The following is a 144,179-nucleotide window of genomic DNA, read 5'->3' on the forward strand; positions in this document are numbered from 1 at the left end:
AAATGTTCACCTAAATGTTTTACCTCACTGTCCAAAAAAGCTGCTGCATTATCAACATTTTAACATCTGAGTATCATTAAAAGAGAAGTTCTGTGACCTTAACCAGCAGTCTGCAACTGCCAGACGTTTCCTATAAAGGATAATCTTGGTATAACAATCTCCTTGCTCTGGTTTTTAGAGATGGGCTCATTCAGAAGTTATTCTAGAAGTCAACAGATGACCTGTGATCACAACAAAGCACCACTTTCCTTTAAGCTTGGCTAAGTTTGAATCTGAACACAAGGTGGCAGGTACTGCATTTTTACCTTTGCAGTAATTTAGAAATTCAGAGTTGTTGCATAGAAAAGATCCTCCAAAAGCTGACATTCTTTTAAAATGGAAAGCAGTGTTAGCAGAGGACCACAGTGTAAATGAATGCACAGGTGGACGGGTTCAATCTGACAGGTCCTTTCAACACTTCACAAGCAAATTTTTAAAACACCTTTGGCAGCTGTGGGATGATGAAAATATTTAGTCATCCAAAGTTTATTTTATTATTTCTTACTGCAAAAGCAACCAGCTCTGGTTCCCTACGATCTTTAGATTTGGAGGTATTTGATATGCCAACTTGTGCTTACGTTGATGGGCAAATAAACAGAAATCAACCAGTTTTACCAGGTGAAGGAAACCGTTTAGGGGAAGGGCCACCAGACCCCAACTTGCCACCTCCGAATGCCTCTGCGCTGCGAGCTGGCCTGTGTTCTCTCCCAGCCAAGGCAGCCTTCCCGCAGGCCCTTGTGGCCTTCTACCTTTTCTATTCAGTGTTCCCTAGGGTAGCTCGTTGCCATCAGGATGTCTTCTACGTCTTAAAAAATCCACGTCCCATTGAGCAGGTCCCGGAAAGGTGAAGTCCCTTTTCGCAGGTTTATAATCCAGTTGGGAGGATAGAAACACTATTTAAATTACAACTAAAAGGGGCCTGGCCCGAGATGTGTGGCGTTTCAGCTGAAGGATGAGGAGAAATTGGCCAGAAGAGGCTTAGCAGTTAGGGGAGGCAAAGCAGGTACAGCTTGAGAAGCCCAGGGGAGACGGCAGAAATGAAGTGGGCCAAATCGGGCATTCCTGGGTGAGGACTGTGTCACTAACCAGAGAACAGTGGATCTTTCTTTTATGATCACGCCAGCTCCTCCAAGAACAGAGTGGGGCAAATATGAATGTGGGGAAGTCACTTCTTCACACCCAAGCTGTCTCCATTACTTCACCCCACTCCCTACACCTCAACTTACTTTCCCACTCCTGCCTCATCTCCTCCAGAAAGGGCCTTCACCATTGTTAGCAGCAATCTTTATTTGCCCAGTCTAATCTAATGGGCCCGTCTTGGTCCTTATTTTACTGGCCTTTTAGCTGGATGTGCCCTGCATTCTGTTTATTTTCCTGCTAAGTCTCCTTTGCAGGCTTTTCCAGTGCCCAGAGGCAGCCAGAAAGGAACTCTCGTCTCTGGTGTTCTTTGACCAACGATTAAAATAATGTCTTAGCTAGAGGAGTCAGTCTTGTGAAACAAAACAGTGAAACAGACAGAAATTTGCCCAAGGGTGGCATGGCATGATTTTTAAGTGCTCACTTCTCTTGGCCTGTCTCATCGCCTATCTGCTGCCTCCCCATTCTCTGGCCCACTCTTGGAACTTGGCTATCCTAACTGTGTTCTTTGGGATCTCAGGCCATTCTTCTACATGATCCCTGAGCAATTGCAGCCCCCAAACAAGGCTTTAATTTACTTCTCGGCAGCCACTCAGACCTCAGTTCATCTCCACCCATGAATGCACCTTTCAGCTCCAGACCACACTACTTGCCATCTTCACTAGGATGTCCCAAAGACATCTCAACGTCTAAAGCAACCTTTATCCCTAAACCTACGCTGTTTTGCTTATGTAAGCAAATGGCACCATATCCATCTAGCTGCCACAGCCATAAAACCAATGAATCATCACCCCTGATTCCCACACAAACTCACCCGTTTACCAAGTCTCGTACCTCTTACATCTTTTGATTCCATCCACTTTCCTCACTCCCTCTGCCACTACCTTAATTAAGAACACCATTTCCTCCCAACCAGATTCCCTGCCTCCAGTCTGGCACCCTTTGGAACCAGTCGTCTTGGGCAAGCAGATCTGATTTGTCATTTCCCTGCATCAAACCTCTTTCAGTATCCACCAGTATCAGACTAGAGTCCAAATTCATTAACTGGCTTCCTAGGTTCTGGAGGACTGGCCTCCCCCTCTCTCAGTCTTGTCTCCAATCCCTTGTTCTGCTCTACACTTTCATCAGCCGGCCACCACCTCACTTCCAGGCCTGCGCACGTCCTGTTTCTCTGCCTAGGACCCCTTTACCCGCCAATACCTCTTCATTAGCCTTTGAGGTTCAAAGAGATGCTGTCTCTGTGAATCTTTATGTGAGGTGATTCTCCTATACCAGCATACTGTATTTTCCCGAGTGCATTATAACTACCTGCTTGCTTGTCAGCACTCTTCACAAGGTTATACTCTGTGAGGAGGGAGGTCTTATTTCCCACGTCGTTTCTTATTACCTTGAATGACAAGAGTTCTAAAAAGTAGTAAAGTTTTAAAAAAGGGCAACTTTCTACTTTTCTGATTAGAAACCTACTGTTAAAAAAATACTAAAGCTACAGAAACGAAAACACAGGATTCTGTCATTAACATACACTAACAAATCTTTTGTTTTTCAGTGGATAATGGACTAACTTAGGGACACACTTTGCTCTCAAGACCTAGTCCTAAAAAGTAGCCTAGATGCTCTATAATCAGGCAGAACGGCTGCTCAGCGGCTCTCACATCCACTAGCTGAGCAATCAGATGTGTGGGTTAAGAATGCCGGAGCACCCCCTTAACTGGCCATGCGCCGTCGCCAAGCGGGGCCCTCGCTGCACTGATCCATGTTCCTCTTCCAACTTGACTTAGGCTCTCGGCTGTTGACCAAATCTTGCTGCTCCGTTATCCTCTCTGCTTTTTCTTTTGATTCTGTCTTTCTTCTATTGCCTATTTCCTACCATTTCTTTGCCTTTTTTGTTTAAAGCTTTCAGAAATTACCAGCCAGAAACAGTGCTGTTTTCCTTCTCAAATTAAATAGATAGCAAAAGGTATACTTTTATCTCTTCATACTTTAAGTTCCTATTGTACAGGCTACTTTTTTTTCTTTCAAGACTTGTGGGTTCTGAAATTTCAGGATGCGTAATGGCTGTTTCTGGATGACAGAAGTTACCACTCTTGGGAAAGAAAGGAGCCAGTCTACTTCGTTAGCTGAGAAGAGAGGGGTCGGGAAAGTTCCTATTCGACAGTTGGCTCTGCTACAGCAGGCAAGATTCTGTCAGGTTACCTGCTTTAAAATATTTCCAGAAATAAAGTTTCAATATCACTTTTGCAAAAGAGGTGTCAAATCAGAGGTAAGATATTTGAAGCTCAGGACCCTTTGTACCATAGACCAGATACAAAACTGCTGCTAGTCTTAGGGAAAAGTCAGTTTAAGCCAGTCTACGTCATTCTGCTAATGGTCTTGCCCCTACGGAAGACAAAAGGGAAGGCCCCAAAGGCTTGGACAGCTGCCACGGCAGCCAGAGACAGAAGAGCAGAGACAGGAAGAGGAATGAGCAGCAAAGGACGGGTGGGGCCTCTGGCACTGGGTCCTTGCAGGTACAGGTGGACTTAGGTCAATTTCCAAACCCAGAGGAGACTGGGAAGACCCCATCTGAAAACGTTTCACGGGTTAAACTGAATATGAAGTAGTAAACAAAAGGAGTCCGCCAAATTTAAACCTAGCCCTAAAATTAACAATCTACACATTCATACCTTTTGAATGTCACTAGCAAACATGATGTGTAATCTTTTAAAAGTACCAAAAGTAACAGTTAAAGGATGTTTTTTAAAAACATCTACACTCATATAATTTAAGATATCACAACCCCCATGTAATTCAGTCTCCCTATGTAGTTTTAGAGGTCCCCCCAAAAATCTCTTTGAAATGTATTTTGCCAAACTCCCATACAAGTGTTAAAGAAGGCTAATTCGTGTTTGAACTACTCAAATGTTAAGAGTAAACACCTTCAGTTCTTAACATGTATCAACAAAGTAATACTGTTTTTAATCTTTTTTGTCAAGAAATTTATTAACCTTTACAAACACTATTTTCACTCAATCATTCATAAAAAATGATTTATGATTAAATCTGTAATAAAACCATAACGTTCATCAATGCATTCAAGACAACCAGTTTCACCCATGGAACATAATAAACCACTTTAAAACAGCAGTTTTCATTCACGTCATATAAGGCTGTCAAATTAAAAGTATTCCTTATAATGGGTCATCAGAGAAGTCCACTTCACTTCACGGTATGTGGTGAGACTGACGGGTGGATCCTCTAAGAGCAGACTCTGAAAGGAGACTCTGCCCCTCTACGGTCACTTTTTCAGTCTCTCTCAAACAAGTTTAACAACAGGAAAATATTTGTGAGCAGAGAAATCAAATTCAGGAGGAACCTGTAAAGAAAACCAGAAAGTCAATTAATGTATTAAAATATTCAGACAATGAACAAAAGACTTTTAATTTTAGAGTTTCTCGGGTTTTCAGAAGGCAGCACAAAAGAGATTCTAAAAAATTGGTTTAGTGACAAAAAAGGAACTAAGGTGGAAGGAAAAAAATGATCAGCTTATTCCTGGGTTTATGGAGGCCATTAGAAAACATGCTGACTAGCTGTTTTCTATCTTCAGAGAACAGTTAACAAAGGAAAATGGATTTAAATTACAGGAGATTTATTAGTCCCAAGGTCACTGATAGTATGGAGCAATGAAAAGAAAGGCACTGGTCAAGCAGAGCAGGAGATAAGAAAGTAACAGAAAAGCAATGGGAGGAAACAAGAGAGGTACGTATAATGGGCAAACATCCCCAAAAAGGCCTTAGCGGTTGGCCTCTTAACAGAACGCCGAACTTCTGCACCGAATGCTGATACAGCACTGATGACATAACGTTATGAAGGGAGCTTGGAGATCTTCCATCTCCTGAACCATTAAAAAAAAGTCTTTAATCACTGAAGCATTCACTTTCCTAAAGGCAGATGACTTTTTAAATAGCTCTCCCATAAATTTGTCTTTACACATTGTCTTTTTTACTCCAAGTTATTTAGTAATTTACACACGGAATGGAAGGGTAGACTTTAGAAATTTTAAGTCAACAAAATCTCTAAGTTTCAAGGCAAAATGGCAAGCTCTAGTTTATTTTCTGCCACTGAACCTCTTTTAGTATGATTTTTATGAATGTTTAACTTCCTTTGTAATAATATTTATGCATTTTGTTGGGGGGGGAAGTTTTACAACAATTTAATACGATTATTTTCCCTACACTGTACTTACCTTAGATTCCTTTTTGTGTCCTCCCGCCAATAACTTCATAACCACAAAGTTGGGTTTGGCAACCTTTAAAATTCTGTTGACCTAAACAATGAGCAACATGAAGCTATCAAAACATAAAATTCATAATCAAAATGTCTTTATATTATAGATACTAATAGGAATTTTGCACAACAGAAGTGTTGATATTTTATTAAATAAAGGCAATTTAAAAATAAAAACATCAACAAACATCATACTTCTTTCAGTAACACAGAACTCTGTTTTCATCCACTCGGAAACACGAAGGGCTGCTGTATCCTGCTTTCATTAAAACAAGGGAACAGCAGGCAGCAAAGGCCTGCCAGAGTAGCACAGCACGTGTCTGGGGCATGGACTCTGGAGTTAGGCTGCACATTTTCAAACTCCAGCTCTGCCACTTACTAACTAAGAAACCTCTGGAAGTTCTCTAACCTCTCTGTTCCTCAGTTTCTTCATCTGTAAAAATGTGGATAAGTTTACCTATCCCACGAAGATTTTTTGTGAGGATTAAATGAGTTAAGATATACTATGAGCTGAGAACCACACTTGTCAGGTAGTAAGTGTCCTTTAAGTGTTAACTGTTATTACTTGTGACTACCACTTGTCTAAAAGGCTTCACTTGAACACATAAAAAACAATGGAATGGAATATTGCATTTCTTTTCAGAGGGAGTAATGGGTAACCTGAAGAAAAAAAGTTCCCACTGCCGCCTTCTTGTTCACCTCTCTCTAGAAACACACACCACAAGTTCAGGAACTGCTCCTCCTCAGTTCCAGATCACACATCCACCTGCTAGACGACAGCTCCTTTTGGGCATCCAAGAGGCATGTCCAAACCTGAGCTCTTGACCTTCCCGGCCCTGCCTCCCCAGCTGCTCCTGGTCCACCTGTAGTGTTCCTCACATGACTCAATCCATTCAGGTGCTCAGGCCAAAAACCTTGAAGTCATCTTTCACTCCTCTTACCCCACATCCAATGCACCAATCAATCCTGTTGGCTTGACCTTAAAATACACAGAGAATGCAATCCCTTCTGACCCCCTCCACTGTCACCATCTCTCACCTGGGTTACTGCTATGGCCTACTAGTATATTTCTAGCACAGAGGTCAGAAGGATCCTTTAGAACTTAAATTAGATGGGGTCTTTCCCCTTCTCAAAACCCTCCAACTAGCTCACGCTCTTGTGCACCCCATTCCAGCACACCAGTCAGTCCTTGGCTGTTCTTCAAAAACTCCAGGCACACCCCTACCTGGCACCTTCACACATGTGGATCCCTCTGCCTGCAAGGCTCCATCCTGGAACGGCCACATGACTTGCTGCTTCTCTCTTCCAGGATTTGCTCAAAGGCTGCTTTATTTAAAAATGCCTAATCCCCTCCACCTGCCTACCTCCTGGAGCATTCACTATCCACATTCGTAGCTTGATTTTCCTTCAGAGTACTTATGATCTTCTGATAGACTATTATTTATTTGTTTACTTACTTACTGTCTGCAACCCATCACCATCCCCTGCCCCTAGGAGGGCAAGGATTTTTTTCCCACTGCTGGAACCTACCACAGCGCTGGATGGATACTAGGCACTCAACAAATATTTGCTGAATAAATGAATGAAGTCCCCTAAAAGAAATATGCTATTTATTATACATATCTTCCTCTAATTTTTAGACTTCTGCCCTTTTATTTTATTACATGATTATATATGGTTAACATAGTCTCCTATAGCTGTTCCACAAGGCACTCAGCTCCCCTCCCAAGAAGCAAACACTGTTATTAATTCTTATATATCTTTCCGGAGATGTTATAATAAATACTCACCTTCTCCAATTGAAATGGCAGCAGACTATACACACTGTTTAGTACCTTGCTTATTAAACAACTTCTATCCTAAAGAACATTCCATTACAGTACATAAACCTTCCTTGTCCTTTTTAAGGCTGGGTAGTATTCTATTGTATGGTGTATCATAATTTATTTAACAGTCTCCTGTTGATGGATACTAAAGTTTCTTCATTTTTTTTGCTATTAGAAATTCTGCTGCAATGAATACTCTTGTACATTCATCACTCTCCTCACTTCCACCTGGACACATATATCCATAAGATAAATCCTAAGAAGGAGAGCTGCTGGGCCGAACGAAGCATCTGTGATTTTTGACAAATATTGCTAATCCACTCTTCCATGGAGGTTGTACCAAGATAGACTCCCCCAAAATGGTCTCTGTGTTACAAGTAACTCTCATGTATAGAATAAATGCATTTCAATACAATTAGGTATATAGCAAATTGTGAAAATAACAAAAGCCTGAATATTAATATTTTGCAAGTTCTAAGCTCTGTAGAATGATATCTCAAAATAGTCTTCAAAAACAATAGCCTTTATTTTAAATGGTCAAGTGGAATAAGGTGGTTTTTACTTCCTGTGCAAATTGACCAGGTCTTTCAGATTTAAGATTTATATAATTATATTTTAATCTAGTAAACTATAGACTAAAATAAAAAATTTTAAATGTTAACATTTCTGAAGTGTGGCCCAATCTGCATCCTATTTTTATTCTTCCTACTCATTATATGGTTCTAAGTCTTAATTTCTCTTTGTATTGATTTCTGAATTTACACCAAGAAGTATTTATGTTACTTCTTTCATCAAATATTTTAAGTCTGACAAAGCTAGATGAACAAAGCCATTTGAAATCTTTGGCAGAAACATGACAGGTTTCACTTATGAATACTATTTTTATTTCCTTTTAGTTCATTTTTATAATTAAACTGTCATCCAGCAGTAGGACATGCGCGTCTTGCCAAGCTCTTCCTCTGGAAATGCCGTGACTACAGTTTTACCTCGTGGTCCGGGTTTGGGATGTTTTCCAGTATCATTTTTGCCTGCTGAAAGTGCTTACTAGCTGCCACATACAGTTCTGGAGACTGAGGAGGAGGGCTGTATTTATTGAGGTCAGACATTTCCTAAAAAGGGTTCAGAAATACTATTATCCAAAACATGGTTAACATGGAAAAAAACTCTAAAATACCTTTTTTAATTAAAGAATTCTACACTCACTATCCATCCATATACAGACACTGAAGTCTGCAAACACTCAGCATATGTCCCTATTTTTTCCTATGTAAGAGTCAATTCTTAACCTTTGTATGCTACGTCATATTATTCTCATACTTAAATAACAGTTAATGTGATGACTGCATCCAAAAAAGCCAAATAATTTTCACACTATTTAAAATTGCTATTTTATCATCACCTGTTCGTCTGGTCCAGTGAGTTTGACTTGACTACTTTAACAAAATGGCTAGGTACAAACAGCACATCTCTCAGAAGCTCTAAGACTATTTTGCAATGACTTTTAACTCTAGTTCACCTTGAACTGTAGATAGTGCACTGGCGGTGGTGTCATTACACTGTTGAATGGAGCAAACCTGTGCTCATATCGAACTTGTTCACTATCAAGCTCAAACTTGGGTTTTCGTACTTTGCCATCCATGTCAAATGCTACCATGGTCTAAAGGAAAACGATGAGGAAAAAAGATCTATCAATATGCAAAAGTAACATCCTCATTAATACAGAATAGAAAACCATCAACTATTTACACAGAGCTAAAACAACTTAAAGCTCAGATATTAGAAATAGGAAGAGAAAAACTGGCTTTAGTATTCACTTTTATGTTATGTGCCATCTTTTTGGTTTTTTTTTTTAAGATTTTACTTTTTTCCTTCTTCTCCCCAAAGCCCCCGGTACATAGTTATATATTCTTAGTTGTGGGTCCTTCTAGTTGTGGCATGTGGGACGCCACCTCAGCGTGGCTTGATGAGTGGTGCCAGTCCACGCCCAGGATTCAAACTGACAAAATACTGGGCCGCCTGCAGCAGAGCACTCGAACTTAACCACTTGGACACGGGGCCGGCCCCATATATGCCATCTTCTATACAAATAAATTTCAAGTTCTAGTGTTTAACATATTACTATTTTTCCCAGGGACACTATACTACACGCACATCATTCTTCCATGCCTCGTGCTTTTACAAGAGCTTTGAAACCTTCAAGTAAAAGCTTCTGAAGAAACAACTAGCATATAATTTTTCTAAGAAAAGCATAGGTACTGTTTTCCAAACAGAAATCCATGTTCTGTTTTACCTATTTTAACATGAGGTGCCTCAAGCCATTTCTTGAAATGCCTGTGCGACTCAAGAGTGAGCACTCAGTGTCTCCAGAAAGTGCCTGGTTAAGCCATTCACTGTGGCACCCGCCCTCTTCCTAATAGACTCCTAAAAACGCCAAACCCCAATGCTTCCAAGAAACCTCTCCTGATCATGGGTCACAAGTAAACTCTCACTTCTCTTATTAACCTGTGTCACACCTATGTCACCTAGCCTGTCATTAACTAGGCACTTGAGACGATCAAATCTGATTAGAATTGGTATCCTGCAATGTACTCCATAAAAGATCCACACAAGGGTTCAAGTATTTGTTAAATAAATTAATAAAAACAACTAGACTCAGAAAAAAACTAATTTTCAAGCAAATGGTTAGTAAAAACAAAGGTGAAATTAGAACCCGGAAAGAATCACAAAAAGAGTACACTTTAATTAAAATATATAATAGTAACAGTTAAAAAGCAGAACGAACTTCATTTTCAACAACTTACTTTAAACATTCCAGCACACATGTTCTGATATGCCTGGCTCATTGTGATCTCTCGGCTCAATGGGCGAACTGTAATTACAAAGAAAATCACCCATACTCTTTTCTCCCTCCTCCTGAATTACTGCAGGAGAAAATCCAATTTAAAAAAATCTTTCTTAAAATTTCAAATAGTTTGTTCCTACAGGCTAAATTTTATGGACAAAATCTACAAATAATAAAATATAACTGAAAAGCTAAACAATAATTATGTTTCCCAAACAGCCAATACCATAAAATTTTAGTATTAAGTATTTTAACTTCTGAATTCACCACACCGCAACAACTTCTTATAGAGGAAACCCATAAACCCTGTCATTTAATGACCCACCCAAACTGTTGAAATCTGAAGGAAATACAAAGTAATATTTTGTAGTGATAGGAAATCTGTACCCTTCCCCGAGTGATTGATAGGCAGTCCCTTTGAAACATTTCTTTCTCCTCCGGCCTTGGGTGGTGGGCCGAGGCGCTCTGTGAGCATCTTTCTGTGCCAACTAGAAGCACAACTCCAGATCCACCTGCCTCCTGTCCAAAGAAGATCAAAGGTCTCCTGCTGTCTTGTTCCTTAACCTATCTTGCTCCATGTAGCTACTTCTTGCCCTAAGGTCCTCTGATACATGGAATAGCAAAGAAGAAAAAGAAAAGCAAGAAAAGGAACCAAAAAGACTCATATCACTAATACTGGATTCAGTTTCCACCTTATACTTTCTAAAGAGAAGACGGGCGAGAATTAAAATATGACTACTTCACCCATTACAATGCACAGGTAGCTCTCCATCTACTTATCTGTAGAAATTAAAGTGCACTACGATTAAATTTAAAAATAATCCACGATTAATTAAATTAAATTAATCCATTTTTAAATTAAACAAAAATAATCCACAGCACCTTTCTTCTTTTTCTTTGTTTTTTTACTGCTCCGGCCTTTCTGCTGTTCTTCCATTATCCTTTCCTCTGCCATTTGAGAGCCATCAGCACGACTTAATGTCGACATCAACCATGCATAAAGGAATTCAGAGAGATACCTTAAAGGAAAGGAAATCCTGGTTAATGGCAGACGTCTAAATGACACAGCCTGACAGACACAAGTATTGGTACTAACAAAGAGATATTTTTTATAATCCTTTAAAAGTTTTTTTTTTTTAAACAAGATTATCCAATTAGATAGTTGATAGAGTAGATCTTACAAGAAACGAGCATTACAAATGACTAACTTTCCCTTTACTGTTGCCATACAATATTGAAAAATTTGTCTTATTTCCTACAATGATATGCATTTTACAACTTTTCAAAAGATTTCCTGATAATTATACATATATATAATTACAATTATATACACACATATAGCTGTGTAAATCAAATGAATGCCCATTAAACCGTTTTTACTATAGATCAGGACACATTTCACCTAAAACTATTAAGTAAATATTTTATTTTCCTATTAATGACAAAAGAAAGTAAATAAATACAGAAAAAATTTTAAAACGTACGCATTATACAAAATTATTCTAAAAAATGAAGAACATGCAGGCTTGTAATTTACTTGCGTTTGATTCAATAAATGAAATGCGAAACAGATTATTCCACCAGATACTAATTTTTCAGAAGTTTAAACAAAATTATATTCCCTTAAGTTAGAAAAGCAGTTCAAATCAAGGATATGAATATATACACTTTATAATATAATCCATAATAAATAAAATTAAGGACCACTACAACATTAGGTAAAAATCAAAGATTTATAAGAAATTTTATTATGATCAAGTTCGAGTGTATAATGGCTATTTCCAAAATTTTCCAAAAATTTGTAAGGCAGGTTACAATACTAAAACACATACAAAAAAGAACATTTTACAGCAAAACAAAAACTAGTGAAAAGACACACCTGGAGTGACTTAGGTAGTATATTTTAAAGCTAAACTGAGCACTATGCTTCCTGGAAGCAAAAGCAAACTGGAAAATATATTTTTATTTTATTTAAAAAAGCATATAATTTCATTTTATATAATTTATAATTTCATTCATATAAATTCATTGTCAGGAAAATAATTCTTGACAATGAATTTAAGAAAAACATTTATTATAGTATCTTTTTATGGAATACAAATGAATTTCTTTTCCCTATCACACTACAAAATCTGAGGGTCTGTAATCTATCCTATATCTTAACTCAACGAGGATTTCTATAGGGAACTAATGCTGCCTTCCACCTTCAGACTACCTAACTCAAGGACAGATGAGTAAAGGGTCTCGCTGGCATGATTCAGGCCTTTCCTCTCAAACATCAGATATCTCAAAGAGCTTTTAAGTGCTTTATCAAAATTAATACACAATTCTATCTAAGAAGAGTCAGCGTGCTGATATTCTATACAAGCAGGTTCTCAGTTGGGATCTCTGGCCCAGCAGCAGTGCCACCAAAGAACCAGTTAGAAATGCAAATAATTAGGTCCTCCCCAGACCTTCTAAACCAGGAACTCTGTGGACAGAGCCCACTACATTGTGTCTTAATGTGCTTTCCAAGAGACTATGATGTATGCTAAAGTTTAAGAATCATTGTTTTCTGCTGCTGATTTTAAAAGGGTCCACATGCTTTAGGGATCATATTCATGAACAACGACAATGATTATCTTGTGAGACTGTAGAAGCCGAATCTGCAATTTTGAAATTAAAAAGCAGTTAAAACTAACATTAAAGTAGACCACAAGGGCACTTATAAATGGAACTAAAATCTCTTTCCTTAACAAGAAAAGAAATTAATCTTCTCAAGTACACAGGAGTATTTTCTAATTCTAAGTTCTAAATTTCTAATGGAGTATTTCTCTGAACATTATTATTTGCCAATTCTTTGTGCCAAAAAGCATATAAAAATTATGTCTTGAGAAATCAAGAGCACAAAAAGCTTCCAATTAGCTGCCTCACACCACGAAAGAACAAACTTGAGCATGTCCCCCTATAAAATGCCTGGTTTGTGTAGGAGTCTCTGTTATGAGTTATTAATAAAATGTATCTCAAGTAGCTGTAATAACACAGTTGATAAGAGTTATCTATATAAATTTTGGAGAATATATCAAATAATATTATCTCATATTACTATAATTGATGCTCAAATTCAATTTTCATAGCCAAGAGCTATCTGTAAAGAGCAGCCATGATAACAAAACCATGTCAACAGCATGGAAGAGCATTACTTTCCTTCCTTCACAGCAGTGACTCTAGGGAAGACACACTATCTTAATTACTAAGTTAAGTAATTTAAATATGAGTTAAAAAGATGAACTATATTAAGATCTAACATAATATACTAAACTTCGTTGTTTGTGATGGGCAACAATAGGTCATTATTATTTAAAATACCACCATACTTTGCCAGACTAAGAAGAGTTGTCAAGATAACTGAATTCATTAGCTCTCAATTTTCTTTACTTTCTGCCTGTGACAGCTTTTCCAAACCTAAAATATTCTCAAGTACCCCATTACTAGGTTTCTTTATCTCACCTCCAAGTGAAGGCAAAGAACCACTGTGCTAAGGATCATCTCTTATCAAGCCCTTCAAAGCTCCTGAGACAAATCCTCAGGGCCACAGTTTACAAGAGATATGCTCCCCATGATAATCTTAGCCATACTTTCTTCTCAGAAGAAAGATGTGGTCCAAATTTTGAACTTTAATTCAGTTAAGTACATTCCACAGCTAGAACCTAGTGTCATGGAATTCACGGCAAAACGCGTGTTACTTTTTCTCCCTAGAAACAGATAAAAGCTCTTCAATTAATCCATTTACTTTGGAGCCACTTTTATTAGTAATTTTTAAATAAATATTCAAATGGCTGGAAAAAATATATTTGTACAGTGTCATGGCACTTAAAGATGTTCAAGATGAACTAACTCTAATTTTCAAGATATTTTTCACTTGTCCCACAACTCAAGTTAAAATACACTAAATGAAAAAGTACCCTGAAATTATGCTCTACCTTACAGATGCTCTCTCAGACCTTACCTATCCCACCCACCACCAATTTTAACTGAAATTGTTCTCTTACCAATATATGTAATAGTATTCGTGCATGCTGTAGAGTTCCAATTCAAAGCCACTTAGAAGATACTGTATCATAATTCGAAGGTTATGGTAAAGGACCCAGGTACCTAAACAGGCCAAATGTTGCCTTTGGGGTTCCTGTTTCAACAGCATAGTGTGAAGGGCTGCATCAACCTTCTCAGCCTATCACAATAAAATATCGTAACATTAACTTTCTTTATAAGGTAATGAGAGAATTATAAAAAAGTAAACAGCTAAAAACAGCGCCAGAAAACGTAAATCTCACCAGCTAAAGAATTCATACATCCAAGAATTCATTCATTCACACAAGTGCATTTTTGGTAGGTTTACATTCAAACTTCTCATTCCATAATGGATAATATTGACCTAGAAACTCCCTAAACCAAAAAGACATCCATTTCACAGGACCAAAACACAAACAAGTGACTTCAAATCTTTAGTCATATTATCAATTAATCCTGCTGCTGCTCACAAATTACTCTAAGATTACTATATTTTTATTGTAATGTGAACTTGCTACAAAACTACAGTTCTACACATATTACAACTTATCTTGATTATCAAAAAAATAATTTAAGATATTCCCCAGGTTGGATTATTGTTCTCTTTCCATAAACCCTTTCTTTAGTCTATGTAACCGTCACATTTTAAGTGAAGAGGAAATTCACAATACTGAAAAATGAAATAGTCATTGAAATGAAATACTGTTTGAATCGAAATGAAACTAGTCATGAAACAAAAAATTGTTCCAAAGAAATGTTTTTACAAATCTGGTCAAGGTACCTGAATTGTTGAATTTTAGAAGGGAGGGCAACCGGTTGGCTCTTACCTCATCCTGCAAGGTGGCAAATTCTTCAAGAATATGACCGAGCTTATCTCTCTGTCGAGCCCTGTTATGTCCATGGATCTGAATAAGACTACAGAATGGCTGCAATACACATACAGTTTGTTAACCATCAATATGAGATTTCCTGATACTAAAGAAAATTAACATTACAAGTTTTCAAAATCTGGTTTTAAGGGGAAAAAAACTGCTGTGTACATAAGAATCATGCCTATGTATATTTTTTTACATAGTTATTTCTTTTTAAGGAACTCAACACCAGAATTTATCAATAGCCAGAGGAAAGTGGCTGATTATGAAACTTGGTTCCATGACAAAAATATCTTCCTTCAGTCTTTAGATATCTTTCTGCAATTTCAGGAGGACAGTTCCTTTTCTGTTTATGTCAAGCCAAAAGCCAATGTTTATGGCTGACATTTCTGTGCTGCTTTAAACATACCAGAATGCCTAATAATTATAAGGCTTCATAATGGCAAATACCTATAAACTCTGACTGAGGTTCTTCTATTTCTACTCTACTTATACAGTATTCTCACATAAAATATAACATTTCACATATAAAATATAACATTACACTAATCAGACAACAGACATGAATGGTAAGATACTCTGATTTAAGAAGAATTTTAAGATTCTTTAAGGATAATACTGTTTCACATTTGTAGACTTTGACAGATACTATCTCATTTGATCAATAACCAGGCTATAAGAGGTACAGAGGTAGTACTAACATTTCACTTTTTAAAGACTGGGAAGATTATAGAAAAGTAAAGGGACATGCCTGATAATGATAAAATGCTAGTGATAAAAATAAAATCTAGTCTTTTATTGATTTTCCTTTCACTATATCATGTTGCCTTCTAAATATATATTTACTAACTGGAATTAGACCCCAAAGAGCTGTCTATGAAGAACTTAAAATTAAGTAAGAATGATTTATAATTAATTTAATCCACTACAAGGTTTGTATTTTTTCCTAATTATTTGTGATTTGAACAAAGTTTGTGATCTCATCTAAATTAATAATTTTAATTTTACTACAATCCTGTTCATGAAGTTAGTATAAAGTTAAGTGCTTGGGGGTGTTACACATATTCTTTGTTTATAAGGTCAAAAATAAGTCAAGTTTTGGGGTCTGTTTACAAAAAAATGTGATGACTGCTGTTTTCCCAGATGGGGGGTCATAACTTATCCTGTTTCTGTGGCCCCTGAGGGCTATAGTGAGAGCTCATCAAAAAGTTCCTCAGTGTCTAACAACTTGCTAGGAGACTATAGATTATGAAGCTATCCACTTGAGTGTAAGAGGAGACAGAAATTTCCTATATTCAGTGAAAATCATAAGAAATGTTAGATGAAAAAACAGAACAAATTAATGCTACTGAAGGAATTACAGCCCACCATTTTTAAAGTACCCATCACAATGATCCAAATTGTAGTTCTTACCCGAACACAGTGAGTAACAAAGGAGTCAATACAGTCCTTAGCCTGGTGATTATTATATAGGCAGCATCTGTAAGACAATATTCACGTTATTAAAATCAAACTATTTGGCCTACCAAAAGAAGCAGTGATTACTGTAGGTGCTACCAACACACAGGGAAGGTGGAAAAAAGAGAAAATGGAACCAAATATATTATTACTAAGTTGAAGAGTGCTAGCATTAGATTAAGAAATATTTCACTATTACTGTGTTGTTCACACAATAAATGTCTTATACTTCCAATTCCTTTCGTTCTCTATTTGGACAATTAGTGTCGGATACAATAAGATCAAATTAATGAGAAAGAAAATTCTAAAGCTCTTTTTCCTGACCCTATTCCAATATCATTTTTCCTATAAGTGATACCCTCGTGGTCTGTACACATAATAGTAATTTACAAAGAAAATACTAAAGAGAATTCTAATTTTTTCAAGATGTATCTACATTCCCAACCACTGGCCAGAATCATCGCATATACATCCCTCTGGCACCTCATTTTCTATCCTCACAACCTGGTTTCCATGTGGTGTTCCTTATCTCAGTTAACAGATTACTTCTTGAGTAAAGCCTTCCTAAGCAATCTGGGAGGATCTTCTACCTGCCCGGCCCTGGAGCAAACACAAGGGCAGAATGGATGGGAAGATTTTTTTTCTATCCTTGAGGCAGGAGGACAGCAGCCTTTGCACCTAAGGAGATGGGAAGCAGCAGAGACTTCCTCCTGGCGCACTGACAGGAGCTGACAACACGCTCCTCCTAAGTGTTTGCCATAACTGAGCAATCTGACCAGAGCCTCAGAGACACACAGAGCCATGATCATGCAAGAGAGAGTCACAATGCATGCAGCAGCCAGGAGAAAAAAATGCGGAACACCCAGAACAAATGGTGGTGAGAGAGAAGCACCGGAAGGTTTGTTACAACTTTAACTCCAAAGTGAGAAAATTACTTAAGGAGACTAAAATAAAGCAATAATAAAAAAAAAACGTTTCTGGATCTGAAAATTATGATTTCAAATTTAGAAATTCAGATGAGAAATGCTCACTAGTAGCCTTGAAGAGCAAAAGGAGGAATATTCTTACAGTAAAAATAAGAGATAAATGTCATGAGGAACAGGGAGAAGGACCAACCAAAAAAAAAGACAAAAGTGAGGCAATTAACTAATAAGAATATAGGGAAAATGATCTGATTTGGAAGACCTGAGGCTTTAATGACAGAGTTCCAGATAGGACTAGTTGAAAATCACACATGAACATTCTTGTAAAACTCTTAACTTCCTAAAACAAGGAGAAACTCTAAAATCCTCCAGGAGAAAGTGTCAAATCACTTACAAAGGAAAAGAAGAATCAGTTATCTGTAACATGGAATTTTAAAAACGGTGGAGTAACATTTACAGGATACCACGCAATGACCTATGCTATACACACAGTCAATTTTCGGTATTTTTGATAGTTCTGTTCCAGAAAGCTGCCACGGACACTTAATTAGTGAACACTGAAACTGCAGCTGGGAAGTACAGGGTTAGGTTCCTGCCAGCCTCTGGTCACAACATTTCCATCACCTGGTCAATACATAACCTTGTTTTATGTGTATTTCTGTTTAGAGACACCATATATAATATCTATTGTTGATTCATTAGCATTCAACTCACACCCGATAAAGCTTACCTAACACACATATTCTCCCTGTGCTAGGGAACACTTCTTGTGCTAACACTAGACAGTCCATCTCTACAGTTAGAGGCTGTTTTAAACTACAAAATCACCAATAAAAAGCACAAAAACGTGGCATCTGGATAGGGTTGTTTCTAGTACAAGGGCTGAAACAACAAGGCAGAGAGTTGCCTTGTGTGACCTCAGCGTTGAGCATCTCACATTTTTTGTGGCTTTGCATACATCCATAAAAACAGCAAGAGCAGAGCAAGGGATTTGAGGGTTACAAATACACTTTAGTGAGTAGGCAAATTTGCAAATACAGAATCTGCACATAATGAGGACCAACAGTCGTTAAATCTAAATGGATAATAATGAGTGACAATGTGTAACCTAAGTGGTGAAGGAGGATTGTTAAACAGAAAAGGCAAAATGCAAACTAAGAGGATGTAGATGCTATTTCACATACACCAGACCATCAAAAATTAAAAAGTCTGATAATGCTAAAGCCTAGACTATGGATAAACAGGAATCCTTACACACTGTTAGCTGGCATACAAACTGGTTCAATTATTTTGGAAAGCAATTTGGCAAAACTATTAAACTTGAAGGCGCACATGCCCTATGATCAGCAATGAATTCTATTTCTAAGTATATAGTCTGTGTGCACAAGGAGATAAATTCAAAGATGTTCACTACATGACTGATTTCAACAGCAATAAATCAGAAACAATTTAAATGTCCAATTGCAGAAAACCGGCAAAATAAACTACAGTGGATTTTATTGAATAAAATAAGTTTGCATGGATCAACTTGGTGAATTTCAAAATCCTAATGTTGAATGAAAAAAGGTTGGAAAAGGATGTATACTAAGTGACAATATTTATGTGAAATTTAAAAAAAACTAATGTATTGTATATGGACACACATATTTGGGTAAAGTGTATTAGCATTCACAAGAGTGATACACATAAACTGCAATGTAGTAGTCATCTCTAGGACCAGATTAAGAGGAAAGGATGGGTGAGGAGGATTTGAAATTGTAGCCAGTAGTTCTCAAAATGTGGCCTAAATTCTCCTGGTGGTGGTGAGAGGGTCTCCTTGAGACACTCTCAGGGAAGAACATAAGGTCAAAAGTATTTTCATAATAATATTAAGGTGTTATTTGTTTTTTGCACTCATTCTCTCACAAGTGTACAGTTGGAATTTCCAGAGGCCACATGGCATGTAATATTACAACAGACTGAAAGCAGAAGCAGGTTAAAGTAATCCAGCTGTCACCTATTAAGACAGACATGAAAGAGATCTGCAAAAATGTAAAATAATGCCACTTTGCTCACTAATTTTTCTTAAAAACATACAGGTATTTTCCATAAAAATGTTATTTATGTTAAAATGTAATGGGTTTACTGTTATTTTTTAAAGAACAAATATTTTTAAAGTACTGTTTTAATTTCTAAAATAGCAGTTATTAATACATAGGACCTATATAAACAAAAGCTATTTGGGTCCTTAATATCTTTTAAGAATGTAAAAGGGCCCTAAGACAAAAAACTTTGAGAATTGCTGGTTTAGATTGATCTCTAATAATGAAATTCATTATAATTAGCTGCTCCTTGATCCCTAAGCTCAGCCCTACTCTGGGACCTATCAGTTGTTGTTGACTGCCAGGAAGCTCCACCCCCTGATTTTGCATGGCTCACTCCCTCAGTTCACTCACAAGTGTCACCACTTCCAAGAGGCTGTCCATAACTATCACAACTAAGAGAACCATCAATCCCTTTATCCTACTTTCTCTTTCTATGTAGTACTTATCATGACCTGACACTATGTATTTGTCTACTGTTTAGTCTCTCCTATTGCAAGATAAGCTCTTTGTCAACAGATGTGCCCTTCTCTTCTCTAGAACTCAGAAAGGCGCCTGGCCATAGCAAGTACTAATTTATTATATTTATGAAATAAGGGAGTTAATAAAACTTATTCTCATTAATATATATTCAGTATTTATAAAATTTCATTAATTCTCTTATCAGCAGGAGAATTTACAAAAATGAAATTAATAAAAATCTTGCTTGAAATGGATACTAGTACAGGTGCCTGTCAGTTTATACATCTGAATATATTTAATATATTTAATCATAAAAATTTTAAAATAATTGTAATTGTCTCTATTTGCAGATGACATATTATGTGTAGAAAACCCTAAGGATTCCACCAAAAAACTGTTAGAACTAATAAACAAATTCAGTAAAGTTGCAGTATACAAAATCAATACACAAAAACCTATTGCATTTCTATACACTAACAATGAATTACTAGAAGGAGAAATTAACAATCCTATTTACAATACCATCGAAAATAATAAAATACCTAGAAATAAACTTAAGTAAGGTGAAGGATCTGTACTCAGAAAACTATGAGACATTGTCGAAAGAAACTGAAGAAGACACAGATAAATAGAAAGATACTCCATGCTCATGAACTGGAAGAATACTGCTAAAATGTCCATACTACCCAAAGCAATCTACAGATTCAATTCAACTCTTATCAAAATTCAATTAGCATTTCTCAGATAAATAGAAAAAAAAATCCTAAAATTTATAGGGAACCACAAAAGACCTCCAATAGCCAAAGCAATTTTGAGAAAGAAGAACAAAGCTAGGGGTTATCACATTTCCTGATTTCAAACTATACTACAAAGCTATACAAAACAATATGGTACTGGCATGAAAACAGACACATAGATCAATGGAACAGAATAGAAAGCCCAGATAAAAACCCATGCATATATGGTCAATTAATTTTCAACAAAGGAGACAAAAAAAATAATAATGGGAAAAGGATAGTCTCTTCAATAAATGATGCAGGAAAATCTGGACAGCCACATGTAAAAGAATGAAACTGGACCCTTATCTTACAGCATACACAAAAATTAACTCAAAATGGATTAAAGACTTGAACCTAAGACTTGAAACAATACAATTCCTAGAATAAAACACAGAGAGCAAGCTCCCTGACACTGGTGTTGGCAATGATTTTTTGGACTTGACAACAAAAGCAAACAAACAAAAAAATACAAGTGGGACTACATCAAACTAAAAAGCTTCTCCTCAGCAAAAGAAACCATCAATAAAATGAAAAGGCAACCTACGGAATGGGAGAAAATATTTGCAAGCCACAAATCTGATAAGGGGCTAACCAGAGAAGAGTTAAGAAAATGCTGAACAAGGATGGTGCAGGAGGACACGACTTAACAGAGAGTAAAACTTAAGACAAAGCCTTGACAACAATACAAAAAAATGTTACCATTGGGACTGAAAGAAATCCCAATACCTAAGGAATTTTTAAGTAAAATAAAGATGGCGTTTTAATCCAAGGGGAAATGAGTTTATCCTATAAGTGGTGATCACACAACCAGCTATCTATCTAGAATGAAATCAAGTTGAATTTCTCTCTTTATACCATTTATAGGAAAAGAATTCAGAAGGACTAAAATCTTAAATGTACAGAATAAAACCAGAAAAATCTTTGGAAGAAGATTTAAATGACTAAAGGCACAACTCATGGGCTGGGGAAAATTACTTACCTCAAACAAGAAAACTAAAAGTTATACGGGACAAAAAAAAGAAAACAGCAAAAACTATTATATAGAAAGCAAAAATTTTAATGTGGTAAAAGAAAGGAAAAAAATATGTGCAATGCCCATCACAGATAGGATTACTCTCTCACAATGTACAAGGAGTTCTTACAAATTTTTCAAAAAATAAGTAAATCACTTAATAAAAGTCAATGGGCAAAGGATATAAATAAGCAATTCACAAAAATTCTAGGGGCCGGCCCGGTGGTGCAGCGGTTAAGCGCGCATGTTCTGCTTTGGTGGCCTGGGATTCACCAGTTCGGATCCTGGGTGCAGACATGGCACCGCATGACAAGCCATGGTGTGGTAAGCGTCCCATATATAAAGTTGAGGAAGATGGGCATGGATGATAGCTCAGGGCCAGTCTTCCTTAGCAAAAAGAGGAGGTTTGGCAGCAGTTAGCTCAGGGCTAATCTTCCTCAAAAAAAAAAAAAAAAACTTCTAAAGGTCCAATAAATATTCTATTAAGTGCTCAAATTAAAATAACAATGAGATAGCACTTCCCACTCAACTCAACACACTGGAAAAAATTAAAAGTAACGCCTACTGCTGGTCAGGGGCCAGGGAAAGCATACTCTCCTACATTGCTAGTAGAAAGAGAAATTATTATAATCTTTTAGAATGCAATCTGGAAATGTGAGAATTAAAACTAGACATGCCCCTCCATCCAGTAACACTACTCCGTAGAATACACTCATCTTATGAAATACAATCATGTGCTGCATAACAACATTTCAGTCAATGACAGACTGCGCATATGACAGTGGTCCCATAAGATCAGTACCATATGGCCTAGAAGTGAAGTAGACTCTACCATCTAGGTTTGTATGAGTACTGTAGGGGAGGAAGAAATTTCACTCTACCCTTCTAGGTTTTTCTGGCTAGTCTAAGAATTAAATTGACATGAGACAGATTGATAGGAGAAAAACAAAAGTTTAATAACACATTTACATGGGAGAAACCCAGAAAAACCGAATGACTCGGCCCAAACTGTCAAAGCCCTCACTTTAAATATCATCCTCAGCCAAAGACAAAAGATGCTGGGGGTGGGGAGAGTCAGGGACTTTAAAGGGAAGGCAGGCAACTCACAGGTAGGTGAAAAGGAGCAAATGTTGGAAAACAAGTGTTTGGCCACACAGAAACAGAAGAACACAGAGGGAGGCCCAACAGTCTTTTCAAGGTTCCTCCCTGTCTGCCACCTTGTTCATGTTACGCCAAGGTGATAGCTCACTTCCTGAGACAGGTTTTTTCCTTTATTGTTTTAGGCAGTTAAGGTGGAAGTAACAATAACAACTTTGAGTCTTTGTTTCTTAAAAAACAATCAGCCTAAAATAACCCGCATGTTACAGAGACACATTTTGGGGTGGTAAATTTTGTTCCTCTTCAGTACACTCTATGATGTTTGCATAAGACTAACAACACATTTCTCAGACCATATCTCTGTCATTAAGTGACGCAGGACTGTATTTGGCAGCCATTAGAAAGAATTAATTAGATCTCCATCAGGTAATTCAAGACAAAGTCATGATGTATCTTTGAGTGGAAAAAAGATAAAGAATTTTTTTAATAAAAAATAAATTTTTAGGGAGAAGATCCAAGATGGCGCCGTGAGTAGTCCTCTTTGTCTCTCCCCCTTCGAGTCTACAATTATTTGGACACTTATCGCTTGACAAAGGATACCCAGACAGCATCTCAGGACGTCTGAGAGACCCACGCGACTATACATCGGAAGGCGGATGGACTTTCCTCCGGGAGGATGTGGAAATAGGTGAAAACTCTCCGACCCCGACGAGCAGCCTAGTACCCGCAAGCGGCTTTCTTCCAACGGACGCCCCCAGAGGATCTACACACATCTAGGGCAGGAGCGAGCACACAACAGAGGAGCGACGGTGGAAACAGGCGACCAGAACCCTACCTAAACCCCCCGCAATTACTCCTAAACGCAGAGGGAAACTTTGGAGTTGCACACCTGAGCCCGCGGGGAGAGTCTCTCCCCGCCATTGGCGGGGAGTCCCCGCCGGGTGTTCGCGGCGCCCGGAGGGTCCCAGAGAGAGTCGCTGAGGGTACGGAGGTCTCCCAGCTGCCGTTGCCCACCCCATGGAACTAGGGATTGCTGGAGATCTCGGAGAGGACCGGGGCTGGGGGAAGTTTCAAAGGCCGGCTCTGCGACCCAGACGGGAAGCGCCGGAGTTCCGCCCGGGCAGCAGACAAAACTCTCTGTCTGCCATTAGCAGAGGGGCCATGCCGAGCATTCACGGCTCCGGGAGAGGCCCGGAGAGAATCCCAGAGGGAGGGGCGACCCCCAGCTGCCGTTGCCCGCCCCGTGGGTCTAGGGATAGCCGGAGATCTCGGAGAGGACTGGGGCTGGAGGGAGTTCCAGAGACCCAGCTTCGTAGCCTAGGGGGAAACCCTACAGGCTCACAGCAGCCTTAGGGAAAGCCTCTGCACAGCACCAGTAGAAGGCACCCAGCCACCAGCCACAAGGCTGGAAGACCCCAGGGCAAAAGCAGCATAGCTAGGTGAACTAACCACAGACTGTAGAAGATGCCAATAGCTCTCCTATGACCCATAGAGGACAAGTGAGATTTTGTGGGCGCCGACAGCAACGGAGCAACAAATGTAAGTGATCCCACCCCTGGCCGCTGGAAAAGCCCATAACACCGTTGCAGACCCCAAGGAGAGAGCACATCTAGGTGGGCAGCAACAGTAGGCACCAGCAGCCTAAAGCCCCCCTGTGACAGCCCCCACAGCAGAGGAGGGAATCCAAAGGGCCACTGTGGCTACGAGGAGGGGCCCAGGCCCAGTTAGCAACTGCGGACAGGGTTCCTGGTTGGTCCAGTATGAACAGCTGCTCCCCCACCGCAGCAGCTGAAACAAGTGAAAGGAGCAACTAAACTCTATCTCCATGCGGAGGCACAAATCAACAACATCAAGCAATATGAAAAAATACATTAAATCTCCAGAACAGAAAGAAAGTAACAAATACACAGAAAACAATCCCAAAGAAAATGAGATATATAACCTAAATGATGATGACTTCAAAACAGCCATCATTAAAATTCTCAATGAGTTAAGAGAGAGTTCTGACCGTCAACTCAACGAGTTCAGGAGCTATGTCACAAAAGAGTTTGATACGATAAAGAAGAACCAAACAGAAATATTGGAAATGAAGAACACAATAGAGGAGATTAAGAAAAATCTAGATGCTCTGAACAGTAGGGCCGATAATATGGAGAAAAGAATTAGCAATTTGGAAGATGGCAATATAGAATTGCTGCAGGCAGAGGAGGAGAGAGAAGCAAGACTAAAAAGAAATGAAGAAACTCTCCGAGAATTATCAGACACAATTAGGAGATGCAACGTAAGGATTATAGGTATACCAGAGGGAGAAGAGAAGGAGAAAGGGGCAGAAAGCCTATTCAAAGAAATAATGGCTGAGAACTTCCCAAATCTGGTGAGGGAGATGGATCTTCAGGTGACAGAAGCCAATAGATCTCCAAACTTTATCAATGCAAGAAGACCAACTCCACGCCATATAGTAGTGAAGCTAGCAAAAGTCAACGACAAGGAGAAAATACTAAGGACAGCCAAGCAAAAGAAACTAACCTACAAAGGAACCCCCATCAGGCTATCAGCAGATTTCTCAGCAGAAACTTTACAGGCTAGAAGAGAGTGGAATGATATATTCAAAAATCTGAAGGACAAAAATCTACAGCCGAGAATTCTCTACCCAGCGAAAATATCCTTCAAATACGATGGAGAAATAAAAACTTTCGCAGATAGACAAAAATTAAGGGAGTTCATTGCCACAAAACCTCCTCTTCAGGAAATCCTCAGGAAAACCCTCATTCCTGAAAAATCCAAAAAAGGAAAGGGGCTACAAAACCAAGAGCAGAGGAGATAAGTAGAAGGACAACAACAGAGAGTAGCAGCTCTACATCAGAACAGATTAAACCATGGGACGAGAAACAAAGGAAACTGAAGAAAACCGGAAAACAAGACACAAAATGGTAGTGGTAGGCCCCCACATCTCAGTAATCACTCTAAATGTAAATGGATTGAACTCCCCAATCAAAAGACATAGAGTGGCAGGATGGATCAAAGAACAAGATACAACAATATGCTGCCTCCAGGAAACACACCTCAGCCCCAAAGACAAACACAGACTCAGAGTGAAGGGATGGAGAACAATACTCCAAGCTAATAATGAACAAAAGAAAGCAGGTGTCACTATACTAATATCAGACAAGGTAGATTTCAAAGCAAAACAGATAAAGAAAGATAAAGAGGGACAGTATATAATGATAAAAGGGACTCTCCACCAAGAAGACATAACACTTATAAATATATACGCACCCAACACAGGAGCACCAAAATTTGTAAAGCAACTCTTAATAGAACTAAAAGAAGACATCAACAACAATACAATAATACTAGGGGACCTCAACACACCATTAACACCAATGGACAGAACATCCAGACAGAAAATCAACAAGGACATAATAGAATTAAATGAAAAATTAGACCAGATAGACTTAATAGATATATATAGAACACTTCATCCAAAAACAGCAGGTTACACATTCTTCTCAAGTGCACATGGAACATTCTCAAGGATTGACCATATTATGGGAACCAAAGCAAACATCAATAAATACAAGAGAGTTGAAATAATATCAAGCATCTTTTCTGATCATAATGCTATTAAACTAGAAATCAACTACAAGAAAAAAGCAGAGAAAGGTGCAAAAATGTGGAGACTAAACAACACGCTTCTCAACAAACAATGGATCATTGAAGAAATTAAAGAAGAAATCAAATTTTATCTGGAGACTAATGAAAATGAGAACACGACATACCAAAACATTTGGGATGCAGCAAAAGCAGTCCTAAGAGGGAAATTCATCGCAATACAGGCCCACTTCACTAAACAAGAAAAAGCTCACATAAGCAACCTCAAACGACACCTAACAGAACTAGAAAAAGAAGAACAAACAAAGCCCAGAGTCAGTAGAAGGAGGGAAATAATAAAAATAAGAGCAGAAATAAACGATATTGAAACAAAAAAAACAATAGAAAGGATCAATGAAACAAAGAGTTGGTTCTTCGAAAGAATTAAGAAAATTGACAAACCCCTAGCCAGACTCACCAAGAAAAGAAGAGAGAAATCGCAAATTAATAAAATTAGGAATGAGAGAGGAGAAATCACAACAGATACCAATGAAATACAAGAGATCATAAGAGAATACTATGAAAAACTATATGCCAACAAATTGAACAACCTGGAAGAAATGGACAACTTCCTAGACTCCTACAATCTCCCCAAACTGAATCAGGAAGAAATGGAGAATCTGAATAGGCCAATCACAAGTAAGGAAATAGAAACGGTAATCAAAAACCTCCCCAAAAAGAAGAGTCCAGGACCAGACGGCTTCTCTGGAGAATTCTACCAAACATTCAAAGAAGACTTAATACCTATTCTACTCAAACTGTTCCAGAAAATTGAGAAAGATGGAGAACTCCCTAACACATTCTATGAAGCCAACATCACCCTGATCCCCAAACCTGACAAGGACAACACAAAGAAGGAGAACTACAGGCCGATATCACTGATGAACATAGATGCAAAAAATCCTCAACAAAATTTTGGCAAACCGATTACAGCAATACATCGAAAAGATTATACACCATGATCAAGTGGGATTTATACCAGGGACACAGGGATGGTTCAACATCCGCAAGTCAATCAACATGATACACTACATCAACAAAATGAAAAACAAAAACCACATGATCATCTCAATAGATGCAGAGAAAGCATTCGACAAGATCCAACACCCATTTATGATAAAAACCCTCAGTAAAATGGGCATAGAAGGAAAGTACCTCAACATAATAAAGGCCATATATGATAGACCCACAGCCAACATCATACTCAATGGACAAAAACTGAAAGCCATCCCTCTGAGGACAGGAACAAGACAAGGGTGCCCACTTTCACCACTCCTATTCAACATAATACTGGAGGTGCTGGCCAGAGCAATTCGGCAGGAAAAAGAAATAAAAGGAATCCAAATAGGTAACGAAGAAGTAAAACTCTCGTTGTTTGCAGACGACATGATCTTATATATAGAAAACCCCAAAGAATCCACAGAAAAACTATTAGAAATAATCAACAACTACAGCAAAGTAGCAGGGTATAAAATTAACGTGCATAAATCAGTAGCATTTCTATACACTAACAATGAACTAACAGAAAAAGAACTCAAGAACTCAATCCCATTCACAATCACAACGAAAAGAATAAAATACCTTGGGATAAACTTAACGAAGGAAGTGAAGGATCTATACAATGAAAACTACAAGACTTCTTGAAAGAAACTGACGATGACATAAAGAGATGGAAAGACATTCCTTGCACATGGATTGGAAGAATAAACACAGTTAAAATGTCCATACTACCTAAAGCAATATACAGATTCAATGCTATCCGAATCAGAATCCCAAGAACATTCTTCACAGATATTGAACAAACAATCCTAAAATTCATATGGGGCAACAAAAGACCACGAATTGCTAAAGCAATCCTGAGCAAGAAAAACAAAGCCGGCGGAATCACAATCCCCGATTTCAAAACATACTACAAAGCTACAGTGATCAAAACAGCATGGTACTGGTACAAAAACAGGTCCACAGATCAATGGAACAGAATTGAAAGCCCAGAGATAAAACCACACATCTATGGACAGCTAATCTTCGACAAAGGAACAGAGGGCCTACAATGGAGAAAAAGAAAGTCTCTTCAACAAATGGTGCTGGGAAAACTGGACAGCCACATGCAAAAGATTGAAAATTGACCAGTCTTTTTCACCACACACCAAAATAAACTCAAAATGGATCAAAGACCTAAAGATTAGGCCTGAGGCAATAAGTCTTTTGGAAGAGAATATAGGCAGTACACTCTTTGACATCAGTTTCAAAAGAATCTTTTCGGACACTGTAACTCCTCAGTTGAGGGAAACAATAGAAAGAATAAACAAATGGGACTTCATCAGACTAAAGAGCTTCTTCAAGGCAAGGGAAAACAGGATTGAAACAAAAAAACAGCTCACTAATTGGGAAAAAATATTCACAAGCCACTTATCCGACAAAGGGTTAATCTCCATAATATACAACGAACTCACACGGCTTAACCACAAAAAAAAGAACAACCCGATCAAAAAATGGGCAGAGGACATGAACAGACATTTCTCAAAAGCAGATATGAATATGGCCAATAGACACATGAAAAGATGTTCATCATCGCTAATCATCAGGGAAATGCAAATCAAAACTACACTAAGATATCACCTTACACCCGTTAGATTGGCAAAAACATCCAAAACCAAGAGTGACAAATGTTGGAGAGGTTGTGGAGAAAAAGGAACCCTCATACACTGTTGGTGGGAATGCAAACTGTTACAACCACTATGGAAAACAGTATGGAGATTTCTCAAAAAGTTAAAAATAGAAATACCCTATGACCCAGCCATCCCATTACTGGGTATCTATCCTAAGAACCTGATATTAGAAATCTCAAGAGTCTGTTGCACCCCTATGTTCATCGCAGCATTATTTACAATAGCCAAGACGTGGAACCAGCCTACATGCCCAGAAGCTGATGATTGGATAAAGAAGATGTGGTATATATACACAATGGAATACTACTCAGCCATAAAAAAAGACAAAATTGGCCCATTCACAACAACGTGGATGGACCTCGAGGGTATTATGTTAAGCGAAATAAGCCAGTCAGAGAAAGACGAACTCTATATGACTCCACTCATAGGTGGAATTTAGTATATTGATATGGAGATCTGATCGGTGGTTACCAGGGAAAAGGGGGGGTGGGGGGAGGGCACAGAGGGGGAAGTGGTGTACCCACAACATGACTAACAAAAATGTACAACTGAAATCTCACAAGGTTGTAATCTATCATAACATTAATAAAAAATAAATAAATAAATAAATAAATTTTTAAATTTAAAAGAAATCCACAAAAAATAATTAAAAGTTCAAAACAAAAAGAGCCTGTTTAATGTGATCCCATTTATATAAAGTCATATATATTATCCCTATATACAAAGACATCTATGGTGATTGTCATCAAAATGTAGTTATCTCAAAGCTAAGGTTTCAGATGATTTTTACTATCTTTCACAATTTTTCAGCATTGTTTAAATTTGAAGTGTGACCATGTATTACTTACATAATCAGCTTCTGGGTTTTTTTTTAAGCAACTTAGTTACCTTCTTTTCCCTTTCCTTCCCCTATTGAATCAGTTGTCACTTCCTAGTAATTTTACTACTAAAATGTTTCTCTTTTCTATTCCCAGAGTTGAATCCTTCCTCATCTCTCACTGGTACTACTGAATCAGCCTAACTAAACACTTTGCCTCCATTATCACTACCAGTTTGCATCCTATTAACAAACACATGTTCTACAATGCCAATTCCCTCCTAAAAACTCGAGCAGTTCCTCACTGATCACAAAATAAAGACCAAACCTTACCAAAGCATTCAAGACTCTCTTGAGTCTCATCTCAAACGATTTTAACCGTCCAGCTCCCATCTGTTTATTCACTCATTCAACAAAGATTTACTGTGTGCCAGACAATGTTCTAGCACCTACACTACATCAGTGAACAAAGTAGCCAAAACTATGCACCCTCGACCTCAGGGAGGTTATATCCTAATGTGGGAGAGGGGAGAGAAATAGAAAATAAATATAGTGAAGAATTACATAGTATACAGAGACACAATGAAGAAGCAAATTACACAGTATGTAAGAAGCTAATTGTTATAGGAGAGAGAAACGGACTGCTGGCTGGTTGGGGGTCGGCCGAGGTGGGCGAAAAGTTTACACTTTTCAAATAGACTGAGCAGGGTAACCCTCACTGAGGTGACGTTAAACAGACTTGAAGGCGGTAAGGGGGTCAGCCCTGGGGAGTTTTGAGGAAAATGCCCTTAGCCCCCAATCCTGTGTAAAGGCCACAGGGTGAGACAGAACCTGTATGTTCCAAGAACAGCAAAGAGGCCACTATGGCTGAAGCAGAGTAGGTGAGAGGAGAGCAGTAAGAGATGAGGTTATAGAGGTACCAGGACAGGGGTCTAGACTAGAGCATATGTGGCTTTGTAGGCTCAATTATAAGGACTTCCGCTTTTATCATGAAGGAGAAGGGAAATGTAACCAACACTGAGGATGCCTAGGAATTTACAGCCTCCCACGGGCAGTCCTTAACTGACAGGTGTGTGGGTAAATTCTCAAGCTCCCTTGTCCCTGACTAGGACAACTCTGAGGCATAATACACTGTTTCCAGAGCTCCCTGACAGGACTGAACCAGAGGAACTTTCCATGGAGCACACGTTTGCGTGGCTTTCTCCTTCCCATGTCCCACTTACACACAACCCTGTTTGGTGTTTCCTGGGAACACTTTCTAAATTACATTTAGATGAATCTTTGTCTCAGACTTTGCTTGTGGAGAACCCAACCTAAGAGAGGAAGCTACCAGAGGTTTATGTGAGATGTGGCATGATTTATTCAACAAACTGAATGCTGAACCACTAACTGTTCTGAAAATAATTTCATATACTCATGTCTTCACACATGCTAGTTTCTTTCCGAAGAAATAATGACTCCTTTCTTCCCTCCCCATTGGAAAAGCTCTGCTCATTTTCCAAAATGCAGACTCAAATGATGATTCTTTCTGCATGAAATCCTTTCCAGCCTCTTATGGCATGTTTGCGGGGCAGTGCCTCTACCAAAACGAATTTAAGGATCAATTATCTGCATTTTCTATTTCTATCTAGACTTGGATCATTGAGAAGAGACTTTACCTTGTTTTCTATATTTATTTCCCAAAGTGTCTACCTAACACAGTGCTTTGGACACAATAAGGGTCAATACAACTTACCCAATGTCTGATAACTCCTTGTAACTTTTCCTTCTCATATCAGACCTAATGTCAAGGTCAGAAAACCTTAGTTTAAATCTAAAAAATATGCGGCAGCAGTCAATTAATTTTAACATGATTGGGTCTTTTGTTTGTTTATATGGAGACTTGATTCCAACAGCTTTTATGCCTTGGCTATAAAGAAGGAGCATGGGGAACCTGGGCTTTTAAGAAACACACACGCTATAAACTGTCTTACGATACTCACTTTGGGGAGAGCACCGGAGGACTGACAAAAGACCGAAGTGCATCTTTCACCATGTCTTGCATGAGATGGGTTCCAAAGACCTTTTTGTTATCCACTAGGAAAGTGGTCTTAAAAGAAATGTTATATATTAGTACATTATCACGATCCTGACATATTGTACATATAGCTGTCATTACTGTGACATGAACATACTTCTTATAAATACCACAGAATACAAAAGAGACTAAAAAACTTAAAAGCTGGAAAATTTTTATAAGCCACTGCCTCCACAAAGGGTACTACTTACCACTTAAGTGTATTCTGACGCAGGCTAAAAAAATATGTGCAGGAAAAAATCTCTCAAGAGTAGTAATATCGAACCAGTCAAACGGAATGACTGAATATGTCAAATGAGCCAATTTATAAGAAACGGCTTCAAAAATTACGAGATATTAAATGGCTATAAATATTAAGCTAGTCAATCATCTTTAGTTCTAATGAACACTTTAGAACACAATCTTTCTGAAATTGTAAAAAATTATATTTAAAATAATTATTAAATTTAAGAATAATACATTATTATTTAATGATAATTTACATCTAACTTTCTCCCTTTAACAACCTCAGTGTATTTTAATATTTACTATACTACACCTTACTTGATTTCCTAACACATTTGGATTGTTTCCAGTTTTGGGTGAACATGAACCAAACAGCTATAAACATCTGCATACAAGTTTCCAAGAGATTATCTGATTCCACTTCTCTTAGGTTAACAAGTGGGAGTGGGATTTGTAGATTTAGTTTTCTAAGAATCTGCCAAATTGTTTTCCAAAGTAGCTGTAGTACTTCATATTTCCACCAGTAATGCACCCTCACCAGCACTTGATATTGTCAGTTCTTTCTTTTCTTTCTTTTTTAAGATATTCTTAAAGATGGAGGTGATATTTCATTGTGGTTTTAACTTGCATCTCCCTAAGACTAATGATGTTGAATATCATTTCATATGGAAATCTTCAAATTTTTTGCTCATTTAAATAATTGTTTTCTTACTGTTATGTTTACAGAATTCTTTATATGTTCCAGATACAAGCCCTTTGTCAGACATGACTCGCAAATATTTTCTCCCACTCTGCAGTATCATTTCCTTTTCCTAACAGTGTCTTCTACAAAATTACATTTTTTTTTTAAAGATTGGCACCTGAGTTAACATCTGTTGCCAATGCTTTTTTCTTCTTCTTCTTCTTCTCCCCAAAGCCCCCCATTACATAGTTGTATATTATAGCTGCAAATCCTTCTGGTTGTGCTACGTGGGACACCGCCTCAGCATGGCCTGATGAGTGGTGCCATGTCCAAGCGTAGGATCGGAACAGGCAAAACCTTGGGCCACCTGCAGCGGAGCACGCGAACTTAACCACTCGGCCACGGGGCCAGCCCCAGAATTAATTTTAAATTTATCAGGGGCTGGCCCCGTGGCCGAGTGGTTAAGTTTGCGTGCTCCGCTGCAGGCGGCCCAGTGTTTCGTTGGTTCAAATCCTGGGCGCGGACATGGCACTCCTCATCAAACCACGCTGAGGCAGCGTCCCACATGCCACAACTACAAGGACCCACAACGAAGAACATACAACTATGTACCGAGGGGCTTTGGGGCTTTGGGGAGAGAAAAAAAAAAGGAAAAAAAATTTACCAATTTACCACTTTTTTATGGATTGTACTTTTGATGTCATACCTAAGAAGTCTCTGCCTTCTCGAAAGTCACCAAGATTTTCTCCTATCCTTTCTTCTAAAAGTTGTATAGTTTCATATTTTATATTTAGGTCGATAATGCATTCTGAGTCATATGCACTTCATTTGTCTCTCCAACCGTTCTTGCACCAGTTGTTGGGACAACTACCTTTTCTCCATTGATTTTCCTTTGTGCCTTGTCAAAAGTTAGTTGACCATATCAAATATTGATCAGTTAAGTGACCATATTAGTCAATTAATAAAGGACTATATAATCCAGTGCTATACAATAAAGGGCTAATTAAAGAAATAGGACTTTTCTGGACTTCCCCCTTAGTTCCACTGATCCATGTGTCCATTATTTTGCCAATGCTATACCTGTCTTGCAGTCAGACAGTGTGAGCACCCCAACTTTGTTCTTGTTTAAAAAAATTGCTTTGGCTGTTCTAATTCCTTTTCCTTTCCATACAAATTTTAGAATCAGCCTTGCTGACATCTACAAAAATTCCTACTACGATTTTGATTGAGATTGCTTTGAATCTGTAGATCTATCTTCGGGGGCCAAGTGACATCTTAAAAATATCAATTCTCTCAATCCTCAAACGAGGTAGATCTCTATTTATGTAGGTCTTCTTTGATTTCTGTCATCAGCACTTTGTAGTTTTTCAGCACACAGATCCTATAAACAAGTGTTAGATTTATAGATTTCATTTTTTGATGTTATTGTAAATAATATTGTTTTTAAAATTTTGATTTCCCACTGTTCACTGCAAATATATAGAAATACAACTGCTTTTTGACCTCATATCCTGCGATCTGGTTAAGCTCACCCATCAGGTCTAGGAACTTCTTTGTAGATTCGTTGGCACTCTACACAGAAAATCATGTTGTCTGTAAACAGACAACATTTCTTTCTTTCTCACCCATATGCCTTTTCTTCCTTTTTCCTGCCTTTTTCACTGGGTAAGATTTCTAGTACTGTGTTGAGTAAAAGTGGAGTGATGAGAGTGGAAATCCTTGCTTTCCTCCCAATCTGAGGAGGAAAGGATTTAATCTTCATCTTTAAGTATGATGTTAGCTGTAGGTTTTTGTACATGCTGTTTATCAGGTTAAGGAAGTTTTCTTCTATTCCTAGTTTTGCTGACAGATTTTTTTATTATCATGAATGGATGCTGAATTTTGTCAAATGCTTTTCCTGAATCTATTGAGACTTTAGATGGTATGATGAATTACAATGAGTGATTTTCAAATGTTGAATCAGCCTTGCATTTCTGGGACAAAACCCTGATGCATTATCTTTTTCCTAATAGATTCCTGGGTTTGATCTGAAAATACTTTAAGATTTTTGTACCTATGTTCATAAGGAATATTGGGCTATAATTTTGTACACTTGTAATGTCTATGTTTGGTTTTGATACTGAGCTAATGCTGGCCTCATACAATGAGTATTCTTGCTGCTTCTATTTTTTGAAACAGACCGTAGAATTGGCCTGGAGTTTTCTTTGTTGGAAGTTTTTAACTAAGAATTCAATTTCTTTAACAGACACAGGATTATTCAAGTTATCTATTCTTCTTGAGTGAGTTTCGGTAGGGTTTTTCAAGGAACTGGTCCATTTCGTCTCAAGTTTTTGATTTTATGGACACAGAGTTGTTTATAATATTCCGGTATAATCTTTTTAATGTGTGTAGGGTCTGTGGTGATATCCTTTCCTTCATTCCTGATATCATTCATCTGTATCTTCTCCTTTTCCCCATTCCGTCTGGTTAGAAGTTCATTAATTTTATTGCTATTTTCAAAGAACCAGCTTCTGGTTGCACTGATTTTCTCTACTGTTAGTCTGTTTCCTCTTTTACTGATTTCTGCTTTTATCTTTATTTCCTTCCTTTTGCTTGCTTTGAGTTTAATTTGCCTTTCTTTTTCTGGTTTTTTAAAGAAGACACTTAAATTACTAATTTCAGATCTTTTTTCATACAAACATTCAATGTTCATATGAATGCTTAATGAACATAAATTTCTCTCTAAGCACTGCTTTAACTGTATCCCACAGATTCTGATATATTTTCATTTTCATTCCAATTTAAGACTTCCTCTTTGATCCATGGGCTCTTCAGCTTGTGTTTATTTCCAAATATTTGGAGAATTTTCCGGATATCTTTCTGTTATTGATTATGTTTAATTCCGAAATAGTCGAGAGTATAATTTGTATGATTTCAATTCTTTTAAAATTATTACAGATTGTTTTATGGCCAGAATATGATCTTGATGAATGTCTAACATTCTAAGTAAATACTTCTATTAAAAAAATATAACACTAACTGTGGAATATCATTTGAAAGCATCTTCCTTTGAGCCAGCCCAGTGACACATCAGTTAAGTTCGTGCACTCTCCTTCGGCAGCCCAGGGTTTGCCAGTTCAAATCCCGGGCGTGGACCTATGCACTGCTTATCAAGCCATGCTGTGGCAGGCATCCCGCATATAAAGTAGAGGAAGATGGGCATGGATGTCAGCTCAGGGCCTATCTTCCTCAGCAAAAAGAGGAGGATTGGTGATGGATATTAGCTCAGGGCTAATCTTCCTCAAAAAAAAAAAATTAAAAATTAAAAAAATTTTTTTAAAAACCCAAACAAAAAAATAAAAGCATCAATCTTTTGTTCCATCAATCAATAAAACAAAGTCAAGACACATATAATTTGATATTTACAGAAGTATTCTGATACTAAGTGGAACTTACTTGTAAGAGAGATCTTGAAAGAACACAAGGCGATTGTTCACTAAATTCACAGAAAAAATCCTAATAGATACACAGAGAAAAAAGTAATGTCATTAATAGATTAAATAAAAGCTGAAAAGGTTTGCATATAGAGTGTAATTTTTGCTAGACCTTCTGGAAATGATACACTACAAGAGTTAAAATATGACAAATAGCTAAAGATCATTTCTACAAGAATTGTCTAATCGTATCAATGGGATAATAGATAATTTTAGAGCCTAATTTCTTTTTTAATGAACTGACCAATAATAGTATTGTGTAGATACCAATGTTAAATTTGTATGCCATAAAAATAATATATCATTAATAATTTATAATTAATGAAAGAGGTTTACTTCCTACTTCACAGAAATAAATATCAAATAACTAGGCCAATTACATTCATATTACTAACTGTTCCTGACTCTAGGCAAAAATCAAAAGAAATACTTAGAAAACTACATATGGGTTTACACACAGATAGAACAAAAGAAAATACACAGAAATGTTAACATCTATAGATTATAGGATATTTATTTATCATCTTCATATTTTTCTGCATTTTCCAAATTTTACAGCTAAGTAAAAATGTATGTATTTTAACACTTGGATTTGGGTTTGTAGAGTAAGGACAGCTATCTGGGCATGAGAACATCTATGCCATCGCTATAGGCTGGCGATCAGAGAATAAAAGACATAAAACCTATAAGCTTCCTCTCCTGGAAACAGACAGTTGTTGCCCAGATGACTATCACTGTGAAAAATAATCCTAGACAATTACAGGCAGCACTTTTCCCCACTAAGCCCTCTATTGTAGCCTAAAGATCCCCCTTAGCACCGTGTTCATCAAAGACTTCGAGCTGGTCTTCAAGATGAACCTATCTGCCAACAAACTCCGTTCAAGAAAAGCAGTACCACTGCTGGGCTTGGAAAGCTACTGCTCTTTTCATCATGTAACATCCCTAAAATGAGAGGGGGGAAGTGGCAGAGGGGAAGATGAATGGAAGGTAACTGGGAGTAAAATGAAGTGGTGGGGACATGAGTGGGGATGAGAGGGGGGAATGGGGGAGGAAAGATTTTTTCAAGGGCTATTAAAATATGCTCACATAAGTCTCACTTATTTTTTAAAAAGGTTTTCTTTATCTCCTTGAGGTGTTATCCCTTCTGGTCGTCATCTCATGACTCCTGACTTTTCTTCATCATTTTGAATAGCCATGCACCATGTTTTAAATTCTCTCCTCTTCTAGGAGACAAACCTTGTACTTTTCAGGTACATTTACTATCTTTACAATCACTCATTCTAGCTCCTTTATTGGCTCTTTTTCATCTCAAACTTTAAGTATGGATAGGCCTTTTCTGCTTTTCTTTCTATACCTACTCCCCAGACTTGTGACTCAATTTAAATGTGTGTCCTGTCAAAACCTACCAAGTTTCTCTAGTCAATTCACTATCTTGTTTCACAATTAACTTTTACATCTTGCACACTCTCCTCAAAGTGAATATTCTCCACCAGAAAGATGTCTTCCCTTTCCACATTACAAAGAAAATAAAAGTCATCTTTCTAACAGGAAATGCCTCAACTTCAGCCTCCAAACCTCTAACTGTACCCACATCTGTACCAGACCCTTTCCTTGTTTACTTTAACAGTGGAAGTCCTCCACATGTACTAAAGACTCCATTCCTCTGGCTTTCTCTGGAACATTACACATTGTCAATTATCCATCCTTAGCTCTCCTATATATTAAAGTTATCCCTCTCTACTAGATTGTTCCCATTTAAACAGTCAAGTTTTTCCCATCTTTAAAAAGAAAAGAAGAAAAGACTGTCACATGATGCCACATTTCCCTCTCAACTCCTGCCCTCTCAGCCAAACTTTTTAAAGAGTTGGCTGGCACCAATGTCTCTACTTACTCAACTCCCACTGTCTTCAAACACACACTAGCTTGGCTCTTTGCTCTAATCACCACTGGCCCCTGTCACTAAATCCAACAGACATTTGTGTTGGACCTTATTCACCTCTTTCATTTGACCTTTCAGCAGTATCTGACATGACTTTCATCTTGAAAAACCTTTTAAATTGACTCCTGAGTTTCCTCCTCTTTGGTCACCTCTCAGTGTGTTCTGTAGACTCAAAGCTTAATTCTAGACTATCTTCTTTTCTTAATCTATATACTTTTTCCCCTCATAATTTTATCCATATTCATGCTTCAATTACCATCTGTACTGAAATAATTCCAAAATTATAACTCTAGCACAGACCTCCAAACGCTATCCACACAGCCAATTCCTGTTCAATATCTCTAAATATTTCAAAGACATCTCAAACTCTACTTCATTAAGACCCTCATTTGACTCCAAACATCCCCTTTGAGAATTTCCCCATTTCAATGAATAGCACCAAATTTGCACCTAGATTTGCAGGTCAGAAAACTGGAGACCCTCCTGAGAGCTCTCTTATGCCCCATATTTAATTTATTCCCAATATTCAATCATTATTAGCTCACACATAGCTCTAACTCTGACTACCCACCTCATTATCTCCCTGTCATCCTTCTAGTCCAAGTTACCATCCTCTCTCCCTTGGGCTATAATAATGATTTCTTAATTTGTCTCCCTGTGTTTACTCTGTTCCCTTCAAATCTTTTCTCTACAATGCAGCCACATCTTAGTGAATTCTTAATCCAATTAAGTCATTGCTTCACTCATACTAATCTTGCATAAAACTCTAATGGTTTTCCTTTGCTCTATGATAAAGACCAAAATCCTTAATGTGACTTAAATGATCCTGCTGAACTGCCTACCTCTCTAGCCTTACCAAATCCCCCATCCCCATCACTACATGCTCTACTCTACTACTTTTCTTTTAGTTTCTCAAATGTATCATGTTCTTTCCCATCACCCAGAGGAGCATTCAGCTTCCTTCACCTGGAATTGCCCTCTACTGTCCCAATGAATGTCTACCTAACCTTCAGATCTTAGCTTTACCTTCATTTCCTTAAGGAAGATTTCCTTGATCATCTAAGTCAATTCCTTCATTGTAACTTATATGTTTTACTTCCTTTCCTTCCTATCACTTACTTCAGTTTGTAATTCTATAACCATGTTTATGATTATCTGATCAATTTTGATCTCAAACAAGACTGTACACCCCATGAAAATATGGATGACACACTTTCGCTCATCATCGTATAACAGTTATTCCAATCTTTTTTAAAACTAAATTTGGCTATCTCTGACGATCTTTTCTGTGTGCAACAAGGTATAGGTGGATATTTTAAACATAATTTGACAATAATAAACATTTCTCCATGCCAATGTTTTTCTATAACATGCTCATTAATGGCTGTAAGACATATTCTAAACATACCATAGAATGGATGTCACCACTGGGTATTTAAACAGTTTCTAGTTTTTTAAGAATGACAAAGGATGATGCAAGGACCACCTTTTTAGTGCATCTTCGCACATCTCAGATTATTTTCTTAAACTAAATCTTTAGAAGAGAAGTTGCCAGGTCAAAGTATACACGATTTTAAGACTTTTGAGAGAGAGAGCCACTGGAGTACAGGAGAACAACTCTTTCCTTTTACCAACATTAAATATTACTATACTTTTCAATCTAGTTATTATAAGTTGCATTTCTTTACTTACTAAGTAAGGTTAAGTCTTTTTCATGTTTACTTCTTTTAAATGTGTTGTGCTCATGTCTTTTCCCAGTTTTTCATTGGGATGCTTATGTTTATCTGATTGATATGTAAGTAATCACTAAAATCTGGCACTTTATCCTAATAGTAACAGGGTCCCTAAGCAGATCCACCAGACTATTTGGCCTCTTATCCTCCCTAATTTTAATCTTTTCCTCTACTCTTGGCCTCTGCCACACTACTCAACTATTACCACCTATTCCTCTGTCCCAAGTTTTTCAGCGATCGCGGGACTCTTCTCCTACTTTCCCCTCTTCATGTCTAGTGCCAGCAGTCCAGGCCTGGCACCCCCAGATCCCCTCTATTATGGTGTGTCAGTATGCATTTATTCTCCTGACAAGGCAATCCATAATCTTCTGCCAGAATATCAAATTCCAACTGTTGCATTATACTTTCTTATTTCAATTTACAATGATCTCCTCCTTTTCTAAAATCCTATCATTAATCTGGTGAACACAAATACATTTCAATGTAACAATTAAACATTAGAAAAGTAGATGTAGCAGAAGAGTAAGAAAATATTCAAAATCCAGACATGCCACTAACCAATCACGTAATCTAGTTACAAGCCCTCTAAAACTTATTTTGTTTAGCTGTCCAATAAACTGCAAAATGAACTGGCTTATGTCTATCATTTTTTCTACCTTTATGATTCCATGATTCCTATGATAAAATAAGGACAAACTACAGGAAAGCAAACACAAAAGGAGGTAATAAACGCATAATCAGTGAAAGTTTCACGAAGGAATGAAGACTTAGGTTGGGCTTTAACAACAAAGAATTAATGGAAAGGAAAATAAAGTTAGTACAAGAAAGAGCATAAAAAAACCCTACACATCTTTGTTGACCATCAACTATATCCCCAAGGTTACTGTTAAATTCTAGGACTATAAACTACATAATTTGTTATCTCCAAGAACACAGGTAAAGCAGCAATTTGAAACCAGCAAGGAAGATTTCACAGAGGAAATGACTTGAGGCTAGGAATTATGTACCTCGGCATGCAGGGAGAACAACACTCAAATGCATACCTACGCATAATCATGCAAAATAAATTAGTGTACATATGTCTGAATAACAACAGTATTACTTTGTATATTTTCTAACTTCCTACTAACCTTATATATGTCACTATAATCTCATCAACTAACAAAACTCTATGTCCGAATGTTTTAATATTCCCAAGATAAACCTTGTTTTTCTATATTTTAACCCATAAAAAATATTAATCCAAAACATGCCATCTTAAAAATGTACAAACTCTTTTACCCAGCTACTTCATTGTTTAGGAATTTATCTTAAGGGGAAGAAAGTACATGATACTAAGATTTACGTACAAATATGTTCATCTTAGTACTATTTCTAAGAGTAAAACACTGAAAATTACCTAAATGTAACTCAATGTGAATAGACTGAAAAAACTGTGGTATATGTGCATAATAAAATACCACGTAAATAATGTAGAAATATGTGTACAGTCATGTGCTGCATAACAACGTTTCAGTCAATGATGGACTGCATATACGACAGTAGTCCCCTAAGATCAGCACCATATATAGCCTAGGTATGTACTAGACTATACCATCTAGGTTGTGTAAGTACACATGATGTTCGCACAAAGATGAAATCCCCTAAGAAGACATTTCTCAGAATGTATCCCCATTGTTAAGTGACACATGCCTATATCTGTTGACGTGAAAGGAAGATGTTCACGATATAGAGATTAATAGTTAAAAAAAGGTTACCAAACACCATGATCCAAGTTTTGTATGAAAAAATATTTATACGCATGCACATACATGTGTTTATACACACACAACACACTCACACACATACATACACATTTATATAAAAGATTTTGAAGACAGAATCCAAGGTTCAAATTCCCCTTTGTAAAACTTGGGTGAATTATCTAATCTCTTTAAACTTTAGTTTCTTCATCTCTAAAATGGATAGTATAAAATCCTTATGAGGATTAAACAGGAAAAAATATACATATACACTACTTAGTCCTCCAGCTATCACAGAAATAGGTAAGCCAGTATTATTTACCCTTGGGACAGTCAGTGTCTAAAAAGGGATAACATATTTTGTGGTTAAATCAAAGTTACATTCCATAATAGACATTTCTACTTACCAGAATACAATGTAAATTTGTTAAATTGACCACCTCACAGACAGTTTTTATTCTATCTATTAATCTTGCAAAATAGTTGACCATTTCTTCCCTTTTAATTATTTTTGCATATCGAGGGAAGGTGGGTGGAAGTAGTCTCTGGTTAACAAGGGGCTCAAACCCCATCATAATTGGATGATCTAAAAAGAAAAAAATAGGATTTTCAATGTTTCTCTGAATTTTAAACCTCAAATACCACTAAATACAAAAATAAAAAGGCCAGTTTCAAAAGCATCTCCAAACACAATTCTAATTACAATGTTCTCTAAATTTATTTTACAATTTACAATTAATATATCTATATATACACATTTTTTAAAAAGAGATAAGCAGATTTAATAACCTAAAATTGTACTAAAATTGCATTAACTATGAGATTGTGAAGAAAGGTTAGAAAGGGAACACAAATGTAGGCTTGTCTTCCCTTCAATTATTGAACTGTAGAACTAATTTACACTTAGCTACATAATAATGCAAAAACATCAACAGAACCATCCCCATCCCCTCACCCCCACTATGAGTGTGGAATGCATTTGGAACTGAGATGTAATAAGAGAAATTCACAATGAAAATAACATTACAAGAGACACAAGGGTGAGTACTTCCTTCCCATTCTCTGTCCCTTGGTGATCTCACTTTTCACACTAGTGCAAAGTTCCAAACTAAGTCTTTCTCAACTTAAAATCTAAAACGAGGAAGTATATCCCTAAAATGAGAAGTGATTAAGAATTCTGGATTCAAAGTTCTCTACCTGGAGTCAAACAGGCTAGAAACCAAGAATAAATAAAAATAATTTCAGATGCCAATGAAAGAGAAAATTAAAGCTGAGCAGACATCATTGTTAACAATTAAAAACAAGACTGATACTTAACCAAGTTATAACAATGCTCCTGAGAACATATTCCATAATTGTCCCAAAGAATCATGCAAATAAAGATGTTCCCCAGGGTTCTTGGCCCTCTTCCTCTTCTCCATATTGAAGTTCTCCCAGTTCAAAGTTACTTATTTTTATATAAACCTCAATACAGATGATGGTTTCCAGACTAAAATCCTTAGCCCACAATCCTTCTTCTGAGTTCCAAATCTATGATTTCTAACTACATAATGGACATTTCCACCTTGGTGTTCCACATCATCTCAAAAAGCACACCTCCCAAAACCACCTTTATCTTTCCCCAAACATTGCTCCTCCTCTTATGTTTCCTTTCTCAGTAAAATGACCCACTGTCCTTACAATTGCTTAAGCCAGAAATTCCCTTGTCTCTTCTCACTTCCTCACCTGCTTTGATCAGTCCGGAAGTCTCAAGCACTCCACTTCCTAATTCGGCTGAATGTGCTCCTCTTCATCCTCACTGCACTGTAAAGCCTGCCCAGCTTCCCTGCACTGGCTGCTGCCCTCACGAAATTAGTCCTAAATACCGCCACTTGAATGGTTTTATCTCTACTACAACATGATCTCGCTCCCTAACCCCAAAATTTTGTTGACTATTATATCCAGTACAAATTCTCTGAGAGCACTGGAAGGTGCTTTACAATTTCCTGCCACTCCTATAGAAAAAAATTTTGTACTCCAATGGAAAACTATGCATTGTCAGATTGATTCTATAGGAGCTATTTTACAAATCTAGAAATTGTAGATAACTAACAGATATGCAAATTATGTCCTGTCTGGTAGAGATTCAACTGATTCCCCCCAACTCTACAGAAAAAAGTTTTGCCTCCACTTATAATTTATCTTAACATTCCATTACTCCATATAAATTTGTGCATTTTAAAACTTTTCATGTCTGGCCATTTCACTGAACGAGTTTAACAAAACCCTTAGCACATATTATATCTGTATAGGAGTCATTGTCGTACCTTTTTCTGAAAATCATCTTTTAATGCTCTCTATTCCCTAAGCACCATAAGCTATACAGTGACTTGCAAATATCACATCCTTTTATGCCTCTTTACTTATTCACAAACTCTTCTCTACCTGTAAAACCTACCCCACCTCACCACCCCTCGCCTTGTTCTTAGCCTGGGAGACTTGATAAGCTTCATTCCCTCTCATCCTCAGTCTTCCCCTAATACTTTGTATATACACTACTACACTGTCTGTGTAGGACTGCAGCATTTGTCCTGCTCTCTGAGTTCTTTTGAAGGCATGAACTGGTTTGTGTGCCAAATACCTAAATGCCTGGCACATAACAGGCACTGGTAACATGTTTGCTGAATGACAACATATGCACGTTCAAAATAAAATGAAAGACTTCTACCACTATAATAAAATAGTTTTAATTTCTGATTTATAACACTTCATTTAGAACTAAGGTAAAGTAGTAACAACAATGCTCTAAGAAACTTACCATACCAACATGAATACACTTTGGGCTTTAATAACAAATGCACAGAATCCAGATACTTAAATAGTACATTACCCTTACTTTCCCTCAAAGCATTTTAATATTCATCTAAAATTAATATCCAGGAATATTCTTTTATTATTAATACACACACTTTTAGGCTTTAAACCTCAAGAAGAAGATAAACAGAAGATAGCCACTCATGAAAATCTGTATACCATGGAAGGAAGTAAATATTAATGGGAAATAAATAACAAATACAGTATATCTGTATCACATTCATTTTTATACAACCTAAAATTACAATATAAAACAGCATTAACTTCTGAAAGTAATTCAGCTGTCCTGCACCCTACAAGGTGCTTAGCAGCATCCCTGACCTCTACCCACTAGATGCCAGTAGCACCCCCCAATTGTGAAAAAGAAAGATGGATCCAGACATTGCCAAATGTCCCTGGGAGGCCCCAGTTGGGAAACATTGGTCTAGACAAATACAATAAGCAACTATAATTCAGTGTGGATAATCTCAGAAAATAATGAGAATCTAATCAATGGAAAAATGAGAGGAAGGACTTCCTGGAAGAAGTGAAGTCCAAGGAAACATCTAAATGATGAGAAGTTAATCAAAGGACAGAACACTAGTCAGAACAAAGTATTCCAAGCACATCAAAGGCCCAGAGGACAGAGAATATGGCTCCTTTTCTTTTTTCCTTAGGGAGTTCTAATTTTCCAAGTCACATCTTCTCCAAACTCCAAAAGTAAAAATAGATGCATATAAATAATGTGGGGACAAAGTCCCTATGCAAAAAGTTAGAAGTTATCTGTATGCTCCTCTCCATTCTCTGCAAACATTTAAATTTTCCCCTGACATTTTTCTGAATATAGTCCTTGTCAATGGTTAATGGTTAAAGTGGTTCCTAGGAGCTATTTTTAAGTCTCAGCTGTTGTTGAATCTCACGCAAGACTTTGCCAACATCCTATACAAGACAAAATAACTTGCCTGACTAGAAATGAGCCTAAGAACTGAGCTATAATAAGGGATCAAAGCAGTCATTCAGGACACAGAATAGAGTTGAGCAGGAGAGGGACTAAAAGCCAGGCAGGGATTTGTTTTTGGTTTCATGGCAACATGAACTATGAAATGTTAAAAGAAGCTTTACCAAACCCAAACCCCAACCCCTCCCAGAATAAACTGTTCTAACATCTTCCTACTATACTTCATATATATCTCTACCACACAATTTATCTCATCTTATATTAAAATAATCTGAATAGTTCTTACTAAATGAGCTCAGAAAAGAACGTAATTCATGTCACTTTCTACCCAGCATGTGCTTTGTTCAATAAATTTTTCCTGAATTGAATTGGGTACAGATCAGACAAGATAACTTCTGAACTATCTTCTGATTTTATAAGTCTGTATATATAGAAAAATTTTCTTGGTTTTCCAGTTAAAATACTTCATATATAAAATGATTATTAGTACAAGAATGCCAAATAAGATGATTTTGCCTTCACACTAACACTCTTTTAAAAATAAAACATAGTTACTATTTTCAAAACATTATGGCACACTGATTTAGAGTGTTTTAGTTACTAAAATTCTTGTTAGATAACTGGTCTACATTATTAATAGCAGAAAAGTATTACAAACAGCACAAAGTCCTTGGATAAAAGATTTATAATAACAACACGCTTTGATTTAATTTAGCAAAGTAAGTTATTCTAAAATTGATTAGATGCCAAAATTAGAGAACTGGAAATGTTTTAGTCGAGAGAGAGACACTGTGACATAGCCAGACACAAAAGGACAAACACTGTATGATCTCACTTATATAAGGAACTGAGAATAGTCAAATTCATAGTGGTTACCAGGGGCTGGAGGGAGGGGGAGTTACTCTTTAATGAATACAGGGTTCTAGTTTGGGAAGATGAAAAGTTGTGTAGATGCACAACACTGTGAATGTACTTGATGCTCGTGAACTGTACACTTAAAAATGGGTAAAATGGCAAACTGTATGTTATGTATATTTCACCACACACACAAAAAAGTTATAAAAAGGCATTAAACCACATCTGATAAACTCAAAAGGCATGACCTCAATGAAGAACATTCTATCCTAATCACTGGTCTGAATAACTTATGGTGTAATATTATAGGCATATCTACATATTTTGAAGTTTTTTTGGTGAATAATTTTGAAGAGGTATACATGCAAATGATAAAAGTCTCAAATAAAACAAAAGGGTATACAATGAAAGGAAGTTTCCTGCCCACCTGTGACCCCCAGGTTACCCTAAGGTTAATCTCTTGAGAAGTAACCACTCCAAGTTTTCTTCCATGTGTGCATATTTACATATATCCTTTTTTTCACTTTATTGAAGTATATAATTTAGATACAATACAAAGCAAATAGTAAGTGCAGTCAATACTGAATCACTCTCAAATATGGTGAGTGTTATGCCTACAAAGACATGCTGTCTTCAATATTCACAATAATACAAAAATCAGAATTAGGAAACTAATACTGACCGATTAGTATCATCTGATTCTCAGAAGTCATTCAAGTTTCACAAACTGTTCCAATAATGTTCTTCATATTCACGTCAGAATCATGAATTGCGTTTAATGTCATTGTCTCTTGGTGTCCTTCAATCTGGAGCAAAACTTCAGTCTTTCCCTGGCCTCCGTGACTTTGACAACTTTGAACACTAACACGCCAGTAATTCTGTATACTGCTCTTCAATGTGTATTTGTCTTACTTCTTCATGATCAGATTCCGACTATGCATCTTTGGACCGTGACACAGTGCTATGTTCTAGTCTTCTCACTGCATCCTATCAGCAAAGTAGTGAGTTGACTTACTACTGATAATGTTAACTTTGATCACTTGATTAAGCTGGCATCTGACAGGCTTCTTCACTATAGTTACTACTTTTCCCTTTGTAGTTAATAAACATTTGGGAGACAAGGGAAGGATACCTAAATAAACATCATCAAACTCAATTTACCCATCCATTTACTTATATCAGTATGGAATCATGGCTTCCTCTTTTATTCAATAGGTTATAATCTATTAAAAATATTTACTTTGATGCTCAAGTTGTCCTCAACCTGGCCTGTGTGAATGCCCCTTCCTGCTGTTTTCTGTATACAACTGACATGTTTTCATCATTCTTTGAACTTTTACTTCTGGCAATAATACGATGCTCTAGGCCCATCTTATTCTTTCCCGCCTTAGGCCTGGAATCACCCAATTCTCTACAATACGCCAGTTCCTTTCATTTTTATATTTTTTTCCACATTCACTGAAGTATAATTGACAATAAAATTCTAAGATATTTAAAGTGTACAACATGATGATTTAATATATGTATACTGTGACAGGATTCCACCTAGTGAAGTAGTTAACATATCTATCACCTTATATATTTACCTTTTATTTCCCCCTGTTGGTGAGAACATTTAAGTTCCATTCTAACAGTAAATTTCAGTTATACAATTCAGTGTTATCAACTATAGCTACCATGTTATATATCGGATCCTCAGATCTCATTCATCTTACTACTGAAAGTTTGCACCCTTTTGCCAACCTCTCCCTATTTCCCATAGTCCCCAGCAACCACTTTTCGACTCTGTTTTTATGAGTTCAACTTTTTTAAAATGCCATATATAAGTGATACTATGCAGTATTTCTCTTTCTCTGTTTAGCTTATTTCACTCAGCATAATGCCCTCCAGGTTCATACACGCTGTCACAAATTACAGGACTTCCTTCTTTTTTAAAGGCTGAATAATATTCCATCGTATATACATACAGACCATTTACTTCATTCATCTGTTGATGGACACTTAGATTGTTTCATACCTTGACTATTGTGAATAATGCTGGGAAAAGCAGGTAAATGGAACCAAAAGAAAGCATGGTAGCTACACTTATATCAGACAAAATAGACTTTCAGCCAAAGACGTATAAAAAAGTCATTATATATGATAAAGGGGTCAATTCCTCAAGAGGATATAACAATTGTAAATACTATGCACCCAACATAGGAGCATCTAAATATATATAGCAGTTATTAACAGATCTGAAGACAGTAATATGATAACAGCAGAAGACTTCAATATCCAACTTTCCACAATAGATCATCCAGACAGAAAATCAGTAAGAAAACATTTGAATTAAACTATTTGTTAGACTAGGTGGACCTAATAGACATACACAAAGTATTCCATCCAACAGCAGCAGAATACATATTCTTCTCAAGCAGACAGATATATGATAGGAGCAAAACAAATCATAGCAAATTTAAGAAGACTGAACTCATACCAACTATCTTTTCTGACCACAAGGGTATGAAACTAGAAATCAACAAGAGGAAAGCTGGAAAATCTACAAATATGTGAAAACTAAGTAACATATAACACACCTCTGAACAACCAGTGGTTCAAAGAAAAAAAGCAAAAAAATCTTGAAACAAATGAAAATGGAAACACACCATGCCAAAACCTATGGGATGCTGCAAAAGCAGTTCTGAGAAGGAAGTTTATAGTGATACATGCATAAATTATGAAATTAGAAAGATCTCAAACAACCTAACTTTACACCTCAAGGAACTAGAAGAAGAAAAACAAATCAAGCCTAAATTAGCAGAATGGAAATAATAAAAACCAGAGTGGAAATAAATGAAATAGAGACCAGAAAAACAACAGAAAAGAACAAAACTAAAAGCTAGTTTTTTTGAAAAGACTAATTATTGATAGGTATGGATTACCACTGCTATGCTACTAAATGTTTTCTGCTTGTTTTGTTAACTCCTTTGTTCCTTTATTCCTTCTCTTGCTCTTTTCCTTTGTTATTTGATGATTTTCTGTAGTGCTATGCTTTGATGCCTTTCTTTTTATCTTTTGTATTACCTACTAATAGGCTTTTGCTTTGTGGTTAAGATGAAATCTGCATAAGACATCTTATAACAGTCTATTTTGAGCTGATAATCACTTAACTTCAAATGCATACCAAAGCTCCCCCTCATCTACATTTATGTTTTTGATGTCACAATTTGCATCTTTTCTCATTGTAAATCCATTAACAAATTATTGTAGTTATAGTTATTTTTAATATTTTTTCAACCTTCATACTAGAGTTATAAGTGATTTACCCACCACCATTGAACATCAGAGTACTGTGAATTAACCACATATTTACCTTTACCAGTGAGATTTATACTTTTGTATGTTTTCCTGTTACTAATTAGCATCTTTTGGTTGCAGTTTGAAGAACTCCCTTTAACATTTCTCCTGAGGTCAGTCTGGTGGTGACGAATTCCTCCAGCTTTTTTGTGTGGAAACTCTTTCTCTCCTTCAATTCTGAAGGAGAACTTTGCCTGGTAGAGTATTCCTGGCTGGCATTTCTTTTCCTTGCAGCACTTCAAATGTATGATCCCTCTCCCTCCTGGCCTGTAAGGTTTCTGCTGAAAAAACCTGCTGATAGTCTCAGGGGGATTCTTTTACACGTAACAAGTTATTTTTCTTTTACTGCTTTTAAGATCCTCTCCTCATCTTTAACTTTTTCCAATTTAATTGTAATGTGTCTTGGTGTGGGTCTCTGTGGGTTCACCTTTGCAACTCTCTTGTCTTCCTGGATCTGGAGGTCCGATTCTTTCACCAGAATAAGGAAATTTTCAGCCATTGTTTCTTTGCATATGCGTTCTGTCCCTGTATCTCTCACTTATTTTGGGACCCCTATAATGCATAATGCATATGTGCTTGATGGTGTCCCATAAATCCCACATGCTATCTTCATTCTTTTTCACTTTTTTTCTTTTTGACCCTCTGACTGGCTTAATTCCACTGTCCTGTCTTCGAGTTTGCTGATCTTTTCTTCCACTTGATCTAGTTTGCTGTTGAACCCCTATATTGAATTTTTCAGTACAGTTACTGTATGTATTCTTCAGCTCTGTAAATTCTGTTTGGTACTTTTTTATATTTTCTACCTCCTTATTGAAATTTTACTTGGTTCATACATTGCTTCCTGACCCCAGTGAATATTTTTATGACCATTATTTTGAACTCTCAATCAGGTAAATCATTTATCTCCATTTCACTAAGATCTGTGTCTGGATATTTATCCTGTTATTTCGTTTGGAATGTATTTCTCCATTTCTTCATTTTCCTTGGCTGTGTTGGTTTCTGCACTGTAGATAAAACAGCCATGTCTCCCAGTCTTGACAGAATGGTCTGGTGTAGCAGATGAACCTCATCAATCAGCCCAGCCCAAGCTCCTAGTTGTCTCTCAAAGTTTTGTGATTACCCAAGCCGGCTTCTCTGTTCTTAGCAGCTTCTAGTGGTTGAGGTTATGCCAAGACCCATGAGTGTCCCAAGAGGAGGACTGCACCCAGCTCCTAGATGCAGGCTGATTAGAAGGTGGAGCCTCAGGAAGCAGTTTGAGGAAGTATGTGGTTAAGCCCGTTCCAGGGAGAAACTGTGAGATGGGTGTTTTGCCTAACCCCTCTCTGCTGGGCCTGGGTATTGAGCCATGGGGGAAGGGTGCTCCCACACCCATTAACAACTGTTTCTTTGATACAGTTCTGTGGTACTTGTGAATGCATGACTCACTGGCTATGAGAGGTAAGTGATTCAGGGGCTCATCCCTCAAGCAGCAGCCACAAAAGTTCAGGTGACAGCCATTCGCAGCAACGTGGATGGACCTCGAGGGTATTATGTTAAGCGAAATAAGCCAGTCAGAGAAAGACGAACTCTATATGACTCCACTCATAGGTGGAAGTTAATATATTGACAAGGAGATCTGATCGGTGGTTACCAGGGAAAAGGGGGGGTGGGGGGAGGGCACAAAGGGGGAAGTGGTGTACCCACAACATGACTAACAATAATGTACAACTGAAATCTCACAAGGTTGTAATCTATCATAACATTAATTAAAAAAAAAAGTTCAGGTGCCAGATGTGTATACAAATTCTTTCCCAGAAGATACAGGAAAGTGGGTTTTAGTATTGGGAGTGTGCTGGAGAGAGAAGATGGGAGAGGTGTCCTGCTGGCTTCCCCAGTCTCTGAAGACGTCAGCGAGCCCCTAGGTCTCTGTTAAACTGGAGGTCTGGCAGTCAGGAAGCAGTTTTTAAAGTATGCAGATAAACCTATTTCAGGGAACAACTGGGAGAAAGGCAATTTTGCCTGCTCCCTCTGTGCTGAGCCTTCAGGCAGCAGGTTTTAAAGCATACATATGAACTTCTTTTAGGGATAGAGTGAGAGATAGAGATGGGCGATTTTGCCTGCTTCCTTTGCACTAAACCCTGTGAGAACAGCCATGGCAAGCACTTGCGTGCCAATTAAGAATTCCTTCTTTGTTTGCTCAGTCTTGTGGGTCTCTTGGACACAAGCCCTACTGGCTTTCAGAGCTAGGTGTTCTGGGAGCCCATCCCTCCAGAAGGGGTCTTAAAAGTGGAGGAGCTAGACGTAGGGAACAAACACTTCGCTCCCCAGGTAGAAGCTGGGAGTCAGGGGTTCTCTCTTGGTTGTATGGTGCTGTGTCAGGACTGGGGTTTATGGCAAGAGTGTGTCTCAGCCTTTCCTCTCCATTTTCACGTGGGTATTTTCTCATTTGTCCGACAGACAGGAGTTGATCATCAGCTAGTTTCTGGATTTCTTTTAGAGGGAGTGCTCTGTATGTAGTTCTATATTCAGCATGTCCATGGGAGAAAGAGAGCTCAGGAGCCTCCTATGTCAGCATCTCGGTCAACTCCTACCCTCAGTTACTTTTAGTGGACAATGGCCTTTAGGAAGCAAGATGTGGATGTTAGGTGTGCTCACTACTACTGGGATATCACTGTTCCTAGGTTCTCTAGATGACAGAGCTAGAAAATATATCTATGTACGTATATGGACATACATATTTACATCTACATTTATATCTCTATCAATCTATATTAGAAACTATGAATTTATACCTATAATTTCAATCTAAAACTAGGAGTTCAATTTAGTTTTCTCCTTTGCTAGAAATTAGTTTAACTCAGCTCCCCAACTGTAAGAAATGTGGCATACCATAATTCTTATTACATTTATATATATGATCAATTCTCCTATATGTAATCAATCTTTGTATTACTTTCTATAGCTGCTGTACCAAATTCCCACGAATTGGGTGTCTGACAACATTTATTCTCTCACAATTCTGGAGGCCAGAAGTTCAACATCAGTTTCAAAGGGCTGAAATCAAGGTGTTAGCAGGGCAGCACTCCATTCAAAGGCTCTAAGGGAAATCTGCTCCTTGCCTCTTTCAGCTTCTTGTGCTGCTGGAATTTCTTGGCTTACAGCTACATCATGCCAATCTCGACCTCTGTCTTCACATGACTTTCTCCTTTTCTGCATGTATATCTAATCTCTCTCTGCCTCTCTTTTAAGGACACTGAGGATGGTATTTAGAATCCAACCAGATAATGCAAGATTATCTCCTCATTGAAAGATCCTTACTTAATCACATCTGCAAAGACCTTCTTTCCAAAAAAATAACATTTATGGGTTTTGAGAATCAGGACCTTGATATATTTGGGGCTATCATTTTGCCCATTACAATCTCCTAGCATTGACACTCACCTCCCCTATACGGGATGTGCTCTCACCTTACTCAGGTTCTGACATGCAAGCCACGACAACCCTGTACTCTGTCTGAGCTCCTAACACCCCATGTCAGGCCACTCTTCCACAGAGATGCCTTCTCACCCTGGCTAAGCTCTGAAACCCTATGCCAGGTTACCTTTCTGTACAGATGCCCTTCCTCAACCTGTTTAGGCTGCAACTCCCCACACAGGGCCACCTTTCCATTCAGACTTCCTCCTCTTGCTGCTTAGGCTCTGACATTCTGTGCTGGGCTTTCTTCCTGTACAGATGCCCTCTTCACCCCACTTGTTATCTGACACCTGCACCTCAGCACTTTCCACAGGGTCAACTTCTTCAACATGCTTAGGCTCTGAAATCCTGCACCAGACCACCCTAATACACAGAAGCCCCCTCCTTACCTTGCATAGTCTCCATAGCCCACAGCCCAAAGGCACACAGCTGCCTCTATGAATCTGCCTCAGGTTCTAGCACCCCATGGCAGGCCACACTCACATGAGTATGCCCTCTTGACCCTGCCTAGGCTCCCAAATGCCTTTTGGGCTCTAAAATTCTGCACTAGCAGCCCTTCTATAGACATACTCTCCATACCCTACTTAGGCTCTTGACACAGAGTGCCAGGTTGCTTCCACACGGTCATCCTTCTTAGGCTCAGGCACTCCAACCTCAGTTGCCCTGCTGTGCAGATACCCTTCTCACCTCACTTGGGAAGTAATGAATCCAGCCAGGCTGCCCATTCATGATGATGCCCTCCTCAAGCTACTTAGCCCCAAAATCTTGTTCCAGGCCCACCTCTTCACAGATGCCCCCTCACTCCACTACCATTATATGCAGAGGCATCCTCATGCCACACAGGCTTTGATAAAGGTCCTGAGGACTGCACTGGAACCATGATGTCCTTCCTACCCATAAGGTTGCAACATGTTGTGTCAGGCCACTCCTATGCCCTGCATGGACATGGTCCTAATCCTGGGTCAGGCTCCAACAACCTGCTCCAGTAAAAATGCCCATCTTGCTCAGGCCCACTTCACGGCTTTAGGACTGAGTTTTTCCAAGAATAGAAAGTATGAAGAGTAAGTACCATATCTTAGTTTTGTTCCCACTTAATACGAAATATATATGTCCCTTTGTAATGCTTTTGATTTCAGCTTCACTAGAGTTAATTTCCTTACCCATGAAGAAACAATGATAATGTTAAAGACCTCCCTCCATCTCTTTACCCACCAAATCTGAACTGTTATCTCCATCGTCAGTTACCTTTATATGCTGAAATATACCTATGATAGATTTATTGACTCTAACCAGTATCTTTGGACCCTGGCAACATAAAAGAAATCAGTCTTCTTTTCCTCCTGACTTTTGTTACATGACTACTTTATATTGTCAAGGTTTGTGACACAAGTCACATTATATTTAATAAAATCAACTTCCACAGCTGTTTTAACCGCAGTTCTATAATAAAATGAATTTAATGCTCACTGCCTATCCTTTCTGTCATAGCTTTTCCATTTCTGTCTCAGTAAGCTAAATTTCATCCTTGATTCCAATCTTTTCCCTCCAGGAAAAATATTTCCTGTGTCCTCGCAAATTTAAAAATACTTGTCTGAGTATCACTTAAAAATAGTTGAGATGGCTATAAAATTCTTGGGTCATATTTCTTTTTTTTTTCCCTAAAGATTGGCACCCGAACTAACATCTGTTGCCAATCTTCCCGTTTTTTTATCTCCTTCTTCTTCTCCTCCCCCCAAAAGTGACCCCCCCCCCCCCCCACCGCACATAGTTGTATATTCTCATTGTAGGTTCTTCTAATTGTGCTGTGGGACACCACCTCAGCATGGCTTGATGAGTGGTGCCATGTCTGCACCTGGGATCTGAACCGGTGAAACCCCGGGCTGCCAAAGCAGAGCATGCAAACTTAACCACTCAGCTACGGGGCCAGCCCCTGGGTCATACTTCTTTAACTGAGGACTTTTAGACACTATTCCAGTACTTTCTGTCTTGAATGTTGATGTGAAGAACTCTGAAGCCAACCTGCACATAACATTGTTGGTTCCTATCTAAAGTAATTTACTAGGATGCTTCTAAATATTAATAATTCTTTATCAATTTTCCCTAGGACACATTACAGCCTTCCAATTAAATCTGTAGATTTAATTGTATTTGCTTCTTTCTAGGAATATTTAACTTTTTCTCCTATTCCATTATGTGGTTCTCCTTTGAAGGGACATCAATTATGAGTACAGTGAGTCTTGTTTGGATATTATTTTCTAATGCTTCAAATTATTTTTTTCACTCTCATTCTGCTTGCAATGCTTAGCATACATTTTACTATTTTCAATGAGTCTTCACTTTCAGTACTTTCCTCTTCTTCTTTCCTAACTCTGCCTGCTCACGTGTACTCTCTTTCTGTTATTCATTATTTCTCCCATTAGTCTAATATCTCTGCTTTGTACTCTTGTTTTATAGAGACTTTATTCATTTTTTTTGAGGAAGATTAGCCCTGAGCTAACAGCTGCTGCCAATCCTCTTTTTGCTGAGGAAGATTGGCCCTGAGCTAACATCTGTACCCATTTTCCTCTACTTCATATGCAGGACGCCTGCCACAGTATGGCATGATGAGCAGTGCGTAGGTGTGCACCCAGGATCCAAACTGGCAAAACGCAAGATGCCAAAGCGGAGCGAGCAAATTTAACCGCTGGGCCACCAGGCTGGCCCCAAGACTTTATTTTTCAATAAATTCTTTGAAATCCTGCAGAAATATGTTTCTGATTTGTGTTTTCCATCTGCCTTTTGTTTTCCTTGTTTTTGCTCATTAACTTCCTGGACTATTTGTGTATAAATACCGTACAGTTCTTTTTTGATTATTACACCATTGAATGAGTGCTTCCTGAGCCAATTATTCGGGTGAAGTGTTAGAACAGTCCTCTACTAACAGGAAGCCTGACTGACTTGCAGTTAAGCCCCATATGATGGGCCTGTCTGTGTTGTGTGAGCATGTAAGACAAGTTACCTTTCTATCTCCTTTACTGACAAAGATTACCAGTTGCTAGACTGCTAACATCCAGAGCATCTCCTCTGTCTTACAGGAGTAACAAAGAGTAACAAAAAGTAACAAAGGAGTAGCATATTTATATGGTTTCTGGAAAAGCCCCACCTCCTCTGCATCTCTAGCATATTGATTAGGTAGGTTCTCACAGCCAGCTTGCATATCCCACTCTTAGTTATCACTCTAAAAGAATCCCTGGTTTTGTCCTTCAGGTTACACCATCTACTTTGGAGAACACTGTGCTTTGCTGACCTACTTACGCTAACACCAAGAAAATCTTGGAATTCATTCTCAATGTTCCCCCTCATCTGGGCCCTACTGTTAATGTGTTTGACAGCCCCTCTATTTTCATTTGGGTTACAGGGTTTCCTATTTTTTAAGAAGTTGGGAGGATTCTGTTTCTCATAATCCTTATAATTTTCAGTTGGTTGTAGACAGGAGGAACAGCAGAGACATCTTTACTGCACCACCTAAAACCCTAAAGTCCTCCAGATTACACACACACACAGACAAACTTAGGGATGTGTGTGTGTGTACTTTTGTTTTTTAAGAAGAAAAATGTTTCAATTAAAAGAGTAAACATCTGAAGTTCCTGGCACTAGCACATCATGGCCTAGGCCTCTCTAATGGGTTATGATCTTAAAATGAAGTCAGCTTCCATCTCTCTTATACACTGCCAAGCTGGCAAATGAAGCCAGCGGGGCTGAGGCAGCATAGTTTATGCTTCAGCACCAAGTTCAGCCTTCAGGAGGTTAAAGGTATCATATTACCAGATGATAACAGCATCATATTCTAAATCATATTTTAATCTATTTTTAATTCACACTGATTTTTTTCTTTTACTCAGTCATAAATGTATGCTGCTCAAGAATAAAACAGCTGAACAAGGTTTTTATTAAAACTAATAATCTTCTGTCCACCCTCTACCCCCAGTTCCATTACTTCTCTCTTCCCAGAGGCAATCTCTTCCATTTCTCCTTAGATATTTTTTTGGTGTTTAACCTCCATATCGCCAAATAACAAGCTTATCATGCCACTTTATATTAATAGTTTCACATATTATCTCTGACTTAATCCTCCATCTTCAAAAAGAGGAAGTCAGAAATACGTGTAAACTGCTAAAATATGAAGTAGTACTTACAAGTGCATATAGATTATATGCATACATATACTTCTGTCCCTCACCTCCAATATAGTTAGATCATAATTTTGGCTATGATCAACACTCAGCATTTGCACCGTTATGATTAAGTAAAAGATATTCACACCTGGGTCATGAATAATTTTGCAAACATGGAAACAACTTTTACTTTCATACATATTCTGAAGTTAATTATTGTCTCACTTTTTGTTTGCTTTTTTCTATGTACTTAACACTGAATTAAACCCCAAAACCTCTGCCAATTCTCTAAATCTCCTCTTACCAGAATAAACAGAACAGCTCTTGTATCAATATTATTGGTGACAACAGGTCTTGCATCTACTTTGAATCATGTCCCCTAGAGCTTTGTGACTGTCTCCAGTCTGGACTTGTCCTCCATGTACAGTATTCAGCTAGTATCTGGTGATCTTGCTGTACCATCAGTCTGGGGATTTCCTTCATTATCCTCTTATGCTGGAGTCTCATATTCCCTAAACTCCATGCTTTGCTTTTTTTTTAAATGTCAATTGATGTTACTCTCTTTTCTTTCCTCCTTCTCCCCAAAGCCCCCAGTACACAGTTGTATATTTTAGTTGTGGGTCCTTCTAGTTGTGGCATGTGGGACATCGCATCAGCATGGCTTTATGAGCAGTGCTAGGTCCACACCCAGGATCCAAACTGGCAAAACCCTAGGCCACCGAAGCAGAGCGTGCGAGCTTAACCACTTGGCCACAGGGCCAGCCCCTCCACACTTTTCTTTTTCTTGATTAACTCTCTCATTTTAATAAAGCACATATTCCAGTTGGATCTTGAAAAACATTTGGGAGATTTTTAAATACTTGAAATTATCTTTCCTCTCAATTAAATTACAGTTTTGGAAGAGGATTCCAGATTAGAAACCATTTTCCCCCCAAATTCTAAAAACATTGCTCCACTGATTTTCTTTTAATCACAACTCTATTGAAATATAATTAACATATCTTGTCATCTATTTAAAGTGTACAATTTAATAGTTTCTTAACATAGTCATAGAGTTGTAAAACCACCACCACAAATATACAACGTTTTTATCACTAAGAAGAAACTGCATATCCATTTGCAGGCACTCTCCTCCTTCCTACCCTCCTTTAGCACTAGGCAACCACTAATCTACTTTCTGTTTCTATGGATTTATCTATTCTGGACATTTTATATAAATAAAAATCATATAATATATGGTCTTTTATGACTGGCTTCTTCTACTTAGCCTAAGGTTTTCAAAGTCCATCTACTGGTCCACAAGTAGCAAGTATCCGTACTTCACTTCTTTTAATTGTCAAATACTATTGCTTTGCATGGATATACATTTTATTTACCCATTCATCTGCTGATGGACATTTGGGTTGTTTCTACCTTTTAGCTATTATGAATAATGTCGCTATGAGCATTAGCATACAACTTTTTTGTGTGGACATACATTTCCATTTCCTTTGGGTATGTACCTAGGATTGGAACTGCTGGGTTATAAAACTCCATGTTTAACCTTTTGAGAGACTACAAGATTATTTTCAAAAGCAGTTGCATCATTTTAAATTCCCACCAGGAGTGTATAAAAGTCCAGTTTCTCCACATCCTCACCAACACTTGTTATTATCTGTCTTTTGATTATAGCCATCTCATAGGCAGGAAATGGTATCTTTTTATTTTGATTTGCATTTCCCTGATGGTTAATGATGATAAAACATCTTTTCACGTGCTTATTGGTCATTTGTATATCTTATTTACGGAAATGTCTATTCAGATCCCGTCCATTTTTTAATTTATTTTTCTTTTTATTGAGTCATAAAATGTATGCCTATGTTTTCAGAGTTTTACATTTTTAGTTTTTACATTTAGGCCATTGATCCATTTTGAGTTGATTTCTGTATATGATGTGAGGTGGTCGGGAGGGGTAGTTCAACTTTATTCTTTCACATGTGGCTATCCAGTTGTCTCAGCGTCACCTGTTCAAAACACTTTTCTTTCCTCACTGAATTGTCTTAGCACTCTTGTCAAATACTGACTGACCATAAATGTGAAGGTTCATTTTTGGATTCTTAACTCTATTCCACTGATCTATGTCTATATCTTTATGCTCATCCCACACTGTCTCAATTACTGTAGCTTTGTAGTGAGTTTTGAAATTAGGGAGTTTGACTTCTTCAACTCTGTTCTTTGGTCCAATGATTTCTAGCTTCCACTGCTGGCACTGCAAAGTCTAATGACATTCTGTGTATGTAACTTGTCTTTGTCTTTTTCAAATCTCTTAGGATCTTCTATTTTTCCCCACTATTCTGAAATTCCAGGATGATATACCTTGATAGAAGTCTATTTTCACCCTAGTTGTGCTCAACAGCTCTTTATTGGCCCTTTCAATCTTAGTATGTGTATCATTTGATTCCAGGAAATTTTCTTAAATGATTTTTTTTTTGCTTCTATTTTCTGATCTTTGTTTCTGGAACAACTTTTATTAGTTTATCCTTCATTTATCTTATTTATTGTTTATCATTATTAGATAGTAGAACTTCTGGACTGATCCTATAATATTCGTATCTTTTTTTCTCTTTATTTTCCATCTTTTCATTTTTTACCCTACTTTCTCTAAGATTTCCTCAACTTTGTGTTCTACATTTTCTATTTTTATCATTTCTGTTCTTATATTTTGAATCTCAAAGATTGTATCCTTTTTTTCCTTTTGTATAAATCTTATTTCTGTTTTACATATGCACTTTTTTTCTCATTTTTTAAGGTTTTGGTTTGCTTGCCTGTTTCACTCTTTTTTTCAGGATAGATTTGCACCCTTGACTATATACTCAGATTTGAAACTGGAGAAGAAAAAATGCCATTAAGAGCTCTGTGAATACAGCTTAGGCTTTTCTAAACCAAGCTATTTTATCAGGGGAGCTGCTGATATCAATATATTTAAATTTTGCTGCTGTTTTTCTCTACCTCTTGGGCTTGTCCAATCTCCCTAAGAAGAATCTTCCAAACTTTTCAGCAGAGTACAAGAGCCAGGCTGTACTGTTTTAAAAGTTGGGGGGTGGGGGGAGACGAAGAGTTAGGGGAGGAGGAGGGGAAGGAACTGGGTCACAATAATAAGTACTTAAATTTTCACTTAACTTCCCCATAATGCACACCATTCTGTTCCCCTATTCCAGAGAATAAACTTTTACTTTTCTGGGGTTCAAGAATGTCATCCAGGAGAAAACCACTACTTCTAAATAGAGTTTCAACCAGTTTTCATGTTATCAGCATAATTCTCTTCTTCATTTTCAGAGGTATCTGGTATACTAAAGATGGAGGCCTTCAGGGGATCCACAGGACAAACTGAGTTGTCTCTCGACTTTCTCTATCAGTGGCATAGAATTCAGTTATCTGGGGACAGAAGGTCAATGTATTTCTGTTTCCCTGCTTCTAAAATTCTGTTACTGTTATCTCCTTTCCTTGTCTTTTCCCTCTTTATTGATCATGCCTGTTCAAACAAAAAACTTCTTCACTGTTTCACTGGGGTTTCAGAAGGTAAACGCATGTGTTCAATCTACCAATTTGAATCAGACGTCTTTTAATTTATTTTAAAAGGATGACAAGTCCCCTTGAAATTGAATGTCAGATTTGAAAATAGACTTCAAAAATATCTACCAATTTCAGGCAACATTAGTTTAAGTAAATTTTTCATTTCCATTAGCAACTGTTAAAGATGCTTGCATCCTAAAGTGTAAAACCCAACCCACAGTAACTAGGAAAGAACATTAGTGAGAGAGAAACTTTGACAAGCAGAACCAGGAAAGTCTCACTGGAAGAGATGATTTGAACATCATTTTGAAGGATGGGTTATAATTCCAGACATATTAAAAGAAGCGTAGAATTCCAGAGCAGGAAGACAGCATAAGCAAAGACAAAGAGTGATATTTGCTTCATTAGATCCTCTTCTTCCCTTGTTTCTTCAACAAACATCTAACCCAAGGTCCTGAACCCAGCAAGCCCTGAGTAATAACATCCATTCCTTCTATTTCAATTAGCACTTATATGAAAATGATTCCAAAACCTGCTTTTCCATCCATTTTCAAGAACAAAATACTCACTTTACTAGTGAACTGCTCCATGTCACCACATCAAAAGATCCCATTAATTAGATCTAAGCCAAGCCTTAACCACCTCCTCTCCCCAAACTACTCTGCCTTTTGCATCTTCAAGACATCACACCCATTAAGTAAACCCATCAGCAAGCAATCCTTGGATCAAATCTGATTCTTCCTAATTCCTCCCTTTACACCACTGTTTTCAAGTCCTACTGATTATATATCTTTCCAATGAGAAGCCAAAACAAATGCTTAGTGATTCTGAGCTTTACACAGCCATTCTGTCACTAGGTGGAGTTGCAATAATATTAATAAGGCAAAATGAGTAATCTGAGACCAAAACTAACCTACATTATTGCTTTATCATCATTCTTCTTAACTAGACATTATTGGGAAGGCATTTGCTTGTTATGGAACTGTTAAGCTGTATGCTTAAGGGATAATTACAAAGTTAAATTATGCCAGCTTAAAGGAATTAAACAGAAAACTAAGCACAAAGTACTCCCTAAATTTAACTCCATTTGCTTAGTCAGAAGATTCTATTTTTTAAAAAGTTTACTCCAGCCAATTTTATGCAAACCATCTTCCTGAAGCTTACTCATGAGCAGACTATAAAAGCAGAGAAATAGTGGGAAATATACACAGGCAATTTTTTTTAGCACTGATTCGTCTGAAATATAAGGAAGCCACAAACCAGAGAGGCAACTCACGACTCCATGGCAATTCTTATCCTCAGAGATACAGACCAGAACAGCCCACAGTAGTTAGGATATGGCAAAAAGGAGCATCGGAATCTAGTCATCTGGAAGACTCTTGTTTTGCATCATTAATACCTCATTGATACATAACCCAACAAACCAACTACTCTGCAGTAATATATTATACAGCGGTTTCATAAAAGTATCCTTGCACTGGATTTCAAAGTATTGACGAGTTGTAGATATGTTATACTTCTCTGTAAACATGTACTAGATAGCTTGCTATGCATTAACAACCTTCTTTTTTAATGTCCCATGGTTAAGGAATGAGACTTAGTCAGTCACCTCCTATATGTATACATTCCCTCTCCTGAGGAAAATGAGAAAATGTTAATGAATTAATAAATTCAGTAACATAAAGACTATGATACTATTGACTACCTTTTGGATTGTTCCACTAACTAATGTCTGAGTAAGAAAAAAATTCGTGGGAAGGGAAATACCACAACTGTTGTCCCTAAGAGGAGGGGAGGGGTGAAAAAGAAAAGGAATGTGAATCAGTAAAAACCGGCCTCCTGGTCAGAGGACCAACAACTGGGAAAAACTAATTTAAAGAATATAAATATCATCTCATTTTAATAAGCTTTAAAGATAACGAAAATTGCTACACATTATGTAAAATGTTAACTCAGATGCAACTTTTAGAAAAAAGGTACACTGCTCTTTTTATTTAAGGCATATTTCATAAATAAAATCTACTGAGTGCCAACAACGTACATGCACTACAGAGACATACAAAGAAGACAATCTCTGGCCTAAACGTACTCAAAATCTCATGGAAAGACAAATATGTAAATAACTACAATATGCTATACTGAACAAATGTTATAACTGAGGCATATAGGAGCGCCATGAGGCCACAGAAGGAATCCTAGGCCTGGTGGAGTCAGGGAAAATCGTGTAATGGAGGTGATGATCTCTCAAAGGAGTAAAGGGGAGAGGTGATTAAAAACGGATGTACTGCTGACATCACAGCATGATCACCAAACACAGTAAATGTTCAGAGCCCAAACGATAAAATACAAGAGACGGCTAAGTTCTATAGTATTGTACTTCGTCTAGAATAAATTTAAAAAGAAGGGAATAAAAACACTCTATAAGTCTAGGAAGCAAAACATTCCAAGGTCCAGATAGACTAACTTAAATGAAATTTTAGAATAAACCGAAAACCATATACTCTGGATAGGAAACAACAAAAAAAGAGCAGGAGCAAAACAGACAATTACCTCCTTTTGTAGTATCATTCTGGGCCTGGATGCCATGATGCAAAGAATTATGAATGGCAGAAAGAAGATCTGCTGCTTGAACCATCAATTTTTGAGCTTCTGCAACAGCACTGGTCTAGCAAATAAATCACCAAAAACATTCTTACATATTCTTTCACTGAAAGATATACATTAAATAGGAAAATCCTATAAACAATAATGAAATTAAATCCTTGTAATGACATTGGTTTTCATAAACTATTCACTTAATACAGGATGCCCAGATCCTGTCAGGACAGAAATTACTTTCTTACCCATATTTATATCTTTTAGGAGTCATTAAAAAACAATAGGAAACATTCTGGTTTATTCTGTTAATCTTACGTTAAAAAAAACCAGACATGCAGTCAACTGGAAAATGGGAAATTTCAACATTTCTACTATGTCATTCATCAAGGTGAAACTTTTTCTAAAAAATGGAAAAAAGTAGAATTACAGAAATTAGATCAGTATTATAAAGGCTGGATCTCTACTGATCACTTATTAACTATTTACAAATTAGTCTGTAATTTATTCAAACTAAAGAAAAAATATTCACCATCTAGTGCTTGTTTTTGGTTCTACACAAATTCAACAATTATTTAACTGAACGAAAGAACCATCTAGCTAAAATTCTCATTTTTACTTTCTCCTTTTCAATTCACAAAATATGACACCCTACAAGCAACTTCAGCTTCCACTATTTTATCCACTAATAAGTAATATAAAATATTATTTTTATCTCCAAACAGACATGAGCATGTTATGGAGCACAATGTAAAATGTATGTGACTTTCTGAGGAAACCATCAGGGATACTCTGATGTAAATACACCACACACTAAGTGCTGTATATATGAGATCAGGGCATTTCAACGGAAAAGGTTCAGAACCACTTCAATAAAGCATTCCATCCAAAACAAAAACACTAAAACAGATTACAGTAAATACCCTTACCTCTTTCTTAGTAAAGGCTATAAGCACTGTCAGTAACACTCGGGTAAATTTCACTCTGCTGAATACTGCTAAACATTGTTGGTGCTAAAAAATAAGAAAGGACTAGAAGTTAAAAGATGCAAAGTTTGTCAAAGGAATTTCATTTTAAAATATAGTATTTTAAGTCCTAAATCTCAATGTTAACCACTTACTACATTACAAACACCTTCACTTATAGTCTTTTAAATGTCTGAAAATGAGCTGCAGAAAATAAAGCTTATTCTACCGAAACAGAAGTATAAAGTTTCTACATCAACAAGACTGACTTTTCCCTAAGTCAAAAGTTACACTATTATCTCAAAAACTGATTTAATTAATAATATTTTAAAAAGAATTGATAAAAAGGTGCTTTAAGCAGAGTCAGAAAATTCAGGATCTCAACAAAGGTTTGGCAACTTCTGATACTGTGCAAGTTCTTGAGTTTTGCCAAGCTTTGATGCATCATCTATAAAAAGTCATTTTTTCTTCCTACCTCAGGAATACTGAAGAGCTTTGAAATCATTTATTTGAAAGAGCTGTATTATCATTCTATCAAAATAAATACAAGGGAAATAAAATCCCTTGCAATGTCCAATTTTTAAAGAAATACCTTAAAAAGGGCTTCCATAAATTATAACGCAGTTCATAAAACTACAACATTAAGAGGTAGACTTCTCTGATATTATCTACCAGAAAATAAGTTCAATTACTTCTAGTTCAACTTCTGGATCTCTTTCTTCTCCTTGTCGACTTCGAGTACTCTAAAATTTTAAAAAAAGGGAATTAAAACAAATACGAATCTGTAGAGGCATTAAATGATAAATATACAAGGTAAAGCACTAAATCAATTTATTGAGTGTATGTAAGATACTATTTTTAAGAAAACTATTCAGCAGGAAAATAACTCATATTTAGTATTTACTTTCCTCCTATTAATATTATACACAGAAAGTTCACTTTGATATAAATTATAAAGATCACACAAAAGAATAAGGCACTAAAAACAGCAAAGGCAAAACAATGAAATAATGTAAGTAAAAGCACATGGCACACAGTACTTTTCTTTTCTTTCTTTCTGTCTTTTTTTTTGGTGAGGAAGACTTGCTCTGAGCTAACACCTGTTGCCAATCTTCCTCTTTTTTGCTTGAGGAAGATTTGCCCTGAGCTAACATCAGTGCCAATCTTCCTCTATTTTGTATGTGGGTTGCCACCATACCATGGCTTGATGAGCGGTGCACAGGTCTGTGCCCAGGATCCAAACCCAGGCCACCAAAGCAGAGTGCACTAGACTTAACCATTACGCCATGGGGCCGGCCACCTTCTTTCTTTTAAAATGATCTATTAATTGAAATTCCTGATGCTTTCAAAACTAACTGTTAGAAAAAAATAGTAACCTTTACAAAATCACAACATACAGTCACATGATAAATACTGATCTATTCTACACTAAAATGCAAAAAATGTCTTGTTGATACAAGAGTAATACACAGTTGACTATTTTGACAAATCTAGGGCACTACCACAGGAAGATCTGGGCTCCAGCCTGGGAGCTGCGATTTACTAGTGGCTACCCTTAACTAAGACTCCGACAGATTACTTAATTCCTTTGAGCTGTATTTTCCTCATGTAAAAGTGTGGCATTGTGTGCATTTAATTGCCTAATTCACTGAATAATTGTAATATCAAATAAGACAATAATGTAAAATGTAAGAACCAAATCATTGGGATCATTTAGCTGAAGGATGTCACTCATAGAAGGCTCTCCCCAGATTTGGGATGCTAGCATCTACCAAGCTCTCCTACTGTGTTGCAGACACTGTACTAGCTTTATTAAAGATACAAAGTCGATGTACATAGTCCTTACCCTTGAGGAACTTAAAACTAGAATATTATGCTGTTCTTAAAATAGCATGTTAAAATTGTACAACATTGGCAAAAAAGTGAAAAATTAAAAGGGTTAAATTTTCAATACTTGAAAGTGACATTAATTCATCAGAAACTCCTCCAGCAGTCTTCAAAATTCATTACAAAAAAGGCACAGCATATATAAAGGAAGTTGGTGGTCCTACCTACACTAGCGATTTGTAATTAGCTAAAGTTAACCTCACATTTAGAAGAAAGTAAAAATCCAATACCAAAGAAAAGAGAAAAAAATATATACCTTTACTCTTCTTTGCATGTCATCCTCCACATCTTTTAGCATGCCTAGAAAGAGAGACAATGAGTTTAAAAAGGAAACAAATCCAAACGTTAAACTTGTGAATTATCTTTATAAATAGTTTTACCTGTAACTCGAAGATCTGTCACACTGTTAGCCATTTTAAATCCATAAGTCATTGATTGAAAATCTTCCTATAGAAAAAAGGAATAATTAGGTCCTTGAATAGTAGCAGAACTTTTCATTATATTTCTCTTGCAAAATCACTATTTGCTAATAAGAAAATAGTAATGGAATGTCAACCTGTTTGTCTAAATATTGCTATCATACATCCAAGCTTTCCTTACAGGTATATCCTTTAAAATACCATAGTCTAATGCTGTCTCTTTCCTTAACTTCAATTGCTTGTTCTTAGGCAATTTAAATATACTTGCATTTAATATGTTCATTTGCAAAATAAGGCTAATGCTTATGATAAGATCACAAAGTAATAATTCCCACTTACAAAGTATTCTTACAGTAACAGGTGAACAGTAAATATACACTAATAATTACTATTTGATAAGACTCTTACTTTAAAATTTATTAAATCCCTGTTTACACACTATTAGGCTACAAAGGTCAAGCTTTCTCAAGTAGAATTACTCAAAGTGATAGCAAAATCACATTCCTCCTTCAGCTCATTGTAAAGAAAAAACTAACTGATACATGGATTCCTACCCTGAAAATCATTTAAAACACTGCTGAGACATTAACAAATTAAGTGGTTTGCTGGACTCACTTTGAAGACTATGAATTTAATATCATCTGGCTGATCTGATTAAGAAGTCAGAAACTCTATTAAAGGAGTATTTCTACCATATTGTAATTCTTACAAGACATGTATACAGAAGCCTAATATAATGGGATAATAGGAATTTATAGCAGTGACTGGAACTATAAAAAAACTTCTGGATTCTTAATGGAAGTTTCAGTGAGCATACTATACCTTACAAACAGAGAGAAAAACAAACAGTGTTCCTGGTCTCAAAGAACTTGGTGGTATCATATGACTCACAAGATTGGGTCTGTTAAAAATCTCAGATTGTGTTACAGAGCTGTAAGCTTATCCTCTAGGTGAAGTTTATACTTTACCTCTACCCAGATACCAAGTAAGATACTAAAATTTTACATGGCTAGAAAGGAACTTTCCTAGTGTTTACCACATTGCTAAAAGGCACCTCAATCCATCCAGTTACTCAGGCTGAAAACCTGCACTTCAAGTCCTCTCATTCTCCCACATCCCATCACCAAATCCATCAGAAAACCCCATAGGCTCTATCGTCCTTTTCTAATCTAACCCCATCTCACTCCTTTCACAGATGTCTCTATTTCAAGTCACCACCATCTCTCACTTCTATAACCACCTCCAGACAAGTCCCCACTCCATCCACACTTGTCCCTACTATAATTTATTCACCACCAGAAGCCAAAGGGATTGTTTTAAAATAAGTCATTTCACATCACTTCCTACTCAAAACCTTTCAATAGTTTCCTTCCTCACAGCAAAACCCCAGATCCCACCATGGCCTGAAAGGCCCTGCATCACGTGGCCCTGGTCTCCTTCTCCAACCTCATTTCCTACCTACCATTCTTCTCCATTCACTGCACTGGCAGTCACCCAGGCCTTCCTTGTCCTTCAAACACATCAAACACACTCTCTTCTCAGGACCTTTGTACATGCTGACCCCCTCCCCAAAATGACTGTCTACAATAGAGTTTACAAAACTCCATCCCTATTACATTCCAGCCTCTGTTCTGGTGTCAATTCCTCATATAGAGGTTTTCCCTGTGCACTCCTCTCTAAAATAGCACCCCACCACTTTCTATCCCCTTCCCCTGCTTACCACCACCTGACATTATAGATGTATTTGTCCCAAGGAACATATAATGAATGAGATCAAGGCTTTGTTTTATTCACTGCTTTATCTCCAGGACGTAAAATAATGCTTGGCACTATTTTGAACAGAATATTGCTCAAAAAATGTTTGTTGAATGAATGATGACTTACTTTAGGGCAGGAGCAGGCTGCAAGATACCATGGGGAGCGCTGGCAAATTGGAGAACATATGTGTCATCTAACAGAAGTCAGCACTACTTATCCCATTGCAGCCGTGAATGAATGCAGGGCTAGTGTGGTAATGTCTCCTAATTTTTCAGAACAGTCTAATTTAATCTAAAATCTTCTGATTTTTAAAGGATATCAATTTTTTTAAAAATTAAGTAGTCCAGGAGTGACTTAAGGAGTCAGCATCTTGGCAGAGTGAGGTCTCTCAGAAATCTCTCCCCTCCAATATATAATGAAAAAAACATCCATACTCCAAACACAACACAAAAAATGTCGGAGAGATCCCCTCAGCCATACAATGGAGGGCAGAGAGGCTAGAGCCCCCCTCAGAGGAGGTGGAACAGGGTAAGAGAAACCTTCCCTCCCTCTCCTAAAGACTGTGAGCAGGACCAAGGGGGGCCTCCTAGAGGGAAGGAATGAAGGAGGGGACATCTGTTCGCAGGAACTTCAAGGACTCCCAAGGGCCCTTGCAGCCTAGAGGGAAGCCTTCTACCAGGGCGAAAGCTTACACAGGGGGTGACCTTATCAAGCCAACACTCCAGAAGAGCAGACGGAGGAAACGTCCCTCCTGCCACCCACTCAGCACAGCTCCAGTCCCTGGGATTTTGGATGAAAGCAGAGGGCTGAGAATATGTGGCTCTTGACCCCCACCCAGTGGCGATAGGTGGTAACTGCAACCAAATAATACCAGGATGCATAAGAACCGAGCCACCCCTTACAGCAATATCAAACACTATATAGGATCTCCACACCAGAGAGAAAATGACAAGTACCCAGAAATCAGTCCTAAGGACGTAGAAATATGTAATCTAAATGACAAAGAATTCAAAACAGCTATCATCAAAAAACTCAACGAGGTAAAAGAGACCGCCTAGAAACAATTCAACAAGTTCAGGAGCTACTTCACAAAATAGATTGAAAATATAAAGAAGAATCAATCAGAAATATTAGAGATGAAAGACACAATGGAAGAAATAAAATATGGATTCCCTAAATGCTGGAGCAGACACCATAGAGGAGCCTATCAGCATAATCAAAGACAGACATGTTGAAATGCTCCAGATAGAGGAGGAGAGAGAACTAGGACTAAAAAGAAATGAAGAAAGTCTCCAAGAAATATCCGACTCAATTAGGAAATGCAACATAAGAATTATAGGTATTCAAGAAGAAGAAGAGAAGGAGAATGGAGCAGAAAGTGTGTTCAAAGAAACAATAGAAGAGAACTTCCCAAACGTAGGGAAGGAAATGCACATGGAAGAGGCTGCCAGATCTCCTAAATAGGCCAATGCAAAAAGATCTATTGCAAGGCATATAGTACTGAAACTGGCAAAAATGAATGACAAAGAAAGAATACTAAGGGCAGGAAGGCAGAAGAAAATAACCTACAAAGTAACCCCATCAGGCTTTCAGCAGATTTCTCTGCAGAAACCTTACAGGCTAGGAGAGACTCCAATGACATATACAAAAAATTGAAGGACAAAAACTTTCATTCAAGAATACTCTATCTAGCAAAAATATCCTTTAGATGTGATGGAGAAATAAAAAACTTTCCCAGACAAACATAAGCTAAGGGAATTCGTAGCCACAAGAGCCCCCCCACAAGAAATCCTCAAGAAGGCCCTCATACCTAGGGAAAATAAGGGGGGGGGGGAGGGGTTACAAAGCATGGAGTAAGGAGTTACATAAGTAGACAGACTCAGAGCAGAACAGCAAATACTCAAGTATAGCATTAAAGGCAAAAAAGACAGAAAACACCAAGAACAAAGATAATCTTCTCGTTTTAACCAAAATTCACAACACAAGATGGAATAAGATGTGGGAAAGACAACTTAGGAGGGGAAGAGGTAAGGGACTGAATTGGTTTACTCTAAGGAAATTAGAGGCCATCACAAAAGGGACTATCTTGTCCACAAGATCTTGATTACAAACCTCTGGGTAACCATTAAACAAAAAAGCAGAACAGAGACACAAATAAAAAATAAGAAGAATACAAAGAAACACAACATAAAAAACTACATAACCTCAATTGGTAGACTGAAATACACAGGATGATAAACAAAGGAAATGCAGGAGAACCAGAAAACGAGTGATCAAATGGCAGCATTAAGCCCTCATACATCGATAATCACCCTAAATGTAAATGGATTGAATTCTCCAATCAAAAGACACAGTGGCGAGATGGATTAATGAGCAAGACCCAACAATATGCTGCATCCAAGAAACACATCTCAGCTCCAATGACAAGCACAGGCTCAGAGTGAAGGGATGGAACACGATACTCAAAGCTAATGGTAAACAAAAGAAGGCAGGTGTCGCAATACTTATATCAGACAAAGTAGACTTCAAGATAAAGACAGGTAAAGAGACACAAAGAGGGGCAGTATATAATGATCAAAGGGACACTCCATCAAGAAGAAATAACACTTATGAATATCTATGCACTCAACACAGAAGCACCACAGTACATAAAGCAAATATTAACAAACCTAAGAGGAGATATTAACAATAACACAATATTAGTAGGCAACCTCAACACTGCATGCAAATCAATGGACAGATCATCCAGACAGAAAATCAACAAGGAAACAGTGGAATTAAATGAAAAGCTAGGCCAGCTGGACTTAATAGACATATACAGAACACTCCATCCAAAAACAGCCAAATACACATTCTTCTCAAGTGCACATGGAACATTCTCAAGAATAGACCATATGTTGGGAAACAAGGCAAGGCTCCATAAATTTAAGAAGATTGAAATAATAACAAGCATCTTTTCTGCTCACAATGCTATAAAGCTAGAAATTAATTACAAGAAAAAAGCTGAGAAAGGGACAAAGATGTGGAGACTAAAAGACACACTATTGAATAACCAAGGGATCAATGAAATTAAAGGAGAAATCAAAAAATATCTGGAGACAAACGAAAATGAAAACATACCATACCAACCCATATGGGATGCAGCAAAAGCGGTCCTAAGAAGGAAATTCATCGCAATACAGGCTCACCTTAACAAACAAGGAAAAACCCAAATAAGCAATCTCAAACTACACCTAACTGAATTAGAAAAACAAGAACAAACAAAGCCCAAAGTCAGCAGAAAGAGAGAAATAATAAAAATCAGAGCAGAAATTAATCCTATTGAAACAAAAAAGGCAGAAGAAAGGCTCAATGAAACAAAGAGCTGGTTCTTTGAGAAAATAAATAAAATTGACAACCCCTCGTCAGTCTTACACAGTAAAAAAGAGAGAAAGTTCAGATAAATAAAATTAGAAATGAAAGAGGGGAAATAACAATGGATACCACAGAAATACAAAGGAATATAAGAGAATACTAGGAACAGCTACATGCCAACAAAATGGACCATCTAGAAGAAATGGATAAATTCTTAGACTCTTACAACCTCCCACGGCTGAATCAAGAAGAAATAGAGAATCTGAATAGACCAACCACAAGCAAAGAGATTGAAACAGTAATCAAAAGTATCCCAAAGAATAAAAGCCCAGGACCAGTGATTAGATAAGTAAAGAGATTGAAACAGTAATCAAAAGTATCCCAAAGAATAAAAGCCCAGGACTGGTGATTAGATAAAGAATGGCTTCCCTGGGGAATTCTACCAAACTTTCAGAGAGGATTTAATACCTGTCCTTCTCAAGCTATTCCAAAAAATTAGGGAAGATGGAACACTTCCTAACACATTCTACAGGCCCAACATCACTCTGATACCAAAGCATGACAAGGACAACACAAAAAATGAAAACTACAGGCCAATATCACTGATGAACATAGATGCAAAAATTCTCAACAAAATATTGCCAACCCGAATACAGCAATACATCAAAAAGATCACAGATCATGATCAAGTGGGATTTATTGCAGGGACACAGGGAGGGTTCAATATCTGCAAATCAATCAATGTGATACACCATATCAGTAAATTCAGGAATAAAAACATGATCATCTCTATAGACACAGAGAAAGCATTTGACAAGATTTAACAGCCATTTACGATAAAAATGCTTAACAAAATGGAGACAGGAGGAAACTACCTCAACATAAGAAAGGCCATATATGACAAACCCACAGCCAACATCATACTCAATGGGGAAAAACTGAACACCATCCCTCTGAGAACAGGCACAAGACAAGGATGCCCACTATCACCACTCTTACTCAACACAGTACTGGAGGTTTTGGCCAGAGCAGTTAGGCAACAGAAAGGAATAAAAGGAATCCAAATAGGGAGTGAAGAAGCGAAACACTCACTCTTTGCAGATGACATGATCCTATACAGAGAAAACCCTACAGAATACATCGGGAAACTATTAGAAATAATTAACAACTACAGTAACGTTGTGGGGTACAAATTCAACTGACAAAAATCAGTTGCATTTCTGTACTCTAATAACGAATTTACAGAAAGAGAACTCAAGAATACAATTCCATTTACAATCACAACAAAAAGAATAAAGCACTTAGGAATAAATTTAACCAAGGAGGTGAAGGACTTCTACAATGAAAACTTAAGACGTTACTGAAAGAAATAGATGACGACACAAAGAGATGAAAAGAGATTCCATGCACATGGATTGGAAGAATGAACACAGTCAAAATGTCCATACTACCCAAAGCAATCTACAGATTCAATGCAAACCCAATCAGAATCCCAAGGACATTCTTCATGGAAATAGAACAAAGAATCCAAAAATTCATATGGGGCAACCAAAGACCCTGAATAGCTAAAGCAATCCCGAGAAAATCATCTATCTGATAAGGGGTTAGGCTTCATAACATATAAGGAACTCACACAACTGAACAAGAAAAAAAGAAACAGCCCATCAAAAAATGGGCAGAGTATATGAACAGACATTTTTCCAAAGAAGATATACAGATGGTCAATAAACACATGAAAAGATGTTCAGCATCACTAATCATCAGGGAAATGTAAATCAAAACTACACTAAGATACCACCTTACACCTCTTAAAATTGCTATAATCAATAAGACTAAAAATAACAAATGTTGGAAAGGGTGTGGAGAGAAGGAGACCCTCAGACACTGCTGGGGGGAATGCAAACTAGTGCAGCCACTATGGAAAACAGTATGGAGATTGCTCAAAAAACTAAAAACAGAAATACCATATGACCCAGCTCTCCCACTACTGGGTATCTACCCAAAACAACTTGAAATCAACAATCCAAAGCAACACATGTACCCCTATGTTCATCACAGCACTATTCACAATAGCCAAGACATGGACACTATCCAAGTGCCCATCGACTGGTGATTAGATAAAGAAGATGTGGTATATAGACACAATAGACTACTACTCAGCCAGAAAAAAAGACAAATTCATCCCATCTGCAACAACATGGAAAGGCCTGGAGGGAATTACGCTTAGCTGAGTAAGACAAACACCAGATGATTTCACTCATATGTGGAATACAAAAAAGCACATGGACAAAGAAATAGTTCAGTGGTTACCAGGGGAAGAGGGTAGAGGGGTGGGCACAGGGAGTGGAGGGGAGCACCTATGTGGTGACAGACAAGAAATAATGTACAAATGAAATTTCACAATGATGTAAACTACTATGAACTCAAAAAAGAAATTAAGTAGTCCAACATTGTGAAGAGAAAACAAAACAGAAAAACACCTGAAGGGCTATCTGTGAACTGTTAGTTTGCCAAGAGGAGTCTAAGGAAAAGCATTTATCTGGGAGAATATCACAAGTCTGTGTAATAAATACAAGCCTCAGTAAAAAGAACTTAATCTAAGTCATCGGAGGACTGAAGCAGAGGAGTTATGTAAATAGATGTTTCCATTAAAAGATCACTCTTGAAACTTTGTGGACTTAAAGAGGACAAAACTCAAAGTGAAACCAAGGAGGCCAGATAGTGGACACTATTCAACAGTCCAAGCAGGGGCTGACTGAGGTTGCAACTGGAAGTGAAAAGAAGTTGTTGAAATCAGGACATATTTAAAAGGTAAAGCCAACATGATATGCTGATGAAATGAGCATGGGGCATGAGGTAAATTGTACAAGCAAAGATCATCTTTAGGTTTTCAGTCTGAGCAACTGGTAAATGATCATATCATTTACTGAGATAGGGCAGACTTTGGGAAGAGCAGGTCTAAGGGCTGAAATGAAGTGCAATTTTGGTTATATTGAGTTTGCAAATTCTTCAATCATCCAAGTAAAGATTTCAGGAAGGCATTTGCTTGAATCTAGAAGTCAGGGGAGGAATCAGGACTAGAGATATAAATTTGGGCTTCATCACGATATAGTTGGTATTAAAAGACACAAACCTAGAGCAAATCAAGCTAGGGAAAGGGTATCGAGAAAAGAGGGAGCCCAGGAATACTCCAGAATCTAGAGGAGAAAGGTAATGGACTAACCAGTGGGGGGGGGGGGGGGGGGAGGGAAGAAATCCAAAAGATTGCCATATCAGCAAGATGAGAAGAAAGTATTTCAATGAGTGGTCAACTGGATCTAATGATGCTGCAGGGTGGAGAGGGAGGAGTGAGAACACTGGATTTAGCAGGGTGGATACCATTAAGGACCTTGTTGAGACCAGTTTCTGTGTAGTAATGTCCCATTGCAGTGGGTGAGAAGAGACTGAAAAAGAAAGTAAAATAAGTAAATATTAACAGCTCATTCAAGGAGTTCTTTGTATAGGGAAGCAGAGAAATGAGACTGTAAATATAAGGAGCCTTGGGATCAAGGGAATTATTGATGTTTTGTTTTAAACTGAGTGAAAAAACAGCATATTTGTATGCCAGTATGGATAATCTAGTAGGGAAGGAGACACTAGTAATGGCATACAAATAATGGGTTAATACCTGCAGTAGGCAAGAGGGGCAAAACCTAGAAGACAAGTAGAGGGGCTGAGCTTAGATTACCACAGGGAAACTTTCATTTTTAACAGGACAGAAGGCAGACTACATGGATACCAACAGAAGCTAGCACTTGTGATAGTGAGATGAAGTACTTCTATTTATATCTGATTGCATGTAACATTTCATTAACGTAGAAAGCAAGCTGACATGACCAGGGTTGGCACCAGAGGTCTGAGAAGTAAAAGATGTGGAAAAGTCACCTTAGAGACTAGAAAAGCAACTTCACTACAGAAGCGCTGTAGGACAGGATTGTCTCTAGTGTTGAGTGCTCATCTGAGATTTGCAATCCTAAAATTAAAGTGAAAACAGACACACAGATGTGGGTTTTCTCTAGCAGCCGCCTGCTGCTTGCATGCAAGCAAGGAGCAGGCAGGTGTTTGGAGTTTTGCTAAATAAGCGACACTATGGTGGGACGGGATGAGATGAGATGAGCAAAGGAGTTAAGGGTGTTTGACAAAGAGTGATTTCAGCACTGGACCATGGAAATGAGGACACGGAGAAAGCAACAGAGAAAAATAAAGCAGCAGCATCCATGAATTGAAAGTGGGATAGTGGGAGCAGGGGAATTTGAGTCAACAAGTCAGAAAGTAACTGATGGCCATCAAAGAGTAGTACGCTTCAAATCAAGATTTTGGAGGTGGGGGCGGGCCCTGTGGCCGAGTGGTTAAGTTTGCGCTCTCCTCTTCAGCAACCCAGGGTTTCTCCAGTTCAGATCCTCGGCGCAGACCCAGCACCGCTCATCAAGCCATGCTGAGGTGGCATCCCACAAACCACAACCAGAGGCACTCACAACTAGAATATACAACTACATACTGGGGAGCTTTGGGGGAGAAGAAGGAAAAAAAAACAAAAAAGAAGACTGGCAACAGATGTTTAAAAAAAAAAAGAGAGAGTTTGGAGGTGAGCAGATTAGTAGGGAAACAATTTTCTTCATGTATTCATTCATTCCTAAACCATATTTTGAGCACCTATGGTGGATAGTATGGGCTGGACACCAGGGATAAAATGGTAAAACACAATCAATGCCATTATAAAACCTATTATCCAGTGAGAGAAATAAGACGTCTTGACAGGTAAAGCTCATTTCTGTACTTTACAATATCTTTACAAATACTGCCAAAATATAACTGCAGAAATTTATCACAGATTTTTAGTGTTCTACAAAACATAGCATTTAAAACAATGCAGCCCTGTAAGGAAATTTTGAATAGTCAAATATTTACAATCATATCTGTAACAGAATACCCAATATCAGTATTGAATGTGATTTCACCAAAGCAGTAATCTTGATTGTACTAGTATTACTGATGTAATATTCTAATAAAGTAAAATTTTTTTTAGCCTCTTCTAAAACTTAACAATTAGAATGTATCAGTTACAATTTATTACTGCTTTAAAAATTCATCTCACAGATAAAACACTGCATAAAGATTTCATGGGCTCCTAAAATGATCTGATTCATTCAACCAAAATTTGACTACCGACTACACACCAGATACTGGGTAACACAGTAAGGGTACAAGTAAGGGTAAAACATACCCACAGATAATTCAGATTATGACTTGAAATAATTTAAATGCCCATTTGTAAGTGGCTTGTAATTGACTGTATATACAATGGAATACTACCACTACTAATAGCTGACATTATTAAGTGGCTGCTGTGTGCCAGGCACGGTTCTAAGCATTCTACTTGTACTAACCTTGTTAACCCTCACAATAATGCTCTGATGGGTGTACTATTGGAAACCACATTTTATAAATGAGAAACCTGAGGCATAAAAAGGTTAAATTCCCAAACCCCACAAAGCTGGTGACAAAGTCAGAACACAAACTTAGGTGGTCTTACTCCCCAGAGGCTGTACTTTACTTTTATTTTGAAAAAATTCCAGATTATAAAAATAGTAAAGAGAAGTCCCATATTCCTTTCACCCATATTCCCCAAATGATAACACTTTACCACATTTGCATTATAATTCTATGTTTTTCCTGAAATGTTTGAGAGTAAGTTACAGACTGTGATGCCCCTTTACTTCTAAATACTTCAGTGTGCGTTCCTAAAAACAAAATCATTCTCTTACATAACCACAGTACAATTATCAAATCAGGAAATTCCTGTCTTTTAAATCTGGAGCACTTCCTTCGTCCTTGTGTTTCACACCCTAACATTTTGGAATACAGGCCAAAGTTATTTTGTGTATGTCCCCCAGAACGGGTTTGCCGTACGTTTTTCCAAGATTAAATTCAATGTATATCATATTTGATAGGAATACCACAGAAGTGATGTTGTGTCCTTGTTAGAGCATTGTATCTGGACGCAAATGATGTCAACTTATCCAATTATTAGTGATATTAATTCTGGCTACTTGGCTCAGGTGCTGTCTGCCAAGTTTCTCCACTGTAAATGTATCATCTTTCCCTTTGTAATTAATAAATATCTCGTGGAAAGATACTTTGAGGCTAAGTACAAATCTTCTGTCTCATTACACTTTGTCTACTAGTTTTAGCATCATTTGATGATTCTTGCCAGAAATACTTATTCAAAATAATTATTCAGGTGCCAGCCCTGTGGCCGAGTGGTTAAGTTCGCACGCTCCACTTCGGCGGCCCAGGGTTTTGCCAGTTCGAATCCTGGGCACAGACATGGCACCGCTTATCAGGCCACACTGAGACAGTGTCCCACATGCCACAATTAGAAGGACCCACAACTAAAATATACAACTATGCACTGGGGAGATTTGGGGAGAAAATAATAATTATTATTCAAAACCTGTACTCTTAACATAATGCTATGGAGTCAATAAAAACAATGAGGTAGATCTACCTACATGTGTTGGAATATACACAAATCTATTTTCTATTGTCCCTGGAAAAAAGTTGCAGTCTACATAATTCTATCATGTCAAAATAAAATATACATGCATATATATTACAGAAAATATCTGGAAAGACACACATCAAATGGATAACAGTGTTTACTTTGTCAGGCAAACCAGAACTTTTACAGTTTCATTTATTTTTGTATTAGAAATATGCTCGGCTGCAAGTAAAAGAAAAATCCAACTACAGCAACTTAAGCAATGCAGACTTACATCGTGCCAAATAACAGGAATATTAGAAGTACTCTTTCTTTCAGCTCCACCATCCTAAGCTCTTAAACTGTCTTAGAGTTCCACGTTTGTCACTTCATGTTCACAAAATGAAGCAGTACATCCACACATAACATCCACGTTCAAGGAAAATGATAGGAGAAGGGGTGGACGATACCATTATTATTCAAACTGGTATACTATTGAGAGTAAAAGCAGATGCCATTATTAATTACACCAGCACAAAAGGTGCCAAGTAGGACTGTTCCATGGAAAGCAGTATGCAGAGACAGTGGTTATAACAGAAGTGCTAAGGAAGGGCAGAGAAGAAAACTGAAGTCTGAGCAAGCCAGGAGAGTGGGATCCAAGTTTAATGATAAGTAGGACTTTGCCCTAAAAAAGTAGGGAGAAAAGGCGTAAGAGCTAGAAGGAACATCCTGTGCACAAGCATGGGATAAGGAAAGAGAAGAACATATTCAGGACCAGTTGACAAGAATATGCCAGGAGGAGAAAAAAGATGGTAATAAACACCACAATGAGGTATCACCTCACACCTGTAAGAATGGTGACGATCAAGAAGACAAGAGAGGGCCAGCCCCAATAGCCTAGTGGTTAAGTTCTGCGCACTCCACTTTGGCGGCCCAGGTTCGGTCACCAGACCTACACTGCTCTGTTAGCAGCCATGCTGTACTGGCGGCCCAAACACTAAGAAACAGAGGAAGACTGCCACAGATGTTAGCTTAGGGTGAATCTTCCTCGCTAAAAAAAATAAATACAAGACAAGAGATAACAAACACTGGCAGGGATATGGAGAAAAGGGAACCCTTGTGTACTCCTGGCAGTATCGTAAACTAGTTCAGCCACTATGGAAACAGTATGGAGGGTCCTCAAAAAATTAAAAACAGAACTACCATACGACCTAGCAATCCCATTTCTGGGTATCCATCTAAAGGAAATGAAAGCAGGTACCAAAGAGACACATGCACCCCCATGTTCATTGCAGCATTATTCATAACAGGCAAGATACAGACACAATCTAAGTGTCCATCAATGGATGAATGGATAAAGAAGATATGGTATATTTATGCAATGGACTACTATCCAGCCATGAGAGAAAAGGAAATTTTGCCATTTGCAACAACATGGGTGGACGTTGAGGATACTACGTGAGATAAGTCAGAGAAAGACAAATATTATATGATCTCTCTTATATGCGGAACCTTAAAAAAAATTGTAAAAGCAGAGAGTAAAACGGCTGGGGTGTTGGGTAATGGGAATGATGAAGGGTACATACTCACAACTAATAGATAAATAAATCCTAGAGACCTAACACCCAGTACAATGATCACAGAAAATAAAACTGTATTATAAGCATTAAACTTGCTAAGAGACTAGATTTTAACTGTTCCCAATATTAGAAGAAATGATAATTACATGATATGATAGAGGTGCTAGCAAATGCTATAATGGCAATCATAATACAACATGTATGAAATATATTGATATGTTGTACACCTTAAACTTACACAATGTTGTATGTCAAATACAACTCAATAATAAAAAAAAGATGCATAAAGTTAAAGCCAGTTCATGAACAGTTACTCTAACGGTTTTCAATTTTATCATGTAGGCAGCAGAAATGCTGGACTTCTGGTTAAATGTGGTATTTCCACTACACGTCTTGAAATCATACTAAATGGTAATAAAGGAGTTAAAAGTTTGAACCCCAAAGGGCAAAGAGAACGGAAGACAACAGAAAGACACATACGGCAATTTTTAGAAGATGCAAAGCAAAAGGTAACTGATTTACTTGAGTGAAAAAAGGTAAACTGATGCCAATGAAAAGCCAGGAAGAAGAAAATATTCAGGAATTAGAGGTATCATATATCTTCGAAGGCTGAGGTGTGGGGCTATAAGAAGAAGCTGGATGCCTAAGCAAGCAGCATTTAGTTTCCCTCCCATCCTCACCCTGCACAGCAAAGTGATATGCCCGTCACTCAGGTGTGAAGTACCAGCATCTGCCACCATGCCTGGCACAGGCTAATCAAACAAAGATAGGTAAACTTTTTCTTAAAGGGCCAGATAACATACGTTTTATGCTTTGCAGGCTAAGTGGCAAAACGTAGAATATTGTGTAGGTACTTACTTAACTATTTAAATGTAACCATTTAAAACATAAAATACATTCTTAGCTCAAGGTCCATAAAAAACACAGGCAGCAGGCTGCACTGGCCTGCAGGCTGTAGTTCACCAACCTTCAGTTCAGAGAACTTCCTGAGGGTTTAAATGTGGGGTATTAATGAAAGAGAAGAGTTAAGGATGACGCCAAGGTTTCTGTTCTGTGTAACTAGAGGAATGGAGTTCCATTTGCTAAGACTGAGAAGACTACAGAAGGAAGAAGTTGGAGGCAAGGGGAAAATCAGCAGCTCCACTCTGGAAACACAGACATCCAGTGGAGAATGCAGAATAGGCAGCAGGACACATGAGCACGAGATTTAGGGAACAGTCTAGGCTGAGGACACAAATCTGGGGTTCATTAGCAGAGACAGAATTTAAGAATATGAACCTGCACAAGACCATCAAGACAGTGAGCACAGACAGAGAAGAAGTGTGAAGACTGAGCGTGAGCCACACCACTGTTTAGAGTTGTGCTGTCCAATACGGCCACCACTTAGCCACCGAACTGCTGACCAGTTAAAATGTGGCTAGTTCAAACTGAGATGTGCTCTAAGTGGAAAATACATACCAGATTTAGAATACTTAGCACAAAAACAGAATGCAAAATATCTCAATATTTTTTAAACTGATTATATTTGAATTACTATTTTAGATATATGGGGCTAAATATTATTAAAACTAATTTTACCCATGGTTATTAGAACATTTTACATTATGTACGTGGCTTGCATTATATTTCTATTGGACAGGGGTGGTGTAGAGAATGAGATGACAAACAAAAGCAACCAGTGAGGTAGGAAACCGTGGAAGAAGAGCATCTTAAAAGCCAAGAAAATAATTTGTTTCAAGGATGGAGTGATCAACCACGTCAAAATCTGCAGACAGGTCAAGTTTAAGCCCAAACATTAACCACTAGGTTTAGCAACACTGAGGTCTCTAATGACCATGATGATACAGTTTTGGTGGAACACAAGCTCAGGCCTGAATAGAGTGGATTCAACAGAAAAAAGAAGAGAGAACCAGAGACAGTGGGTATGGATATCTCTCAAGGATTCTGGCTGAAAAAATGAATTGAGATATGGGACAGAAGCTGCAGGACAACGTAATGCCAAGGAATGGCATTTTTAAGATAGAGGATGATAAAGCACGTTTGTATGGAAATGATCTAGTAAAGGGGCAAATTCATTAGGCAAGGAACAGAGGGGAGAACTGCTAGAGCATTATCTTTGAATATAGAACAGGGTATGGGATCTAATGCACAAGCAGAAGGGATCACCCTTAGATAGGAGGACAGAAACTTCATCTACATAACAGAAGGGCAGCAGAATACAGGGTACATGTGCAGGTAGGTGGGAAGACTGCTTCTACTTGCTCAGTGCAATATGAATGTAGGTCATTTACTTCAAGTAAGGATGGTGAAAGTGCTGGCAGTCTGAGACGAGTGACAGTGAATGAACTATTGCCAGGGGGCACAAAGTCCACTTGAAGTTAGTGATGATGCATTGAAATAGAACAAATCAGTCTGAATGTGTTTTTCTCCAGTCAAACTAAGAAGTGCAGGTTTAACGGTAGAGTAAGGAAAGGGCTGGATTTAACTAGAATTGTGGTACAACAAGGCGAGAGAGGAAGGGAGCTAGAAGTGTATGCAAGCAAGCAATTGTGATGAAAGAAGATGGTATTTAAATTAGGAAAAGAGGGTCAAGAGGGTAACGATAGTGAAAAGGTGATGATGAATGAACTGAAGTCCAAGCAGGGGTGAAGGAACTATAGGAGTCAGAACACGAGTAATGTAGAAAAAGACGTGGTGGTCTGAGAACAGGCTGCTCCAAACTGAGATTAAAGGATTGAAACAACCAAGTAGAAGGAAAGATCATTAAAAAGAGAAATCCTAAAAGCTTACAAAGAGAAAACATGGGTCACACATAAAAGATCAAGATGGTAACACTGGAATTACAAATCAGTGGAACAATGCCTTCAAAATTTGAAGGAAAACTGTTTTCCAACCTAGAAATTTATGACACCCAAACTATCAATCAAGTGTGAGGGCAGAGAAGATATTTTCAGACATGCAAGGTCTCAAAATAATTCCCTTCCGGGACCAGCCTGATGGCGTAGTGGTTAAAGTTCGTGTGCTCCGCTTCGGCAGCCTGGGGTTCACAGGTTTGGATCCCAGGTGCGGATCTACACACTGCTCATCAAGCCATGCTGTGGTGGCATTCCACATACAAGATAGAGGAAGATTGCCTACAGACGTTAGCTCAGGGCCAATCTTCCTCACAAAAAAAATAAATTCCCTTCCTTTCTCCCCATAGAACCAGAGATGCTGCACCAAGCAATGTACTAAACTAAGAACAACAAAGGCATGAGATCCAGGTAACCAGAGATCTAACAAAAAAGAGAAGGAAATGGAATTCCCAGGAATGGTAAAGAGAAACCTGGAATGACAGCTGTGTAGTGGGACTAGAAGACAACTGATCCAGCCTGAAGCTGGAGAACAAAAGAGTTTAAAAAGGAGCATTTCAAAAACTACATAAACAACAGATAGATTACCTAATGTGTTTCATAAGAATGGGAGGGGAAGAATTAAGAAGTAGTACACAGAAAACTAAGCAACCCAGAAAGAGGCAGTTATTATCACCAAGAAAAATAAAAATCTGCATGAGAAAGGAAATGTAAGCATATACTACTTTGGCTCATCTGTCAATATTTATACAATCGCAATAGTGTCAGCACTGAATAATGATTTAACCAACAAATACTATTTGGGGTAGAGGAAGGGGTAATGTTTGAATGCTAAATATATGCTAAAAATGTGCTGACATACCACAGTTAAAAATTCTTAAATCCTTAAATCCAAAAATTGGAATACAAGCCTATTGTCCAGAAATATGGAAATAAATAGTAGGAAAAAGCTAAAAGAATTGAATATTATTATGGAATGGATAAGGAAAGAGCAGAGAACTACCATTTTTCATTACAAGTCTTATGGGCTATTTGACTTCGTATATTATGTAAAAGTATTATTACTTTTACTAAAAAATTGTCAAATAGAAAACTGATTTCCTATTTTTAAGATCACTGGTGGTCTAAAGGGAAAGACTGGGCCAGAAAGAAGAGTTGAGAAACTCTCACAGGAGCCTAAACCTACAGCTGACACAGGTATGAACTAAAGCAGAAACAACCAAAGAAGAAAAATCGGTGCCCACATTCAAGATATTTGCAAGGCAAAATTAAAATCATCTGGATGTGGGGGGTTTTTTAAAAAAAAGCTGTAATCAAAGATAACACTGAAGACACCATTTTGCAAGATATAGAAAGCAAGAGGAAAGGTGGTTTTGTGGGGGAATTTTGCACATATGAGCAGGTATTATGAAAGAAACACCTTCAGGCAGCTGAATGTGTCTCCAGTTCAGGAGTAAATACAAAGCAGACATATCTGAGAACAAAGCAGACCAGCACATCAGAACTTCCAAAGTATTCATTTCAAAAAAAGAAATCATTATAGTTCATTCTTACTTATTCATTACCAGGTCTCTTAAGGAGTTTCACTAGGCAATCAATTTTTCCCTAATTATTAAACTGAGACAAACTTATCTGGAGTATCAGAAAAGTTTAGGGAAACAGGAAAAAAATAACCTTCCCAGGCCAGGAGTCAACTGTTGTTTACATTTCTTTCCAGTTTTCTTTATTTTTACATGGTTTATACTATGTGCTGCTTTTTTAACCCTTTAAAGTATGTATTTTTCCCATGGTATTAAACACCGTCATCATCACACACTCATTAGTTTTTTAAAATGTGTAATAAATTACCCATAATTTTTTCAGCCATAACTCTGATGGTGGTATTATGGTTGATGCCAACTTTCACTATTAAAAACCCTGAGTAACGTATTTGAGCATAAAGAATCCACATTTCTATCATTTCTTGAAGGCTGAGATCTAGAGGTCAAATAGCTAGTTTAAATGGTATCAGACTCCTGATGGACATCCTGCTAAACTGTTTTCCAAGGAGTTGTGCTAATGCACACTCTCACTAGTGAAAACCACAGGGCCAAATTACTGCATCCTTACTAATAACTCATCTAAAAACTTTTGTAGACGAAAAGTAAACTATTGTTTTTATCTATTTTTATATATTATTATCAATTTTACGTTTTGGATTATATTGAGGTAAAATTTTTAAAATGTTATGATACATCTGATAACCTTCCTGAGTAGCTGTTTTATTTATTTATTGCCCAGTTATTCATTCAGCTTTGTTGTTATATTTTATTTGAATGAGATCTTTTCTTTTTTATTGAGGTATAATTGATAAACATTATATTAGTTTCTGGTGTATAATATAATGATTCGATATTGGTATATATTGCAAAATGATCACCACAGTAAGTCTAGTTAACACCTGTCACCATACATAGTTACAGAATTTTTTTCTTATGACGAGAACTTCTAAAATTTACTCTCTTAGCAACTTCCAAATATGCAATATAGTATTATTAACTAGTCATTATGCTGTATATTACATCCCCATGACTTATTTATTTTATAACTGAAAGTCTGTTTTTAAACTATTTTTAACTCCCTTCATCCATTCTGCCCACCCCCAGCCCCCAACTCTGACAACCACCAATCTGTTCTATCTATGAGCTTGGTTTTTGTTTTGTTTTAGATTCCACACATAAGTGAAATCATACAGTATTTGCTTTCTGTCTGACTTATTTCACTTAATACAATGCCCTTAAGGTCCAACCATGTTGTTGCAAATGGCAAGATTTCATTCTTTTTATGGCTCCATTCTCTCTCTCTCTCTGCACACACATATTTTCTTTATCCTGAATGAGAGCTTAATACACAAAAATTGATTATCTTTGTCATCTAAATTTTCCCCAAATTTTTTCTATCAACTTTTTCCTATTAGTCCTTTCCTTTAGGATTTCTCCTATTTGTTAATAAGTCCTTCATCCAGAGAATATGTAGAATTTCAATTATAATTACTTCTATTATACAAAATTATTTTAGTTTATTTAAAAACAACCTAGTACAGGCACATAACAAAAATTTCAACAGTACAAAGAGGTATATACCCCAACCCTCAATACCTGAGTTATCTTCTTGTGTATCAAGATTTAACTACCTATTTCCCTTTTTAAAAAAAGAAAACAATGGTAGCAAGCTATACATACTTTTCTACCCCTGACTTATTTTACTTTATTTTGAAGAACTAATCTTATCCATACACATAAACCTACCTCCTTCTTTGTAAAGGGTGCACAACACTCGACTGTATGAACGTAGCATCATTTAACAAGTCTCTATTGATGGACATTAAGGTAGTTTCCAGACTTTAGTTACTAGAAACAATACTACAATTAAAGTCCTTGTGTACAGACACAAATAAATTTGTAGGATAAATTCCTAAAAGTGAAACTGCTGAGGTAAGGACATGAGCATTTTAAATTATGACAGATACTACCAAATTGCTCTTTTAAAAAGCTGTATGAATTTACAATCCCATAAAAATGTATGAGTCTTGCTTACAGTGGACCCCTGAATCCTGACTAATAAATGTGGAGGGAGTGCTATAGTCAGTCAGAAAACCATCGTTTTGCAGTCACCATAGTAAAGATTAGTGCAAGCAAGCAATATCAATGGATGCTAAATCTAGAGGTAAAGATTTTAATGAGCAGAATATATGTATGATTTCTAAAGAGTTTTCCTACAGATTGCTTATTATATGCAAAGGAAAAACAATAGCCATATAGTAATCAGAAAACACCTTGACAGACTGATCAAAATAGCATCACCATTGAGGGACAAGATACAGGGACACTGTATGCCTCAGTTGTGAAACCACAGGATAACACAACGTCACTGTTATATTTCAGCCAGGAATGCATAATCTAAATCTAATCATGAGGAAAGAGAAAACAAACCCAAAGTGAGAAATATTCCATTAAAAAAGGCAAAGCAGGAGAGGACTGTGTTCTCCAAAAACAGCAATATCATTGAGACAAAAAAAGGCTGAGGAATTGTTGTAGATTAAAGGATACTAAAGACATACGCAACTAAATGCAAAACATGTTCCTAGACTGGATCGTATACTGTAGAGGAAAAAATGCTAAGGCGGCCATCTGACAGAAAGGGAACATGGATAGTGGACTGGTATTAGAGATTTACTGAAGTTGATAACTGTGCTATAGTTGTGTACGAGTGCCCCTTTTCTTGGGAGACGCACACTGAGGTGACTGTGGGGAGAAGGTCAAAAAATATACAACAATGGTTCAGGAAAAAAAATACATACATACATATATATGCACATACATTCATGAGAAAGTGAAAAAGCAAATGGCACCCAACAGCTGAATCTGGGTGAGGGATATATGGTGTTCTTTGTGCTGTTACTATAACTGCTGTTAATCTGAAATTATTTCCAAATAAAAAGACTAAAAAGAGGGAAACAATGTTCACATCATACACACATACACGGCATGTGAGTGCCTGCTTCCTACCCTCACCAACATGGTGTATTACAAAAAATTTCTGATCTTTGCCAATAATGGGTAGAAAATAGTATCTCAGTTTTAACTGCATTTCTCCTAAGTGAGGTTAAGCATTTTTTCTTATGTTTAAAGGCCATTTTATTTTCTGTAAACTATCTTCTGATTTTTAATAACATTTTTACACTTAAAATAGTTCACCTAGCTGCAATTTACTTTGACGTTGTTATAGACTGAATGTTTGTGTCCCCCCAAAATTCCTCTGTTAAGTCTTAACGCCCAATGTGATATCTGGAGGCAGAGCTTTTGGGAGAGGGTTAAGTCATGAGGGCAGAGCCCGTATAAATGAGCTTAGTGCCCTTATAAAAGAGACCCCAGAGAGCTCCCTCACCCCTTCTGCCATGTGAGGACATGATGGCTGTCTATGAACCAGAAAGCAGCCCTCACCAGATACTGAAGCTGCCAATGCCTTGATCTTGGATATCTTAGGCCCCAGAAGTGTGAAAAATAAATTTCTGTTGTTTATAAAGTACTCAATCTATGGTATTCTGTTACAGCAGCCCAAAGAACAAGGCAGATATAAAATGATGATAAAGTAATTTTCAAGGATGCTAACCAACTGGTCCAGCGCTATCTGTTAAACTAATTCTTTCTTTGCCTAATTTCTGATGTCCTTTTGAGTACACTTTGAAAATTTATTTTTCAGCAATTTGTATTTATCTTCTCATTAACTCAAACTAATCTTTTTAAAAATTACACCCAAATAGACTAGATTTTCCATGACACCCATATCAATTCAAATACATAGCTAAATAAACAACGTGTATAATTATTAGACAGTATTTCATAAACTCACATACATACAATTGTAGACAATTATATTAGGTATATATTTAATTATTCTCAGATATATAATATAAATTTAGAAAAACTTTACAAACTATACACTGAACCATTGTTGGAGCCTAAGACATTTATTTTGGATCAGCGAGAGTGTTAAAAAAAACTTAAGTTTCAACAAAAGGAAGAATTAAACAAAAATAATTACTCATCAGTAACTTCAAATGCTGTCACATTTCCCCTTAAAATTATCAGCATTTGAAATTTTATTTTTTATGAAGAGAAAAAAATCCTTCTATTTCTAAAACTTGTAACACTTCCTCGGGTGAGGTACTTAGTACTAACTGCAGGAAAATGTTTATACCCTAAAATATTCTTCATATCTTTGTTTTCCTTAGCTCTCTCTTATCAAAAGCCTGAGAGTAAAGCATTTCTGTGTTATAATTCATAAGATACTTGAGGGCAAAGGCTATCTCTTCTATTTTATGAATCCCCACAATATCCAGAACAAATTACCCTGCACATAACGGATACTCAAGGGATGGTACTGACAGAAAGAACACATACTAAGATGAAAGCCCTTTCTTGGAGAGAACTGGATTACTTTTGCCAATAAATTTGTAAACAGTAGTAACATCACTTTTAAAAACTGTTTTAACTATACATCTTGACAAAAATATGTATCATATAACCATTTAGTTACATCACAGTCAATAAGGTAGTCAGTGAGCTTCAGGAATTCTTCTATTACAAAAGCTTACCTCTTCAAAAACAGCAGCTTTATTTACTTTTTCCCTTGCAATGTCACAGATTTTCAAGATTCCCAGAGCAAAAGCTTTCATGGCAGGATCTTCTATGAAGTCTGGATTATGAATGTAAAGGCACGTAAATACCGTCTGTGCCAAGGAATGGCCTTCTAACCACGTTATCTACAAAGAAATAAAAGAATGATTATGTTTAAGGTGATACAGAGTCTGCAAAGTCTAAATCGATCCAACAGTCAAAGGCCAGAGTGTCACAGACCCAAACAAAAATAAGATTAATGACAAGATTTAAAAGACGATTAAAGGGAAGGTCAGAAATGACAAGAGTTAGAATTCACTTTCATTGACTAAAGTCTTTCAAGAATCATATACCATAAATATGATTAGCTGAAAGATACAGATATGGGAAGCATTCTCATATATAATTCAGTTTGCAATATATTTGGAGACTAATGAAATTAGAGTGTCTCCTTACACTGCATCCAAAGCAATCAATTCAACATTTAGTCAATAAAAACCCATAAACTAGGGAATTCACAATTTTAGAAATAACTGGGTCCTAGCCACTCATTCAACTCTTCTTTTTCATCCTCACTACTACCAACTCAAGTCAAAAGCATCATATCTCACCTAGATTACTATAAGAAACTATACAATGGTTTTCCTGCCTCCCCCATCTGTAATTTAATACTCCCAACCAGGAGGTTCTTTCTAAAACACAAAAATAATCATTCGACACTATTTTACTGAGTGGCTACCATGGGCCAGGTACCATGTGCTAGATGTTGTAAATACCAACGTCAGTCAAAATTGAGTAACTATTATATCAAGTGCTATGCTAGGTATTTTCACATATCTTATCTCATTTTTTTCCTAAGACTTTGAGGAATGTGGTATTTTTCTCCTTTTACATATAAAGAAACAGAATCAGAAAGTATAAATAATTTTGCCCAAGTTTATATAGTTATATTTTACACTAAGTCCAAGAATTCTGCAACAGATCAAGAGACATGCTACTGCATTATAAAATCAGAGATGCACATAAAAACTACTATAATTAAGCTGTGTATTTTGTATGACCAGTGTGCAAAAGGGAGGCTTTCCAGACATCTGCCTATACCAAAGGCCAAAGTCTTAGATACAGTCCCAAGAGTCTCAAGGAATGGTTCCTCAACTTTGGCAAAACTCCTCCCTCTTGCCTCCATTTATCCTATTCTACTAGGATGGTAGACTGCTAGAGGGTAATAAAGATATCTTCAAGGGAAAGGGACTGCTTTGGAGGAAGGAGGATCAGGATTAGGATTCTGGCTATGCCCCTTCCTAGCAATGTAACCCTAGTCAAATAAGATGAAATGAAACCGGATATCTAATAGAACTAATGCAAGAACTAAGTGAAAAATATATATTTAAAACACCTAACAGAAGTACTTCACACACACTGACAATCAATATTCACTAGATGAACAAATGAATAAATTTTACATATTTCTAAAGACGATGATTTAACATCAAGTATAAAAAGAAAGGGATGCACAGAAAGTAGTCTCCTCTCCCCCCAAAAGAAAAAAGGCAGTACAAATGAGAATTTTTTCCACAATTAAACAACGCTATCTAGCGAAGACAACCTATCCAGCATATATAAATCACTAAAAAATTTTCCTCATAGTAGAAGATGGCCAGTTTACTACAATTTATCCTAGATTAGGAAAAGAACCTCTCCGTAGCCAATTCAAAATTCTCTTTGCTTCAACTACATGCTTATCTAAGGCACCTTCCAAATTACAGATTTGTTTCCCTGAGAACCTTGAGAACAAAAAGAGTACTGTGGGTAATGGCTACATTATTATCTTCACTGAAAAGAAAATACCCTTTCACCCAGAAAATGAGAACCTAAAATCACCCAGAAGAGAAGAGAAAATGCTGTTCCCTAAAGCATAACTTGGCCTGCTAATCTTATGTACACAGCTTACTAGTAGGCCAAGCATTACATATACTTCATACTCAACACGGGTAGGTATACTTCTAAATTTAAAGATTCAGGTAAGTTATAGTTTTTTAATTAATCAATAGTGTTATTTTAACTCTTACCAAACAGCAAAAACATGTATCCATTATCCCTATCAATTCAGGCAAGGTGAGGTCTTTAATTTTAATGGTGCCATCCTAAAAAGGAGGGGAAATATGACAAATAAGAAGTTTTTTAAAATTTATGGTTATTATGTACAATAGCATTTTGGCTTTCAAAAATTAAATATTCAAGAATAGCAATTCTAAGAAAACTCTGTACCTCATCATCTGATAAAACTAAGATGTCAAATTATCTCTGTTTTCTTAAAAATAATATAACTTAAACAGGTCTTCAATAAGAAAAATCAAAGCCTCTCTAATTAGAAACAGAATAAAGGCCTTTATAAAGAAATGAAAAGTTATACCAACATGTATTTCAAAAGCATAGTTCAAATTACTTCTAAGCATTAAGAAATATGAATCATTTTAATGAAGCAAAACTACTTACCAAGAAAAATTAAACATTTTTAAAAACACTTATTTTAAGTTGGTTAACTATACTACTTGTAAATCTTGTCTATAATATCCATTAATCTAGCAAATCTTTCTTCATAAAATATGCCAAATTAAACTCTGTGACACTATGAAGGAATTTCTAAATCAATTCTCATTGAGTAAATTTCAAATTCATTACCATAAGCGTTTTACTTAATATATTAATACATAAAAATTTAATCCCTAAACCAATTATCCTAGTATTTGAATAAATACTCAAAAGCTTTCAAAAATTAATTTAAAAAATATACACACACAAATTTAGAACAAGCTTTTAATAAAGACCTTAAACAATTTCCAAATTTCAATAGAAAGAGATAATTAAAAGTTATAACTAATTTTTGTTTATATACTTGAGAAGCTTTTAAGAAAATTACACTTTAATATACTAAGTTTGATCTTCTTTTTTGTTTTTTTTTTGAGGAAGATTAGCCCTGAGCTAACATCTGCCGCCAATCCTCCTCTTTTTGCTGAGGAAGACTGGCTCTGAGCTAATATCTGTGCCCATCTTCCTCTATTTTATACATGGGATGACTGCCACAGCATGACTTGATAATTAGTGTGTAGGTCCGTGCCTGGGATGCGAACTGGTGAACCCCAGGCCACTGAGTGTACAAACTTAACCGCTACACCATCAGGCCAGCCCCCTAAGTTTGATTTTCATTATGAATCAGAATGTTTTAACACACGAAATAACAAACAATAAAAGAAAACACAAAAAGAATAATGGTGACTACCTTGATAGCTTGTTCAAAATTGAGAACTTTTCGATTAACTTGGTTTCCAATCATGCCAGCATCCATCTTTGGATCCATCATTTCAATGGCAGACATGGCTTCAAAAAGACCAAATCTGCAAATAAAAAAATGTGACCCCACAAATTGTTTTTGAACCAGTAAGCATACCCAGATTCCCACAATGGTATAAAAATTATTATAGTACTTTAAATAACTACAGTATTCTATGTATTTAGTCTTCCCAACTTGCTAGCACTTCTATTTCAATTAAATAATCTTTTAACATAAAAATTCTCCCATGTACTTGTCATTCAAATTATTTTACATGAACTGTGGGGGAGAAAAGAATTAAAAGAAAAGATGTTTTTTGTGCTTCCTTCAAAAAGATTACACATTAGAAATTTTGGGGAAAAAGGTCAACTAATCCTTAATGGATTTCACTTTGCCTTGTTTAATTTTTTCTAACTAACATTTAGAAAGTCATGTTTGGAATAATCATTATCAAATGTAACTTTTAGATTTTTTTCATTTTCTTTTTATCTTGAAAGTTCAATAAACTGGCACATTACAGTCTACAGTGCCCAAAGTTCTGGCAATCACAAAACGAAAAATAATGCAGAAATCCTGACATTCACGTCTGGTATTTGTGGTTTACTAGCCATAAAAGCAGATAGTTATGATGCACTGTAGACTGATTAGTAAGTGTATCGTTAACTGAGATATGCCTCAAGAAATGGGAAAGGAAGAAGAAAAGCCAAAAAGAAAGTCTGATGAGCCATCAAGCCACTGATTTTATATTTTGCTTAGTCTAAGTCATTAGATTACCAGGAAGATAAAGGCATAGATCTTGTTATACTAAATCATTTCTCTCAGAAAAGTAGGAGCAAGACATCAAAAGCAGCTTTAAGGAGACAGACTCTTCCCTGTAATCCCTCAAATCTCTTAAAGGTTGAATTCAAGATGCTCTGACAATACCATCATATGATGACATTATTGAAGGCAACTCTCATACATAAATTTGACGCAACGCCAACCAAAACCCAAACGGGATTTTTCAGAGTTTGCCAAGCCAAAAGAGAAAATACGCAAAAATGGAAGAGAAGTTTTTCAATAAAAATAGAGATTCAGCAAATATCAAAGATACTATGAAGCTGTAATAATTAAAAGCATTCTAGAATATACAGACCAATAGAAAACACTCCAAACCCATATTCCTGTAGGAATTACATACAATAAAGGTGAAATTTCAAATTACAGGCATGAGCCACATAATGACGTTTCAATCAATGACAGACCTCATATACAACGGTGGTCCCATAAGATTAGTACCATATAGCCTAGATGTGTAGTAGGCCACACCATGGAGGTTCGTCTAAGTACACGCTATGATGTTTGAACAACAACATCGTCTAACAATGTATTTCTTAGAACATACCCCCATCGTTAAGCGATGCATTACTGTAGTGGAGAAACAGTGGATTAATCAATAAATACTGCTGAGACAAGTGGCTAACCATCTGGATAAAGTAAAATTTTTGACTCATACAATTTTAAAAAATAAACCCCAGGCAGATTTAAGTTCTTAACCTAAAACAAGCAAACAAAAACCTCTGCAATAATTTACAAAGCTATAAAGGAAAAAGCTGATAAATGCAACTGTGTAAATATTTTAAATTTAATACAACAATAAACCACAGTCAGGTAAAACACTCATAATTATCTAGGGGAAATATTTTTAACGTGGGTAATTTTTTTCAAAAAGTTAATATCCAGAATATATAACTAACTCATACAAACAAATAAGAAAAGGTAAATAATTCAAAGAAAAATAGGCAAAGGACATAGACAATTCACAGCACAGTAAATAGAAACTACTAATAAAAAAGTGAAAAGTGACTCAAATTCAAACGGAATCAGGTGATACAACACAAAATGATGCAAGGGGTTTTTTCGGCCATAAGAAAATTTTTTTAAAAAATATTTAGTGTATTCTTACACACTGCTAGTGGGAATATAAACTGATACAGACTTTTTTTTGAGGGAAATTTGGCTGAACCATTAAAATCCAGTCATTTGATTTCTAAGCTTCTATCTTAAAAATTATTTGCATGTGTATATGTACAAACAGGCTTATATAAATTAAACGTCTTCAATTTTCCCATGGTACCAAAAAATGTTGCAATCTAAATGTCTATCAACAGGGATACCATAGAATAAATTATGGTACAGCCATTTTCTAAAATAAAAGCAACCATTAAAACAGCCAACGTAGAGCTACACATAGTAACATGGAAAGATCTCCAAGATATAGTGAATGGGAAAGGGATTTGCAGAGTAACACATAGTGTATATTCCCATTTACAATTAACTCTTTTTACAGATTTTATTGATGTATGTAAATGTATTTTTTTATAGGTCCAAAAGGACATGGCAACAATCTGATGATAACTTCTAACAGTTATCATCTCTGGGCATAGAGTAGGGATTGTGTAGAGAGGATGGTGTCATGGGAAGTTTTTGCTTCAACTCTGATGTTTGAATTTGTTAGAAATAAAGTATCCATGTATTACTTAAACAACTAAAAAGAAGTTTTTAATGACACAATTAAAACCTTGAACTAATGAGGTATTTACCTAATTAGTAAAACTGCTACAGAAACGATAGTAGTATTAAGTGAGCTATTTCATTCATTCAACACTTTGTGCCTACTACGTGCTAGGCACTACTCTAGGCACTTGAGGTATATGAGTGAGCAAAACAAATTTGCCTGCCTATGGAGCTTACATTCTAGTGGAAGAAAACAGACAAACAATAAAGATAAGTAAATTATATAGTATGTTAGACGATTGTACATGCTAGGGAGAAAAGCAAAGACAGCTAACGGAGATATGGATTGGAAAGATACTATTTTAATAGATGGTCAGGGTAGGCTGCTGGCAATTATGTTCCCCAGCAGAGCCTAAAACCTTGGGGAAATGAAGAGGCCGAGGTCTCTCTAGTTGTTCCTCTCTCATCTCTTGTTCCATAGCCAGGAGCCACGTTCTTTCCTGCATTAGCTGCTTGTGGTTTGGTTTCATTATATCCGTCCTATAACTGCCTGCGTCATCAAGATGACCTAGAGTGGTTCTCAAAGTATGGTCCCTGGATCAGCAGCACCAACCTCACCTGGGAACCTACTAGAAACACAACTTCAGCAGCCCCACACCACACATATGAAATACGGAATTCTGAGGGTGGGGCCCAGGAATGCGTGTTTTAAAAAGTCCTTCAGATGATTCTGATATATACTAGAGTTTGAAAAGAACTAAATTTCAGGGTCTATCCCTCCTCCCCAAATGTCCAATCACTAATTGAAAATTCCATATTTCTAACCCTGAAAATTGAGCCTGGCCATAGAAGTATGGGAATTGAAGCTAAGGAAATATAAATATAATCAAGCATTTCCCTTTATTTTAATCTTTCTAGAGATTCTCAATCTACTTTCACCCAGCCATTTAGTCAACTATCTCTGGTCATCAACCAGCCTATCACATATGACACACAACTGTCATCTTTTCTTCAAGAGATTCCACATCCTGTACATCTACTCTCAAGGAAAGGACCGTAACTCACAGTTTCACCAGATACAACCATTTCTTATTACAAGCAGGGTCAGTTGCCTTAATACAGCTCACTAAGGTTAAAAATATATTTATAGTTTTATTTTTATAGCTTTGAAATATAAAATTACTCAGACTTCAAGGAATACTACTGCACATGAGAAGCAACAGAAGCGAATATTACATTATCTCAAAGGACACAAATACTTACAACTTATCATGAAGCAGTTCTCCCAACTTTAATTCTAAAAGAAACAAAGAGAAAAATCCTTTCAATAATACCATATTTCTATTTAACTTTTAAGAAAAATGAAACAAAACATTAGCACCTGAAAAATGTGCTTGCATGACTTTAGAACTCATTTTCTAAGAAATGGTTTTATTATTTCTACTCAATTACTAATATAATGCCTTCTACTCAGTAAACATTTAAATACTAACTATAAATTAAACTTCTGAGAATTAAAAAGTGACCCATTATGGGCCACAATATTCCAATCAGAATTACCAACCAGATTTTTAAAAAATCACTAGTAAGTTTCCCCCTAAGTAAACTTTTTCATAGAACTGATTGCTCTTTCTCAAGTTGTTTTTAAACCACTTGGTATCATAATCTAAACTTTTTTGTCCCAGGAACAGTGTCAAAACCACTTTTTAAAATTACATTTTATTTAAATAATGTAGAAAACACTTGAGTAAACAACTAATCAAAAAAGTGTTCACCCCCTATAAAGCAGTCCTCCACTTTGGCTGCATATTACTATCAACTGAGGAGCTTCTGAAAATCCCAACATCCAAGCAGTACCCCAAACCACCTAAACCCTAGGGGTGTGAGCTATGCTGTGGTTGTAAAGCACTCCAAGTGACTCAATGTGCAGGTAAGGCGGGAACCACTCCTGTAACATCTGAGTAGCTTAAATATTGATGGTCAAATCCAGTGGAAGGTGTAAGAAGTTTTCAGAATTTTACCCATCTTACTAGTTAATAATATGCTAAATAACATTTTTAACAGTTCCATGTACCAAAACAAAAAAATCAATGAGAAGCATGTATCAAAATACCACAGAAAAGCATAATAGAACATACAGGAATTCTCAAAGACGGTCTAGGAACCCAGGAGTCTGTGACGTTAAAATTACTTTCATAATAATATTAAAATGTTCTTTGTCTTTTTCACTGTGTTGACATTTGCACTGATGATGCAAAAGCAATGGTGTAAAGACGGAAAAAAATCAATCGTGGGCAAAACTGCTGTAGCTTCAGCACCAATGAAGACAGTGGAGGCAAGCTAAATAGCGTATTTTTCACTTCCGTGCACTTGCAGTTAAAAAAGACAAAAATATTTTTTAAATTTCATGTAAGAAGTCTTTGATGAAGGAGTAAAAATTATTAATCTCAGGGCCAGGACCTGGATATAGCAAGTGAGCCATCTATGGTACAAAATTTCATGAGGTACTCATGTTCAGTACCTCACTCACTTCACCCTAGTGCCAGCCCTGATTAATGTTATTAAATCTCAACCTTTGAGTATGTATCTTTTTAATATTCTATTTGACAAAATGGGAAGTATACATAAATACTTCCATTGCACAGCAAAGTAGGAGGCTGTCTCAAGGAAAAGCACTTGCACAGTTACCACAGAACATTATTTTTACTTGAAAGAACAATTGACGAACTAAAGTTATTCAGATCTGAGAATATGGCATTTTCTCAAAAAGGAACTGAGTTTGTCATTTTAAGAAAAACAACCTACTATGTTTGCTGCCAATGATAAAATTTGAACATTTAAGCAAAAATCAGAATTTTGGAAAACATTTATCTTCTACTGTGAGTGTAACAGTTTCCTAACACTTAAAAAAGACTTTTCTGATGATATTGGTGGTGATGTTAAAAATGTGCTTTTTAATATTGCATAATGAAGTGTTATCAACATTTTGAAGATCTGCTTAACTCAGTAAACCAATATCTTGCAAATGGTAATGCATGTTACAATATTAGGCAAGAATAAAAGATCCACACACAGTTCAAGACAGAACAATGGATTTTAATGTAACAGAACATAATATGGCTTCAGGTTCCACATTACAACTAATCTTTAAGAAACTACCAACTGTCAAGTTTCAGTATAGTATCAAAGCAGAATATCCACAGGACATTCAATGAATAAGGATAATATTTTACATTTATCATTAGCAGTCAGAGCACGGACATCATTACACATCATGTAGTCTCTGGAAAACTCCATTGTACACTAATAAGAGAATGAGAATCAAAAAGGCAAGTTAACATCTTAATATCACCACGAAAAAGTTTTGACCTCACATAACCTGTGCAATCATCTTAGGGATCCCAAGGATCACAACACCAAACCACTGAACTAAGTTAACATAATGATAAAGTTACTTCTGCTTTTAAGTTAAAGCTTAAGTAGATGCAATAGTATATAGCAAAGTGAAAAAACAGATAAGAGGAAAAGTTGATGATTCAATATTTCTGTGACGATCTTGACAATACACCATCTTTTAATTTTATCCTCATTCTCATATAAAGCATGAACAGATCTGCTGTGAGAAAGAATTTAACTTAATTTTATGAGTTACAGAATTTCATGATATCTTACTCAGGACATCCTTCCTTTTGCCTTGGAAATAAACAATGAATCATAACTTGTGGCTGGGGTTTAGGTAAGCACTTGAAGGATATGATCGTTCTCCTGAAGCAATGTAATCCAACTGCACAGAGGAAAACACAGAACTATGCAGCAATGCAAAGAGATTTTACCATCTTATAAATGAGATCATTTGTAAACTGGTGTTACAGATCTTTGAACAGATTTCTACAAATATTGCAAATGATGGTTACATTCCCCCGCTTTTACAGCCCTACTGAATCTACAATATAGCCAAAATCTAGTATCATTGTAATAGTCATACTTAAACTGATTCATTAAAATTTACTCCTGGGTAAAAGTGGCCAATCGAACACTGCAACTACTTTTAATTCCTTCCTGAAATCTCCCTGAAACAACTAGAGAAATTTTTTTTTAAAGAAAGGTATAAACCCCAAAGAAAAGGAAAAATTAGCACAGAGATAATACAACAAAGCTGGGAAAACTTGGAAACAGAAAGACAAGTAGTTTGCTAGCAAACCCAAGAAAACTGAATCCTAAAGCCAGCAGTGGAGAAAGGCAAAAATCAACCTGATTTATCACTTACCACTGAAAGTGAGGATAAAGCAGAGCTAAAACGGAGGACTGAGCGGTCAGTCAGCCCAGAGCCCTGCTCTAATTTACAGACCAGGGTAACTGCCCCTCCTTCACCCTGGAAAATACTGAAGACTTTCTTTGAAGAGGGCAAAACAAAGTTTCCAGGGACATAAGGTTATTTGAAGGCTGGGGTACTGGAAAGAGGGGGCATTAAGTGAGTATGTGAGACCCTCTGACCTCTTCCCCCACTTAACTGTTAAATCACAGGCAGTCAAGTCAGATCTTCAACCTCAAGGAAGGAGGTTAGACCAATTTTCTCTACAGAAAGAGCTAAGAGCTAAATAACTGACATCTGAGGTTCCCCAATACAAAAGCCAAGTAAAATCACACGACCGTGAGTCCCACTCAAAAGTTCAGAGCGTCCAATTGGCTTATTGGTCTCCCACCCTTAGATAACAAAGGATTCTTAGCTATCTGAAGTAATTCCCCAATATGAAAGACAGAAAGCAAAGGAAACAAACTACAAAAGCAAGTTGGAGCAAAGACATTATGTAGGGAAACAAAAATTCAAAAGAACTATTATTATCCTTATAAAATAGGTTAAGTTCGCGCTCCGCTTCGGCGGCCCAGGGTTTCTCCAGTTCAGATCCTGGGTGTGGACATGGCACAGCTCGTCAGGCCACGCTGAGGCGGCATCCCACATGCCACAACTAGAAGGACCCACAACTAAAAGTATACAACTATGTACCAGGGGGCTTTGGGGAGAAAAAGGAAAAATAAAATCTTCAAAAAAAAAAAAAAACAGGACACTTTATGGAAGAAAAAAAAATGAACAATCAGAGAAAAAAATTGAAAAATTAAAAACATTACAGCAGAAAAGAAAAATTCAGGAGAAAGTGAGGAAGATAAAGTCGAGAGTCTGAGTCTATTTGGGCTGCCATAACAAAATACCCTAAGCTGGGTGGCCTATAAACAACAAACTTATTTCTCAGTTTTGGAGACAGAAAGTCCAAGATCAAGGCACCAGCAAATTAGGTGTCTGGTGAGGCCCCACTTCCTAGATGCTCATCTTTTTGCTGTGACTTCACGTGGTGGAAGGCACTAGGGAGCTCGGCGGGGTCTCTTTTATAGGAGCACTAAACCCATTCATGTGGGCTCCACTCTCACAGCCTAAGCACCTCCCAAAGGCACCAGCTCTTAATACCATCACATTGGGCATCAGGTTTCAATAAATGATTTTAGGGGACACCAACATTCAGTCCAGAGCACTGAGAAAAAGACAAAGAAATAGAAAACAGGCAAGAAAAGATAAGAGAAAAACTAGAGGATCAGCCTAAGAGGTTCAAGATTCAAAAAGGAGATACTCCATAGCAGAGTACAGAAAAAACAAAGAAGAAATAGAGTAATTCAAGAAAGTTTCCCAGAAGTGAAGAAGACGACAAAGTGAAGGGCTTCAGAGTTGTCAACAAGGCAAACCATGGTGAAAGTTCTGGATACAGGACAAACAGAAGATCCTAAAAAGTTACATGTGAAAGCTCAGGAATCAGAATGTCATCAGACCTCTCAATAGCAGTATCAGAGCAACAAATCAACAGGCAATGCCCTCAAAATTCTCAAAGGTATCCAGACATACTATCAATTAAGTAGGGGGATAGAATAAAAACATTTTCAGACATCCAGAGCCTCAAAAAATTACATCTCCCATGCACTTTACTCAGGAATATAATAAAGATGCCCAATCAAAACAAGGGGAAAAAGTAAGAACCCCCAGGCTGATAATGAAGGAAAATCTCAGGATCATATGAGGTACAAAAGGCAAGAAGTCCAGACTGGAGCAAAGTAAGACACTCGAGAAGAAATTTCTTCAGAGATGAAAACAGAATGTCTGATGTGTCTGAATGTCTTAAGGAGATTTAGACAACTGGTGAAGAGTCTAGGGTAGAATTAAAGTACACTCATGTACTGCACAACGACATTTCAGTCAACAACAGACCCAAATACGACAGTGGTCCCATAAGATTAGTACCATAGAACCTAGGTGTGCAGTAAGCTATATCATCTAGGTTTGTGCAAAGACACGCTATAATGTTTGCACAGCAACAAAATTGCCTATCGACACGCTTCTCAGAATGTATACCCATTGTTAAGAGAGACAGGACTGTATACAGATTTCGGGTAAAAATTTTTTGCATAAAGCAGAAGAACTGTGCAGGAAGGGGAAAGTAATAACAGTGTTACTCTTTGGCTAAGCTATGAATAATATCTGCATATCCATAGTGCAGATACAACTACATGGGAAAGACATCCATAGTTACATAATGCCAAAATTGGGAGTGGGGAGAATCAAGAAGTAACGATAAAAGCATGCTATCTAGAATCATGAATACCAAAATAACCAGCTAAAAGGGGGAAAGTGGGACTTCTGAGGACACCTTCTCTAATGACCAAAGCTCCTAACACAAAGCAGGATACACAATGCAAGATTAAGGGGAAAATCTGATAAGATGCATTCAACAATGCAAGAGCCCTCAAAGTGCATCAAAGGTCCCATTCCCTTCCCACTGCTTGCTCTGTGTTAATACTAGTTGCCACAAGTGTTAAGAAATCCAATATCCCTATGTTCCTTTCCTGAAGAATCCAGGGTCAGAGAAGTTAAATGATAGCTGAACATTCTCGAAAGTAATCTAAATGGAGTGAACTAAGCAGCATTACTCACATTTTGGGCAGAATAACTATTTTCGTGTGGGGGTACTACCCTGTACACAGAACAGTTAACAGCATCCTTGATGTGTACCCATCAGAAAGCAGTAGCACTCTGACCTCCCATTTGCACAGCAACAACCAAACATGTCTCAAGACATTGGCAAATGTTCCTCGAGGGGCAAAATCACTCCTGATGGAGAACCAGATTAAAATGATCCACAGTTACCAGTACAGCCTACTCCATCCATGCCCCACCATTGAAAATATTGACACTATGGAAGAAGGAAAATATAACTTTTGTTTCCAAAACCAAAATCAATTAAAAAGATGTTTTACAGGTTGCCCAGATCTTTCACCAGGACAATTTCTGTCAATCTTTTTCCTCTTAGAATAAAGTGCTAACAAACAGCAAATTCCTAGAACAACGATTCTCAAACTGGGGTTTGTGGATTCGGGGGAGGAGAGGTAAGATCATGAACATTTTATCAAGAATCTATACATCTTCTATAGCCAATTGCTAAATGCGGTGTAATCAGTTCAAAGATAATCTTTTAAAAAGATTACAGAAACATATCCCAGACCAACTGGATGACAGATAACATTATAATCAAGTATTGCCACAATTTCAGTGCTCAAGCTTATGTTCATAATTACACTTGTTCCTAACAATCACCCAAAATGACAACATTTAATATAATGTAGTGGCTCTCTAAACTTCCGCAGTCTAAGATCCAGATATTCCCTAGTTTTTAAAAACACAGCCTTAGCGGCCAGCCCCACGGTGTGATGGTTAAGTTCGGCGCACTCCACTCCGGCAGCTCGGGTTCACAGGGTCAGATACCAGAGGCGCACCTATGCCATGCTGTGGCAGCGAAGCACATATAAAGTGGAGAAAGTCTGGCACAGATGTTAGCTCAGAGCTAATCTTCCTCAAGCAAAAAAGAGAAAGATTGGCAAGAGATGTTGAATAAGGGCTAATCTTCCTCAGCAACAAAATAAAATAAAAATAAATAAAAACACACCTTTAGAATATTCATTTATCGTTAAAACAAGTATATATTCAGCACCTATAAATGTTCTGGGTGAGATAAGATAAAAGAGAAAGGAAGAAAAACAAGAAGCTTAAGCATCCCAGATTTTAAAAAAGAGAAGAGAAAGCAATAAAAGGAGTTCCCCAAAAGTACTGGGCAAGAGCTGAAGAAACTGGATGGATAAGGGGGCCTTAAACAAGGTTACTGTGATAAAGACTAACCAAGAAAGAATAAACTAAGCCAACAAAGAGAGAAGAAAATGGGATGAGAGGATGGGCCCATATCCTCCTAGACTAGAGCTTAAAAAGAATGGAAGTAACAAGAACCAACCTTGGATTACCTCTGCACTATAGACATGATGATGTCATCACCGCAGGAGAGGTTACTGGCTATGCAGTGTGTGGAAGCAGGGAATCTGGTAGACAGAAGAAGGAGCAGTGTATATTTTATGATCATTTATGCTTAAGCGAAATTTCTAAGTTGTGGGTTTGTAATTCAGAAAGCACCTCAATATACACAACCAAATGGAGTATGAAGATCTGAGACTTTTTACAGGCAGCAAAATGAGATGGTTTAAATTAGGCAAAGTTTCCTAGAGAAGTGACATTCAGAAGTCCTACTTAGAAAAATGATATATTACCTACCAGGCAAAATAACAGTGATGAACACCACTGCCCTAGAAAATAATTTAGAAAAGAAAAAAAACAAAAGCCTCAATGTTGGTTATAGGAAATGTGTGCCATCTGTCTAACAGGAAAGAAATGATGAAAATTAGAATTTGATCCAGAGGACTTTGAAGAGTCGCTAAAAGTCTAAGTAGAAATGTATGTGAAGAACACTGTCAGCAGTATGCAGACTGTTTCAAGATACCAAAAAAAAAAAAATCACCGAAGTCTAGCCAAATGCCGTCACACTGTTATCAAAGAGAAGAAACCACTGCAACATAGACAAGAATGTAATAATATCTGTTTTAAATTTAGTTTTCAGAAAACTGCTGGGACAGAAGTCTAAACTATAATTAAGGTTACGAATCTGATTATTTCAAGAAGGGAAGACAAATTATTAATACCACAAGCTCAAGAGCTGCCAATAGCTTTTAGACTTAAACCTACATGTAAAGGAAGATTAATTCTATATCAACTTTTCAGTTCCAAGAAGTATACCTTACATTTGTGCCACGTGAGACGGTGCAAGACCTAATTATGGAAGAGTTAATAGGATAGTTTGATGTTGGCAACAAAATGAATGCCACTCCCTCTCAATCCACACCAAAGCAGAGATTAAAACCATTTCTTATATTCAAGGTTCTTTCCATGAAGTAGCAGAATTACTCATTGTTCCTCAAACATAAAACTCTCACTAAATTGTGGCTCTAATGGTTCATCTCAGTCCAGAATAATGCCCTCACACTCACTTATAGAAACTCAACTACTCCTTTAAGGCCCAACTCGAGCCATATATACATCCTAAAACCTTTCCTACTTAGGTTCATAATGACAACCCTCTAACATAGGTCACTTAAATCAGTGCAAGATGTTAGGTATGATCCACTTAACAGTCTAAGATCTCTGAGCACAAAAACTACACTGTAACTTACACTTCCTTCTCTCTCCCTTAGACAGACATATACAGCCAGTCACCCAACTTCCAGTCTAATGTTCTTTCCACTATCTCACTTAGGCATACTTTAACTGGACATTTTCAGAACAAAGGGTAGGCACATGATTTATCATTTTGCTTATACTCAGCTGGCTCCCTTTCCACCTGCAGCTGTTCCAAGTCTTTATTCCTCTCCTTAAGAGCGCTATTCTAAACAATCCAACTTCACCATCATTAAGTCCTAACCTTCTTGTACACCAAGAAAATAGAAGCCATCAAGGTGTGAATCCCTCCACCATTTCTCCCCATCCACTTAGAAATACACCAGTAAAAAAAAAAAAAAAAAAAAGGAAAGGAAAGAAATACATCTGTATCTTCACCACCCTAACCTCAGTTCCTCCGGTCTCAGTATGTGGGTATTCTTTTTCCCCAAGTTAACTTCTCTATCATGTTTTTAATCCCATCATCTCTTAAAGTTCAGGCTCTATCATTTGTTCCTTTCTCTTTATCTTCAATCTCTCCCTCTCTAAGGCTCTTTCCCCTCAAACAACAAACGTGCATTTCTCCAATCATTTCTTGAACTATGTGTCAGGCAATGTTCTGTGTGCTAGGGTTACAGACAAGATCTCTGCACTCACTGAGCTTACATTCCAGTGGGTGAGACTGACAATAAACAAGAAGTAATTGAAAATGACGGCTTCTGAGAGATAAGTGCTACAAAGAAAATAAAACAGGGTGATTCAACTGAAGTGGAGTTGCAAAGAAGAGAATGAGGGGTCAACCTGCTTAGACTGGCTGCTTTGAGAAGTCCTCACTGGGGAGGTAATATTTAAGTGGTCAGGAAAGAGCCAGCTATGTGAAGACCTGGGAGCAAAGCAATTTAAGACTGAGAAAACAAAACATGCAAAGGCCCAGAGGGGAAGCTCCTCGGTGTGTTTAATGAGACAAGAAGGACCCTGTGACTCACAGTGAGCCTCGGGGGGCAGTGGTACCAGAAGGAAGTCTAAGTGGTAGGCAAGCACCAGGCCATGCAGGTCATGGGGCAGGAGTCTGGATTTTATTCTACAGGCAACAGGCAGCCACCCGAGGATCTTAAGCAGGGAATGACCCTGATCTGATCATTTTCAAACCTCAACTCGACTGTACTACTACCTTCTTTAGGGCGACAGAATCCATGTCTCCACAGTTTGAAATTATTGCTTTGTACTCTCTAACCTGTTCCTTGAAGTTAGAAAATTTTAACAGAAGAAACTGCCTCAACATCTGTATTTAATGCTATATCAAACATATACTGGCTTTAAATGAAAGTTAAAATTAGAGGGTAGAGAATGAGTAAGCGCGGTTAACAAACCACACTTACCTGTTGATTTCTTTTCATTTATTGACATAGTTTAGAAATCATACTCGAGAGTTTACTTTACTCTTTCCCAGATTCTGAACTTCTAATCCAAAAATTCAAACTCACCTCGACAAGCTTCTTCAAAATCTTGGGTTATGTCCACCCAGCTTGTACTGCCTTTTTCCATTTTCTCTGGTATACTGAGCTCCCATCCCGAATCATCATCTTCTACAGAAGCTTTCATAACCATTATGCCTATAAAATTAACATCGGTGTAAAAGGATGTAGCTCTCAGGGCACGAGCATTCGCAAACCATGTGTGTGGGTTTAAGCAGCAGATGAAAGTCTTCCGAAGCTGTTTAAGGAGAGCTCTTCTGAGTTTGAGGCCGGGACTGGGAAAAATCACCCTAATTAAATCTCGCACTAACTAGCACGACTGCTGCTCCTTTACGGATAGCCAGCGCTCAGAGTTTGCCTTCCGACTATCTCACCAGAAAACTCACAAGCCATCCCACACCGGCCCAAACCCAACCCACTCCAGGGCTTCCAACTTTCAGCACCGGCCACAAATGCCCAAGCCACTGTGCAGGGCCCTCTCGGGGCCCAGGACCCCGTGCGGCCACCGCTCCAGTCCGGGCGGTCCCTCGCCTGCCGGGAGCTCGCGGGGCCGACCCCTCCGGGGCCAGCAGGACCCCGGCAAGCCTCGCCGGCGGGGGCCGGGCCGGGGGAGCACCTGAGGCGGGGCCCTGCCCCGCGCCCGCCCCACCCGGCTCAGCCCGGCCCGGCTTGGCCCCGCAGGGCGCGTTCGCAAGGACAGGGCTGCCGCCGCGCGGGCGGGCGGGCAAGCCGGCGCCGCGTCGCCGCCGCGCTGACACCGGGCAGGCCGGGGCCTCGGCGGGCGGCGGGCACCGGGAGCCCGCAGCGAATACCTGAGGCGCGGCGGGAGGGCCGGGGCCGCAGGGTGACCTGGCGTCCCCAGGTCCGCCACGCGCGCGGGAGGCTGCGGCTCTCGGACACCAGAAGGAGGGAGGCTCAATGGCTCCACACGGGCCGTCCCTACCTACTTCTCCCGTGGCCACCCGCGCCGACACGCACCGTCCCGGCCGCGGAAATAACGACGCCGCCTCAGCCGCCGCCGCCCCCTCCCCTCTCAGCCCTGCCCGACCGGCCGCGTGCGCGCATGCGTAAACCCGATGCGCGCGACCCCGCCCCCTCGCCCTCACTCCAGGGGACTTTGCGCCCCCCCCCCGGCCACACCCCCTCCCTCGCCACCGCAGCCGTTTGGCCGACGGCGGCCGCCTTCTCTCCTCGCGGGATTAGAGCCAATCGCGAGATCGGAAGCTACCTCAGTCTCTCTGCCGCCGGCCCAGTCCCGGCTGATGGGCTGGTCCCGGTAAGGGGCGGGGCCGGGGGCCGCAGAGCCCGCCCCGCCCCGCGCGGCTCCCTGGGAGATTCTTGGAAAGGTGACGCGCGGGCGGAAGGAAGCGCTGGGCGTGCGCGTAGCCCCGCCGGTACCGCCGGGAATGAGGAGCCCGGCTCAGCGCCCAGCCGAGCTCGCGCTGGCCAACTGACGCCGGGTGTATGTTTCCTAGACGGCGCCCGGGGGCTTCGCGAGGGAAAACAGACAAAATATCTGCAGCGTCAAGCCAGCCATTTTCTTTCATACTGTGACATGTTTTAGATTTTCCTTAAAACTTAATAAAATGATCACTTTTAAAGCGGCGTTGCGTAAATAGATGGGCCCGGGTAAGAGATGGGTCTTTACCACTACGTTCTCAGATGGCCAAAATGCCGAAGGCCATACCGAGTGTTGAGGATGTGGAGCCACAGGACCTCTCCTAGGTTGCTGGTGGTGCACCACTTTGGTAAACAATTTTTTTCTTAGAAAGTTAGTCATATACCTATATGATCCAGCAATTCCACTCCTGGGTATTTGCCTAGGAATGAAAATACGTATCCATACAAAAGCTTGTAAATTCATTTTCATAGCTTTATTTATTTTGTGAGATTATCCCTGAGCTAACATCTGTACCAATGTTCCTCCTTTTGCTTGAGGAAGATTGTCCCTGAGCCAACATCTGTGCCCGTCTTCCTCTGTTTTATGTGGGTCGTGGCCACAGCGTGGCTTGACAAGCCTCTTAGGTCCACCCCAGACTGGGCCTGCGCACCTGGCGGCTGAAAGTGAACTGAACCGTTATGGCACTGAGCCAGTCCCCGTCATAGCTTTATTTTTAATAATCAAAAACTGGTCACAACCCAAAGGCTCATCAACTGGTGAATGGATGAACCACTCGTGTTGTGTCCACACAATGTAATGAATAGGAATTATCAACAAACAGGGATGAACTACCTGACGTACAGAAATATGGATCTCAAAAACATTATGTTGAGCAAAGGAAATCAGAGGCAAAAGAGTATGATTCCATTTCTATGAAACTCTAAAAGTAGACTCATCTACAGTGACAGAAAACAGAGTAGTGATTTCCCCTGGGTCAAGGAAGGATTAAGTGGCATGGGGCTGGGTGGTTTGAGGTGATGGGAATGTGCTGTATCTTGATTGGTGGTAGTAGTTAAATGGATGAATACATTTGTAAAAATCCATTGAAATATATGCTTACAACGTGTGCATTTTATTTTCTGCAAATCAAATCTCAATAAAGTTGATTTTTAAAAAATAAATCTTTATGTCTTTTACAGAATAATGTTTCCTAAGGGCAGGATCTTTTCCTATTTTGATCAAAGCTGTATCCCCAGCATTTACAGCAGTGGTTGGCATATAGTAGGTACTGACTAAATACATCGAGAATGAGAATGTACAAAAGAATTACAGTAAAACAAATTTATATTGTTTCTCCAAAACCATTTAATGATATTTGCAGAGGCCATTAAGAAATCTAGAAAAAAGATTAATTGACTGCATCTGAGTTATGCAGTATTACGTGTAGATTGTGACAGAAACTGATACAGCAAACACACAGGCACACACACACAAAACACCAATTTTTGAAATGACTACTTCGGAATCAAAAAAAACACCAGAACAAGGCAGCCAAGTGAAACAGGATTTTCGTAATTTCTTTCTTAAAATTGTAATTTATTTGAAATTCAAATTCACTTTCACAAGTTCTAATTACTTCTCTACTTTAAATTAAAAACCATTTTCCCTGAGAAAGAGAGGTTTAATTTATGATGGCATCCTATATGCTTCATAGTTCTGCAAAGTGATGGACATTTTAGACATTAGATAGACTACGTGACGAATAAACGACTGCAAAGGAAATAACTGACAAATAATTGGTCTACCTAAACATGCCTATAGACACAGAGTAGATGGGTGTTTTTGGAGAGCCAGAAACCAATTCCAATGAGTTTAAGTCTTGACTCATAAAATTCTAAGTTTTCCATGCTTAAACACTTGTGTTGAGAGGAAAGTTAGCTTGATGTCATCATATTGTACTCACACCAGGAACCAGTGTAACATGGGTTTGACAAAAGCAGAGCTGCCAGCCAAAGTGAATTTTACATTTGACTGTATTCAATTTTACCACTACATCAAAGAAATTAAGGATGTCCTAAAGGCTTCAGGCAGTTCACAGAAATGCCTTCAGAAAAGGAGATGAGTGAAAATATCCTACTATGTCATGTGACAGAAAGAAACATGGTGGGGTTATTTTTTCTTAAGTGTAGGTAATATCAGTTGAGTTAGTCCTATTGTATTTAGTTCCTCCTTTTTAAAAGTCTTACATTATGTAGCTTAAGAGCATAGTAATCCAATAAAGACTTATAAAAATGTTAAACTTCTGCATTAGAGGATAATGTATAAGTATCCTCTGTATGTTTATAATGTATCAACATTGTAAATATATTGTTACATTTTTCCCACATATTTAGTTGTTCCTACTATCAAACTGCTAATTGCCATTGCTAACTAGTCCTATTGCTTTGTTTAAATAATAGCACTTAAGTAACAAAATTAAAGACAGAATGGGTAATTTCAAACATCTATTTTCACAATTTTATGTTAAAGTACTAACACATATGTATATTTATTGTCTTTTTTTCCCTAATATGGTTGTGTCCTGGATTGACTCTCTAAAAAGATAGTCACCCTACGTCACTGAGTGAATGAATGTACCATAATTTACTCCATTGATGGAAGTTTCAGTTGTTTCCAGGGTTTTACTATTTGAGATAATGCTATCTATCATGCATAGCTGTGTGCATATGCTTTTTCATAATTTTGCCAGTTTATCTTTGGGCTAAATTCCTCTAAGCAGAATTTAGGGTCTAACTATACATGCATGCGTAATTTCGCTACTGCCAAATTCCCATCTATCAAGTTCGTTCTGTTTGTTATTTCCACCAGCAACCAATGAGAATGCTTACTTCCCCGCAGACTCATCAGTACAGTCCGTGGTCAAACTTCGGAATTTTGCCAAACTGCTAAGTGAGAACAAAGGTATCTCAGTGTAGTTTTAATTTGCATTCTATTATCATGAGTGAGGTAGAAAATCTTCTCATATTTTTAAGGGCAATTTCCATCTTTTCTCTATGAGCTGTCCGCTTTCATCTCTAGCCCATTTTTCTGTAGGATTATTGGTTATTTTCTCTTCTACTTTTAAGAAACTCTAAGTTTTAACTCTTTGTGATTAAAGTTGCAGTTTTTTAAGCCAGAGTGTCATTGTCTTTTTACTTCGTTTTTGGTTGCTTTTGTATTTGCTATGTGAAAGAAGTTTTTGGTAAACTTATCAACAAGATGTCATTTAGAGCCATGGGAATTATTGATATCTCATAAGAAGGTGGTGTCAAGAGGGAAGTGGGCTCAAAGTTGAGTCCTGAGGAACCCCAATATTTAGAGATCAGGTAGAGGAAGAGGACCCAGTAAAGGACTCTGAGAATAAAGACCGAAGCAGGAGAAAAACCAGGAGAGTGGTTCACTGAATCTGAGAGATTCAGATGTTAACTCCCAATTGTCCCTTTAATAACACTCATACATAACTTTCAATATTCTTATTTTCTTTGTAAAAAGTCTTTTCAAAATTCCTTGGGGCCAGTCTGGTGGTGTAGTGGTTAAGTTCACGAGCTCTGCTTCAGAGACCTGGGGTTCACTGGCTTGGATCCCTGGGACGGACCTAGCACTGCTCATGAAGCCACACTGTGATGGCATCCCATATGAAGTAGAGGAAGAGTGGCACAGATGTTAGCTCAGCAACAATCTTCCTCAAGCAAAAAGAGGAACATTGGCAACCGCTGTTAGCTCAGGGCCAATCTTCCTCACACACATACACAAAAGTCTTTTCAAAATTCCTCTTTCCAAATGATTTTTAAATAGTTTCCTGGGACCTATCAAAGAAATTTTTTACTAAAATACTATTAACTACATAGGTAGATTTCTTAGGTTCCATTAGTGAGTTGTCTAATGCATAGATATTGAAACTCTTAAACTTCTGTCAAAAGGGAAGTAAGCGTAGCAGATTATCAACCAATTCAGATAAAATCTGAAATTAATAAATTGGAAAACAAATTGAAAGAATAAAGAAATACTGTAAAAACTTATGAATTAGATAAACTTTAGATCCTAATTTAAATACACGGTAAACAATTTGAAACTATTCAGCGTATTTGCCTCAAAATACAGAAGACTGGATATTTGATACTAAGAAATTAAATTTTTTTATTGAGTTCATAATAGTTCACATCATTGTGAGATTTCAGTTGTACATTATTTCTTGGCTGTCACCACACAAGTGCTCCCCTTCACCCTCTGTGCCCACCCCCAACCCCCTTCCCCTGGTAACCACTGAGCTGTTTTCTTTGTCCGGGTGTTTGTTTATGTTCCACATATGAGTGAAATCATCTGGTGTTTGTCTTTCTCAGTCTAGCTCAAGAAATTAAATTTTTTAGAGGCCGGCCCATGGCCAAGTGGTTAAGTTCACTCACTCTGCTTCAGCAGCCCAGAGTTTCACTGGTTCGGATCCTGGGTGTGGACCTAGCACTGCTCATCAAGCCATGCTGTGGTGATGTCCCATATAGCAGAACCAGAGAGACCTACAAGTAGAATATACAACTATGGACTGGGGGGCTTTGGGGAAAAGAAGAAGGGAAAAAAAGTTTGGCAACAGTTGTTAGCTCAGGGCCAATCTTTAAAAAAAATATTTTTTTGAAGAAATTAAATTTTTTACGTAATACAATGCTATTGTAGTAATGTTTTTGGGGGGAGAAGTTTAGCACTGAGCTAACATCTGCCACCAATCCTCCTCTTTTTGCTGAGAAGGTTGGCTCTGAGGTAACATCCATACCCATCTTCCTCTATTTTTTATGTGGGATGCCTGCCACAGCATGGCTTGATAAGTGGTGCATAGGTCCATCCGGGATCCAAACCAGCAAACCCCGGACCCCTGAAGCAGAGCACGTGAACCTAATCACCATGCCACTGGGCCGGCCCCTGTAGTAATATTTTTTAAAAAACAATAATCTTCATTTTTTTTAAAACAGATTAATACTGAAATATTTGTAAGTGGAAAGATATGATGCCTGATATTTCCTTCAAAATCATCCAGTGGGGTTGGGCGTAAGTGTATAGAGGTAGATAATCGCCTAAGATGGTGATGGATATAAGAGTTCAATATACTATTCTCTCTACTTCTGTATATGTTTAATTTTTTCATAATAAAAGTTTTCTTTAAGAAAGAAATTAAGGGCCAGCCCCGTGGCCGAGTGGTTAAGTTCACGTGCTCCACTTCGGCGGCCCAGGGTTTCGCTGGTTTGGATCCTGGGCGCAGACACGGCACCACTCATTAGGCCACATTGAGGCGGCATCCCATATGCCACAGCTAGAAGGACCACAGCTAAAATATACAACTATGTACTGGGGGGATTTGGGGAGAAAAAAAGCAGGGAAAGAAAGGAAGGAAGGAATGAAGGAAGGAAGGAAGGAAGGAAGGAAGGAAGGAAGGAAGGAAGGAAAGAAAGAAAGAAAGAAAGAAAGAAAGAAAGAAAGAAAGAAAGAAAGAAAGAAAGGAAAGAGAGAGAGAGAGAGAGAGGGAGGGAGAGAGAGAGAGAGGGAGAGAGAGAGAGAGGGAGAGAGGGAGAGAGGGAGAGAGAGAGAGAGAGAGAGAGAGAGAGAAAGAGAGAAAGAGAGAAAGAAAGAAAGAAAGAAAGAAAGAAAGAAAGAAAGAAAGAAAGAAAGAAAGAAAGAAAAAGAAAGAAAGAAAGAAAAAGAAAGAAAGAAAGAGATAGAGAGAGAGAGAGAGGGAGGGAGGGAGGAAGGAAGGAAGGAAGGAAGAAAGAAATAGCCAAATGTCTGTCCCTAATGGCTTTATCTGATTGAAGGAAAAAATGATTTTTATTCTGCTGTATTACCGTAGTCCCAGAAATATGAGTAAGAAGAAACATTGCAAAGAGTATGTTGCTACAAAATAAAACACGTTGGTGTGGAAACTGCAAAGTAAATTGGGGATTTTAAATTGTCTTTCTTTAAATGTTACACTAAACAGTTACTTTTCAGTGACCTAAATTCTTTTTAGGTGTTTATTAAAATATTACTACAGTAATCACTAGGTATGTTTCTTGTTGTAAAACCAATATAAAAAATTACCCATGCATGTAAGCCAAAATATAAAAATCACCCATAATCCCAGGCTGAGAGATGACCTTTGTTCATACTGTTCATTCATTTTTCCATCCATGTATATGCTTTTATTTTCTTTTGTTTATGAAAAGTGGGTTCTCACTCTACATACTGTTTTGTATTTTATTTTTTAATTTCAAAATGGATTATGAATATCGTTCACATTAATAAAAATTATTGTAGAACACTCAGACACACAAGTATTTTTCCACTCAGGATTCTTTTAAATCTCGCTCATCTCTGTGGTTATTTCTCCTTTGTGATTTCTGATCTTGTCAATTTTTTGCGTTATCAGGCTTGTAAGAAGTTTGTCTAACTTATGCAATTTCTTCCATTTCTGTTTTTTTCCCCCTAAAACCAGCTTTTTTTGTGTCTTTCTTGTTTGTTTTCTAATTAATTTCTTATTTTATCCTCATTAATGCCTTCTCAGGGTCTTTTGGTAGTCCTTTCCTAATTTCATGAGATGAGTAGTTGGTTCCTTTAATTTTCATTGATTGTCTTTAATAATCAGGACATTGAGAATAATTCTGGGTATTTCTGTGGTACAAATGGGTGGTTTCTCGGCTTTCCCCACCACTGGCTCATGATCCAACTTTCTTGGGTCTGCTCAGTCAGTGCCGCCGATAAAATTTCCTCCTGTAGGTTTTGTTTATAGCATATTCCTTTTTCCATTGATTTCTGGACTTCATCTCTTTTAAATGCCTCCTTGATCCAAGTTTATTTCAGAGTGTTTAAAATGTTGAGGGGTCATCAATTTATTATGTTTTTTTAACTTTATTGGCTAGTAATCAGATAAGATCCTACAGCACTGAAATTTCATGCTGATGTGCTAAAGCATAGCCTATTTTCTTCTGTTTTTGCTGGGCGTTAAGTGGACCCTTTGAATGGGAAAATACACATCTTTCAGTAGTAGGGAATTTCCTTAAATTGTATTTCATTGTATCCTCCCCTTTTTCCTCTATCCTCAACTTCTAGAAATACTGCTATTCAGGTGTCAGATTTCCTGAACTGGTCCTTTAATTTAAAAAAAATTATTTTCTTTATTTAAAGTTTTTGCTTTATTTACTGAGAGGGTTTTTCAGCTTTCTCCTCCAAATTTTCTATCAAGTTTTCATTTTTTGCTATCACAATCTTTAATTTCCAAGAAGTCTTTTTTCTTCTTGGAATGTTTCTCACTGTAACAGAATACGCATATGCATCATGTTCTCATATCTCTGATAACATTAATGTTAATTTTCCCTTTTCCCTGCATACTTTATTTCCTCTAAGTTTTTTTTCTAATTATTTCAGTCTGTGTCTTTCATACTAGAGACTTCTCCAGTCTGGTGATTCCGGCTAGAAGCTCATATTGAAGCATCAGATTTCAAAGAGTAGATCTTCTCTGTGCTCCCCATAGAGGCTTGTTAAGTGTTGGCTTCACTTAGCTGGGCCATTCAGCTGATGAATCTCTGACATCTTTACCTTTGGATCTTGTGTCTTGGGCTGGTCTGATTTCTTAGAGAAGGTGCTTCTGATATAGGGCCTTCCTGTATGGCTATGCAAGCTGGGCACTGCACAACTCTAGGGGTGTCATTCACATAAACTGTATGTTTGAAAGGCTCCCCCAGAGCTGTGCAACTTAGCAGCTTTGCTCCAAAAATCTGCCAGCTGAACAGCCATTTGGAGCGTAGGAAGAAGGCTGGGAGGTGGGGGAGAGAGAATCTCAACATCCTTTATAACATTTCCACTTAATCTCCCTTTTTCATAAGGTACCCCCCTCTCTCAGCTGTTCCAGCATCCCTTCCCTACCCCACGCTAGCCCCTCACCAGAGAATCTCTCCCTTGTCCCTTCCAATCTTCTACAGGGATTGAGAAGAGGCAGTCACAGCCATATGGGACTGGGGAGGAGATGTCAGGTCCTGGTGCTTTTGAAACACATTCCCATCTTTAGCCTCAGTCTAACCTGCACCTCTGGAGGTAGCTGGTTCTGTCAGTTTCTGGGCCTTCTGGGTATTTCTGTGGTACAAATGGGTGGTTTCTCGGCTTTCCCCACCACTGGCTCATGATCCAACTTTCTTGGGTCTGCTCAGTCAGTGCCGCCATGCATGTGCTTCTTATCTTCAAAGATAGTTTGCTTTTCTTCACCTGTTCCTTTAGCCCCTGTGAGTGTGTGCCTTTTCACTTTCGTTTTGTGGACATTAATGCCTTTGTCTTGTCCTCCATATCAAACAGGAAGGCTGGCTAAGGGATCTTGAGCAAGTCTCCCTAATGTGCTAAATTCCAGTGTCCTCATTCATAAAACAATGACTTTACTTCACTTACAGCGTTACGAGAATCAGAGAGATTAGTGAATTGTAAAATTATGTATCATAGTCCTTTTTTCCCAATTTTCTCATATTTTGGTTATTCAGTACCACTTGACTACATGGTCTAGGAGGCTATTTAGTATTGAAAGTGAAGTTCGAGTATTCGCTTTTGTCATACTCAGATTCATGGCTGCTTATCCCATTTTTAAACATCCTTAAGGAAAAAGGTCTTGATTTTATTCTCCCATCTCTTCGAAAATCCATTTCAGTGACTTGACTTTATAAAACTATTAAGGCACTCATGCTTCAGCTTCTCTACAAGTACTCAGCAAAGATGAAAAAAAATCATTTCAGTTGCCTAAAAAGCAGCCTTTCAGATATTTGATGATTTGTTTCAAGGCTCTTTTGATTCTCAGCTCTGAGATAAGATGTAAAACCACTTTTTTGCTAAACTAAATTGAACCAAAACTATAGATGCTTGCATGAGACATGATCTTATAAATTTCTCTCTTTATCCTTTAGACGTGACTTTTTAGATGCTATAAATGATCGTGTTTACCTCTTAGAAAAGAAACATGAAATGCTGCTTTAACTTGCATAGTCCCTAAATATCTGAAGTCCTCAGAGAACTCTGTCAAAGTTAAGGAAAAGTTCAGGCAACTCAAACAAATGTAAAAAATCATGAAGAGAATTTTGTTATTTATAGAATGGTATATTTCATCTTTCTATGTCAGTTATTTTTAAATGTTTGAGTACAAACAAACGGGATTTGTGTTCATTGGTGTTATTAAGTGGGGATATATAACGTGAAGTTAAGACTAAGAATATGATTCATTCAAAACTGGAATGCCATAGCTAAAAACGAATGCAAAATGAGATCTATTCTAACACTCTTTCTCACAGAATGATTACCAAAATAATTTGAAAATAATCCAGATAAAATATACTGGCGAGTGTGTAGGGGAAAAAAGATCGTCTGTTACAGACTATGATTAGTGACTTTTCCAGTGCTGCTCTAGCCTTTTTCTCCTTAGGGACATTCAGGAATGAGGGTTGCTTCAGATATACCAGTACACGAAATTCAGAGCTAACATTATAAGGTAATGTTAGTACGTGAGTGTTGGGATATCTACAGAATTTGAAGATGGATCATAACTTCCAGGTTCTACAAGAATCCAAGCTATGAGATACATCCTTCTACACACACATGTTACAATGAAACGGAGAAAGTTACAAATGGTCTGCAAGGTATCTGCAGCATCACTCTTCTTTCATCATTTGCCATCCTTTCCGGAAATTATTTTTTATTTTTTTGGTGAGTAAGCTTGGCTCTGAGCTAACATCTGTGCCAACCTTCCTCTATTTTGTATATGGGATGCCACCATAACATGGCTTGTTGAGTGGTGCCATAGGTCCACGCCTGGGATCCGAACCCATGAACCCCAGGGCACCGAAGCAGAGCATCGTGAACTTAACCACTATACCACCGGGCCACCCCAATCCTTTCTAGAAATTAAAGTAGACTGGGCAAGATATGAAATGCCTATTCCAAGGATTTTTGTATAGAACTTTCATTTCTGCACATCCTTGTTCTGCTAATGGTAGACCGCATTCATTTTATGGACTCTCTCTCTATGACATAGACCTCTAAAAGCTACATGATTCTTTGAATCTTTACATGCTGCTGGCCTCTCTTTATTCCATATGAGAAAATCATAAAGAAGAAAAGTTGCCTCTCTTATTATCAAGTCCATTGCTGCCTTCCAAAGCCTGTTTTTCAGTTCCAACCCTTTTTTTATTGATTACTTACATAACTCAACAAATATTTACTAAGCATCTTTTTCGTACTAGGTACTGTTCTATGCAGCGGCGATGTCTCAGTGTACAAGACAAATAAGATCCTTGCTCTCACAGAAATTACAACTCAGTAAGATAAATTATTCTGGTGTTTTATTCTAAAAATAAATGTAAGTGAATTGGAGGTAATTGAGAAGAAAGAAAAGCAGGAAAAACTAATTCCATCCAAACACAATTATTGTTAGCATTTTGGTCTTTTTGTTTCTAGTTTTTTCCTTCTGCCAGAAGTTTTGTTGTTTTCCTTTGTTGGGCATGTGTGTGTGAGAGGGTACTGTTTAACACACTGGATCCTACATTTTTCTACTATAAACATGTGCCCATGTAACTGCATAATCGTCATGACCATCATTTCGATTGTCTATAACATTCAAATGGTCACTGTTTCCCAGACTGGTGTTTGGATAAGATCCCAAACTCGAGTTCACATATTCCAACTTTAGGAATAACTAGTCTCCACTGGGGTTTGTGAGAAATGCTCCTTATACCACCAAGTCCTCTTTTAACTTCAGGCTTGCTGACCAGAGGTCACTGGGTCTGTAATATAGGATTTACACAGAAAGGAGATGTGAGTTTATCCTGCTGTCCAATGCTATGACACACTTGCCCACAGAAGTAACATCATGAACAATGCTTCAAATCCCAGGCCAGTCCAGATTATGAGGGGCTTTTTTGGCCTGTGATGTACTTAGCATACTCTTGGCATTAAGCTTCTTCAAAAATTCAATTGGCTTTGGGTCCCAGAATAGTAAACTGAACCACTGTTATCATGTCGGTACTAGGCGAAAATATGTCCAGCAGTACAAATAACTGCCATACAAATGAATTTTGTGAACTTTGACTTTTTATTTATAAATTGTTAACTGAAATAGAAATGCTACTTTTCCTTGTTAAAGGCAACAATTGTCAATGGATAGACTTACTTGTGTTCGCTTATTTATTTTATCCAGATACGAAGCAGCTGGGTTGTCTTTACTTGGAAAACAAAATCTCTGGCTTCAGTGATGTTATTTGAAATATTTCAGGTAATAGGACCTAGAATTTAGGCCTCAAATCCCAAATATACCATATATGTGCAAAGAATAATGTAGGTGTCTGAGGGTGTACTGAAGTACGGTGTGGTCCTTAATTAGCTTCTGAGTTCAAGGGGAAGAGTCACTTGTTAACAACTAACTACAACAAGAGCCAGAGTCAAGGAAAGGGCCACCACAGCGGGGGAAGCGTCGAGGAAAGGAAAAAGGTGACCCGAAGAAGGGAAGAAAAATTTTGTCAGTCATATATCCGAAATAGAACTTGCATATGAAAAACTACTACAACTCAATAATAAAAAGACAATTCAATTTAAAAATGGGTAAAGGATCTGGACAGACAGTTCTTCAAATAAGAAACACAAATGGTCAATGAGCACGTGAAAAGATACTCAACATCATTAGCCATCAGGAAAATGCAAATCAAAACCACAGCGAGATACCACTTCGTGCCAATAAAAGAGATTGATAATAACAAGCGTTGGCGAGGTTCTGGAGGAATCGGAGCCCTCACACATTGCTGATGGGGAGGAAAAGTGGTGCGTCTGCTCTGGGAACAGTCTAGCACTTCCTCAAAAGGCTCAAAATAGAGTGACCATGTGACTCAGCTATTCCATTCCTAGGAACGTACCTAAGAGAAATGAAAACATGTCCACACAAAAATGTGAACACGAGTATTTATAGCAGCATTATTCATAATAGCCGAAAAGCAGAAACAACCCAAATGTCCATGAGTTGATGAAGGGATAAATACAAAGTGGTATAACCATACAGTGAAATATTACTCGGCAGTAAAGAGAAACGAAGTACGGAGCCTGCTGCAACACAAATAGGCCGAGTGAAGGAAGCCAGGCATGAAGGACCACATATTGTATAGTTTCATTTAAATTAAATATCCAGAATAGACAAATCTACAGAGACAAGAAGTAGATTGGTGGCTGCCTAGGGCTGGGGGAGATAGAGGGTTAGTGGGTGATGGCTAAGGGGTACCGGGTTTCCTTCTGAGGTAATGAAATGTTCTAAAATTGGCTGTGGTGATGGTTGCTCTGAATATACTAAGACCTATTGAACTATACACTTTAAATGAGTGAATTTTATGGTACGTGAGTTATCGCTCAATAAAGCTGTTTTTTAAAAAGAGTTTGGGGTTGTTGGGAGTGGGAATGGCGAGTGACTGCAAATGGTCACAAGAGACTTTTTAAGGGTGGTGAGAATGTTCTAAAATTGGATTATGGTGGTGATTCCACCACTTAAGTTTTCTAAAAATCATCAAAGTATACTCTTAAAATGAGTGAAATTTATAGTATGTCAAGTACATATTAATAAAACTTTTTGTTTTAAGTAAACTCTCAGAGGACTTGAGATTCCAGCTCAGAGAGGCAAGAAATGTTCTAGGTCAGAGCTCAAATTCCTGGAATAGTCATTCTCCGCGAAGTAGAAGCCATGCTCCCTGGAAGACAGCATTATTTTGTGGTCAGCCTGGTACTGCTGGAGAGATTTCTGGCCACCCACAAGGCCCAGAGGCAGAGCTGCTAGAAATAGTATCTCACAAATTCCAGCAAATTAGCTATGTGTTGATTTTAAACTGATTAGGTGGTGAAGAATGGGCGACTTCGCAAGATGAGCATTTCTTCATGACTCCACCTGAACCCCCAGAGCACAGAACTCCTGCGGACTGGGCTTCCCAGCAGAGCATAATCACCCATTATGACTTCTCACCCTGGAGTTATTATCTGAGCCCCTGGATTGGCTCTTGGTAGATGAAATGGCGTAATACCCCCAGAGAAGGTCATAGGTCACATAAGTAGGGAGGAGGGTGTTCATCTATCCAACTCCTGGAGAAGTCAGAGTGCAGAGTTGTTAGACGGTTAGAGAGAAAATAGTTAGAGAAGTAGAGTTGCCCCTAGCTAGCGCCTCTGCTCCCTCCCATCCTGGCAGGCTAGAGCATATCCATATGACTAGCCACCAATGCAAGCAGACTGCACTATGACGCAGAGAGGCATGTCTGACCTCGGACAGCGGTCAGAGAGCGTCTTCGGATTAGCTGGTTTCTCTGCCAGTCGGGTACATCAGGATTCTTATAAGGCCACCGAGCAGGTAAAGACAGGGATCTACTTTCTGGTCAAACTCATAACACGGGTCACTATAGCTTAGCTACCTACTTTGGTATTCACAGCAACTAACTCCAGAGGGGTCCCACCAAACTCTTCAAGTAGCACGTGGATGCAATGCCGCGTACATCAGCCATGGTCTTAGAGAGCTACCATCTGCAGAAACCAAGCTAATGTGGCCCGCTATAGGGCACCTCATCTAAGAATAGTACCAAATCTGGCTGTAGAAAACAAAGAAAGATCAACACAGAAATTAAGTCGAAGGGTTATGTGCTAGGACAGCCCACCAGGTTATTAGTCTGTGTGGGCTGACGCTCTCAGGCGGTCTAGAGGCAAGTCCTTAAGAGAGTAGGATCCCCAGGGAAAAGTCAGGAGAGCCAGAAATGTAGGTTTTGGGTCATCCTCAGGGTGAGGGTAGAAATGGCATGGTCATTAGGGCTATATGAAGCTGGGCTTGACTTCTTGCTCTGCCACTTACTAGCTTAATATCTAAGTAGTAAAGTTACTTTTCCTGGCTAAACCTCAAGTTCATCATCTGCAAAACCATCTACTTTTTAGGTTGATCAAATGTGAAATGAGGTCATGCTTTCTAGGCCCCTGAAGCCACAAGAATAAGTGAGATCGTCTCCCCCACTCCCAGGAAAGGCTTCAGAATAAGCAGGAAAAGACGGAAAGATCTAACGATACAAAAAGATGGAGGAATTTGGATCCACCATCACCCACATTCTGATTCTGGATTCACCATTTACTAGCTCTATGAACTTCAGTAAGTTACAACATCCCCAGGCCTCAGTTTTACCATCTTGGAGGGGGTCATAAAATATGACCTTTCAGGTTTAAGTTGAGAATTTAGTGAGGCATCATCAAGATGTCTGTAAGCTTTAACTTACAGATTGACACAGCTTTCTGTCATTAAGAAGAATCAGTTATTAAACATTTATTGCTTTTCTGAACGCAGTTTGTCAGGTAGGTATGTATCCCACAACCAAAGGAATATTGGGACTCACAACTGTAATTTAGATAATATTTGAGGTCTGGAAAATTAGGGATGTTCTGAACTCAGGGGTTCAACCTTGCCTGCACACTGGAATCACCCAGCGGGCTTTAAATATTGATATCCAAGCTTCCCCTTCAGGGATTCTGTTTTTCTTGGTGTGCAGTATGGTCAGGGTAATGAGAGTTCCAGGAACCCTCTGGGTGATTCTAATCTGCAGCCACGCTTGAGACCCACTGCTCTAGAGAAAACTGGCAAAAACGCAAGGAGAGGAACCAAACCATTGAACTCTGCTATAAACTTAGCTGATCTAGACTAGGTCCAGCCCAAAGTGGGGATTAAGCTGGATGAGCATTAATATACTGATGACAAGCCTCAGCTTTTTGTGCCAAGCCCAGTTCATCCTCAGGAATCACTGGGCTCAAAGCCCCTTCTTCTTGCTGGTCTCCACACCAGGTGCCTCCAGAAAAGCCTTCTATGGCCAGTCTATGCTGTGGTTGGAACTGTCTGTGGTTGTACTAGTCAGGTTCTCCAGAGAAACAGAACCAGCAGGATGTAGGCGTAGGGATGTGTGTGTGTGTACATGTATGTTAGTTGTAAGGAAATGGCTCGTGCCATCGTAGAGGCTAACAGTCCTGACATCTGCAACTGGCAAGCTGGAGACCCAGGAGAGCCAATGGTGTAGTTCCAGCAGGCTTGAGATTCAGGAAGAACTGATATTTGAGTTAGAGTCTGAAGGCAGGAGAAAACTGATATTCCAGCTAGAAGGCAGGCAGGCAGGCAGGAGGAGTTTCCCCTTACTCAGAGGGTCAGCCTTTTTGATCCATTCAGGTCTTCAACTGATTGGATGAGGCCCACCCACATTTGGGAAGGCAATCTGCTTTACTCAGTCTACCGATTCAGATGTTAACGTTATCCAGAAACACCCTCACCAACACAGACGGAACGTTTGACCGAATGTCTGGGCAACCTGTGGCCAAGCTGACACATCAAGTTAACCATCATGGTGCTGTTTGATCTTAAGAAGCCGCATCTGCTGCTTCTGCAGGAAGCACAAAAGGGCACTCGGGAGTGGGGATAAGGAGACTTTGGGACAGCTGTCTGGTTGTCCACAGCCTAGTTTCTTGGCACTTGAGAAGGAATGAGAAGTTCACAAATTGCTGTGTTACTGACTTCCATATCTGCGTGTTTCTAAGTCATTTAATAGTAATGGCTTCAAGAGCTGCTACAACCAGTTCTGTTTACCCCCCAAGCACTTGAGTCATTAAAATGGGGGAAAACAGCAATAGGCAGGACAAGAAAGGAGTTCTCCCTCTGGCCTACAGAATGTTCACTCGACATCTCTACTTCAACATTACTGAGTTACCATAGTCTTAAATATTCTATTTACTGAAAACATTAGGGCTACTTAAGAATCTTCACCATTATTCCACCTCATTCCTAGATAATGATTCTTTTTTCTACTTTGCTTTAGTTCTTACAGTTTTGTGTATGTTTTTTCCCTCTCTACATCATCCATCTGTGTCATTGGAACTTACCTGTTTGACTCTAAATGTTAAGCTCCACTTGTTAAATAGAAGCTTCTCTCTGCATGCTCACTTTTCTCAAACTCCTACTATCTGGAAATGATACCCACTCTTTTAGAAACTCAGTTCTTTTCAGAGTAAGCCACAGTCAGCCGAAGTCTGATTACTTTCTAAAGTAGGGATCAGAAATAGATTTACTGGAGGCCGGGGGCAGAAGCTATCAGGAAAAAAACACCCGTGTGGTATAATAAAACACAAACCCAGAAGAAAAGCAATTGCTGTAAATATCTGTAAGTTTAAGCATTTCTCCTTTGGGGGTGCTCTCTCCAGCTCTCCAGTCCAAGCTCCTGCCTCTATTATCTATTACTTTGTGTAATCAGTGGTCCTCAAAGTGTAGTCCTTAGATAAGGAGCCACAGCCTCACCTGGAAACTTGTTAGAAACACAGGTTCTCAGGCCCCACCCCTGACCTACTCAATTAAACACTGGGGATGGGGCTCAGCAATCTGTTTTAACAAGCCTTCCCAGTGAGGCTGATGCCAATCTTGGGGGAGCTTCCTGCTGATAAAGCATACTCTGCTTCAATGGAGCTATCCTGACAGACATCCACTCAAACCAATGTTCGCTTCTCGTCCAGCTCATTAGGCAGGAGGATCAGTTTCCTATCCCCATCTGTGGGCTCTCTCAGTCTCACACAAACAAACAAAACATCAATTGACTCCTACTTGGATTTCTGAACAGCACACAAGTGAAAAGAAGGAAAGGATGATGAAGCGCGGGGCAGGAAAGAACAAGAAAGTCAACAGTGTAAGATGAACTAGCACCTCTTTTATTCTAATAAGGAGATATTACTATGACTTTTGGCCGATTAAACTGTGAACATTTGTTTTTAAGTGAGTTTTTCCACATTAGTCTACTGGACTGAGAGCCACTGAAGCAGAGCTTTTCAAATCTGAAAGTCTATCAGAATTACCTGGGGGAGCTTGTTAACATGCACAGTCCTGCCCCTTCTTCCCCAGATCCTGACTCAGTAGGTCTAGGGTGAGGCCCATGATTTTGCATTTCTAACAAGTGCCCAGGTAATACTTTGTTACTGGTCTTCATACCACACCTCAGCGCTGCACTAAATGGCAGGATCTATGCCTCAAGCAGTTACACCTTTAATAAGCACCCAGTATGTTCAACACCCTACAGTAGCTACTTAGAGAAGAAGGAACATAATCTGTTTTCAACAAGCTCATTGTCTTGCAGGAGCAAAAAAGATACCTACAGAACTTTTTTCATCTCTTATCAACTTGAAATTTATTATGGAGAAAATTCTCATCATAATGCAAAGATGATAATAATAGTACCCACTTCATAGCATGATTGAGAAGATTAAATAAGATCATATAGGGAAGCCATGGAATATAAAGAATTTATTTTGAACAATGCCTGGCACATAGTAGATGTTGAAATCTTGGCCCTTGAGGTGGGGTATGGGAAAGGGTAAGCAAGAGCTCACAGTCATTGGTGGGATTCTCAAGAATCAGTCAAGCAATAGGACCAGGAGTCACTCACATGAGGCTGTGGTGCGCTCAGATACCCACAACAGGCAGTGGATGAGGAAACCAAAGCACTGTTTCAGATAGGAGTATAAAGTTTCCCCAAACCAAGAGGTGGAAAGCACATCTTGAAAATTCAGAGACAAAACTTAGCAGACAAAAGGAAACAGAAATGATTGAAAGAAAGCAAAATATGTACTCTGGGCAACTCCCAGAAACCCCACTGACTGCAGCCTACTCTCATGCAGCAACTGCAACATGAAATGGAGTTGGATTGTCTGCTATTAAAAGTTAGGCACTAGATGAACTGAGTAAATCCATGATCAAGAGTGGAAGCTGGTGGAAATTATGTTTAATCACCAAAAGCAATTCTGTTTTCCCTTTCAAAGCCTTTATTTCTACAGAAGCAATTCTCAGCCTTGACTGCACATTGGAATCACCTAGAGAGCCTGAAAAACTACTGATGATTAGATCTCGCCTCCAGAGATTCTGATTTAATTGGTCAGGGTGTAGCCAGGGCACAAGGATGTTTAAAGTCTTCTCTAGTGATTCTAATGTCCAGCCAACATTGAGAACCACTGTTAAAGTCTTCATGACTCTTCCAGGCTCAGCTGCTATGAAGAAAAAAAAATTCAAAGACTCCACTATGTAAGAATTTCTAAATAGGTGTCAAAAATAATTAATGCTATAAAAGGTCAAAAGAAAGTTTGTTAGGAAAGTTTCTTTGGGGAGCGTTATTCTGTAACTCCTATCCCCAGAATGTAGGTGTAGGGAATGCCTCCTTCTTCCCCTTAGTTAAGAGAGGGGGGCTTCAGGGGCTGGCCCCGTGGCCGAGCGGTTAGGTTCGCGCACTCTGCTGCAGGTGGCCCAGTGTTTCATTGGTTTGAATCCTGGGCACGGACATGGCACTGCTCATCAAACCATGCTGAGGCGGCATCCCACGTGCCACAACTAGAAGGACCCACAACGAAGAATATACAACTATGTACCAGGGGGCTTTGGGGAAAAAAAGGAAAAAAATAAAATCTTAAAAAAAAAAATAGGGGGGGCTTCAGCAGGATTGCTTAGAGAGTTTTATATCATCTGACATAGCCAGGGAGACACAGTGGCTTGGTGTCTGACCACTGGAAAAGTTTAAAGGCAGGAAGAAATTTACTAACTGCTCCAATGTTAAGAGGCAAGGAGAGGTAAACTGCTTTTGGGATGGGCCTGCACTTCCGGTTTGTCAGGACAAAGTATCCCTAAGCAGATTGCTCAGAAGACGCAAATTTGCATGCCCTAGGAGCTCATTCTCTCCACTCTTTCAGCAGCTTAGCAAAGAGCTGGCCCACCAGGTCTGCGTTCACTCAAAAGGAAACAGGCTAATAAAAACAGCTGATCTTGGAAGGTTTCATCCTTCTATTTTATCTTTTTACTTATATCTTTCATCTTTTTGTTTCCTAAAAGTAAGAGAAATTTCATGAGAATGCCTACATTTTCAAGTAGAAGCAAGGAAAGTACCTGCCCACTGAATACATTTAAAGAGAGAGTGGATGTCAAGAAAGAAAGAGAATGATGTCAGCAAAATGGCATACTAGGAGGTCCCAGCCCTTGTCCCCCTGCCAAAAAAAAAAAAACAACAAGAAACAATTTAACAACTATCCATGGAGGAAAATAGCTGTGGGAAAGCTCCTAATTACAATTAAGAAGCTATAGCAACCCAGTTGAACACAAAACCAAGGATGGTCACACAGAAAAGGTAGGAATCATTTTATCTGCATCATTCCCCCCAATTTCTAGGCCAGCACAGCTCAGTGCCAAGAGGAATGCCCTACACTGTGAGTTCCTCCAAAGGGTAAAAGGAGAGCAAGAGGACCCCAGCAGCCCACACTGCCACTTTGGATCCCCACAACTTTCACTACTGAGGACCTCCACAGTCTTAGCCAATGGAGATCTTAGCTGCTGGAGCTTCCAGGAGCCCATGCCAATGCACCCTGCCCCCCAAAGTGTCCCCATTGTGCCCTCCCTACAGCCCTGTTGCCACCACAGGTACACTCGCTCACTCCAGATCTGGAACTGCCACACAACCACCAGACCCAGTGGCACCATGAACCCACTGGAACTCAGAACATATCCCCAGAATGGGCATCACTGCATGTCCCCAGATGTGGCACTAGTTGCAGCACCACCACACACCCCACCCTGCTGGCACCCTTGTGCTCACCCACAGCTGAAGGTCTTTTCTTACTGACACCAGTCTATAAAGTCTGGAAGAGGTGGTAGCTTCTTCAAGTGTGCAGACAGAAACACAAGGCTACAAGGAATGCAAAAATTCAGTGAAACATGACACAAAGGAACACAGCAAATTTTCAGTAACTGACCCCAAAGAAATGGAGATCTATGAATTACCTGACAGAGAATTTAAAAATAATTGTTTTAGAGAAGTTCAGTGAGCTACAAGAGAACACAGATAGACAACTCAACAAAATCAGGAAAACAATACATGAACAAAACAACAACAAGAAGTTCAACAAAGAGATGGAAATCACGAAAAAAAAAGAACCAAATAGAAATTTGGGAGCTAAAGAATACAATGAATGAAAGGAAAATGCAACAGAGAGCTTCAACAACAGACTCCATCATGCAGAAAAAGGAATCAGCAAACTCAAAGGTAAGCCATTTGAAATTATCCAGTTTGAGAAGAAAAAGGAAAAGTAATGAAAAAGAGTGAAGAAAACCTACAGGATATAGGGACACCATCAAACAAATCAATATATACATTATGGGAGTCCCGGAAGTAGAAGAGAGGGAGGGAAAAGGGGACAGAGAGCTTATTTAAAGAAATAATGCCTGAAAACTTCCCAAAACTGGGGAAGGAAATAGACATCTGCATCCAAGAAGCCCAAAGAACCTCAAATAGACTGAATATAAAGGGGTCAATGTGGAGCAGATATTGAGAGATATGAAAGGAGAACTTTACAGCAATATACTAACCGTAGGAGACATCAATACCTCACTTTCACTGATGGACAGAACATCCACACAGAAAATCAATTTAAAAAATCTGGGGGCTGGCCTGCTGACGTAGTGGCTAAGTTCACACATTCTGCTTCAGCAGCCTGGGGTTCGCTGGTTTGGGTCCTGGGAGCAGACATGACACTGCTTGGCACACCACGCTGTGGTAGGCTTCCCACATATAAAGTAGAGGAAGATGGACACGGATGTTAGCTCAGGGCCAGTCTTCCTCAGCAAAAAGAGGAGGATTGGCAGCAGATGTTAGCTCAGGGATAATCTTCCTTGAAAAAAAATCTGGCTTTAAAAACACTATAGACAAAATGGACCTAGCAGACATGAACAAAATTTTCCACCCAACAGCAGAAGAATATAGACCTCCAGGATAGATCACATATTAGATCACAAAATAATTCTTAAAATATTTAAGAAAATCAAAATCATCCAACTATCTTTTCTGACCACAGTAGAATGAAACTAGAAACCAATAACAGTAAGAAACTGAAAAATTCAGAAATATGTGTAAAGTAAACGACATATTCTTGACAACCATCGTGTCAAAGAGGAGATCAAAAAGGAATTTAAAAAATATCTAGGGGGCAGGCCTGGTGGTGTGGTGGTTAAGTTTGCACACTCACTTTCATGGTCTGGGGTTTGCAGGTTTGGACCCCGGGTGCAGATCCAGCACCATTCTTCAAGCCACACTGTGGTGGCATCCCACCTAAAATAGAAGAAGATTGGCACTGATGTTAGCTCAGGGCCCAACTTCCTCACACACAAAAATAACCCCGAGTCATTAAAACTCTATTGTAGAGTGACATCAACATCATGGTGGAGTGAGTTCTCCACATGATCTCTCCATTACACAATACAAGGAAAAAGACATTCATACCCCAACAGAGCACAGCCACACAACACAAAAGATGTCTGAGAAACCCATGCAGCCATACGTCAGAGGGTGGAGTGGCTGGAGCCCTCCTTGGAGGAGGTGGAATGGGGTAAGAGAAAATTTTGCTCCCTCCCCAAAAGATTGCAATCTGGGACTGCATGCGACATCCAAGAGGGAAGGAAGAGGGGAGAGGATGCTCATGCTCATTCTTGGGAATACCAAAGGTCCCCAGATCCCTCACAGCCTGGGGGAAGCCTGCTACTGGGGTGAGAGCTATTGCAGGGGGTGACCTCATCAAGCCAACACCCCCACGAGAGCACATAGTGAAGGGGACAGCAAGTAAGCCTACGAGAACAGGCAAAAGAAAGCGCCCCTCCCCACTACCCACCCAGCACCAGCTCTACTGCCTGGGATCCTGGTGGAATGCAGAGGGCTCAGAATACATGGCTCTTGACTTTCACCTAGTGGCAACAGGTGGTAACTGTGACCAAATAATACCAGGATGGAAAAGAACAGAGCCACGCCCTCTAGCAGTATCAAAAATTATATTAAATCTCCAGACCAGAGAGAAAATGACAAGTACCCAGAAATCAGTCCTGAAGACACAGAAATATGCAATCTAAATGACAGAGAATTTAAAATAGCTATCATCAAAAAACTCAACCAGTTAAAAGAGAATGTAGAGAAACAAGTCAACAAAAGAGATTGAAACTATAAAGAAGAATAAATGAGAAATATTGGAGATGAAAGACACAATGGAAGCGATAAAACAAAATACGATTCCCTGAATGCTCAAGTGGACACCATAGAGGAACGTATCAGCATAATCAAAGATAGACATGTTGAAATGCTCCAGATAGAGTAGGAGAGAGAACTAAGGCTAAAAAGAAATGAAGAAAGTCTCCAAGAAATATCCAACTCAATTAGGAAATGCAACATAAGAATTATAGGTATTCAAGAAGGAGAAGAGAAGGAGAATGGAGCAGAAAGCTTGTTTAAAGAAATAATAGCAGAGAACTTCCAAAACCTGGGGAAGGAGATGGAAATCCACGTGTAAGAGGCTATCAGATCTCCTAAATACATCCATGTAAAAAGACCTTCTGCAGGGCATATAGTAGTGAAACTGGCAAAAGTGAATGACAAAGAAAAAATACTAAAGGCAGCAAGGCAGAAGAAAATAACCTACAAAGGGACCCCTATCGGGCTTTCAGCAGATTTCTCTGCAGAAACCTTACAGGCTAGGGGAGACTGGAATAACATATTCAAATCTTTGAAGGACAAAGTCTTTCAGCCAAGAATACCCTATCCAGCAAAAATATCCTTCAGATGTGATGTAGAAATAAAAACTTTCCCAGATAAACAAAAGCTAAGGGAGTTCGTAGCCACAAGACACCCCTATGAGAAAGAAGGTCCTCACACCCGAAAAAAGAAAGAAAGAAAGAAACAAACAAACAAACAAACAAAGGGGTTACAAAGCTTGGAGTAAGGAGATAAATATGCAGACAAAATCTGGAAATTGTAGTGATAACTACAGAACTGGTTAGCAAAGCAGATCAGAACTGGTTAGCAAATACTCACGTGTAAAATTAAAGATAAAGGGAAGGAAAACACCAAAAACAAGGATAATCTTGTCATTTTAACCACAAACTCACAACACAAGATGGAATAAGATGTGAGAAAAACAACTTAGGAGGGGAAGAGGAAAGGGACTGAATCAGTTTAGTCTAAGGAAATAAGAGGCCATCAGAAAATGGACTATCTTATCTCTACAAGATTTTTAATACAAAGCTCATGATAACCACTAAACAAAAAAGCAGAACAGAGACACAAATAATACATAAGGAAAAAACAGACACAACATAAAAACTACATAACTCGATTGGTAGACTGAAATCCACAGGATGAGAAACAAAGGAAATGCAAGAGAATGGGAAAACAAGTGATAAAATGGCAGCATTAAAGCCCTCATACACTGATAATCACCCTAAAGGTAAACGGATTGAAATCTCCAATAAAAAGACACAGAGTAGTGAGACGGATTAAAGAACAAGACCCAACAATATGTTGTCTCCAGGAAACACATCTCAGCTTCAACGACAAATATAGGCTCAGAGTGAAGGGGTAGAGGACAATACTCCATGCTAATGGCAAAGAGAAGAAAGCAGGTGTCGCAAGACTTATATCAGACAAAGTAGACTTCAAGATAAGACAGGTAAAGAGAGACAAAGAGGGGCAGTACGTAATGATTAAAGGGATACTCCACCAAGAAGACATAACACATAATTATCTATGCACCCAATACAGGGGCATCAAAGTACATAAAGCAACTATTAACAAACCTAGGAGGAGATATTCATAATAAAACAATAATAGAAGGTGACCTCAACAATCCACTCATATCAATGGATAGATCATCCAGACAGAAAATCAACAAGGAAACAGTGGAATTAAATGAAAAGCTAGACCAGTTGGACTTAATAGAAATATGTAGAACACTCCATCCAAAAACAGCCAAATACACATTCTTCTCAAGTGTGCACGGAACATTCTCAAGTATAGACCATATGTTGGGAAACAAGGCAAGCCTCAATAAACTTAAGAAGATTGAAATAATAACAAGCCTCTTTTCCAATCACAATGCTATGAAGCTAGAAATAATTACAGTGAAAAAGCTGAGAAAGGGACAAAGTTGTGGAGACTACACGACAGGCTATTGAACAACCAACAGATCATTGAAGAAATTAAAGGAGAAGTCAAAAACTATCTGGAGACAAATGAAAATAAAAACATACCATACCAACTCATACAGGATGCAGCAAAAGTGGTCCTAAGAGGGAAATTCATTGCAATACTGGCTCACCTTAACAAACAAGAAAAAACCCAAATAAGCAATCTCAAATTGCATCTAACTGAATTAGAAAAACGAGAATAAACAAAGCCCAAAGTCAGTAGAAGGAGAGAAATAATAAAAATCAGAGCAGAAATTAATGCTATTGAAACAAAAAAGGCAGTAGAAAGGATCAATGAAACAAAGAGCTGGTTCTTTGAGAATATAAATAAAATTGACAAACCTCTAGCCAGACTTACAAAGAAAAAAGAGAGAAAGCTCAGATAAATAAAATTAGAAATGAGAGAAATAACAACAGGTACCACAAAAATACAAAGGATTGTAAGGGAATACTGTGAAAAGCTATATGCCAACAAAATGGACCATCTAGAAGAAATGGATAAATTCTTAGACTCTTACAACCTCCCACAGCTGAATCAAGAAGAAATAGAGAATCTGAATAGACAAATCACAAGTAAAGAGATTGAAACAGTAATCAAAAGTATCCCAAAAATAAAAGCCCAGGACCAGATGATTTCTCTGGAGAATTCTACCAAACTTTCAGAGAGGATTTGATACCTATCCTTCTCAAGATACTCCAAAAAATTAAGGAAGATGGAATGCTTCCTAACACATTCTACAAGGCCAGCATCACTCTGATACCAAAGCTTGACAAGGACAACACAAAAAAGGAAAACTACAGGCCAATGTCACTGAAGAACATAGATGCAAAAATTCTCAACAAAATATTGGCAACCCGAATACAAAAATACATCAAAAAGATCATACATCATGATCAAGTGGGATTTATACCAGGGACACAGGGATGGTTCAACATCCATAAATCAATCAATGTGATACACCACATTACAAAATGAGGAATAAAGACCACATGATCATCTATAGACGCAGAGAAAGCATTTGACAAGATCCAACAGCCATTCGTGATAAAAACTCTTAACAAATTGAGGATAGAAGGAAACTACCTCAACATAATAAAGGCCATATATGACAAACCCACAGCCAACATCATACTGAATGGGGAAAAACTGAATGCCATCCCTCTGAGAATAGGAATAAGACAAGGAGGCCTGCTCTCACCACTCTTAATCTGGACAACCACTTGCAAAAGAATGAAAGTAGACCATTGTCTCATGCCATACACAAAAATAAACTCAAAATGGATCCAAGACTTGAAGACAAGTCCTGAAACCATAAAACTCCTGCAAGATAATATAGGTAGTACACTCTGACATTGAACTTAAAAGGATCTTTTCAAATACCATGTCTTCTCAGACAAGGGAAACAAAAGAAAAAATAAACAAGTGGGAGTTCATCAGACTAAAGAGCTTCTGCAAGGCAAAGGAAACAAGGCTCACAACCAAAAGACAACCCACCAATTGGGAGAAAATTTTTGCAAATCATATATGATAAGGGTGTTAAGCTCTATAATCTATAAGGAACTCACACAACTGAACAACAAAAAAACAAACAGCCCAGTTAAATAATGGGCAGAGAATATGAACAGACATTTTTCCAAAGAAGATACACAGATGGCCAATAGACACATGAAAAGATATTCAACATCACTAATCATCAGGAGAATGCAAATCAAAACTACACTAAGATACCACCTTACATCTGTTAAAATTGCTATAATCACTAAGACTAAAAATAATGAATGTTGGAGAGGGTGTGGAGAAAAGAGAATCCTCATGCACTGCTGGTGGGAATGCAACCTAGTGCAGCCACTATGGAAAACAGTATGGAGATTCCTCAAAAAACTAAAAATAGAACTACCATATGATCCAGCTATCCCACTACTGGGTATCTACCCAAACAACTTGAAATCAACAATCCAAAGTGACATATGTACCCCTGTGTCCGTTGTAGCACTATTCACAATAGCCGAGTCATGGAAACTATCCAAGTGCCCATCAACTGATGATTGTATAAAGAAGATGTGGTATATATACACAATGGAATACTACTCAGCCATAAAAAAGACAAAATCATCCCATTTGCAACAACCTGGATGGACCTGGAGGGAATTATGCTGAGCAAAATAAGGCAGACTGAGAAGGACAAACACCAGATGATTTCACTCATACGTGGAATGTAAACAAACACATGGACAAAGAAAACAGTTCAGTGGTTACCAGAGGAAGGGGGAGTGGGGGTTGGGCAGAGGATGAAGGGGAGCACATATGTGGTGACAGACAAGAAATAATGTACAACTGAAATGTCACAATGATGTAAACTATTATGAACTCAATTAAAAAAATCCAAAAAAACCCAAAAACCAATCCACACCATCGGTTTTATGTCAGGGTGTCTCCTTTTTGTTTGTCTGCAACTCTTTATCTCCTAGGTTTCTCAGGAAGGTGTCACAGGAATGATATTCTCCAAGCTGTCGCATGTTCATCAAAATTTGTCAGTGACTTTAATTTTTTTTAACTGAGGTGAAATTCACATGACATAAAATCAGCCGTTTTAAACTGTTCAGTGGCGTTTACTATATTCACAATGTTGTTCAACCACCACCTCTATCTACTTCCAAAACAATTTTGCTATCCCAAAAGGAAACTGTGTGTGCACTAAGCAGCCACTCCCCATTCCCTTCCCCCTAGTCCTGTGGATGGTTCATACAAACGGAGTCACACAGTCTGTGCTCTTCTGCTCCTGGCTTCTTTCACTCAGCACGATGTCGTTGGGCTTCCCCCGCACTGCAGTGGGCAGCACTACTTCGTTCCTTCTCATGCCTGAATAGCATCCTGTTGAATGGACATGCTACATTCTGTTTATCCATTCATCTCTTGACAGATCTGCTGCTCATTTTTTAAAGTGGACTGAGGTGTCCTGTAATTCTAAGAGGAAAGGATGAGCCAGGACAAATTTTCTAGCATCTCAGCTCTAGAGTTCCCTCTTCTCATGTTGTCATGAAATGATCACAAATAAGACCTCAATTTTCTGAGATCCACCTTCTCTGCTTCCCTCCCCAACTTTTATTTGGACCTTCTTACATTTGCCCCATATTGGTTTCCCATTACTGCTATAACAAATTAACACAAATTCAGTAGCTTAAAACAACAGAAATTTCTTCTCTTACTGTTTGGAGACCAAAAGTCCAAAATGGGTTTTACAGGGCTAAAAATCAAGATGTTAGCAGGCCCTCTGAAGGCTCCAGAAGAGAATCTGTTCCCTTCCCTTGCCTTTTCCAGCATCTAGAGCTGCATTCCCTGGCTTGTAATCCCTTCATCTTCAAAGCCAGCGGCGTAGCATCTTCTCTCTGACGCTGCCTCCCTCACTTGGCTTCTTATCTTACAGTCAAATCTCTCTCTGCCTCCCTCTTATAAGGACACTTGTGATTGCCTTTAGGGACCACTGGATAATCCAGGATAATCTCCCACATCTGAAAAATTCCTTTTGGCGTATAAGGTAACATCTACAGATTCCTTTCCAATCAGTAGGACCTGAATATCTTTGGGGGCCACTATCATCTCCTGCTCGACTTGGATTCTATTCTCAGCTGATTCTTTTCAGGGCTGGAATTGTCTTTGAAAGGAGCTTCATTTTGTCAATTTCAAGAATTAAAGGGCCCAGCCCGCTCCAGCAATGGGAATTCATAACACTCCCCTTGCGTCATCCACAAAGTGAATCCTTGAAGAACCCCACCCAGTTCCTGACGCCTTTCTCAGATCAGCCCATTTCACTTTCCAGTGAGTACCTGTTGGTGATTTTGGGGTTTTCCTGTTCTCAGAGGCATCAGAAGCCTAGTTGCCCTATTTCTGCTTCCTCCTTCACGAATGGGGGTACCACATGGTTCTGTTACTTGTTGGCAGATTATACCCACCCACTCATATTTTGGATACTCTGTCACCTGGTTTTGTTGTTGTAGATATTTTTGTTTTGCTATCCTAGTCGTTCTGCCTATTTTTAGGGGAGGATTTGGGGAAATTAAAAAGTTACGCTATCACAGTCATTTCCCCAGTATCCCTCAATTCACTATTTTTTTTTAAATGAAAATTTGGTCCAGAGCACCTCCACGTAGACTATCTATGATGGCCACAGCAGTTGCTCACCGCCACCAGCGCCACCCATGATTGAAGGCATCGCCTCCAAAGACGGGATCTTTCTTCTTTGATTTGATCCCCAGAGTCCAAATTCTTTCAACAACCCAAACTCAGTAAATTAGAGGGAAAATTCCTTTACTAAACTATGAAACAAGTATGCTGAGATGTTGACTGCAACATTGTTTGCAACAATGAAAATCTTGAAACAATCCATGGGTATAATCCACCAACAGATTCTTCCACCTCTTTGCAAGACGTCTGAGACTGCTCGCTTTCTGCAAAGTTAAACATCTGCAAAAGCAGCCCCCGCTCCCAGGTCTTATTTGAGATGCATTTCTTTCTCATCAAGTATTTTCAAAACTCCTTAATATCCATTTCCCCTGGGGGTTCCCGTACTGAGTTTGGTGACATAGTATCCATTCTTTTAAAAAAGTAAGCTTTTATCTATTTCTTCTGTCTATTATTATGAAGCTGTAAGACCAAGACATCTCTTAAGTAAGATTTCTTCCTTACACTCAGGATGACCACATGTTGCATCATCCAAAGCAGGGCACGTCTGAGAACAAAAGGGGCTCTATTAATAATTAGTGTAGAACAATAGGTAAAAATTAGGGCTATCTGAGACAGACCGATATGATGGTCAGCTTATGTGTGATTAACCAATCCAGAGCTAACCAGAGGCTGTCTGGTGGGGGACAACTGACACGTGACGTGAAGCCAGTGTTAGACTCTCCACGGTTCGGTTCCCTCCTTGGTTCTGAAAGCATGATGGATTAGGGACAGCTGAGGAACACAGAGAGAGAGTATAGCAGATACTTTGTCATTTTAAAGCAGCAAATATTGTTCTTCCTGCAACGAAGTTTCACTAGAAAATGCAAATTACCAAATTTCAGAAATAAAAATCAGAACGTACCAACAACCAATATATCAATACCAGGTTTTTAAAAGGCAGTGATAGTAAAAAAAAAAAAAAAAAGCCATCCACCACTCCCTGACATTAAAGTGCCAGGCACAGATTTTTAAAATCAAATTAAAAATTCAGCTTGATTTAAATATTTTTATTTAAAAACTTGACATTGATTATATTTTGCCCTTTGATTTTCTTAAATGAGGAATAATCTGCATTGAGTTAAACACGCAAATCTTAAGCTGATGATTCGATGCATTTTGACAAGTGAATGCACACATATTACCTCTCACGCAACCCACCCCCATATCAAGACACGGAACATTTCCATCACCCCAGGGAGTTCCTCTGTGCCCCTCCCGGTCAATTCCTCCTTACCCCCAGGGGTACTTACATAACACAACATCACACTAGAATACATTTATCTCTGCTAGAACTTCACACAGAAGGAATCATAGAGTGCGTACGATTTTTGAGTTTGGCTTCTTTCACTCAGCACAATGTTTCTGAGATTCATCCACGTTGCCGCAGCAGTTCAGTCCTTTCTTGTTGCTGAGCAGTATTCCACTGTATGACTAGACTGCAGTTCCTTTACCCTTCCTCCTGTCGGTGAGTATTTGGGTTGTCTCCAGTTTTCGGCTAGTGTGAATAAGGCTGTCACAAACATTACTGTATGTGTTTGTTTGTGGACATACATTTTCATTTCTTTTAGGTAAATATTTAAGAATAGAATGGTGTATCTAAAAAAATATAGTCTGATAATAGTTTTGGTGCATTTTCGAAAATGAAAATTTTGTGTGTTCACCTTTCTCTTTTAATTGGAGTATGTAGCTTTCACGTTCCCATGTGATTATTGTGGTTGGGTTTAAATCTATGGTTGCTATTTCTTTCCTATTTGTTCCATGTATTCTTTGTTCCTGTACTTTTTCTCCTGCCTTCTTTTGGATTAATCAACTTTGGTTTGTTGCTGTTGTGGTTGAGTATTCCATTTTATCGCCTTTATTTCCTTTACATAATTCTTTGAGTTATTTCTATAATTGTTGTTTTAGAGATTATAATATGTATTTTTAACTTATGTCTACCTTCGAATAACATCAAACTACTTCACAAACAATGCGAGAGGCACCTTATAATAGTAGAATTCAACTTCCCTCCCTCCCACCCTCTATCCTTGCATTGCCGTGTCTTACAAACTCTACAATATAATGTATGAGTCCCACAACATATTGATACATTATTTATTTTGTTTTAAATATTAGTAATCTTTTATAGAAATTAACAAATGTGTGATATAGTTAAACATATAATTTAAAGATTTTAAAGATGTTTGTATACATATTTACTCTTTCTGATACTCGTCCTTCCTTCCTCCAGCTCTGAGCCTCCGTCTGGTATCATTTCCCTTCACCCTAAAGACCTTCCTTTAATATTTCTTGTAGTGCTGGCTGGGAAGAAATTCTTTAAGTTTTTGTTTTTAAAGGTATCTATTTGACCTAAAGTTTTGAAGGATATTTCACTGATATAGAATTCTATGCTCACAGGCTTTTTTTTCTTTCAGATTTTAAGGACTTGTTCCCTTGTCTTCTCGCTTCCCTTCCTTCTCATGAGCAGTCAGCCAAAATCCTGGTCACCATCCCCTGTTGAAGAGTCTGGACCAGTGAATTGCTTTTCCCCATCAAGTTGCGGAAGTTCCTGGCCATATCCCTCCGCGTATTTCCTGTGCCCGTTCTCCTCTGCCCTTCTTCCAGGACTCCAGTCCCGTGTCTGTTGGGTGATTAGATTACGACCCACGGGTTCAGACGCTTTGCTCAGCTTGTTCTCATCACATGTCAGTTCAAATAACTTGTGTTCAGATTAACTAATCTTTCTTCTACTCTGTCAGGTCTACTATTAGGTCCAACTGATGAAATCTTCGTTTCTAATATTGTGTTTTTTAGTGCTAGCATGTCCATTTGCAACTTTTCTACAGTTTCCATTTCTGAGATGAAGTTTCCTGCCTACATGTTGTCATCGTTGTCCACCAAATCATTCAACATATATGCTAGTGTTATTTTAAAGTCCTTGTCTGCTCATTCCAACATCGTGTCCATCTGTGAGTCTATTTCTATTGATTGTCACTGCTTCTTTATGTGTCTCATAATTATACGAGCTCTGTCAAACTAACACACTGCCTATCATTTCTCAATTGATTCAGAACTCTGGAGGGGGCAAAGCATGCCATGTGCCCTAAAATTCTCCAATTACGTGACAAGTAGTAGTGTCCAGTAAATGTTTGCAGAATAACTTTTTTCCTTTTTTTTTTAAAGATTGGCACCTGAGCTAACAAGTATTGCCAATCTTTTTTTTTTTTTTTCTGCCTTATCTCCACCAACCCCCCCCCAGTACACAATAGTACATCCTAGCTACAGGTCCTTCCACTTGTGGCATGTGGGACGCCGCTTCAACGTGGCCTGACGAGTGGTGCCATGTCCACGCCCAGGATCCAAACCAGTGAAACCCTGGGCCACCGCAGCTGAGCTCGGGAACTTAACCACTCAGCCACAGGGCTGGCCCCTGTAGAATAACTTTAACATCTTCCTAGTAAGAGAAATCTAAAAAATACAAATTGCTTTTCTGATATTTGTACTCAATTTGTTTGCTCAACAGCATAAAATCCTTAGAGGAGATTAGACTGTTGCATTAACATTGTGTGTAGCTACTTCTGTGGTTGACTGTGATGGCCTTGGTAGAGCCGTTTATGCCACATTGATGAGGATAAACACAGGTCACAAATCGTTGCATGGGAAGATGGATGGCAGTGCTTAACATAGATCCAAACTCAGATGACCTTCACATTTCCACACACGAGGTAGCCTAACCTATGAGTTAAAACCACAGCTCTGAAATCAGACTTCCCTGGTTTGAATCTTTTCTCCAGAACTGAGTGACCTTGGCAAATTACGTAATGTTTTGGTGTCTTAATTTATTTACTGAGAAGTGAGATGGTGAGGAGGCTTTGGTGAGGATTTAATGAGATAAAACATGTAAAGCACTTGGGACACCAAATGGCACACGATAAGTAATAAATGTTAGCTGTGGGGCTTTTGAAGGGTTCAGTGAATAGCACCTATCCTGGATGGTTTCTCAATGATTTCAGAAATAAAACAGTAGAGTCAGAAGATGAAACACCAAAATGACACCCGGGTTATTGATAAAGTTAGGTTTGAGAATTTAGCTTATGTGATAGTGGCAGGGTCCTGAACTCCTTACTCTGATAGTTCTCAAATGTCGTCCTTGGATCAGTGTCATTGGCTTCACCTGGGAACTTGTTACAGATGCACGTTCCTGGGCTCCACTCCAGATCTGCTGAATCAGGGACTCTGGGTGTGGGAACCAGCGATCTGCATTTTCACAAGCCTGACAAGTTTAAGAGCCTTCCCCATCCCAGTCTGGGAGTTAGGGGAAACCCACTCTAGAGAAAGACTGTCAGAAGAGAAGCCTTTACACGTGGTCTGGATGGAGGAGGGAGAGAACGGGAAGAGGCAACATTTGACTAGATCGTGGCCGAGAATGTTCCCAAAGTGATGAAGGGCCTCAAGGGAGAATAGAAGGTAACTTGTAGAAACAGTCCTTCCAGGAATTTTGCTATAAAAAGAAGTAAAGAAATGGAATGGTTGGTTGAGGGGCATGTGGAGTCAGCATGAACGTTATGAATGGGACTGGCCAGTAATTTCTTCACTGATTCATTTGTCTAGCACCTAAAGATGACTCCTGGGGAAAAAATTCCCGCAATTTAGATTTTTTGTGGGTACAGTTTTGGCAATAGCCTCATCAAAACAGTAGACATTTGTGTTTAGGAGTGAAAAATGTTCAATAAACAAAAGTTTGTTTATAGCAGGCCAGACATTTTACATACATTTACTTAGGATTCACAGGTTTATAAATTAGGTGTTTTATCTCCATTTTATAGAGTTTAAGTAACAGGCCCCAAAGTGAGAGTAAGAATTTTAAACCAGGCATTCTGACTTCTCACACAGTTATTTTTACATATACCAGATTTCTTCCTATAAAATATATAGAGTTTAAAAGAGCCTCAAATCATGATCTGATGTCTAAAGAATCTGTCTGCACTTTGGCAGAAGAAATATAAATACTAAGACATACCACTTCCATTAATTGGGGAGATGAATGAAGGTCAGGATAAAGATTGTATGATTACGCAATCACAAAACCTCAGATATTAAACATCACGTGAAGTGACATTAGCATGACTGGTCAAGCCTTATCTCTGTCATTTTTTTTCCTTCAGTAAATCCAGAAGGAATCAAAGGATTTATTGGATTGGATAAAAGGTATTTTTTTTTTAAAGATTTTATTTTTTTTTTCCTTTTTCTCCCCAAAGCCCCCCGGTACATAGTTGTATATTCTTCATTGTGGGTCCTTCTAGTTGTGGCATGTGGGATGCTGCCTCAGCGTGGTTTGATGAGCAGTGCTATGTCTGCGCCCAGGATTCGAACCAACGAAACACTGGGCCGCCTGCAGCAGAGTGCGCAAACTTAACCACTCGGCCACGGGGCCAGCCCCTGGATAAAAGGTATTTTTAAAAAATCCATGGAGAGGGGGATTCCTACTAGCTTTTGGGGTCCCAAATAGAACCCTGTTTGGTTAATGAGTGATCTGTACATTATTCGTAGGAGAAATCTACTAAAGGAGCTAAAAACCCTCCTGGGGTGATGGGTCACTTGGAACTCAGCTCCTCTTACTTCTACTCCTACAGGGGGAAAATCCAGAAGTCTGCACATGGAGAGAAACCTCTCAAAAACTGACTTGGGGGCCAGTGTGGTGGCATACTGGTTAAAGTTGAGTGCATTCTGCTTTGGCGGCCCAGGTTCTCGGGTTCAAATCCTGGGGGTGGACCTATACCACTCATCAGCCATGCTGTAGTGGTGACCCACATACAAAATAGAGGAAGACTGGCACAGATACTAGCTCAGGTCGAATCTTCTTCAAGCAAAAAGAGGAATATTGGCAACAGATGTTAACTCAGTGCGAATCTTCCTCAGCAAAAAAAAAAAAAACCCAAAACTGGGGCTGGCCCTGTGGCCAAGTGGTTAAGTTCCTGCACTCCACTTCGGTAGCACAGGGTTTCACAGGTTCGCATCCTAGGCACAGACCTAGCACCACTCATCAAGCCATGCGGAGGTGGTGTCCCACATAGCACAACCCGAAAGGACCTACAACTAGAATACACAACTATGGGGTTTTGGGGAGAAAAGGAAGTGAACAAAAGAGAGACAGAAGACTGGAAACAAATGTTAGCTCAGGGCCAATCTTAAAAAAAAAATGTGACTTGATAGGAGGTGAACCAGTCCAGTGAAAATTATGCTAGAGAAGGGCTATCATGGGATGCCAGCATTTCATTTTGGACATACTACTATGCCTCCTTCAAAGAAATTCACACATTTAATACTATTTAGCTGCTTATATAGACAAAGGTCCATTTCATCCCTGACCACTTCCTAGGGCCTCAGAAAAGATATCTCAGCTGCCAGACAATGGGAAAGGAGAGAAAAAGAAACTGACAAATTATCACCCTGCCTCTGTTCCCAGCCCTATCCTTCCACTACTTTCCAAAGGTTGCATGGGCGGGTGTGGCTGATGGGAACACACCTTTAGGACAAGGGGAGGGAGTAGATTTCCAGGTTGGGCATGTTTTGAAGCTGGAGAGAATGCTGAAAATGGCACCATGCCTCACCCAGCTTGGATCTACTGGCAGCTGGTGGGAATAGGAAAGAAACCATGAAGCACTCTGTTCTCGCCTGTGTCTTTTTTTCCCCCCTGCTTTTTTCTCCCCAAAGCCCCCAGTACATAGTTGTATATTTTAGTTGTGGATCCTTCTAGTTGTGGCATGTGGGATGCCGCCTCAACATGGCCTAATGAGCGGTGTCACGTCCGCACCAGGATCCGAACCCTAGGCCGCCAACGTGGAGCACGCCAACTTAACTACTTGGGCACGAGGCCGGCCCCCTCGCCTGTGTCTTAAGACTGCACCAAGTTCTTGTGGTGATGCCCATAGCTCAGCTACTCAGCCAAGGCTGTGGACGGGGGTAGCCTCAGGGTAGATAGTGTTAAGGGCACTGGTTTTGAGTCTGACACTTAGAAGATGTGTGTCCTTGAGCAAGTTGCTTGTTGAATGAAGAAATGATCATTTCATTCCCCAGCCCCCTGCCTCCCATGCTCCGCCCCACAAATAAGCTGGCAATAAAGAGGTGCTTTGGCTTGTATTCCGGCAGTACCAATCCCATGGCACAAAAGATGGCACCAAGGAACATGCCAGACGAGATGGAATCAGCAGGTTGCAAGTGAATGAGGAGGTATGCAGTGGACAGATGGACGAGAGTTCATAGCAATTCTGAAGACCATGTGCAACAGCTGCATAAAAAGTTTCTCAATGGGAATGTTCAAAATACTGAAAATGGCCAATGCCGAGAGTTCCCTGGAGACAGGAGGATGGTAGAGAATAGAACTTTGGCCTGTAGAAATGCAAGAGTCCTCTGTTTAATGACTTGGAGTTTAAATCTGTATCTGATATCTTGAAAGCAATTAAAGAAAATGCAAAGGCTTGCCCGGAATAGCAAGAGAGAAATTCATGGTGGTAGCCATGCCAATCATTTTGGTTCATGTTTCCTACGATCTCGATGTGACCTATGTCAGTTAAAGCAAATTTAAAATAATTTATAGTAAGCAGTAAAAGTTTTGAAGCTCCTTCCCCAAAGCCAAAGATCTTTGCCCTCTGTACAAATTACAGGACGCCCTCAACCAACTGATCAAAATTAACTTCACCAATGATGGGACAAACCCACATCCTGTGCTTCCTCATATGATGTACCAAGAAGGATCTAACATCATTTCTCTGGTATTCTTGCCAAAAACGCATAACTTGAATTTAATAGCAAGAAAACGTCAGACTAGCCCACCTGAGGCACGTTCTACCAAAAATACTGGCCTGTACTCTTCAAAGACGTCAAAATCATGAATTGCAAGGAAAGACTGAGGAATTGTTCCAGATTAAAGGAGACATAGCAATTAAGTGTGATCCTAGACTGGATCCGGGGGTGGCGGTGGGGTGAAGATTGCTACAAAAGACATAATCAGGACAACTGTCAAGAGTTGAATGTGGACTTTGGATTAGATAATATTATTGCATCAATTTTAATTTTATTGATTTTGATTATTTTACTATAATTATATAAGAGAATATCCTTGTTCATAAGAAATAAACACTGAAACATTTAGGAATAAGGAAGTATGGTGTCTGCAATTCATTCTCAAGTGATGTAGAGGAAAAGCATGTGCATATATGTGTGTAACGGAGAGAGAACATTATAAAGCAGATGGGTCAAAATGTACGCAACTGGTGAACCTGGTTAAAGGATTACAGGTGTTCTTTGTAATACTCTTGGAGCTTCTCTGCAACTATGAAATTATATCAAAATAAAAAGTTACCAAGAAAATAAACATACCACTCTCCCCTCCTCCCCCAGCAAATAAGTTCACAACGAAGTCACAAATCAAGTTTAAGGTTGAAGATTTCAAAGAGAAGAAAAAATTTGGCCATTTTATAGTAAAAAAACAGGAAAGGTTTCACTAAAGCTACAGATAGTTTAGAACCATTGAAACTACATCAGAACTTAATTTTTAAAAA

General features: G+C 38.3%; 1 protein-coding gene across 4 annotated transcripts; it reads right to left on the minus strand.

Moving 5' to 3' along the window:
- Positions 1-4,127: 4,127 nt before the first annotated feature.
- On the minus strand, positions 4,128-107,042 carry NAA35 (N-alpha-acetyltransferase 35, NatC auxiliary subunit). Of its 4 annotated transcripts, none has more exons than XM_070495896.1 (23): positions 106,933-107,042; positions 105,964-106,092; positions 96,172-96,205; positions 92,362-92,476; positions 91,151-91,225; positions 89,060-89,227; positions 66,821-66,887; positions 66,697-66,740; positions 65,246-65,296; positions 64,518-64,601; positions 63,544-63,658; positions 42,258-42,436; positions 36,399-36,458; positions 31,962-32,068; positions 16,443-16,509; positions 14,985-15,083; positions 14,139-14,317; positions 10,990-11,126; positions 10,067-10,134; positions 8,782-8,922; positions 8,252-8,374; positions 5,399-5,479; positions 4,128-4,528 (listed from the first exon to the last, which is right to left on the minus strand). In XM_070495896.1, exons 2-23 carry the CDS (start codon positions 106,085-106,087, stop codon positions 4,469-4,471), a joined length of 2,178 nt encoding a protein of 725 aa, XP_070351997.1. In that variant the 5' UTR covers positions 106,088-106,092; positions 106,933-107,042; the 3' UTR covers positions 4,128-4,468. The 4 variants fall into 4 exon arrangements, with proteins under 4 accessions (XP_070351997.1, XP_070351998.1, XP_070351996.1 ...); XM_070495897.1 differs by having other exon boundaries at positions 106,902-107,038; XM_070495895.1 differs by having other exon boundaries at positions 106,767-107,034.
- Positions 107,043-144,179: the final 37,137 nt, after the last annotated feature.

Source organism: Equus asinus, chromosome 23 (assembly GCF_041296235.1).
Source record: "Equus asinus isolate D_3611 breed Donkey chromosome 23, EquAss-T2T_v2, whole genome shotgun sequence".
Taxonomy (NCBI): Eukaryota; Metazoa; Chordata; class Mammalia; order Perissodactyla; family Equidae; genus Equus; species Equus asinus.

Excerpts from the sequence above, each read along its gene's own strand:
- NAA35 (XM_070495896.1), bottom strand. The coding sequence starts at position 106,087 with ATGGTTATGAAAGCTTCTGTAGAAGATGATGATTCGGGATGGGAGCTC. Across the intron at positions 16,510-31,961 it reads CCTCCGGTGCTCTCCCCAAA|ATGCTGCCTATATAATAATC; the intron begins GTGAGTATCGTA and ends ATTGTCTTACAG. Across the intron at positions 8,375-8,781 it reads TGCACTATCTACAGTTCAAG|GAAATGTCTGACCTCAATAA; the intron begins GTGAACTAGAGT and ends AACCCTTTTTAG.